This window comes from Dreissena polymorpha, chromosome 14 (assembly GCF_020536995.1).
Source record: "Dreissena polymorpha isolate Duluth1 chromosome 14, UMN_Dpol_1.0, whole genome shotgun sequence".
Classification (NCBI taxonomy): Eukaryota; Metazoa; Mollusca; class Bivalvia; order Myida; family Dreissenidae; genus Dreissena; species Dreissena polymorpha.
The window spans coordinates 17,484,340-17,588,896 of record NC_068368.1 but is presented as its reverse complement, the minus strand read 5'-3'; the positions used below and the strand labels follow the sequence as shown (position 1 = coordinate 17,588,896).

Sequence of the window (104,557 nt, the reverse complement as noted above, 5' to 3'; positions counted from 1 at the left end):
ACGATCGCCCAACTTGGCTTATGGTGAAAAGCTCAATGATCACTTTTGGCTTTAAGTAAATATTAAATAAATATCAAGTTCTTGGTACATAACGCCGTTCCCGGGTCTCTACTGGAACCGGAACTTAATCCCGGAAGAACATTGTGGTGGTTATATATAATGGTACATGGTTGGTTGGTGGTGCACAACATGTGCATATGTATTTTCAAAATTATGGTGTTAAAACGATCGTCCATATTGGCTTATGGTGTAAAGCTCAGTGATTACTTTTGGCTATAAGTAAATATTAAATAAATATCAAGTTCTTGTTAGATAACGCCGTTACCGGGTCTCTACCGGAACCAGGACTTAATCCCGGAAGAATATTGTGGTGGTTATATATTATGGTACATGGTTGGTTGATGGTGCACAAAATGTGCTTATTCATTTTTAGCTCATCTATTTAAAAAAAGATTATGAGCTATTGTCATCACCTTGGCGTCGGCGTCTGCGTCAGCGTCGGCGTCCGGTTAAGTTTTGCGTTTAGGTCCAATTTTGTCATAAAGTATCAATGCTATTGCATTCAAACTTGGTACACTTACCAACTACCATGGGGGGACTGGGCAGGCAAAGTTAGATAACTCTGGCATGCATTTTGACAGAATTATGTGAACTTTTTATACTTAGAAAATTGAATATTTTGGTTAAGTTTTGTGTTTAGGTCCATTTTATGCTTAAGTATCAAAGCTATTGCTTTCATACTTGCAACTCTTACTAACTATCATAAGGGGACTGTGCAGGCAAAGTTATGTAACTCTGGCATTTTGACAGAATTATGTGCCCTTTTTATACTTAGAAAATTGAAAATTTTGGTAAAGTTTTGTGTTTAGGTCCATTTTATTCCTTAAGTATCAAAGGTATTGCTTTCATACTTTCAACACTTACTAACTATCATATGGGGACTGTGCAGGCAAAATTATGTAACTCTGACTGGCATTTTGACAGAATTATGTGCCCTTTTTAAACTTAGAAAATTGAAAAATTGGTTAAGTTTTGTGTTTAGGTCCACTTTATTCCTACAGTATCAAAGCTATTGCTTTCATACTTGCAACACTTATTAATAGGGATGGCAACGAATACCGATTTTGGTATTCGAATATTCGGTCATCCTTCCGAACGAATATTCGGATATTCGGTCAACATCTGTTGGAAAAAGTCAACTTTGTTTACCGTACCATTACTGCATGAATTCTACTTTCGTTTTTACCGGAAGTGCACCGGAAGTGACTAAATATTGACACAGCGTTGCCGTCGCTAATTCGAAGCTGATTTTGTTGATTACTTTTTAGTGATAAAATTGAATGACAAAAACTGTTTTTAAACTATTAATATTGTACATCAACAATAGAACGAGAAACATTATATTACATGACGACAAAATAATTACATGACAAAACAGAACTTAAACGAATTATGTACATAGCCACAACACGCTTTGAACCTGTTTAACAGACTAAACAGTCAGTCTTTTAAAGTTGCCACGTTTAAAAGTCACTTGGATCGGCGACTTCTTATCGGATGATGTCGTGAAATACTTCCAAGCAGCGGATGGCGTAGGTGGCATTTTGCTTGGACAGAGATTTACTTTATGCGTGTAGCAATTATAATATTTTTAATTAAATGAGGGCGAACTACCAAAAACATTTCTTTAAGTATAATACCTGATTGAATATTGAGTAATTAATTAAAGTGTGGACCATACGATACGCAAATACTCATTAGAGGTTGAGTAAATTATTTTCTTAAAGCTTTTTTGATTGGACAACGTGATTATAACCATACGATCATTTTTGTTTTTCACACCGAGTCGGCACTTCCTTTACTCATTTAATCTTTGATCATTTTAAATGTAATTCGAGTTATTATATCAAGACGGGTCGGTGTTTTGATTGCCGACGCGATTTGCACCTATCATAATTTTGACACAAAGTGTCTGTCTTTGTTAGGCAATTAGCGGGATTTATGACCGGTATAATGTCATCACCATAGCGACGCATTATCGCGCGTAGCAGGAATAAACATTATGACACGAGGAACATTTTTTTTTTAAATGTTTGAAGCAAATTTCACGAATACAAAGTCTTTGAAATTACTCGATTTTTTTATTTTTTCTTCCGAATATTCGATTCGGAAAACTGTATCCGAATATTCGGTCCGGGACCGAATATTCGGATATTCGGTGACATCCCTACTTATTAACTATCATAAGGGGACTGTGCAGGCAAAGTTATGTAACTCTGACTTGCATTTGGACGGAATTATGGGCCCTTTATACTTAGAAAATTGAAAAAAAAAGTTTTGTGTTCTGTTCACCTTACCCCTAAAGTATCATAGATATTGCTTTCATACTTGGAACACTCGCAAACTATCATAAGGGGACAGTAAAGGACAAGTTGCATAACTCTGGTTGTCATTTTTACGGAATTATGGCCCTTTTTGACTTAGTAACTTTGAATATATGGTTAAATTTTGTGTTTCGATCCACTTTACTTCTTAAGTATCAAGGCTATTGCTTTCAAACTTCAAATTCTTTCATGCTATCATGAGGTTACTGTACCTGGCAAGTTGAATTTTACCTTGACCTTTAAATGACCTTGACTCTCAAGGTTAAATTATTAAATTTTGCTAAAATTGCCATAACTTCTTTATTTATGATTAGATTTGATTGATACTTTGACAAAACTACTCGTACCTGACATACCACAATAGACTCCACCCACACCATCCCCCGTGCCCTCCCCCCACCCTCCCCCCCGAATCCCCCCCCCTAATTTTTTTTTGATCATCTCACAAATGAGCACCACACCCTCACACTATACCCCCCCCCCCCAATTTTTTTTTAAACGGTTAAAAACACAAATGTTTTTTTTATATTATTATTTTATGTTTGAAATACCGTCCAACCATCGCACCAAAGAATCCCCCCTCCCCCCACCCGAATCCCCTCCCCCTAATTTTTTTTAAGATCATCTCACAAATGACCACCACACCCTCACACTATACCCCCCCACCCCCATCATTTTTTTTTAAACGGTTAAAAAACACAAATCACAAATATTTATTTTTTTTATTTTATGTTTGAAATTTGAAATACCGACCAACCATCGACCACCGACCACCCAAGAATCCCCCCCCCCCCCCCCGATTTGTTGTTTTGCTTTTTTTTTCGCAGTTTTGGAAAATAATGTACCCTCTTCACTCCACCCCTCCCTCCTTTGTGATTGAAAATGAGAGTCCCTTCACCTTTAAAAAGAAAATAGATGAGCGGTCTGCACCCGCAAGGCGGTGCTCTTGTTGAAATATTGCATGACTTCCGAAACAAATGGTTTTGAAGTTTAAACGTTTTTAATTGAAACACACTGGTTAAAAAATAAAGTTTCATTGATAAACATGGTCCCTCATCATTCCTTAACCTTTTTCGCTAGTTTTTGAAATACGTTTTTAGTGAGAATCAACTTGATTTCGTTAATTGTTGGCCCGAATTCATTTTTGCTTTAAAACGAATACATACATTATTATCGCTTTTTAATAAGATTAAATATTGACTTGTAGCGGGGATTTCGGTAATTCTAAATTCGCCTAGCAGAGTTGTCGTTCGTGTTTCAAAATTCAACAATGACCGCCCCCATGAGAGTCTCTTGTCAAAACTTTCTTACAGCATAAATTGGCTTGTTTCGCTATTTAGAAGCTGTCATTTAGGATATAGAGAATACTAGGTTAGCGTTGAATACAGAGAAGTTTATGTTGCGAGGCTTAGAACGCCGGAAGCGCGAGCCTTGGCGAGCGCTTTCGGTGTTCGAGCCGAGCAACATAAACTTCTCTGTATTCAACGCTAATCCTAGTATTCTATTTATCCCATTTGATTTTTTCAACGTGACATTTAACATAAATAGATCTAATAACCTTAACAATAATTTTAATTCAGTCATAAAAGCGCTTAAAATCTAACAAATGTAACCATGCGTAGTGATATACATGTATTTGTTCTGGTACGCAAAATAGTCTTTAAAAAAATCACACACAAACTGTAAAACAAGTAAAAATATCACCATATGCCTACATTCAATTTTACGCAGTATGCGAATTTTAACGCATTACGACCGCGAAAAGAATATTTTACTTTACTATAATTCATTTTATTTTCGAAAGAAAATGATCAAAATCCAATATGGCGGCGATTGCTCCTGACAAAATGCTGTCGATGTCAACATACATGTACACCATCGACGACCTAGTTCTGGCTACCATAACTTTAAATGTCGCTTTTTATGATTTTTGACTGGCGCGACTTTGTACAGGTCTGTCAATACTAAATAAACTGTACGCTGAAGTTTCTTTAGCTATCGAAGACCTTGACAATTTTGACGAGTAAACAGACAATTGCAGCGACTGACACTTTATTTGACAAAATATACAGGGCAATACGTTTTCCGACTTCGGACGACGAATTTAAGGACGCGCAGAACGTGTTTTTTATATAATGTTATGGGTATGCCGTGTGTGATCCGATGCATCAATGGCGCCCATGTTAAAATCATTTCCCCGACAACACGGAACGACAAAAGTACAAACAAAAATCAAAACACGTAAGAACTAGTATCTTACCTTTAATTATCCTTTAAAATTTATCTAATAATCTATTTAACTCAATAATTGACGATTTTGCATCTAGGGTCTTTAATGATTATTTTAGCATAGTTAAATAAAGACCCTTATGCCATTCTATCACTTTATTCAAATGAGTTTATGAACGCGATAAACTTTCTTCTTCGTCACACGCTACGTCATGTACTCTACATTACTGCTGTTCAAATAAACCGGAGCAGTTTATCTAATAATAGCCGTTGGTAAACTCGGTTGCATTTGCAGATTTCTGCATACAAACATAATTATGTTTAAACTTGCGCAATGTTTTATTTATCTATGGTAAATGCCCTAATTGTAAGAGAAAATAATTTAATATATAAATACACAAAGAATGGAAAACATTCCAGTACACAACAGATAAATGAGTAGAAAATACCCGTGTACAAAATGGGACGTTCCCAATTCCAGTGTGGTGCTATTTTTACCATCTTATACTTTACACAGCTCTATGCCTAACGTGAATTAAATAGGAAAGCAAACATAGCAAATTATTCATGAACTGTGCGATATGTGTATGGCTTGTTGTACATTCTTAATATTTAAGTTAAATGTCAAAAGTATATGCTTTGGTTATAAACAATGCACATTACACGAAATAAGGAAAATGTGATCAATTGACAATTCAGATATGTCGACATACAGTACATGTAGAAAACATGTGAAATAAGTCGCGTTTATAATAAATCGTCAAAAATGAGAATGGGGAAAATGACGCAATAAGTATGTCATTTTATGACGCCATCAATTAGCTGATTCATTATACGGATGGTGAAAAATTATGTCATATGACTAGATTTAAAGGTTTAAGGTCGTTTAATTTTAAAGCTTAAGTTTTGTCGACTTTGTTATAAATAAAAAAATAACAAAACAAAAATCGTGTAATTTCATATTTTATTTCAACATTTCTTTTGGTGAATATGTCATACATATGTTTTTCTGCAAAATATGCACATTTTCTTCTAATGGGTGACCTTAAAATTCGATCAATGAACCAAACAATATCGACCTAATTTTAGCGCATATCGCATGACGTCATTTAAAAAGAAGTCCGTGCACGCGACATGTATATTCCACAGTGTTGAATACAAGCAAGTACATTCCACAACGTGTTATACCGTCAATGTCGCGGTGAAAATGGGATAAATATGAATTATTTATTCACTAAATCTCCGCTAATGACAACAATTGATTTAATTCGAAGGATATACTCGCTGTGAATGAAGGACTTTCTGGATCGTTACAGCTTGACACGGCAAAACTGGCATACTGGTATTTTTAGTTATCAATTTAAGTCACATTTTGCTTTATAAATTGTATTCGAGCCTTTTGCGACTTATTGAATGACTATGATACCCGATATCAACATTTCATCGGGGATTTACAGATCACCAATCTGTCCTGAAATTCAACATTGATTTCAAATTCTTTACTGGTTTGTACTCTTTCTTCTATGTTAGTACTTTTTATAATTTTAAAGTTAAATGAACTGTGTCACCGTAAAAGAGACATTAAGGCGATTGTTGCCAATTTGGTTCTAGATCAGCCCGCGGTCGGTAAAAAGCTGTTTGCTTAAAAGCGGTTTTCTGACAATAACAACTAATTTAATTGGATACTGATTGGACTGCGCTTCTCCTGTGACCTGGATCAAATAATAGAATTGTCATTAATCAAATTATTTATTTCGAACATTAATCTCTTTTTTTTCTTGTCCTTCGAGATCAATGACTCAAGCACTTTCCTGTTGAGAATTGAATACTGCTTAAGGCGATGGTAGGGGGCGTGAGAGATGTTACACCTTCTCTCTCGATTGTTCATTGTTGGCTTGGGTACTACTTACATGTACCCCGGGTACTCTTAAGTATACTTACATGTACCCCGGGTACGGCAAATATACTAAAACGTACCTGGGAAAATATAACCCTAAATCGGTCGCTGTCGACTTTTTTTGTATTTATTTTATATTCACATTTATGTCAACTTTCTGTAAAATGGCCACTATATTATCGGAACACATACTCAAAAAGCATGTTGATGCAGTGTTTTTTAAAGAGAAGTTTGTTAAAGATAATCGGTTGCGCGTTTTACGACATCGGATTTTGGGCGCGAATACAACTCGGGTACAGTCTAATATGGACCGAGTACACTTACGTATATTTACCGTACCTGTGGTACATGTAAGTATACATAAGAGTACCCGCGGTACATGTAAGTATACTTAAGAGTACCCGGGGTACATGTAAGTAGTACCAGAGCCGACGATGACCAATCAAGCTTCATTATCTCTCATGAACCGACGCAATAAAACCGAGTCGACAATATTTGACTTAATTTTTGGTTTGGTTGCTCTCGAGGGATCGAAAAATTTCAGAATCTACCTAAAATCCCTTCGGTTTTGATCCCCAGAAGCGACATTGAAAACTAGCCAACTTTGTTATCTAAAAGGCTGCTAAACCTGATATACAATGATAATGTTACTTTTCTCCCACATGATGTTCATCAGTTATATTATATAAAAACTCACAGCAGTAGTTAACAACTGGACAATAATTAATGAACGCATCTTTCATTTGTCTTTGACACTTTGATTTTGACATTGCCTAGATTTAAATATGTGACTTGACTGTAACCAGCACTCTTGTAACAGAGCTAAAGTTTAAATGTACAATTGAAGATCGCCTAAATCCAGATTTGCTATTATAGAAGTGTGGAAAGTTTTAAGGGTGTGATAAGTAAGCCAAAATTTGTTGTCATTACCCAGAGGCCACAACTGATCTATGACTGTTTTAAAACAAGAAAAATCAGTGCCTGATTTAGATTTTCTTACATAGTTCAATAAAAACTAATTTCAGAAGCCTGGTAACAGTTTAACGTTAATGTTACCAATGTGTCAGACCAGGGCCTTGATTTTGAAATCTAGGACATGCATGGTCAAGTCTTCATGAAATCAGGACAAACAATTGTATTTTAAGTCCTTAATTAACCTGACTATAGTTCTCAGATTTTTAGAAGCTCAATCAGTATTTTTATATCATTATTTATGCTTTGTGTATTGTAAACATATACACAATCACGCAGTTACATGATAGCAATAAATAATACCAAAGCTACCCATACTATAAAGGTCATTGACAAAGCCTATGGTAAAAATGTGAACACATTGAGTGTAATCGCCCACTCGTGCCAGCAAAAACAACACGTTGACAGGTTGTCATTTTTGACAGTTCTTCTTTCACTTTCATTGTGATATCAAACTATTAACAATTATTTGGCCGAGAAAAATATCGCTATTGCTTTTTATACGGTAGGGTGGCATATAGCAGTTGAACTGTCCGTCAGTCAGTCAGTGTGTCAGTCCGTCCGTCCGTCCGAAAACTTTAACATTTGCCATAACTTTTTCAATATTGAAGATAGCAACTTGATATTTGGCATGCATGTGTATCTCATGGAGCTGAATATTTTGAGTGGTGAAAGGTGAAGGTCAAGGTCATCCTTTTTAGGTCAAATGTCAAATATATGGCGTCTGTCCGTCCATAAAACTTTAACATTGGCAATCACTTTTTCAATATTGAAGATAGCAACTTGATATTTGGCATGCATGTTTATCTCATAGAGCTGCACATTTTGAAAGATGAAAGGCCAATGTCATCCTTTAAGGTCAAAGGTTAAATATTTAACATTGCCCATAACTTTTGCAATATTGAAGATAGAAACTTGATATTTGGCATGCATGTGTATCTCATGGAGCTGCACATTTTGAGTGGTGAAATGTTAAGGTCAATGTCATCCTTCAAGGTCAAAGGTCAAATTTTATAATATTGAAGATACTAACTTGATATTTGGCATGCATGTGTATCTCATGAAGCTGCACATTTTGAGTGGTGAAAGGTCAAGGTCATCCTTAAAAAAAGGCCACAAGTCAAATTTTGCAATATTGAAGATAGCAACTTGATATTTGGCATTCATGCATATCTCATGGAGCTGCACACTTTAAGTGGTGAAAGGTCAAGATCCTTCAAGGTCAAGGTCAAATTTCGCAATATTGAAGATAGCAACTCCATATTTGGCATGCATGCGTATCTGCACATTTTGAGTGCTAAAAGGTCAAGATCATCCTTCAAGGTCAAAGGTCACATTGTGCAATATTGAAGATATCAACTCGATATTTTGCATGCATGCGTATCACATGGAGCTGCATATTTTGAGTGGTGAAAGGTCAAGGACATCCTTCAAGGTCAAGGTCAAAGGTCACATTTTGCAAAGTCAAAGATAGCAACTCGATATTTGGCGTGCATGCGTATCTCATGGAGCTGCACATTTTGATTGGTGAAAGTCAAGGTCATCCTTCAAGGTCAAGGTCAAAGGTCAAATTTTGCAATGTTAAAGAAAGCAACTCCTTATTTGGCATGCATGCGTATCTCATGGAACTGCACATTATGAGTGGTGAAAGGTCAAGGTCATCCTTCAAAGTCAAAGGTAAAATATATGGCTTCAACGCGGCGCAGAAGGGGTATTGTGTTTCACGAAGACAGCTCTTGTTTAATATATTTTCTGCACATTTCTTCAAAAAACTTACATCAATACATGATTTACTTCGTTATTTCAAACATTCCTGACAGACTACCGCTTTGTGTACATATTTTGTTTACATTTTGACGCGCGTAGGTAGGGCCGCATTACCGCTTCCGAAATTTGTATTCATACTATTGCCTTCGAGGAACTTATCTGATGTTTGACGGAAAGCGCCGAAAATGTGCGATTCTGGGTCAAGTTCCCCACAGGTACTACTTTCCCGGATGCTTTTATATCCATCCTCTTCAAAAGCATCGTCACAACAGTACTGTCAGTCCTTTGATTAAATAATAAAAACGTACGTTCTGTGTTATCACAAAGGTAGGTCATTTAATGGATTTTTTTTGTTAAAAAAATATGGCTTTCAATAGTTCACAATTTCACGGCCGTTAATCACTGGCGCTTCCTCCTTTTTGCGATGCATTGATAAATGAGCCAATGCTAATTCCGAGTTCGCGCTAAGGACCGGATGTTATTAAATGTCACGGATAATTTTGTAGAGTGAGTTAGTTTTTTATTCAACATATTTTGAATTATTTTTAAAATCGGGCAATGTAGTCCAATTCAGTGAAGATGTGTACATCCATACATGTAAAGAAACATATAATAACAACCCATTTATAATGGTTGCCTTTACAAGATGTGACATGATTTTAACATAAAATCGTTGTAATTTGCCTGTGTTACGATTAAATTTGCACCTAATGAAATCAATAACAACATCAAACCATTGCTTTGAACATGTATAAGATTTGCGATGCACACAACATTGGCTTCTTGTCGACGTAATAGATAATTCGGTGTTTTCCTAAATAGATGGATGGAGTCAATGCCAAGGAGGTGGCGCTAATGACAGGAGGTGGCGCCAATGAACTATTATAGCTATTTTAATTTTCGGTTCCGTTCATACGCTTTTTGTTTCGTATTAAAGTTTAGGTGTTCGATCTTTTTTCTTAATTCGATCATAATGAAATGTAAACAAAAAAGTAAAGTCTACATATTTATGAAGAAACGTGTGTTGCAAAGAGATTTTTAAGATTTCTGTTATTGAATACACTACAAAACTGGAAAAAAGCTTGAGTATAATAAACAAAAAGGTGTTACAATTTTCAGGGGAAGAGTTCATAACTTCACAACACAGTATATACACTCTACATTTTATTTGCACACTATGATAATAAAGATATACACCATCTAAATTAATCAAATGTCTAACTCATTGCATTACTACGATCAATTTCACTCTTCCCCAGCTTCTCACTGAACCTTGCCTTTTATACAAAGCTGCCCACCCTCCCATATTTGAATGTGTGGATTAACACTGATAGGACCTAACATTTAATTGATATTTATTATAGCAACTGTTGAAATATCTGACAAGCAGACTCTGCCGAGCAACAGAACAGACCAGTCTTGCTAATCTATGTTATGAAATGATGACCATATGGTATTCTGTTCTGATAACTGATTTCCACCATGCCCCAATGGCATCAAACAAAGCAGTCTAAATAAAGTTCATATACATAAATTTACAACAAAGGTAACGATAAAAGCCAAAGCTATCTTATGTTTTGCAGATATTAGTAGGGACTAATGACATATGTTAGCCTATTTAAGATTTGTTGACATTTGCCTTTTAGTAAATTAAGATATGGCAATAGGAGACAAAATTCATCGTTTCAAGAAGAAGTAATATCTTTTTTATTTCTTCGTGAATTTTGTTTTTGTATTAACACATTTGTTGAAGAGAACATATTTTGAGAATTTTGATAATTTAGTTATTGGATTTATTGAATTTTACATATTTTGGATTTATATCGTACAATATGTGTTTTTTTCCAGACTTTTGACAGCTTAATTGAGTTGGTTACTTATATCTTCACATAGTTACATCTTGGTTTTTTATAGAATGTGTATTATGTTCTGTATAGGTTTTGGTTATTTACGTTGAAAATAAAAAGAAATATGAAAAAGGAACATTATCTATTGAATGAAAGTCATGTGATATTTCATATATTGTGCATTGGCGCCACCTCATGTTCTTAGCTCCACCTTCTTGGTATTGGCTCCATCTCTTTTAGGAAAAAAAATCTAATAGATCTGCAAGATGTCAAAGTGTATGTGCATGCAGCAACTAGTTTATGTTGAACGCAATCGTTCGATTTCGTTCGCGAATTAATCGGGTGGAATTATGCTTGTCGCACAGGCACATTACACTAATTTGCTTCAAAAACTCCACCATGTTGCAACTTATAAAGGTCCTAAAGTTTCCAAATCGGTTGTGGTTGTATGTTTATGCACATTTGTGGATGAATACATTTTCGCTGAAACACACTTAATTGTCCGATTTTTTTAAAATATTGCGAAATATGTTAGGAAAACATATAAAACCTACTCGCCCTGAAGATTATCTGTGACATTTCAAAACATGCAGTCCTCAGCGCCACCTCGGAAATATGATTGGCTCATTTATTAATGCATCGCATAAAGAGGTGGCTCCAATGATTAACGGCCGTGAATTTAAAATAACAAACAATGTTTACGACTTGCGTATTTTTAAATCACTTAAAATTTGTTTACATGCAGTGGATTTTAAAACTCAATATTTATAGGTTGCAATGTAATCTACTCGTATTTGTTCGACTTTTGAGATGACGTAATCTGTGAGCTTGATATCGATGTGATTTATTAAAAAGAATAAAACTGCCTAACTGAAAAACCTCGAGGTGATGTTTTACACTCTAGGATATGGAGAGTTTGCATAGTTTATGAACACGACTTTTATTTGTTTTTGTTTTTTTTATATCGAAGATTCCTTGGTCTCTTGGTTTAGTTAATACAGGAAGTTAAAATTGAATAAGTTACGTCAACTGTGTCACACCTAACATGCAATATAAACACCGCTAAGGCCAGTATTTATTAATTTTCTGTTTTACGGGAAATTTTTCAAAAAAATTGAGTCGGGGGGGATAAATAAAAATAAAAATAAAAGCATGAAAAGTTAGCAGTCTACCAAAAAAATAAAAATAAAACTGTCTTAACCGATAATTTTTTTTATTTTAGAAAATTTAAAATTCAGCCAATTTAACCTTATGTATACTTGCATTAACCTTTACGTGTTTTATATATCTCTCATTACACTGTTGTAGAAGCTTTCATAATAATAGTAAACATATTTTTATATATATATTTATAGGTAAAAGCACCTTTCGCATGTATTATACTATATTGCTTTAATAGGGACTATTAAACACGCCAGGTATGTAGTGTATTGTAGTGATCATTACACTTTTGTTGAGTGTATATCATATGTATGTTTATAACAAATATAGCATGCATTTGACTTTAATAAAAAATACTTGAACACGTTTTACATTGTTTCATAGCTTTAACAACCAACTGTGTAACTTTCATCCATGGGTGGAATATGCACACTAAAAATACTCTTTAATATACAACAAACTTGCTTTATATCATAGCTTTAACAACCAACTTTGTAACTTTCATCCATGGGTGGAATATGCACACTAAAAATTAGTACGATAATTTGTATCAATCATGAGAAAAAAAAGAGCCAGTAACAGGAAAATGGACCTTAGGACGATTGCGACCGTTTTGGCTCCAAAAGAGCAGTCTGTTAAGGATCCAAACTTGAACTGATCTTGTTCCAAACTTTGGGTAGTGAAAGTTCTAGTGCATAAAATGTGAATATTTCATTTAAGAAACCGAGAGTTATACAGTTTAATATGAAAACATGTGCTGCATTTCATTTTCTTATGCAGAGAGTTTATAGTGTTTATATATGTAAAGTGAACACAAAATATGTAACGTTCATATCCATTCATATCCATGATCAAGAAAACTATCAATATAATAATGGCTTTAACAACATACATATTATTTTTTACTATGTCCTAAATTAACAAAACAATACAAACACGATGACTTACAAGGAACTCAATATATGATACCATACAACAGTTTGTGTTGCAATCGTGCTTCCACCTACATCTCCCTTATATAAACATCTCTGAATTCGTAACATCTTAATAATAAAATTTGAAATACAAATGCAACAAGTGTTCCGCAGTGGGAGACATATGCCCCGAATCGTGGCCTTGACCGTGACCTTGACCCAGTGACCTTAAAATCAATAGGGGGCCATCTGCCAGTCATAATCAATGTACCTATGAAATTTCATGATCCTAGGCCTAAGCATTCTTGAGATATCATCCTGAAACCATTTGGTGGACGGACGGACCGACCGACGGACCGACCGACATGTGCAAAACAGTATACCCCCTCTTCTTCGAAGGGGGCATAATAATCATCAAAAATCATTTTTTGAAAACAACATGTTTGATGACAGCAATACATCTCACAAAACAAAATCAATATCGAAATGTATTTAACGTTTGTATTTGTAAATGTCACTTTACATGAGTGCAAAAATTATCTTAGAAAATCCAGAGAGTAAAAGGTTGGACATTTATAATAATTTCATGCACATGTGTAACTATTTCACAATCGGTTTGATTGGTAACATGTACTATTTTTAAATATTAAGAATAATAAGAGAATATGGAAAAAAGTTTTTAAGTAACAATGACCCAGCTGGCCCAAAATGCAATTCATGGCTAGGTACCTGTTGTTGGCCGAAAACCTCAACTTTAATGTCTAAGTAAAAAAAAAGTACAATATTAAAGGGGCATACTTCTGCTAAATGGCAGGTTTTATATATATTAAAGGCCTTGGAGTGTTTCTTATCATGGTGATCTCGAAAACATGTATACAGTGTTAAGTATGCAATTCTAAATTTATGACTTTAGAAGAAACAAACATGTAACTGTTGCAGGCAGTACAAGTACAAAAAGAGGAATAATTGTGCAAAATAGGTGGATTGAGTTAAGTTTGTATATGGTGTGATTTCTAGTGCATCGCGCATGGCAATTCTTTAAAGTGACCTGATTTAAGATATGAGCAACTTCATTTGTCATACATGCGAACAACAAAGACACGGATAAGCCTGTGTATTCACACTGTCTAATCAGCGTCTTTTTTGCCACTGCATCATTACTATAGAAATTAGTACAAATTACAAATTTATTTGTTTGCATAGTCGACATTACTTGTCGTGAAATGCTGCCTCATATTGTGAAAATAGGGGATATAACTTCGAGTTGTATATGCTTTTATCAAGTGCTATTATCTAAAAGTTTCCTTTTATTTGTTTTGTTATAAACTTTTCTCATTGTGATATCGCAATTTACATTGACTTAGTTAAGATTATTTACTATATATTTATTGTATACATTCAATATTTGCATGTACAATGCGTATTTATATACTCCATAACCTTGATTTCTATTGATTGTTGTAATTGTTGTTAGGCGAAATAAATTTACATTTTCATATCTCACTTGTTTACACCCTTTATATACTAGTCACGAATCGGATTTCCAACCACGACGAAAAATAAACCAGACTGCAAATTCCGTGACAACGACTACACGAGCCAGTCTATAAAAGGCTAGAAATTTCGGAATCTGCACGTAGATCAATAATAAATCCATATATTTATGTGTCATAACAGCCGTACGGCTAGACAATCTCCATAGGAACAGCTATACGAATAGAGCCGTATGACTAGCCTCTTGTCTACCAGTACGGGGCCGTACGGCTAGCCTCTTGTCTACCCGTACGGGGCCATACGACTAGCCACTGCCAATAAAAAAAGCATGTTAAATTAGTTAATTTGCTACTGTTGTGAAATAAGGTCACTTCCAACAGCCTTGCTGTTGGGCTAGCTTTTTAGCGACGTAGTTAAGGTGTCGGACTACCACTCTGGAGGTCGTGTTTTCAATCCCCGGCTTGAGCTCAGTATTTTCACATTAATGGCGACAAGGCAAAAAAGAACTGTGAATGCGGGAATGGGTCTGAGCTGTTTAATGGTTTCTGGGAGGGCCATGCGGATGCAAGACATGCTGTATCGGGCGTGTCTGGGCCTTGAAACATTAAAAGGGGGAGGTGTGTAGTGAAATAAGGTCACTTCCAACAGCCTTGCTGTTGGGCTAGCTCTTTAGCGACGTAGTTAAAGTGTCGGACTACCACTCTGGAGGTCGTGGGTTCAATCCCCGGCTTGAGCTCAGTATTTTCACAATACTACTGTGTCAAGAAAAAATAATAAAAAATTTGGAATTCATAGGTTTGGATACTATACGCCTTTTCTGGTGACTTTGACCGACATATAAACATTCGGAACCAATGTTATTTTCTTCAGAAGCTGTGTTGCATACGTTTTACTAAATTAATAATATATATGGGTGGGTGGGGAATGGAATTATTGATGCAAGTACATGTGGTCCAGTACTCATGTTCATCATAAAGAAACGTAAAGTAGTACTTCTTGGACATTTTTGGGATGTTAATGTTTATTAATAAAATATTACAGGATCTACATTTTAATAAATATGCATGTTTATTAAACCTACCCAAAACTTTTCAACACATCGAATGTTATAGATGGCGACACCTCTGCATCGTCTGCAAAAACGCTAGTTATTTTTAAATTTGTATTACTTAATATGGGAATGATGTCAACGATTCTGTTCAGAAGATTTACTTCTCTTATTGAGATAGTTTCAGTTCCGTTTTAATTATTTTAAATTTGAAATACGCTACGTTTGTCTCATTGTTGTTTAAATCCGCCATTTCCGAAATGCAATATAAAAATCATTTGTTAAGTACTCACCGATTGGCTAATAGCGTGTGGTATTGGCTGCAATAGCCAATGAAAATCGCTGACGCTTTACATGTCGACTGCGCACAACGAAACAACCCGTATTATAAAAACAAATTTTGAACAACACTTTCGGCAAACTGCGAATTTTTATTTTTAGTTTAGGATAAAATACCAGGTCGGCGGGTGATATGTAAATAAAAAAAACGAAAATGACTTTTATTTTTATTTGTATTTGTCGAAAAATAGGGTCGGTCGCTCCCGTAAAACAGAAAATTAAAAAATGCTGGCCTAACCGGGGACGCCGATAGAGTGTCCCTTATTGTTAACGAAGATATTGAAATTCATAGTTGTAAAATCTGTTTAAACATAAAAGCTGAATCAACTTCGGTAACAATAACACTGGACTCAAACTTGCTTAACGACGAACGTGATATTGGATATATTTTATGCAGGAAAAACATTATATTATTTTATATCTAAAACTGATTCCATTGGTTGATTATATAAAGACATGAACGCAGTGATACTTTGAAAGCGTGAGATTTTAAGAGTTTTTGTCATATAAAAACATCATTAATACTGATGCTAATGACATTACCACATACATTTCGGCATACAGAGATATACCAATTTTGCGGTAAACTAAGAAAGGGAAGAAACAATAGTGAACATTGGTTTGGAATACAAAACAGACAAAGCATTATCCAGAAACGAGTGGTTTGAACAGAAAGAAGACTGTATGATAATTGACACATCAACCGAACGTGAGGTTTGCAACAAAACTAGACACGCAAATGACATCGGAGGCTGAACTTCTTGCAGAGCTTAACAGCAACTTTAAGTCGGCGGTGTTACCGGTTACTATATTCGTCGGCATTGAGGTCGCTGTCGGCTTCGTCGGGAACCTCTTCGTGTTGTACGTGTTCCTTTTCCGGTACCATGCCTGCAACTTCCGGTACTTCGTACTATGTTTGGCGTTCCTTGACTTCATCAGCACCCTTACAACGATGCCAGGCGAGATCATTACGCAACAAAACTGGTACGCGTACCCATTTCCGGTTTTATGCAAAGTAAAATCATTTTTTAACGTCTACACCGTAACTGGCGAAGCGGTTTGCCTGTGCATAATAGCCATAGACCGCTACTTAAAGGTTTGCAAGCCGTTCGGTTGGCAGATTCATCCGAGACCAGCTTTGTTCTTATGTGGATGCATCCTCGTCGTAGCTGTCGCCATGGCAATTCCAGTCTCCTTTCTATGGGGAGTGAGTTCGCATATAGAGACTTACAAAAACATGTCAGTCAACGTCATCGTATGCGAGAAGGATAAAAAATACGTGAACTCCGATGCTCCGTTTATTTATGTTACAACAATTGAAGTTATTATCTCCATTTGCCTTTTGGTTATGTTTTCCCTGTACATATTTGTGGCCAAGAAATTAATACTCGGTAAAAGTAGATTCCAACGGCGGACAGGGTCACAGAGGGCGACCTGCTCGAGTGACCAATGCTCCAGTGCGGAAAAAGCGTTAAGTTCGGACAGAACTCGGTCCGAAGACGGGTATTGTTCGACGTCAGATGACCTGACAACGAATGACCTGGACGGAAAAATCAACGTGGAGCAGCCGTCAAATAATAGTACCAAAAGTAATGACTTATGTAATGAAGTTGTCATTGAGATTGAAGACGTAAGTGTCGTTACAACTAACAGGGGAAATCCGGGAAAAATCGGCGAAAATGCCTCAACGACAATTGAAGTTGCGATCGTCCTCCAGAGAGAAGACTACGTGAACAGGGTACGCCAAAAGACGCTGATTATGTTAATCCTGACCACAGTTTTTATTATTACCGCAATTTTGTACCTAACGTTACTGGCTTTCATCTCGAGATCAGACGACATCTTGCGGCACATGGACGATCATGGAAAGTCGGCGTATTTCTTCTTTTTCCGATTGGTGTTCATCAATCACGTGATCAACCCGATTGTCTACGGATGTCTTGATGAACAGTTTAAGAAAGTGCTGTCGGATATCAAACAGTATGTGGCCACACAGTTCAAAAGCAGGACGACACTCTAAAACATATATGTATATGTGATGTTCATACAAGTGTGCATTATTTCATAGTATATTTATATATTTATATAATTAGATGACTATTTATTTAATTGTAAAGCTAACTAATTGCAATGTTTTGCCAAAACAATTCATGCATGTGTTCACAACCACTGGGGTTTCTTCATTACGTTGCTTTCAATTTCGTTTACTTTATCGTGACGCCATATGTTGAAAATTATTACAGAACAAGCAATTTTTTCAAAATTTAAATTAATCTGATTTAAAATAACGTGATTTTTGCATTTTTGTTTACAAATGATTGATTTGCTATGTTCGTTTGTAGTAAAGTCACTTCTTACAAAACTCGAAAATATGTGTGGCACACCGTTTTTAGTGCGTATTTACGGTGGCATAGAGGTGACATTCACTCTTCTTTTTTTTTTAATTGCATTCCTCTTTTTCTATCTCGTGCCCTCGAATAAGTAACTCGAGGCTACGAGTTAGCTGTGTCGTGGCCTCGAGTTACTAAGTCGAGACAACGAGATAGAGAAAAGATGAGTGTACATCTTAATCTCCCTCGAGATAGCTTAAATTCTATCCTCTTTTGTTTCATGCACCCTTCCTTTATTTACTGCACCGCTCTTATTTTATTTGCACATCTCTGTTATTTAGTTTTGCACTCCTCTTTTTTTCTATCTCGTGGCCACGACTAAGTAACTCGAGGCTATGCTATAGCTAATGGCCACGAGTTAGTAAGTCGTGGCCACGAGCAAGTCGTGGCTTCGAGGTACTAAGTCGATTCCCCGAGATAGAAAAAAGAGGAGTGCATTTTAAAAAGAGGAGTGAATGTCACCTCTTTGCCACCGCACGTATTTTAGTCCCACCTAACAGTTTCCACGCGTTCGAATATTTGTGGTCATAGATTCTACAACCAACTCTTGCATTTTTTGCATATCTGATTTTATTTCTATCAATAGTGGCAGAGTACGTTCAATATTTTACATTTGATGTGCACGTTAATTTCTGAGACGCGCTTGGTAAGTCATTGAACAGACCGGAGACTGTTCAAATAAACCCTCGTGTGTTGGCTATAAATCGTTAAACAGTTTAATGACTTCAACGCCAGCTGTGAAGTTGTTATGATCTGAATTCGCGTAGTCATCGTAATTCACTATACAGTATACAGGATTGACAGAAAGTAAACACACCGTTAATTTTTGCGAATGTCTTAAGTAATTGAAAGTCATTTGCAAAATCTTTAGTGCATAAAGACAGTTTTTCTTGCAGTTTGTGTCAATATCTTAAGGTACATGTATAAGAATAAATCATTGAATAGGTCTGAAATTTCACGTAGCGTGAAGCAAACCGTATACATGAATGCAGTACACATATATTTTTTAAAGAACACATGCTTATTAAATAAACTAATTTTAATGTATTTAACATTCAAATTCTTAAGCAAAATTGTATAAAAAGTTATTTTAAAAAGCACCACTTTCCGCTTCCACGTGATCCCGCACCCTGTATAACTCACTTAACAGTTGATGCCACTGTTTGCAATAATCGAATTATATGCATTTCAACAAAAGATTTTTGGAGGCGAAGCTTTAAAACACCGTTATAATGCGATACAGGTCAAGGCAAATGTTAAGCACTCTCTGAAAATAATAAAACCACGCGTGTTTACCAGAAGTACACACGGGTATACATCTATTTGTTAACCACAAGTACACACGGGTATGCATCTATGTGTTTACCAGAAGTACGAACGGGTATACATATATATGTTTACCAGAAGTACACACGGGTATACATCTATGTGTTTACCAGAAATACACACGGGTGTACATCAATGTGTTTACCAGAAGTACACACGGATTTATATCTATGTGTTTATCACAAGTACACACAGGTATGCATCTATGTGTTTACCACCAGTACACACATGTATGCATCTATGTGTTTACCACCAGTACACACGGGTATGCATCTTTGTGTTTACCACAAGTACACACGGGTATACATCAATGTGTTTACCACCAGTACACACGGGTATGCATTTATGTGTTTGTCACAACCTTGTAAGAGTCATCGTTTTGGTATGTAGGTCAATAATTGAAATGTTTGCGGTTAAATTTATCTTATCTGTCAAACGACATTTCTGTTTGTTTGCAGAGCCTTTCAATCTCATGTTGAAATCGACCCATTTACCATTTCTCGTCTGTTTTGTCGTTTTATCGGGGTATGTAGCTCTAACTATAAATCGATCTTAATGGTATTTTAATTGGATGAATGGTATTTGTATAATTCTTGCATTACATTGATTATACATGACCATAGTTTCGTTTCGTATTCTATAGTTCACTATACTCAGACTTATATTAGTTACTTAGACGATTATTCATGTTAACGATTTAATAGTTTTAATTTATTGTAACCTAGCACATTAAATGTGTCGCTAGTGAAATAATTTTGTTTTCTATGGTAACCCCCGTTCTCACATAGCTGGGACTTTACGACGATCCCGATCAAGCCACGATCTGAAAAAAGGATCGAGGCCGATCGAGGTCTAAATCGAGCAATTTGGAAAATTATGGTCTTCATTTCGAACGTTCTACGATGTCCCTACGTCAAACGCTTAATGCGTTTAACTGCCGCGACAATCAAGATCAGACTACCACGCTACGCAACTTTTTACTGCGCTTTTACTACGATCATGAAGATCTCTCCACGATGCTTCCGCGCTGCCTGTACGCATACGGCGCTTCTACTACGCTCTTTTTACGACTTTACACCGATTCTTGTTGGCCACGATCCTGCTACACTTAGTTTTAATTTATTGTAACCTAGCACATTAAATGTGTCGCTAGTGAAATAATTTTGTTTTCTATGGTAACCCCCGTTCTCACATAGCTGGGACTTTACGACGATCCCGATCAAGCCACGATCTGAAAAAAGGATCGAGGCCGATCGAGGTCTAAATCGAGCAATTTGGAAAATTATGGTCTTCATTTCGAACGTTCTACGATGTCCCTACGTCAAACGCTTAATGCGTTTAACTGCCGCGACAATCAAGATCAGACTACCACGCTACGCAACTTTTTACTGCGCTTTTACTACGATCATGAAGATCTCTCCACGATGCTTCCGCGCTGCCTGTACGCATACGGCGCTTCTACTACGCTCTTTTTACGACTTTACACCGATTCTTGTTGGCCACGATCCTGCTACACTTGTTTTGAGCATGTTCAAAATAAGCGTGGCGAGAGCGTAGAGCTCTCCGATCATGAAGACTATATCGCGATCATACTGCGCTTATGAAGACACCACTACGTTTTTTCTGCGATTTGTCTCGATCGGCCACGTTTTCGGTCACGCTTTGATCGTAGTTGAAGCGGCGTCTATGTGTGAACGGTGGGTTAACAAACATTCGAAAAGCATTTGACTTAAACTGTGTTAGGAATCTAATTATTCTGGGGTTAACTTATTGAGTTTTAATTGTTTTTATGTTTGCATATCGGACAAGTCCACGTGAATATCAAGGCGAATTTTCAGTTTGTTTATTTTTGTTTCTTCATGTTTAAGATATAGAAGATACATGTAATATATTTAGTAAGAATACTATCAATAAGGTCCCCTACTGACCCTTTTGGAATTCAAAATAGTTGCAATAATGCAACTCTCAGCTTTATAACCCAAACGGTTGCTGAGAGTTGCAATGCGCCGTCTATCGTCCAAAGGTGTAGACTTTTATGACCAGTACAAAGGCTATGGAACACTGATGCTGAAAAAACTTATCAACGTTTACCTGTCTAAAGCACAAACTCATGCAAATGGTACCATTAAAGCAAGATATAATTGATTTTTATTTACTTTGTTATTCTTTCGCACGCTCTATCCACCATATACGGAACCGTTGTAATGTTGACGACAAAAAAGTGTAGCTATCGGTTAGGTCGCAGTACACCAATCTTTTGGTCATCGTGATATTTGATGTAACCAAGTCGATAACGATGTCGAATAGTCGTCGAATATTTACACTATTCTAAATTTCAAAATGGAATTATCGTCGTGTATTATAAATTGCATGCAAAGAATTACGTCCGTAGGTTGCAATTCAGGTACATTTAATGTGTTTTTTAAGTTTATTCATTGCTTTCCTTAATTGGTAACCAACGATGTCTGTTTAGTGATACGCACGAAATCTGTGCGCAAAACTACGATTGTGCTTATGAAGACGCGCATATGTACTCCCAGAGCCGCCATAGCATTATCAACGGCTCTGGGAGTACGTTTATATGGACTAGAATACGAAAAGCTTTTCGGGTAGAATGTTTTTTAATACCTACTTTTTTCGGACGGCTAAACAGGACATTATTTGCACGCTGTGAAATGCGGTGAATGTTTCATATTCTTACGTAATGGTCGATCTCGAAGAGGTCAAATGCTTTTTATTGGTCTAAATAATACCAAACAAATAAATTACGTCTAATATGCTTCATTTAGCAATGTGTTTATTATGAGATTTATGGCATGAGTAGTACTTGTTTTGGCGATGTGCTGATTAATCGCTACACGGTGCGAGTGATGCTTTTAGACGTGTGCTAATTAAGGTCTATATGATGTGAGGATGAATGTCTGCGCCATGTATTAACCCATGTATGCCTAGTGGACTCTCCCATCCTTCTAAATTGGATCAATTTATTTCCAAAATTAGGGATGTCTAGTATATTTATTTCTATATTTAAATTCCTTTAAGCAAACAGCGCAGATGCAGATGAGACGCCGCATCATGCGGCGTCTCATCTGGGTCTACGCTGTTTGCCAAGGTCTTTTTTTCTAGAAGCTAGGCATTAATTGGTTAATTAAGAAGTATATGTGATGAGGGGTGCTTTTTTGTATCGGCTATTCGTTTATTCAGAAGAATATTTTGTAAGTGATGCTTCTCTTAGCCATGTGTTTATTAAGCGTTATTTTGCGTTAGTGGTTCTTGATTATGACGTGTGTTTATTAACACGTTTAATGTAAGATTGGTGTTTCTTTCAACCAGGTAGTGCACGATTGATAATGTTCTACACACTAACGAATTGTTCAGAGATGTACCGTACATTATAATGCATAGCACTATTGATAACGGGAAATGGGTTCTGACATGATAAGTCATGGTTTGTGCATCTGGCGTCACTCGAGCGACATAATGCTATTCATAGTTGGTGTAACACCTAAGTATATCATATACCATGCCTACTAACATTGATTAATTAGACTGGTGATTATCAAATCAATCAATGATGTTGAGATTTTCTATTTTTTCTAAACAATTAATTCCAAATTGTGTGCATCGTTTAACTTAGAAACGTTTTACCATGTTTGTTTGAAATGGTGTATGTTGTATTTTGTTTCAGTATTCCAAGATTTATTTTTTCTAATTATAGGAAATAGGTTTTTACAAATCCACCTGATGCAACCACAGGTGGAAGTAACATACCCTGGATAGTATTTTTTTGTTATTTATTGTTTTAAGAGCAATATATTCAAATAAATACATAAAGTCATGTTTAATGAGAAAAAAAATTGACAAAGAGCCGTGAAAAAAAAATCCCCACTTACCCCTAAAAACTTATTCCAATACAATCAGAATGATAAGTATTTTTCATTTATTTACATTTATTAAAACATCGTTGTTGTTGTTGATTGGATATTTATGTGCCTGGCACTGTCAGTGTAATTCACTGCTAAGCCGGGTTCAAGAGCGATGGCTACTTTCGTTTTCAAGTAAATCAAATTTAGAGTTATAACAGTTGTTGCAAAGAAAATATAACATTTTGGAATAAGTTTTTAGGGGTAAGTGGTTGCATATGCATGCATTATTTGACACGCTTCGTTGTTTCAAAGGAATAGGACGCGAGCTATCGATTAAGGGGCAAAAACTCAAAAATATTGTTTGAAAGTTTGTAGAAGATTTATTCGGGTTGACAAACGGACTCGAAATATTGCTCGGTTTTCGACCGACTGTGAGTTAACGGCTGGACAGATATTTTTGAAGTTAACTTTTTTTGAAAGGTTGTCCAATGGCCTATAGGAGGATCAAGGGATGCTTTGGATTAAAGCTATTTTTGACATTTTTGCGGCCCGCGAAGACAGGTCTATAATAAAGTCTAGTTAATGACCTTGTTATGATTCCAATATCAGAGGGTGGGGATTTTTTTTTCATGGCTCTTTGTCAATTTTTTTCTCATTAAACATGATTTTATATATTTATTTGAATATATTGGGCTCCTAAAAAATATATATATGAAAAATACTATCATGGGTACGTTACTTCCACCTGTTTATGCAACACACGCTTTGATGACGCCAGTTATCAGCTTGAAACAAAGCGATATGCAAATACATAAACCGTTAACAATCTGTTTTTGAGTTTACGGAGTCGTGAGATACATATGTGGATATGTGGCACTTTTGATTTAAGGCATGAATAAACATATCAAGTGGATACTTCGTTTGTTTCGTTTGTTTAGCTGTAAATTATCATTCGACACATAATGTATTATACAACTGTTAAGATGTATCATAACAAGATCATAAAAAGAAGGGCTGGCATCAGAAGTCAGGCTGCTAAAGGTAATGAAAAATAAATGAATGTTTTGATTAATTAAATGTGTAAAATATTACAGGAAACGTGTTGTTATTGTTAATGCTATTGTGTTGAGCTCAATTCCAAAATGATGATACAAACTTAATTAATAAGTGTTTTTGTCGTCTTTTGTTCTATATAATTCAGGAGAGATCATATCTGGAACCCGTTTTTGCAGATTGTACAGGGTGATTAGTGTCTAATTAATTTCGGACGTACATTTTTAAATTATTTTATTATTTGTAGATGTTACATTTTCCGAACCGAAGTGTCGCACTCTCGCCAATAACATTCCGCATTTTAAAAGGTTCGTTGATGATTTCTGACTTGTGTTACGTTGACTTAAGATGTATATGTTGTATGTAATTCCATTGTTGTAAAGTATTATAAAAACAAGAATTGAACACGATGTATCTGTTTAGAATATATTTATATCTGTAATTAAATCTACTAATAGTGTAGGCATCCAAACTACGCGGTTATCATACAGGCGCATTGGATATTGTTGCATGATTTATTTAAGTTTATTTTCGAGTATTTTATAGAGAATATCTTATGAACTATGTGAGCTAATATAAACATGTGATTCTCTTCCTGTGAACAAACATGTTTTATCAACATTTGATAATTAATAATATTTCCTGTATTAAAATATTCTATCAATTTGTGCGTGTGTCTACTTATTTTAATGAACGCGTTGGTAGGACAACGTACACGGAATTTAGGTATTGCTAACACGACAATATGCGTATTCCACATCAGAGTGTTACATAAGGTGCTCTTCTTTAACCCATTTATGCCTAGTGGACTCTCCCATTCTTCTAAATTGGAACAATTTATTTTCAAAATTAGGGATGTCTAGTATATTTATTTCTATAATTATATTACTTCTTACAGAAATTCATTTAAGCAAACAGCGCAGAGGCTGATGAGACGCCGCATCATGCGGCGTCTCACCAGGGTCTACTTTGTTTGCCAAGGCCTTTTATCTAGACACTAGGCATAAATTGGTTAAAATTCATATCAAGGCCTAATTTGCTGTTGTTTCTCAAAAATAATATTGTAGGTAGGTCGTTTAATTTGTGTTGTTCACCTATTTCGGCGTCACTGATATAACCAGGCTGTGACCTTTTTTGAACTGTCAATACAACAACTACAATAAACAGAATTAATAACATGCTATTACTGCATTGGTCAGATTGAAGGATGTGGTATTTCGATTTGAAACGATTCAAGCCAAATGTTGAGCGTCTTATATGAAAAGAGCGAGAACTGTCTTCCACTCAAATAATTAAATGGGTCGAGCTCTGTGAAAAAGGGGTTTAATGCATGTGCGTAAAGTTTTTTCTCATATTAGCCTGTGCGGACTGCACAGGCTAATCTGGAACGATTCTTTACGCACACACAGTAAACCGTTTGTTTCCCTTTATTTCAGCTAGAACGGTATATACTTTTGTGACATTTTTCGTTTCAAGAAAGTCTGTTCTTAGCAAAAATCCAGTTTAGGCGGAAAGTGTCGTCCCTGATTAGCCTGTGCGAACTGCAGATGGCTAATCTGGGACGACACTTTACGCACATGCATTAAACCCCCTTTTTACGGAGCGTGGTGTTATTAAATTGTGTGTCCCTTTATTTAAACCATAACGTTCATACTCATAGAATGTATTCTTGCATAAACAATTGTTTAGCATTGCTTACATAAAAAAAACATGAATCATTCGATCTGCAGGACAACAAGGTCAGCACGCGCTCAGCGTGTCTGGAAATTATCATTGAAAGCCAAAATAGGCTGCCAGCATATGCCAGCTTTCTGATAAGAACTCTTTAATCTTCTATCGAAAAGTATCGTACAAGGTTTGATTTGCCATTTACAAAATGAAACGAAATATAAAAGTATGATTTTAATGTGAAGGAATTATGCGCGTTAATGACATATTAACATACTATAAAACTTCAATCCTGATGCGTATGCTTATGTACAAATTATAATATGCCACGTGAGGAAACATACAATATGATTGAATATTCGTTTATATAAGTAATGACTATTTCCTACACGTCATATATTCTTCAATACCAGATTTTATAAGTTTATAAAAGTGCAAAAGAATTGTCATGTGTACTATGTATTAAAGGGACCTTTTCACCGATTTATGCATGTATTGAAGTATGTCATTAAATGCTTTATATTGATAAATGTAAACATTGGATATAAACAGTTCCAGTAAAAACAAAAATAACATTAAAGATAGAAACAAGAGATGTGATTGTCAGAAACACAATGCCCCCTATTGCGCCGCTTTGAAGCAATAAATCTGACCTTTGACCTTGAAGGATGACCTTGACCTTGACCTTTCAGCACTCAAAATGTGCAGCTCCATGAGATACACATGCATTCCAAATATCAAGTTGCTATCTTCAATATTGCAAAAGTTATTGCAAAACTTTAACCTTGGTTAAAGTTTTGGGACACACACATGCAATGACTGACTGACTGACTGACACAATGACAGACAGACAGACAGGCCAAAAACAATATACCCCCGATCTTTCGATCTTTCGTGAATACCTCAATTAAAGCAAACGGCTCTAGACAACCCTTACTGATAAAACTTCAACCTTGAGCAAACGCCAGGCTTCGTCAACTTTTCGATATAAATGAAACAAAACATATTACGACCAGTGTGTAATTCATATGCAGTGAGATAGGTTTTCTCACCAATGCAAACACATTTTGTCAAAAATTTATATTCCCCTTGTTTTAAATAGATAATGTCAAGTTAAGTTTATCGGCATATACCATCGTACAGCACCAAGGCAAACACGAAAGAAGATAGTGGTGTTGTTAAACGGGATGAAAAGTATGTTGCGAAGCGGATTTGAATAAATAATAAATAATAACGTCAACGTATTACACTTAATTATGAAGAATCACTGTTATATATGGCAGAGTCAGTTTTTCAGTCATAATAATATATTGTTTTGAATGAGTTAATAGATAAGGATTGTTACTTAAAATCAAGAACGTATTATTGAGTATTTAATATAATAAAACGTAAACACTGAGATTAAGTTCAATGTTCTCTCACTGAAGATAATCCATTCGAAATCAAATTGTAAGTGACCTGAATTAAACATAAATTACAATAATTTACAATTTTTTGTTTTGCTGTAACTATATGTACAATTACTATCTTCTGATAATTTAAAGATATTATGTTAACACGTGTGATACTATATAACAAGGTAACCCTGAAAATGAATGAACGATTTATAACAGTTTTTACAATATTTTCGCACGTGTCTTTTTTTATCTTGTTATATATATATTATAACAACATATTCTGCAACAATACGACCACTGCGGTGAGTTGTGGGTGTTAAACACAAATACAATGACTTGTATTAAGACTTGATTCCGAAATAATAATATATAATTACATGTTAAATAAATATACAATATTTTTCTATAGTAAAGCGCTCTACTCTTTATAATTATATCTGTAATCTGATATCATTTTTGAAAACTAATTGAATATCTAACCTGTCACTAAAAAAAAGCGTTACCTTTTAAGGACACTTGTTCAAAACTTTGCCCGCTCGATTTATGGTTAGCGCTCATTGCAATCGTGTATAGTGTGAGATTAAAGGGACTGTTGTAAGGATACAGTGGATTTTTGCTTGAATTTAACCCATTTATGCCTAGTGGACTCTCCCATTCTTCTATATTGGATCAATTTATTTCCAAAATTAGGGATGTCTAGTATATTAATTTCCAAATTTAGAATATTTCTTACAGAAATTCTTTTAAGCAAACAGCGCAGACCCTGATGAGAAGCCGCATCATGCGTCGTCTCATCTGGGTCTACGCTGTTTGCCAAGGCCTTTTTTCTAGACGCTAGGCATAAATGGGTTAAATTGAGTACTTGTAAATAAATGCAGTACCTAATCATGTCAATTAAGTATATCAAATCAAATATAATATACGATTTTAAACTTGATAGAAACAAATAAGCAGAAAGGTCAGAAACAATTAAAACCCTAAGTATTGAGATCATGACTTAGTAGACCTTCCAAAAATGGGCAGTAGACCTCGCTTTAACAAAAGTTGGACAATCATACTGTTCAACCCAAGGGTATTTAGAAAAATCACACATGACGTCGAAATATAACCATAAAAAGGGCCAAACAAACAGGCCCCTTATCATTAAATGATTTTGCCCTCATGATGCGTATTACAGTTTTGAATCTGTACACGTATATATATTTTGTTTAAAGTTGTTTTAATAATGTTGTGGCGCTGTGCCTGATACTCTTTAAGTACATTTTTTGTTTAAGTAAACGTATTTCAAAAATAAACAAATGCCATACAGAAGATGCGTGTTAATGTGTTTTGTTGTTATATACAAAGGTCTACAGAAGATATGTATCGTTATAGCATGCACTGAATACCCATCTTTTCCCACTATATTTAAAATAGTTGCATCACAGGGGCGCAACTTTGATTTAAATTTTATTCTTGCGTTGTTATACTACACTTGTCTATCTTACACAAATAGTACTAATTACATAGACTGATGTTTAATATTACACAGATTTTATCGATCATAAATGACCTCCCAAGTATTATACATATGACACGTGCTCTGTGAAAAAGGAGTTTAATGCATGTGCGTAAAGTGTCGTCCCGGATTATCCTGTGCAGTCCGCATAGGCTAATCTGGGACGACACTTTCCGCTTTTATAGCAATTTTCCTTTACAGAAAGTCTCTTCTTAGGAAATATCAAGTTTTGGCGGAATGTGTCGTCCCAGATTAGTCTGTGCGGTCTGCATATGCTAATCTGGGACGACACTTTACGCATATGCATTAAACCCTCTTTTCACAGAGCACGGCACATATGTTCTATGTAATACTTATCCATTTTCATAAAATAAGTTCCCAATAGACTCATTTATACTAAAAAACATATGCCAGGAGAAAATACGTCAGAACAATACTATGAATCGTACTCTCGAATTATATTCGTGCTTTTCTAAAGTTTAGAAGTGTACTAATATACATTATTTTACAAGCTTCTTTAAATATTAGATCACACATCCTCAACAGTTCTTTTTAACGATGCTGCTTCAGCGAAGCAGCTCGTTTAAGTTATCATACCGTGAACAAATTCTTCACAATGGCGACCTATGTAAAAGACCGAGCCAGTCCGATTGAGTTCAAATTTTCTCAATCGGCAAACCTCGCTGATTATCATGGATAAAGGTAAAGTTAAAGTAAGCTTGGTTCCCGTCCTCTTTCAAATTTATCGAGAGGTTCGGTACAGGAACCAGGGTCAAAGCTGCCAAGATGCACTTTAAACACTGTGACGCTTGGAAAACCCCATATGTAGTTATTTTTAGATTTGATCGAGAATGTAACCCGCTTACCAGTTTCGCTGAAAGGGTCAAGTACCCCACTGTTACTACTTCCCCGTACCCCCCAAAAAATTTCGTACCCAATTTTTTTTCGTACCCATCTTTTTTCGTTCCCAATTTTTTTCGGACCCATTTTGTTTTCGTACCCAATTTTTTTCATACACATTTTTTTTTCGTACCCAACTTTTTTTGGCATAATTTGTTCTTACCCAAAATTTTCGTACCCAATTTTTTTTCGTTCCCAAAATGTTAGTACCCACAAACGCAATTGTGGTGATAATCCTCTTCAAAAGCATCGTCACACCAGTACTGTCAGTGCATTTATTTAAATGTGACCGTCCGTAAGCGTTGTGTATGTTTGTATTTTGGAATTTATTGGGTCTTTCCGAATAAGGCTGCGTTATGTGAGGACCTGAAGTGAGGACAAAAAGTAAGGACCTGAAGTGAGGACATGAAGTGATGACCTGAAGTAATGACCTTAAGTGATGACCTGAAGTTATGATCTGAAGTGAGGACCTGAAGTGAGGACCTGAGGTGAGGTCCTGACATGAGGACTTGACGTGAGGACCTAAAGTGAGGACCTGAACTGGGGACCTGAAGTGATGATATGAAATGAGGACCTGAAATGAGAACCTGAAGTGAGGACCTGAAGTGTGGACCTGACGTGAGAACCTGAAGTGAGGACCTGAAGTGAGGACCTGAAGTAAAGATCTGAAGTGAGGACCTGAAGTGAGGATCTGAAGTGAGGACCTGAAGTGAGGACCTGAGGTGAGGTCCTGACATGAGGACTTGACGTGAGGACCTAAAGTGAGGACCTGAACTGGGGACCTGAAGTGATGATATGAAATGAGGACCTGAAATGAGAACCTGAAGTGAGGACCTGAAGTGTGGACCTGACGTGAGAACCTGAAGTGAGGATCTAAAGTGAGGACCTGAAGTGAGGACCTGAAGTAAAGACCTGAAATGATGACCTGAGAAAAGGACCTAAAGTTATGACCTAAAGTGAGGACCTAAAGTGAGGACCTGAAGTGAATACCTGAAGTGAGGACCCGAATTGTTGACCTGCAGTGAGGACCTGAAGTGAGGATCTGAAGTGACGCCTGACGTGAGGTCCGGATTATAGGAACTGAAGTGAGGACCTGAATTGTTGACCTGCAGTGAGGACCTGAAGTGTGGATCTAAAATGAGGGCCTGACGTGAGGACCTGATGTGAGAACCTGACGTGAGGTCATGACGTGAGGAACTGAAGTGAGGACCTGAAGTGAGGACCTGACGTCAAGACCTGAAGTGAGGACAAGAAGTAAGGATCTGAATTGAGGACCTCAAGTGAGGACCAGAAGTGATGACCTGAAATGAGGACATGAATTGAGGACCTGAAGTGAGGACCTGACGTGAGGACCTGAATTGCGGAAATGAAATGAAGACATGAAATGAGGACTTATAATGAGGACCTGACGTGAGCACCTGAAGTGAGGACCTGACGTGAGCACCTGACGTGAGGACCTGAATTGCGGACATGAAATGAGGAAATGAAGTGAGGATCTGAAGTGAGGACCTGAAATGAGGACCTGAAAAAAAGGACTCAAGTGAGGACCTGAGGTGAGAACCTGAGTTGTTGACCTGCAGTGAGGACCTGAAGTGAGGGCCTGACGTGAGGATCTGACGTGAGGACCTGAAGTGAGGTCATAGAGTGTTGACCTAAAGAAAGGACCTGACGTGAGGACTTGACGTGAGTACCTCACGTGAGGTCCTGACGTGATGACCTGATATGAGGACCTGAGGTGAGGGCTTGAAGTGAGGACTTAAGGTTAAGACCTGAAGTGAGGGCCTGAAGTGAGGACCTGATGTGAAGACCTGAAGTGCGGGCCTGAAGCGAAGACCTGAGGTGAAGACCTGAAGGATTTGACGTAAGGACCTGACGTGAGGACCTGACGTGACGACCTGAAGTGAGGACCTGACGTGAGGACCTGACGTGAGGATCTTACGTGATGTCCTGACTTAGGGACCTGACGTGAGGACCTGACGTGAGGGCCTGACGTGAGCACCTGAAGTGATGTCCTGACATGAAGACCTGAGGTGAGTACCTGACGTGAACACCTGAAGTGAGGACCTGTCTTGAGGACTTGACGTGAGGACCTAACGTGAGGACCTGACATGAGGACTTGACGTGAGCACCTGACGTGAGCACCTGACGCGGGCACCTGACGTGAGCACCTGACGTGTGCACCTGACGCGAGAATCTGACGTGAGTACTTCACGTGAGAACCTGACATGAGAACCTGAAGTGAGGACCTGAAGTGAGGATCTGAAATAAGAACCTGAAGTGAGGACCTGAAGTTAAGATCTGAAGTGAGGACCTGAAGAGAGGACCTGACATGAGTACCTGACGTGAGGTCCTAAAGTGAGCACCTGAGGTGGGGCACTAAATTGAGGACCTGAAGTGCGTCCAAGCACTTTTAAACTTGTACATTGACATATGTTCGCATTCACATGTACTTGCCTGAAAGGAGGACCTGAAGTGAGAACTTGACGTTAGGACCTGACGTGAGGACCTGAAGTGATGTCCTGGAGTGTTTACCTGAAGTGAGGACCTGGCGTGAGGACTGAGTTGAAGGTCTGAAGTGAGGGCCTGAAGTGTTGACCGGAAGTGAAGACCTGAGGTGGACACGTGAAATGAGGACCTGAAATAAGGACCTGTCGTGAGAACCTGTCGTGAGGACCTGACGTGAGGAGCTTTAGTCAGGACCTGAAGTGAGAACCTGAATTAATTACCTGACGTGAGTTCCTGACTTGAGGACGTGAAGTGAGGATCTGATGTAAGATCCTAAAGTGAGTACCTGAGGTGAGGACCTATGGTGAGCATCTGAACTGAGGACCTAAAGAGAGGTCCTGACGTGAGGACCTGACGTGAGGAACTGATGTGAGGACCTGACGTGAGGACCTGGCGTAGGGAACTTATGCGAGCACCTGACGTGAGAACCTGACGTGAGGACCTGACGTGAGTAACTGACGTGAAAACCTGACGTGAGGACGTAACGTGGGCACCTGACGTGAGCACCTGACGTAAGCACCTGACCTGAGGACCTGACGTGAGGACCTGATTTGATGACCTAACGTCATGACCTGACGTGAGGACCTGACGTGAGGTCCTGACGTGAGGCCCTAAAGTGAGGACCTGACGTGAGGACCTGAAGTGAAGACCTGAAATGAGGATCTGAAGTGGGGACCTGAAGTGAGGACCTGAAGTTAGGATCTGAAGTGAGGACCTGACGTTAGGAACTGAAGTTAGGACCTGATTTGAGGACCTGAAGTGAGGACTTGAGATGTGGACCTGAAGTGAGGATCTGAAGTGAAGACCTGAAGTGAGGACCTGAAGTTTGGATATTGTGAGGACCTGACGTGAGATCTTGACATGAGGACTTGACGTGAGGATCTAAATTGCGGACCTGAAGTGAGGAACTGAAATGAGGACATCAAATGAGGACATGAAATGAGGACCTGAAATGAGGACCTGATGTGAGGCCTGAAGTGAGGACCTGAAGTGAGGATCTGAAGTGAAGACCTGAAGTGAGGACCTGAAGTTGGGATCTGAAGTGAGGACCTGACGTGAGCACCTGACGTGAGCACCTGACGTGAGGACCCGAATTGCGTACATGAATTGAGGACCTGAAATGAGGACATGAAACAAGGACCTAAAGTGAGGACGTGAGGTGAGGACCTGAATTGTTGACCTGCAGTGAGGATTTGAAGTGAGGACCTGACGTAAGGATCTGATGTGAGGACCTGAAGTGAGGTCCTAGAGTGTTGACCTGAAGAAAGGACCTGACGTGAGGACTTGACATGAGGACCTGACGTGAGGACCTGACGTGAGGACCTGACGTGAAGACCTGAAGTGAATGCCTGAAGTAAGGACCTGAGGTGATTACCTGAAGTGAGGACCTGATGTGAGGACCTGATGTGAAGACTTGAAATGAGGGCCTGAAGCGAATACCTGAGGTGAAGACCTGAAGGATCTGACGTGAGGACTTTACGTGAGGACCTGACGTGAGGACTTGACATGAGGACCTGACGTGAAGACCTGAAGTAAAGGCCTGAAGTGAGGACCTGAGGTGATGACCTGAAGTGAGGACCTGATGTGAGGACCTGACGTGAGGACCTGACGTGAGGACCTGACGTGAGGATCTTACGTGATGTCCTGACTTAGGGACCTGACGTGAGGACCTGACGTGAGAACCTGACGTGAGCACCTGAAGTAATGTCCTAACGTGAAGACCTGAGGATAGGACCTGAAGTGAGCACCTTACGTGAGGACCTGTCTTGAGGACTTGACGTGAGGACCTAACATCAGGACCTGACATGAGAACTTGACGTGAGCACCTGACGTGAGCACCTGACGTGGGCACCTGACGCGAGCACCTGACGCGAGCACCTGACGCGAGCACCTGACGTGAGTACTTGACGTAGAACCTGACATGAGGACCTGAAGTGAGGACCTAAAATGAGGACCTGAAGTGAGAATCTGAAATAAGGACCTGAAATGAGGACCTGAAGTTAAGATCTGAAGTGAGGACCTGACGTGAGGACCTTAAGTGAGCACCTGAGGTGAGGACCTAAATTGAAGACTTGAAGTAAGGATCTGAAATGAGGACCTGTTGTGAGGACCTGACGTGTGGACCTGACGTGAGGAGCTAAAGTCAGGACCTGAAGTGAGAACCTGAATTAATTACCTGACGTGAGTTCCTGACGTGAGGACCTTAAGTGAGGATCTAACGTGAGGACCTAAAGTGAGCACCTGAGGTGAGGACCTATGGTGATCAACTGAAGTGAGGACCTGACATGAGGACCTAAAGATAGGTCCTGACGTGACGACCTAATGTGAAGACCTAAAATGAGGACCGGACGTGAGGACCTGGCTTAGGGACCTGATGTGAGCACCTGACGTGAGAACCTGACTTGAGGACCTGACGTGAGCAACTGACGTGAGGACATGACGTGAAGTCCTGACGCGAGGACCTGACGTGAGGACCTGACTTGAGGAGCTGACGTGAGCACCTGTCGTGAGCATATGTCTTAAGCACCTGACATGAGGCCCTGACGTGAGGACCTGACGTGAGGACCTGACGTGAGCACCTGACGTGAGCACATGTCTTAAGCACCTGACATGAGGACCTGACGTGAGGACCTGACATGAGGACCTGACGTGAGGACCTGACTTGATGACCTGACGTGATGACCTGACGTGAGGACCTGACGTGAGGTCTTGACGTGAGGACCTGAAGTGAGGACATGAAGTGAAGACTTGAAATGAGGATCTGAAGTGGGGACCTGAAGTGATGACTTTAAGTTAGGATCTGACGTGAGGACTTGAAGTAAGGACCTTATGTGATGACCTGAAGTGAGGACTTGAGGTGAGGACCTGAAGTGAGGATCTGAAGTGAAGACCTGACGTGAGGACCTGAAGTGAGGACCTGACGTAAGGTCCTGACATGAGGACTTGACGTGAGGATCTAAAGTTAGGACCTGAAGTGAGGACCTGATGTGAGGACATGAAATGAGGACTTGAAATGAGGACCTGATGTGAGGACCTGAAATGAGGACTTGAAGTGAGGGTCTGAAGTGAAGACCTGTAGTAAGGACCTGAAGTTAGGATCTGAAGTGATTCTCTGAAGTGAGCACCTGAGGTGAGGACCTGAAGTGAGGACCTGAAGTGATGACCTGAAGTGAAGACCTGAAATGAGGACCTGATGTGGGGACCTGAAGTGAGAATCTTAAGTTAGGATCTGAAGTGGGGACCTGACGTGAAGACCTGAAGTTAGGACCTGATTTGAGGATCTGATGTGAGGACTTGAGGTGAGGACCTAAAGTGAGGATCTGAAGTGAAGACCTGAAGTGAGGACCTGAAGTTAGGATATGAAGTGAGGACCTGACGTGAGGACCTGAAGTGAGGACCTGACGTGAGGTCCTGACATAAAGACTTGACGTGAGGATCTAAAGTGAGGACCTGAAAGAGGACCTGAAGTGAGGACATGAAATGAGGACATGAAATGAGGAGCTGATGTGAGGACCTGAAGTGAGGACCTGAAGTGAGAATCTGAAGTGAATACCTGAAGTGAGGACCTGAAGTTAGAATCTGAAGTGAGGACCTGACGTGAGGACCTGAAGTGAGGACCTAACGTGAGGACCTGACGTTAGCACCTGACGTGAGCACCTGAGGTGAGCACCTGAGGTGAGCACCTGAAGTGAGGACCTGAAGTGAGGTCCTGAATCGAGAACTTGACGTAAGGGCCTGACGTGAGGACAAGTAGTTTGGACCTGACATGAGGGACCTGAACAGAGGACCTGATGTGAGGATCTGATGTAAGGACCTGAAGTGAGCACCTGAAGTGGGCAACTGAAATGAGGACCTGACGTGAGGACCTGAAGTGAGTACCTGATGTGAGGACCTGAAGTGAGGACCTGAAGTGCGTCCAAGCACTTTTAAACTTGTACATTGACATATGTTCGCATTCACATGTACTTGCCTTATTTTTTCACCCAAGATGCAGGCAATACGAGAGTGCATATTCTGTGTTTTAATGAACTAGACTATCTTTTGTTGTGCTCGTTTAGTGTGCACTGCTTTGCTCGTCGTCAATGTTTAATTTAATGAGACTGTTGCTTTACACAAAATCATAGTATTATTGATCAAATAAATGAATTCTTTGCTATAAAAATATTTATTGTTGAATAAATAATTATTAAAATATATTTTTTAAGATAAAAATGGCACAACGATTACACTTTATGTGATTTTAAGAAAATGCAGAAACATGTTTCTCTTCACATTTCTTAGAAAAAATGTATATGGATTTTGATTAGGGTTTCAGCTCCCATGATAAGAAACATAAGGTCCATTCTTAGAACTTATATTCAATATTAAAAGTTAAGGGTTCATTATCTGTACATTTATGATTACACTTGTTTTCGAAATACACAGTTAAGCATATTTTTTCAAAGATCATCGATCATGTGCATAATTCCGAGACCATACTTAAAATATTTAACAAGGCAAGAACGCATATTCCAATACAAATTAATTTGATGTTGAAACGCGCTTCATTAAATCAAAACATTTTAAGATAGTGTTTTTGATAAAAATGTAGACCGTAATATTTTTGTCGTCAGCCTGTGAAGTGCGTTGTTTGTGAAAATGCCGCTTGATTTGTATTTAAGTCGTAGGCCCGTTTTCCATAGGCCTAAGTTATCTCACACATTTATATTAAATATGGGCCTTGCACTGTGAAAATGGGTTAAATGCATGTGCGTAAAGTGTCGTCCCAGATTAGCCTGTGCAGTCCGCGCAGGGTAATCAGGGACGACACTTTCCGCTTTTATGATATTTTTCGATTAAATTACGTGTCTTCTTAGCAAAAATGCAGTTAAGGCGGAAAGTTTCGTTCCTGATTAGCCTGTGCGGACTGCACAGGCTAATCTATGACGACCTTTTACGCACATGCATTAAACCCCCTTTTCACAGAGCAATGCCCATATAGACATGTACATGTATATATGTGAATACTAGGTAGTGTTGAAAAAAGATAATTTTTTAAAGATGTTTAGCAAACCTTAACCTCACACGTACCGATCAGCTAATTAAGGTATCTGTAAGCACTAACATATTATAATATGAGTCATGTCATTTGTTGTGAGGTATGTGGTGAAACAAAGCTATATTTAACTTACAACTTTGAACCAATTTTTAAACAAACATGTGAGTATAAATTTAAACAATACTCGAAAATATAAAACATCATGAATTATCTACTATCGTGCATTGGATGTTGAACATCGGTATTTGTCCTTTATTATGTGTTGAAATGCAAGTTGAATTACTAGTTACAATTCAGATAACGTTATCTTTGGGCTTGTTATGTTTAAAAAAAGATAAAATGACCAATCTGCATCACTTCGCAGTGATGAAATCTTGTTTAAATTAAACCCGCACACGTAGGGACGTTTATCGTGCGTCTCTTATTATTCACGAAGCTAGTGAAATTCATAGTCATCAAATCATTAAGGAAAGCTTGTTTACTTCCAATATCAATTGCATATGACAAGTACAGGCTAAAAGGTGAAAGTGATATTTTGTGTACTAGTGACGAATAATTATTTTAACTTTATTTATATCTGCTACTGCATTCTGTGGTTGCTATTACACAGACATTAAAACAGTGTTAATTTGAGATCGAGCGACGTGAAGTCTCTGTGACATATCAAGACATTCTAAAGGCATTTGCTAAGGACTTAGCCACCTACGTTTCAAAATGCTTAAAACCACAGCGAGATATGAACATTCCATGATCAACTGAAACAGGAAAAAACCCACATCGGATGCTATTTTTAACAACTAGATAGATCAAACATTATCAAGACACACGTGCTTTAAACAGAAAGAAGACGATACGTCTTTTGACACATCATCCTTCGGTGTTTTCATGTTTATATTTCATTGAGTTTCTTAACAAACTGGAACACAACAATGACGTCTGCGGCTCAAGACATGACCAACAACTTAAAGTCGGCGGCGTTATCGGTAACTATTTTCGTCGGCATTGAGGTCGCTGTCGGCTTCGTCGGGAACCTCTTCGTGCTCTACGTGTTCCTCTTCCGGTACCATACCTGCAACTTCCGCTACTTCGTACTATGTCTGTCTTTCCTTGATTTCATCAGCACACTGACCACAATGCCAGGCGAAATATTTTCGCAACAAAACTGGTACACGTACCCATTTCCGGATATCTGCAAGGCAAAATCATTTTTTAACGTCTACACCGTTACTGGCGAAGCAGTTTGCCTTTGCATCATTGCTATAGACCGCTACCGCAAGGTATGCCAGCCATTCGGTTGGCAGATTCGTCCGCGACTAGCTTTACTCTTATGTGGATTTATTCACATCGCAGCTGTCGCGATGGCGGTTCCGGTCTCTATCCTATGGGGAGTGAATTCACATCCGGAGAAGTACAACAAAACAACGTCAGTCAATGTCACCGTATGCGAGAAGGATCAGGAATTTTTACAAAAAGACAATCCGTTTGAGTATGTTACAACGGTTGAGGTTGTTGTCTTCATTTGCCTGGTGATTATGTTTTTCCTGTACATATTTGTGGCCAAGACATTGATACTAGGTAAAAATAGATTCCAACAGCGGACAGGGTCCCAGACGGGGATCGGCTCAAACGCCCAAGTCTTGTGTACGGAAAAGGAGTTAAGTTCGGACAGAGCTCAGTCCGAAGACGGGTATTGTTCGACATCAGATGAACGGAAGAAAACTGACCCAAACGGAATACTCGATAGGGAGCAACCGCAGAACTTGAGTGCCAACAGTTGTGATTTATCAAGTGAAGTTGTCATTGAGGTGGAAGACATGAATGTAGTAACAACCAACAGAGGGGACCCGGGGCAAGTCAGTGAAAAGGCCTCAACGCAAATTGCAGCTGCGATTGTCCACCAGAGAGAAGACAAAGTCAGAAGGGTACGAAGGAAGACGCTGATAATGTTAATCCTGACCATTGTTTTCATTATAACCGCAATTCTGTACCTGACCTTACTAGCGTTAATCTCGAGGTCGAACGACATCTTGCAGAACATGGACTATCAAGGAAAGGCGGTGTATTTCTTCTTCTTCCGGTTGGTGTTTATCAATCACGTGATCAATCCGATTGTGTACGGATGTCTGGATGAACAGTTTAAGAAAGTCATGTCGGGCGTGAAACAATCCGTGGTCACTTTGTTAAAATGCGGATAGACACTATAGCACATATGTGTTTGTTTGATATAAGTGAAATTTCATCTTTATATTATTGATCGATTTCCTATTTAAGTTATTTTATTTTACAGCTAGTCGAAACACAGTATTTGGACAAAACATTTAATGAATGTAAAACATAACCCCGCCTTTTTCATAATGAAGCGTTTTATAAGATTAACTTTATCGTTACGCCATACATTGAAAATGATCACTCCTTAATCATGAAATATGAATCAATTATTATTTCACAATGTCATTGGTGATCTTAAGAAAATGCTTAACCCATGTATGCCTAGCGTCTAGAAAAAGGCCTTGGCAAACAGCGTAGACGCAGATGAAACGCCGCATGATGCGGCGTCTCACCAGGGTCTGTGCTGTTTGCTTAAAGGATTTCTGTAAGACATATTCTAAATATGTAAATAAATATACTAGACATCCCTAATTTTGGAAATAAATTGATCTAATTTTGAAGAATGGGAGAGTCCACTAGGCATAAATGGGTTAATGTATTTGCGGTTGAGTAAACATTTACTTGCTATGTTCGTTTGTATTTCAGTCGCACGTTAAATTTCGAAAAGCTGCGTTGCATACCGGTGTTTGAGCGTATTTGTGTTGTTACGTAACATTATCCTTGCATTAAAATGTGTTTTCATGGTTTCTACAACAAACGCTTTCGTTTGAACATAATGAATTCAATTTCCATCAAATGCTACCGATAAAGATAAAGGACATGGTTAGTAAAGACGAGCTGTTAAGCGGTTTACCTGTGGTATGCAATGTACGCGGTTTACCTGTGGTATGCAATGTACGCGGATTACCTGTGGTATGCAATGTACGCGGATTACCTGGGGTATGTAATGTACGCGGTTTACCTGTGGTATGCAATTTACGCGGTTTACCGGTGGTATGCAATGTACGCGGATTACCTGTGGTATGCAATGAACGCGGTTTACCTGTGATATGCAATGTACGCGGTTTACCTGTGGTATGCAATGTACGCGGTTTACCTGTGGTATGCAATTTACGCGGTTTACCTGTGATATGCGATGCCAGTTACTTAAAACTTGAGGTAAATGCTTACAATCGTCCAAAAATATAGCATAAGTTCAAATATTAAATATTTGAAGATGCGCTCGTAAAAGCGTGGAACACGCCTTTATAATAGTATACACGTCGAGGAATATGTTGAGCATGTCCACGAAAAAGAATTACTCCTTGTTACAACACAAAATCAAATGTGTTTACCATGTGTTGTTTTCAACCAACCCGTTGCATGCAGTGGGTAAGGGAAGTAGATCAATCGTTCTACTGTTAACCTTTAAACGTTATCTCATCTGTCAAACCGCATAATTGATTGTTTGAAGAGCTTTTCAAATATTCAAATTGACATATGCACCATTTATTTCCGATTACGTCATATTTTCTTGGGCAATAAGGCCCATTACGCCCAAAAGATTGCATTGATATTCGAGTAAAAAACAACAACACAATATTTATAAAAGACTTGCATAACTTTGAATATACATCACTTTAGTTGTGTGTCTGCTACAAAAGTTAACAAAAAATTAGACATACGTTAAAAATAACATATATAAGTGAGACCATTATGAATGTTTGGATTCAATAGTTGTTAGATATCGTAACTTTGAATATTTATAAATAAGCTAATGAAATGCTTTTGTCTCCAATATTAACTAGACATTCGGAAAGCATTTGACAGTTAAATGTGTATACAGTATAATTATTCCGGAAATCTTAATAAACCAATACAGTTTAAATAAAATTTATGTTTGTATCTCGGATATATTTATTCCGAATTAATGTTAAGTAGAATAATCATAAAAAATATCTGTGTTTAGATTATTGATAAATGAACGCGAGATGTAGTATAATTAGTAGGAATAATAACGACCCGAGTACTGACATGTTTTGAATACCAGAAAACCATTGTTATTGATAACTTATTTGTTTTCGTAAAAATAGTTGTTAAATCGAACGCTGTAAAGTTTCATGAATTTCGAATGTTCTCACTTGTCGTGATCTGGTCAAATGCCTTTTATAGGTCTAAATGTGCGACCGATCCCTTATTAAGCTGTTTATATGGATTTTTGAAGAAATAAGCATTTCATAATACACATTTTAGCGTACTTTTATCGGTAAATATGTTCCTGGTAATTCATCGTTTTTGACTAAGAAGAAACTCAGTTATCAATAGTTGGCGTAACACCTGCAGATGACAGATAATATACCTGCACAATTCCACTTCTTAGACTGGTAATTATCAATGAAATATGTGATTTTTAGATTTTCTAGAATCTATTTTGTTTATAAATACATGTAGTATATCATCTGTATTCTAATATCTCATAAGCTTTAAATGGCCGTAGAAATGAATGCCAAACTGTGGTTATATATGTGTGCATCCGGTATATAAGTGTGCATCCGATTATGCCTCAGTCACAAATAATCCGGTCGCCGGCCGATGTGTCCGATCTCCAGGCATCGGGAAGACTGGACACGTCGGAGCCGTCCGCCGTCCGATGAGTGACAAAGTTTAAAATATCAGTCACAAATAGACACCGATCACCGTCCGATCAGCGGCCGACGTTTTTTTCCGCTCATCGGGCTTGCGCCGGCCAATGATCGCACGCACATCGGGTCATTTTGTAGCATCGGGCGGCGTCCGGACTGATTTTTTATATCTCAGTTTGTTTTACCCGACATCGGGCCCGGGAAGGAATCGAGTTGAGATCGAAAAAAGACCGGACGATCAACGAACGGTTATCGCCCGGCGTGCGCCCGACATCGGATTCATTGTACTTGTATCATAACGAGCATCGTCCGGCGTCCGTCGGGCATCGTGCGGAGGCCCTCCGGCAATCAGACGGTCGCCGGCCGATGTAAGTGCCTCTAGGAAATACCTTTACTTTTGCCGATACACTTTCAATGAATCCGATGTCGGGCGATCGGCGGGCGATGCCCGTGCGTTGATCGTCCAATCTTGTTTCGATCTCAACTCGATTCCTTCCCGGGCCGTGAGACTTAAAATTAAACGGACGCCGCCCGATGCTACAAATTGGCCCGGTTTCCGTGCGATCATCGGCCGGTCGCCAGCCCGATGAGCGAAAAAATACGCCGGCCGCTGATCGGACGGTGATCGGTGTCTATTTGTGAATGAGGTATAACTTAAAACATGTTATTACGTGTTTGTTCTATATTGATTCAGTATTTACGTTCACATTATTATTCAATATCGGCCAAGGTTTTTCAAATCACATGATCAATCCGCAGTGTTCTTATCGTCCTAAGGAAGCAAATCGGATTTCGAGTATATAAACCGTTTACATGATCTGCCTTCGGGTAAACACTTTTTTAATTGAGATATGTGACATCTCTGATTTTAGGCATGGGTAAATTATCTAGTCGGTACGTAGAGTTGATGGATTTGTTTTAATACAAAGTATGGATGGATATAAAAAAAGTACAATATAACTTTTAAAGTTATCGCAATGCGATATTAAATAGGTCGTGATGGGGTCCGAAGCCGAGCTGTTAGAGGAAATGAACAAAAACATGGCATTGGCGGTTTTACCGGTCACGATATTCGTCGGCATTGAAGTCGCAGTCGGCTTCGTCGGGAATCTGCTAGTGATATACGTGTATCTCTTCCGGTACCATACATGCAACTTCCGGTACTTTGTACTGTGTTTGGCGCTCCTTGATTTCGCGAGTACCGCGACAACGATGCCAGGCGAAATAATAACGCAACAAAACTGGTATGCCTACCCTTTACCGGTTTTCTGTAAGGTCAAGTCGTTTTTCAACATTTTTACGGTAGCAGGTGAGGCGCTGTGTCTGTGCATTATAGCTGTCGACCGATACCGGAAAGTATGCGCGCCGTTTGGATGGCAGATAAAAGCCCGGCACGCCTTACTGTTGTGTGGTGTCATCCTCGCCATTTCCGCCATCCTGGCGTCTCCAGTTCCGTTCTTCTGGGGAGTCACAAAACAGGCCACCCGTTACAAGGACACCGTTGTCAACGCGACATTGTGTGAGAAAGATAGAAACTTTATTAATTCAAACGCTCCGTTTATTTATGTTACCATCGCCGAGGTGGGTATTTCCATTTGCCTACTGGTTATGTTTGTTCTCTACATTTTTGTGGCAAAGAAGTTAATACTAAACGAACGCAGATTTCGCCGCCATTCAGTTCCCAAATGTGCGTATGTCCGTACAAGCTCCACCCCCAGTACCGCGAACGCACTCGGTTCGGTAAAATCGCGGACAGAAGAAAGCTATTGCTCGATGTCTGATGAAGTGACACAAGTACACTCGCAACAAGAAGATGCGTCGGAAAAACAAATTTATCTAGAGACAGAAAATAGCTTAGATTTTTCCAGTGATATTGCAGTTGACATGGAAGATGTTAGGTCGGAAACGATGGAGACAGTTGACAAATACCATCCTGATCAGAACCGTACCCAGAAGTTGAAAACTTTTAAAGAGTGTTTAAAGGTGCATCGTCAGCGACTTAACAAGGTCCGGCGCAAGACGTTTATTATGATCATCGTAACGACGGTGTTTATCATTACATGCATCCTGTACCTCACTCTTCTAGCATTCATCTCAAGAGCAGACGACATCTTGTGGCACATGAACGACAACGAAAAAGCGGCGTATTTCTTCTTCTTCCGGTTGGTGTTTATCAATCATGTGATCAACCCGATCATATACGGATGTTTGGACCAGCAGTTTAAAGCCGTTCTATCAGATGTGACACACTCGATACTTCGTGTTTGCCATTTGAAATCAAAAGAGCTCAATAGAAAGTAAAATTATTTGACCGAAAAATTGGACCCATTTTTACCGTCTCAAACATTCGCAAATAATATATCTCAATTTTAAACATTTATTGACATTTTCGTTGTACTTAAACATACTAGAATGCCTAAGTTTATTTGATTTTTTTGTAAACTTGTTCAGAAATAAGTGTTTAATCTTTATTCTAATGCATTGTGTTCGATTTCAAAATGATTAGACATATTCAATTAATTTGCTTGTTGGTATTAAAAGCAAAACTAAAAATCAGTCACGTTGTCAGGTAGTTCAGGAAAGATCAAAGTGGAAATTTGGTTTCGCAGATTTTGCAGGCTGATAACTTGTTTTATAAGAACGTTCATGTTGCTAATCTGTGTAATTATTTATAAATATTCTATTGGTCTTAAACAAGGTGTCTCACTAACGCCACTTGCATTCCGCATTTTTTAAAGATTGGTAAATGATATCAGGTTGTTGTAACAGTGACTTCTATTGTCTGTAAAGATCTATATTATTTATGCTATTCTATGAATGTATAGTATTATCAAATCATAAGTCTGGAATACAATATAATTGTATAGTAAGTGCACCTATCTGTAATTTCATGTAATGATCGTTTACGTATTAAGCCTACACTGTTCTTGTACATGTGCAATTTATAATGTTGCATACTATTTATATTTATTTCGAGTATTCTGCATTTAGAATGTCATAAACCATGCACTACAATATGAACATGTCGATTTCTTCCTGTACTATGTACAATCTATTTGTCATTTCATCATTCAAATTGATACGCCGCATACATCTCATTTAAGTCAAGCTTTGGTCAATTATTGACATACGTATGTGAATTTAGTATTTAACAAACCCGCTACTCAAGAGGTTTTGCCGTGAAATAACTAAAATACTGTTTACAAAATATCAAGTTTTACCCCAAAAGTACTAATCTGATAACAGCAGTCAACTTATCATCCTATAGAATATGATGTGCATCCAAAATATTACCGTGACAAACGAACCTAGTTATTTTCCCTTAGACGTTTGAAGGGCTGCTTGCACTGGATTTAGGTATTGCCAAAAACGCGCCAATATTCGTAAGGCCAAAAAAATAGGTCCGTTTCGTGTCGCCCGATCGTGTGTCCCGAATCGGCGCCGACCCTCAACTTTTTATAAGGGTCTCAAAAAAAATATTAAAATTTAAAAAATGTTCATTTTCGTTCATGTAAGATGGAATATCAAGCAAACAAAGCATATATAAAAATAAATATCTTATTATAAACTTGTGTAGCCTTCCATTTTAGTAACATCCCCCCCCTCCCAAAAAAAAATAAATCAATAAAAATAATCCCTACCTACCAACCCTGTTTTTTCCCAAGGAGACCAGAAACGGACATATTTTTTGCATAAGCTACTTCAGCAAAACTCTCAGCAAGGTCTGCTATGAGGTTCTATTTTTCAATATTCATGTCAAGGCGAAAGTGGGTTATTTGTTTCAACTAGGGTCTTAAAACATGCGGGTAAAGCATGTCCGCTGAACTTGTTGTTGTTGTTCACTTTTTGCCTTTCATAAATTATTTCCCACTTTTTAGAAAATGTGAAAACACGTATACATTTGGGGCTTAAACAAGAAAATACAAATACAGAGAGAAATTTCAACATATACCTTTAATTGTGTTAAAGATATTGTACTTCATAATCAAACGATAACGGTAAATGAACAGATAGGCCTATACTAATGTTGAATTTATTGAGAGAAAACACGTATCACAACCAGGATGTAAAAATATACAGTGTGATTAGAGTATTCACCAATGCAAACACATTTTATCAGAAATTGGTATTACCCTTGTTCCCCAGAGATTATTTTATCAAAAGGAATCCTACATACACAGAGATAATGTTATCCTATATGATGTCACATTGACCCAAAAAAATCACAATTTTTATTATCGTGTTTTTTCCTTGTTCGATACTTATAAAGATAACATTCGAGTTATTTTAATTGACCTACTTCTAACTATTTTATTAGGCTTGTTTGTTTAGCGATTTTGAGCGAAATACAAAAAATATGATATCATTCGGATTTGTAGTTTTGATAAACCTAGGTTAGATCATTTCATAACTTACAAAATTGCAAACACTCATTAGGTATTGTGAATGAAATCAAGTGAAAAACAAATCATTCTATACTAAAATGATGGGCGCATCTTCAATTTCATTACCTTTATTAAGACCTGTTTAAAGATTTATAAGGGGAAACCACTGCGATGTTTTGTGGATGTTAAGCCACAAGCTTTGTCGCCCGTTTTAAATTGAGAAATAATTTACAGCTTTGAGTTGCTTAATAGGGTCAATCCCCACGCAGAGTTGTCGTTCCATGCTGTCACATACTATCTCTGCTTATCACAACAAAATCCTTCAAGATTTTAAGGGATTTTTTTGTTGAAGTATTACATTATGAAAAGTAGTTTCAGTTTCTTTTATATTTTACCACGTTGCTCGGCTATCATCATCACAACAGGGATTTTAACCAGCTATGCTGGTGCCAATCAAATCTCTGCGCGGAGTTTGTTTTAAGGTAATAACCAAGGGCATTGAGGTCCGATGCTTGGCAATTCAACAGCGCGGGCGGAAGCCCGTTTAGACTTATGACAAGCATGGGTACGATTGTAATTGGGTAAATCAACAGCGATTTAAATAATTGATTGTTAAATATTAGAAATGTTCACTTTGTCAAAACAATATTAATGTTATTTAACGAACATTTTTACGATATATTTGTCCATTTTGAGTGTTTATGGTGCTTAAAACTCAGATTACTTGGAGATCATAATGCGTTTCAAATTGAGCTTATGATATTTAGACCACTAAGACGACGATTCATCCGGTACCGGTGTAACGTTCGAATATTTATCTAAGTGTAGTGATATCACCTTAAGTTAAAAAAATAGGTTCGTAAAGGTAGCACTGAAATCAAAATTAGAAAGTCGAATATCGAGCTAGAGCGCATGTCGAGCCAGCTCTGACATCGTCATTCGGCAAAAGTCCCGAATATCAAGCTGGGGCGAATGTCGAGCCAGCTCTGACATCGTCATTCGGCAAAAGTCCCGAATATCGAGCTGGGGCGAATTTCGAGCCAGCTCTGACATACACATTTAGCAAAAGTCCCGAATATCGAGCTGAGGCAAATGTCGAACCAGCTCTGACATCGACATAGTTCAGCACTAGTCCCGAATATCGAGTTGTGGCGAATGTCGAGCCAGCTCTGACATACACATTCGGCACTTGTCCCGAATATCAAGCTAGGGCGAATGTCGAGCCAGCTCTTACATCAACATTCGGCACTAGTCCCGAATATCGAGCTAGGGCGAAGGTCGAACCAGATCTGACATTGACATTCGGCACTAGTCCCGAATATCGAGCTGGGGCGAATGTCGAGCCATCTCTGACATCGACATACGACACTAGTCCCGAATATCGAGCTAGGGCGAATGTCGAGCCAGCTCTTACATCGACATTCGGGAAAAGTTCCGAATATCGAGCTAGGGCAAATGTAGAGCCAGCTCTGACATCGGCATTCGGCAAAACCCTAACCCTAACCCTAACCCTAACCCTAACCCTAACCCCTAACCCTAACCCTAACCCTAACCCTAACCCTAACCCTAAAATCCCGAATATCGAGCTGGGGCAAATGTCGAGCTTGCTTTGTCATCGAGGTTCGGCAAAAGTCAAGAACATCGAGCTGTGAAGAATGTCTAGCCAGTTCTTACCTCGACATTCGGCACTAGTCCCGAATATCGAGCTAGGGCGAATGTCGAGCGAGCTCTGACATCGTTATTCGGCACAAGTCCAGAATATCGAGCTGGGGGAGAAGGTCGAGTCAGCTCTTACATCGACATTCGGCAAAAGTCCCGAATATCAAGCTGGGGCGAATGTCGAGCCAGCTCTGACATCGATATTCGGCAAAAGTCCTGAAAATCGAGCTGGTACGAATGTCGAGCCAGCTCTGACATCGACATTCGGCAAAAGTCCTGAATATCGAGCTGGGACGAATGTCGAGCCATCTCTGATTTCGACATTCGGCAAAAGTGCCGAATATCGAGCTCTGGAAAATTTAATGTTACAAAACATATATTAAAATCATCAAGTTTTAACTACAATTTAGTTTGTTTGCAGTGTCCGTCCGCGATCGGGAGGTCACTGGTTTGATCCCAACTGTACGAGCGTTCTTTAGATTTTCCACATGGACACCAATTACCGGTACTGGGTTTTGTTACAGGAACCGGACTCGAGAGCGTTTCAAATGAGCCTTAGGCGTTCTATGCAATCAAGCTAAAATAAATAGGTTTAAACTAATGACTGGTCGGATCGATGAATTCCTGTGGAAGTGTCCAATGATGTTTGACAAACACACAATCCGAACTTCGTTTTTATGTCAATGCTTTTCATAAAAATATGTTACTGTTTTAAAAAGGCACGCCCGAATTATTGTCCCAAAAAACAAGAGTCTTTTTTAAACTGGTGTGTTTTGACACAGAAAACGACACACGCGAAACATCATTAATGGCGTAATCTATTGAATGAAAATGAAAGTACGGAAAGCTTGGTCGGTAATAAACTTTAGTTATCGATGATATGCAATATAAACGAGTACATATGGGCATTTGCACAGCTAGACCGGATGTCTATAATCGGCCTAAACTTTATAACGTGGGCCGATGGTGGACGTTTGGCATAGCGAAAACTTGTTTTCTTGTATAATACAATTCACTCAATATTGGTAAATACATGTATAAGAAACCATTGAAGATATGAAACATACATTGTATTAAAGAAATATTGTGTAAAAATAAGCATTTCAGAAAAGACCAAAGTTTTATCATGTACAAACAGATTAAATGATATATAGAAAGTAACATAACTAGAAAACATTCTTTAATCAACAAGTTCAATGTATATAACCTTCGTTGTGCCTTGTTGGCTATATATTGCTCGTCTGCAACTATTTTAAAGGCGAAGATCAGACTTGGACGTTACATACATTTATACTTTTTTGACTTAATGCCATTCGTTGTGTCTAGTCATCATATTGTACATTTTCCACAGTCTCCGTTAGTAAATACGCGTTTTTTTTCAATACAGAGTCAATAAACTACCAATAAACTGATCATAAAATTATTTGCAGACTTATCATGTTTAGTTTCTGTTTAGCCACACCACTTTTAATGTCGATAAACCGTTGTGTTCACATACATTTCGCTGTCCATGTCGGGTTGTGCAAGGGAAACAATCATGTTTACCTAATCCGACTCAGCACTGGCTACTACATTCTTTGCCGACCTGGCTTCGGTAGGAGCGTCATCCATGAGTGCACATTGAACCTCCACGTGCTGATTCTTCCAGGACACGTTTTTGCACACACCACGCGATTCGATTACCGCAACGACTTCATCTATCTCGCTCCCTGGAACGTTCACGTTCGAAAACCTCACCAAACCATCTTCTTCGTGCTTATCAGTGAAGATACACTTCAGATTAGTTATCCAGTAGGTTTTAACAACCTTATCGTCCTTGGTACGCCGAATAGAAACCGGAAGTGAGCCTTTGGGCAGCGATATTGTTGTGGTAACTTGGATATCCATGACCGACGGTTCTTCATAGACGTACAACGTAGCTCGAGCAGTGTTCCAGGCCGGGACAGTGATTTCCGTGTTAATGTTCCACGTTAGGGTCTCGCTGAATTCTTCACATTTTGTGTCGGTCACGGACAGGGAACCATTGACACCTCCACCAACCTTTACCACGTCGGCGAGGTTGATTTCGAGATTGGCTTCGCTTCCTACAAAATATATAAGAACATGCACTGAGGTATACCGGATATACAGGAACTATTGAAAGGGATGCCGCAAATCCAGTCATTTTGCTAAATGACACTTGCATAGTGCTTACTTAAGTTAGTTACTTTTCAAAATTATTTACCACGATTTTAAATAAGCGCATCGAAACTTTTTGCAATTAAACCGCTATAACTTTGGAGTTAGTAAAATTTATTCAGCTGCTGATTATATTTATTTAGTGATATCTAGTTTTCAAAATTATTTAAATGAAAATAATCGTGCGTATGTTATATACGTCGATATTTTTAGTCTGGTATAAAAGGCAAATGGCTTAGATAATGAAGGATAGTTATGCAAATGTTGAATAACATGTTAAACCATATTCATCTTATTCAGATTATTTTATTAATGAGGTTGGGCTGAAGCAAAAGGATGTACTGTCGCCGATTTTTTTCTTTATTTGTTTACGACCTTGAACTTTATCTACAATATAACATTAAATCTGGTTTGAATTAAGATGATATTGTGTTGATTTTATTATTATTATTATTTGCTGATGACATGTATATTTGATGCAAGTCACATGAAGAAGTGCAATCATATTTAGATAACTTATATTTATGATGCAATTCTTGGGGCTAAGCGTTAACACTACAAAAACAAATATATTGGTTTTCGGAAGAGGGGTGGATACAAAAAATGGACATTCAACGGTAATGTCATTGTATTGCTTGATAACTTAAACTATTTAGGAACCATGTTGAATTATATGGGCAAATTTTTAATGAAGTCAGGAACACTTTCTTGATAAAGCCCTAAATGAATACATAATTGTTTAAGTGCAGTGAATATACATAAAATAAACAATATTATGTCAGTTTGTATTCTTTTGTGGGTTTTATTTATAAGTTATGCTTCAGACGTTAGGTGTGGGGTAGGTGGTGTATATACATCCAACTCAACTGACCCGAAAGTCGCTTCCTAGTGTAAACGAAAAAGAAGACATGTGTTTGGTATGCACTTAACGATGTATGTTTTCCAACACAATAATGTACAAGATAAGTATTGATGCAAAGCCTCAAAGGGCATCGGGAATTTCAGTGTAAAAGGCACTCAATGAAGTTACATGGAACGATTTTTTTCTATGTAAATATTAATATATTGGCCTATTATTTTAAACACAATAGAAAAAAGATACCGGTAAAACCATTATCTATAAGTTTGTGTTATAACCCCCAAATAACCATTATTTACGATGTTGTGTTATAACCCTCAAATAACCATTATCTATGATTTTGTGTTGTAACCCCCAAATATTTCATAGTTCATTTTATTTACATTGGTTTCCTTTTTTTACTGGCATCCGTGTGCAGTTTTCATTAATGGAACAGAACTCTGTAGGTTTTAGAAAAACCTGCTTCATCTTGTAAGCGTAATTTCATATTTTTCTCAACTTCAAGGGAAGATGATTCTGAACTTATTCTTACGTTGCTCATTTACGATAGGAGTTGAGTACTCATTGATATGAAAACACTGTAATAGTTTGTAAAAAAATGAAGGAAAACTGTAAATTGCATAAGGAAGCTGCATTTCACAATACTTCACAAGACATAATTCTGGACTTATGGTCCGATATTGCTCATATAGAGTTTGGGTTTGGTCCTCATTGATTAAAAAACCTGTGCAATTTTGGGAACAATCGGATGAAAATTTTGGACTTCGAACAACGATATCAAAATTTCTCAAATTTTAAGGAAGATAACTATGGACGTAATGGTCGGATAATGCTATTAAAGGGCCCATACCACCTGGATAGTAATACGTGTCGCGCTTCGCGCTCTGTATGCGGTTCTTGACTCTAGGAAAACGGGTTGCTGGGACACAGCTCCTCCTTGATAAGCGGCTGCTTCCTTTATCGCAACTCATTGTTACAATCAATAATACGTGTCGCGCTTCGCGCTTTATATGTGGTAGGGATAGTACTTAGGGCCTATGATAGACAACCATACAAATACATGGATAATATATGTGTTGTTTGCATTTATTTGTTAATATAAAACACATGTATTTCTTATAAGATATTTAAGTGATGTAAGAAATTTTAATTAACGTTGTCACCACGCGACATCCATTAATTTTGATAAAAATGTCCAATTGTAGTCAAATGGATTTTAAAATGTCTACATAAAATTCAGCTTAATTATATTTATCAACCTGACTGAAAAAAATGGTCAGCCGCCGAACTGTTCCGTTCGTGCCGGAACCCGGGATTGAACCGTGGGCCTTCAGATGATTGTTGCGTAAACAACTTCAGTTAACGCTCTCCCCACTGAGCTATTCCGACTGACATCATTTATGTACTGTTATTTGGTGAAGTTGTGTATAGCGATCGTTATTTTATGTCTGTTAATAAACTAATACATTGTACGTTTTCGTACCACTACGCCTTCCAATAAACTTGCTTGCGCGATAGGTCGTCAAATATCGTACTATATTGATTCTCCACTAAATAAGCAAATTAGAAAAACCACAAAATACATATATTTTGATTATGTTTTGTTTTTCTACAAAACCAGAAAGTTTCGCGTATTTGCCCAGTCCTGTGATCTTTCCCCTGTGATCAGTTGTGGATCAGATATTAATTAAAACAATGAGCTTTGCATTAATGGCAATAAATGTTGTAATAAATGTAATTATTTACACTAATTTAAACAAAAAATCACCACTATGCAAGATATAGGTAGCGCACCCCTAATGGACACACATCCAAATATAATTTAATTAATTATTTTCCTAATCAGCATCATTTCACTTAACTACATGCAAATTTGTAGGTAGGCTTTCCATGCTTTTTAAAAAAATATACCGATTTTTTCAAAACCACCCTCACGCTCGGCTTTTGTCCAGTATATTTTCACCCCTGGGGTATATAAAAGTTCCATAATTCATTCAAATTTCCAAATATGGGCATGCAGTTGGTGTATACAGATGCAGTAAAGGTGTTTAAAGTTTAAGCAAGATGAAATAAGTATTCTTTTACAGACATTTATTTTTTACAAATTTTTATCTATGGAATAGCGCAATAAAATGTAAGTGATTTCAGCCAAGTAAAAATTGGGTCGGTTAAAAACAAAGTGTCATAAAATTCAAAATAGTATCATTTAAGTTATATTTTAAACTTAGTTTTTATAGAAACACTATATACAGCAAAAATACCAAGAAATAGACAGATTTACCGTTTACTTTTTGAAATAAAAATAAAAATGCAACATGCATCATTCGTATTTTCAGCAGTAAATTACCCAATGACATAACGTTGTTTTAATTTTAAAAATTGAAGGATGTGCATACAATTTTCAACATATTTAACAATAAACATAGCTTATATGCTATATTAAATCAAATTACGTTAAAAAAGAAATAAAACGCGTCGCAAAAAGAACGCGATGTCGGCAGGATTCGAACCAGCGCGGGAAGATCCCAAAAGATTTTTAGTCCGTCGCCATAACCACTCGGCACGACAATTTCACATCAGTGCAACCTTAAATTAGATATCCATAAATAAACAGGTAAAAAGGCTCGACGATCTTTAAAGAAATCGCGAAATCGTATTTTTCAGATGATAATTGGATCAAAGTCAATATTTATAGTGAAAATAATGTATTCTAAATGAATTAGGTAAACACATATCAAAATTCGAAGTTTGAAAAAAATAAAATGCATCTCTCGGAAATAACCGATCATTGAAGATCGGCAATGATCGTAAAATGAATCGCGGGAAATCATTAGAGGTGCGCTACCTTTTAAAACAAAAATATATACATCGATCCGTAAAATAACTTCTCCTCCCATAAGCGAAAAAAAATGCATTACATACTAGTCGCCGCTCTCCAGAGCGTCGCCAATAAGTTATGATTGTATTGTGCTTTATTTTGTCATTCAAATTAAATAAGGCTATATAATATTATATTCACACACTGCACAGCTCGTCAGTCTTATGTTGTTTTGTTTCATACAACAGACGCAGGCATTGAATAACGCAATGCGAACACTGTTTGATCCGTATTGTTTACGGGGTGCGAATAATAGAGAAATGAATATGCATATGCAACCACGGATACTTTTCTTTTTCTCTCTCCGAGAAATATCAACAGCCGCCGTATGTTTACACGTGCTCTTGAACCCGGCTTATCAGTGAATAACACTGACAGAGCCAGGCACAGAATCATCCAATCAACAACAACAACAACAACGCTTTGACAAATGTAAATAATGAAAAATACTAACTCTTTCTGATTGTATTGGAATTAGTTGTTAGGGGTAAGTGGTTGCATATGCATGCATTATGTGACATGCCTCATTGTTTTAAATGAATTGGACACGAGCTATCGAGGGATCTTTTCACGCTTTGGTAAATTGACAAAATTGAAAAAAGTTGTTTCAGATTCGCACATTTTCGTTTTAGTTATGATATTTGTAAGGAAACAGTAATACTGAACATTTACCATGGTCTAATATAGCCATTATATGCATCTTTTGACGATTTTAAAACATAAAAATTATAAAGCGTTGCAACGCGAAACGATTGAATAATTTGGAGAGTTCTGTTTTTGTCGTTACATTTTGTGAAACTACGAAGATTGCTTATATAAGGTATAAAATACGTCAAGTATGTGTACTCGGCGGAATAGCTCAGTTGGCTAATGCGTTTTTACTTCAGGACTCTGGCAGGACTGCAGGGGTCACTGGTTCGAAACCTGCTTCGGGCAATGTTCTTTTCCTTTTTTTAATTTTATTCTTAATTTTTTACTGGAGCTTTTACGATCCAATGTTTACATTTATCAATATAAAGCATTTAATGAATAAGTTAAAAAATGCCAAAATCTGTGAAAAGGCCCCTTTAAGGGGATAAAACTCAAAATTATTGTTTGAAAGTCTGTCCAAGATTATTTCTCATGGACAAACGGGCTCGAAATATTGCTTGGTTATCGGCCGACTTTGAGTAAACGGCTGGAAGATTTCTTTGAAGTATTTTTTTGTTTGAAAGGTTGTCCCATTGCCGATAAGAGGACCAAGCGATGCTTTGGATTAAAGCTATTTTGGACATTTTTGCGGCCCGCGAAGACAGGTCTATGATACATTCTAGATAATGACCTTGTTATGATTGCAATATCAGAGGGGGGTGATTTTTTCATGTCTCTTTGTCAATTTTTCTCTCATTAGACATGAGTTTATATATTTATTTGAAAATATTAGGCTCCTGTGTCCATATACTATTCAGGGTACGTTACTTCCACCTGTGTACTTGCCAAGTTCTGGAACTTGACTGACTCGTTTTTTCAACAGAAATACCCAGTGGTATAAGAGTACACATGTAGTTTGGAGTATAACATTTCTGATATTTCTGGTTTTCCGCTTTGCATGAATTACACATCACGAAGATCACATAGAGCTTTATTAAGTTCATGTTACGTCTTGCCTTGCATTATGCTAAGTGCTTATTGCTGGAATTGCTTATTCTAAAGAATCACACATTCGGGCGAATGAAAGTTGATTGATGTTTGTAATCATAAACACAATGAAATAAGCATTTGTCACAAACCAGCATACAATTATAATACGTTTACACGGAGTTGTCATTAATCAAGCAACATGCACTTGCCATTAATCAATATGCAATTTTCTTTGCATAAACCCTTCCAAAAGAAACTGACGACACCATGAATAATATCAGAGACAAAACAGTACGGGAATTAAAGTGTAGTTTAAAGTCTCTATAACGCTAAAATCAACGAAAGTTTCGAAAAATATTCCGTAAAATAAAGTTAACACCTAAACAATCAGTGTATGATTACAAAGATTTTTGTAGATACAAAGTGCTCGTTTTATTTATTTGTGACACAATTAATTCCATTACAATATCCCGCGAATATATATATATTCGTACGACACAAGAACACCTTGGTAGTGTTCATGTGTCATATGAATATATATCGTTGTGGGTTATTAAAATGGAATTTAATATGCAAAACAATAATAAAAACGAGCATTTTGTATCTACAAACATCTATTCTACATGTACCAGTCCACATCTAAAAAAAATTTTTGATTTTGAGTTGTAATGTTTATTAATAGGAAAGTTGAAAGGTTTTGGGCAAGGATTGAAGTGCCATAACTCTTAAAGGGATCTTTTCACGCTTTGGTAAATTGACAAAATTGAAAAAAGTTGTTTCAGATTCGCAAATGTTCGTGTTAGTTATGATATTTGTGAGGAAACAGTAATACTGAACATTAACCATGCTCTAATATAGCCATTATATGCATCTTTTGACGATTATAAAACCTAAAAATTATAAAGCGTTGCAACGCGAAACGATTGAATAATTTGGAGAGTTCTGTTTTTGTCGTTAAATTTTGTATAACTACGAAGATTGCTTATATAAGTTATAAAATACGTGACGTATGTATACTCGGCGGAATAGCTCAGTAGGCTAAAGCGTTTTTACTTCAGGACTCTGGCAGGACTCCAGGGGTTACTGGTTCGAAACCTGCTACGGGCAATGTTCTTTTCCTTTTTTTAATTTTATTCTTGATTTTTTACTGGAGCTTTTACGATCCAATGTTTACATTTATCAATATAAAGCATTTAATACATAAGTTAAAAAATGCCAAAATCTGTGAAAAGGCCCCTTTAAACAGGCGGCGCTATAATGTTCAGAAATAAAAAACACTGTGTTTTTAGTTATAAAATTGCTATCGTGACAGTAGCATAATTATTACGAATGAATTATATATTATATAAATTAGCAATCATTGAAAGTTAAAGAACCGGGGCAACATTTTGTTTTAATTTATTAATCGCAACGACGTGTCACCGTTATAACGATTATAGGGATTTTGCGTTTCCCGTGTGTTACTATTATCCACGTACGGAAACCACTTTCCACAAATACGACAATTATAACCATATTAAAGACGTTTAACTGTACACTACGAAACTTTGAAACACGAAAGGGCATTTGCATTCTAACAGGAAACAACTAAAATCAAGAATATAATTGTGTTGCTACAATTTATAGTGTTGAAAATTATTACAAGCGCAGATGCCATCTGAAAGTAAGAGTATTTGATGTCATCAGGTGACTTTTTGTCAGGACATGTTCAAAAAACACATCAATTTCGATAATTATAAAATGGGTCGTGTTCTGAGAAAACTGGGCATAATGCATGTGCGTAAAGTGTCGTCCCAGATTAGCCTGTGCAGTCCGCACAGGCTAATCAGGAACGACACTTTCCGCCTAAATTGGATTTTTCATAAGAGATTTTATGTAAACGAAAAATGTCATAAAAGCGGAAAGTGTCGTCCCTGATTAGCCTGTGCGGACTGCACAGGCTTATCTGGGATGGCACTTTACGCGCATGTATTATGCCCAGTTTTCTCAGAACACGACACAAATATGCATAACATGTTCATATTTTTTATTATCACTCATCTTTTTTTCCTGGTATTACGAAAGGAAAACCCCCAGGTATAATACATGTATATGTTGTACAAACCTATGGTGTAGTTTTCTTGCATCTCGATGCTTGTCGTAGCGGTTGTAGATCTTTCCGTTGAGAACGTGTACATTTGTGGTGTATTTGACTTGTTATCAAAATGCGAAAAGTACAGTTCCGTTCGTCTGTTATCCGCTGTTCGTATCGTTGCGCGTTCTTTTGTTGTCGTCACGTGCGAAAAGTCGACAAAGCCCCAGCGAATGTCAAAGTAATACTTGTGTCTTCTGTGAAACAGCCGCTTAATGCAACCAAGGTCTTGGGTGAAGCAATCCCAGACATAGTTCTCGACGAGTTCTTGAAGATCCAATTGAAAATCCTTGTCTCCCATTTTCGCACCTTAAAAACTTCTACCTTAAAAATATTAAATTTGAAATATAATGTCCATACGTTCTGAATAAAAATGTTTCAAAATGCTTGCTAAAGTTTGAAGACTTAAACCTTTGGCGTGTCTGACCTGTTTGTTTTAATTGTCTAGATAAATATTAGTGTAATGTTTTGCAAAATTTCCGCTCATTATCAAAATATTTGCGTAAAACCTTTAGTATTGTACTTCAATACAAGAATAGAGACTTAAGCTGTAAGACGCTTTTCACCAGCGTAGATAATTCAATCCACACTGTCTCATTACGGTAAATAACAAAATTCCTAACTATTGTTAAACCTGGTTTCATGTTCAATTTGTTTTGTATGTTTCCTTGTATGCAGTACTCAGTTGCTAATACAATAGTTTGAAAACGAACATCTTATACAATGGACAACATACATGTATTCACAAAAAATGTCTCTGTTATGATTTTATTTTGGAAGAAAGATACAATATATTTTTGAAAATAATCATCGAGATTTAAAATGTATGTTTTATGGATTGTAATATTGTTTTAGATTATTATTCCGTATTGCTAGAAGAATTTGATTTTCTTTTCGATATTAGTCATTTTACTGCGAGCTTTAAAATTGATTTATTTTGTATTTTGAGTATGTCAACATTTGTATTTAACTTTTAGGTTAAATTATAGTACAAACGTGTTTTGAAATGTCGGCGACCACTTTAGATAATTATTTAAGGACCACGAAAAAGAAATTTGTTCCCACTGATGTCTCCAAAAAAAAGGTATGTAGTCCTAACATTTTTTTCATTAAGTTAACCATTGCTTCAATTAACAAGTTATTTCCCTCATTTCTATACAATCTTCTTTCATTTAGCAAACGTGATCGAAATCATAAATGAAAACCGTTTTGCTCTGTAACGAAATATGTAATGTCAAACTGACATATTTTAGGGTCGGCGCGATGCTATGTAACGCAACCTGTAATGTCAGACAAACATATTTTTGGGGTCGGTGCGATGCTATGTAACGCTATTTGTAATTTCAAACCAACATATTTTAGGGTCGACGCGATGCTCTGTAACGCAATCTATAATTTCAAACAAACATTTTAGGGTCGGCGCGGTGCTCTGTAACGCTATCTGTAATTTCAATCAAACAGTGATTTTAGGACTAATTATAGTGCTCGAAATTCTGCTCCATTCCCGGGCTCAGAAGCTATATATATTTGCCCTAACCCCCTTCCCACCCTCCATATAACTTCGTATTATTTAAAGAGTACATTTATACAAAAGATTACCAAATTAAAGCCATTGTTATAAATTATAATTTTGATCAAACCAAGTTTGATAATACCGGTATTCTGACTAAGCATTCATGACAAAATATGTGATTAAATGATTAATAACGAAGTATAATTAAAACACGTTATCATGCTTATCTGAACAAAACTTAATTTTCTCCCTTTTTTACACAATTTCCCCATTCAATGAACACTGCCATCTTTCCACCAAAGGATCCCGTACTGCCTAATCATCGACTAAATTGCTGCTACCATTATCTGATGCCTCCTCGTTTATATACATGCATATTTCATAATTAAAACGATGTATACTGATTGATACTGTTAAAGAAATAAAAAAGTATATCTCCTGATCACCTTCCCCAAATAATGACCTCATTCTTGTTTTTTGTTGGAACACTTGTTTTGTGAAATGTTTTTTTGTGAAATATACGCTCACCTGTTGTCACAAAATATATATATCATGTATTATGTGACCTGTGAACCAAATAAAGATCTGTTCTGTTCTGTTCAAAATAATCTACAGGTGGATCAAATATTGAATAACACAAAAAGTTAATTCATACCTATCTACCTATTCCTTGTCGACATGTGTCCTGAATTTAGCATGTTTAGACTAATAAGAAACACACGTGTTATGCTCCGCTCTTCACCTTGCCTTGTTTATGGCATTTAAGCGACATTGTCTTGTTTGTTTATTTCATGCAAATGTATGGAATATTAGCAAACATGTATGATATAAGAATTTTGTAATTAATATCAAAATACTATTTACAAATGTATGTATCTCTAAGAATAATGTGCGTATGTAAGAAACTGTCCTTAAGTTTTTGAGACACGTTACATTGTGGAGTTGCTAAATGGTATTTCCTTTTGTAATATGAAGGAAGAATTTCAAGGAAGATGATAGATTTTTGTCAAAATATGAGAGCATTCCATCGGAAAACAGCATAAACTGGTTGATCAGTACCTATTTTAACAAAATAAACAAACTTAGAAATATTGCAATACAGTCAGTGTTTGCTATTCCAGCATGTAGAGTAATAACTGTGCTTCAAATACTAATATTTTAATAGTACTCAATGAAATATGAACGAAGTAGAGCATATTTTAATACGTGGTATGCATGATTTTGTAGTCACTTCGATTTCCGATAAAGGGCACCTCGGATATCGGAGACTTTCAACAAATTTGGCTCTTTTATATCCGAGTTTTATCTTCTGCTTGAAATGCATTTATTTATATTGTAACTATTCTTTCCAAAGTGTTATCTATTCCAGCATGTCGATTAATCACTGTGCTTAAGACACTGAAATTTTGATAATATTCAATGAAATATGAACGAAGAAAGAGCGTATTTTAAAAGGTGGTATGCATGATTTTGTAGACACTTTGATAAAGGACACATCGGATAAATGAGACTTTTAACAAATCTGGCACTCTGAAATGTTGTAGACCGGCGAGAGTACCGGTGTAGAACCAAAGAAGCAGACCTCGACAGGAGTGTATATAAGAGAATAGAAGTGCCATTGTAATTGAGATGATCGCCTAAATAAGTGTCCATGAACATATAGCATCCCACTCTGTAAAATTTGAAAATTCATCAAAATTCGACAGTAAACTACAAATTTAAGGTGCTGTAACATTAATAGACATGTTGATCTTGTAATTCGAATAGTGAACACGTTCTTGAGTTATTTTTAAGTACGTTTTATTTAGGTGAAATATGTACTTATAATCCACTTCATATGGATTTTCGATGGAATTTGATCGACTACTTCCATTTAATCAACCGTTTTCCACGAAATTCTTTCTTCGCAATATGAAATGCTATACCAGTAATCGGCTAAACAATGCCCCATGTCCGAAACCACAATGAACAGAAAGTAAATGCGAAAAAGCTGAAGAACTCACCTCTCGCACGTGTCTTTTGTTGTCCTCTGTTATAACGGTGCCATCCGTTATCAGTGTCTGCATTACCGGCGCGACAAAGGTCGAAACGACGATGTGTACTATTATTCAATTCATGTTAAACTTAAGCCTTTCCAAATATGGTTACGAAATTTCAAAGGGGCGCAACTGCAGCTTACTCTGGCGTTGTTATAGCGCAGTACTCTAACATACACAAGTAGGATGGGATAATCAAGGTGTGGTGCTAATATTTAATAATATCAATAGGCAGAAAACTCAAGAACTATTACGATGTGTACTATGCAATACAAAACCATTTTAAATAGATAAGACCATGAGAGAGTCATTATTTAAACAAACCACGTTGTCCGTTTTTCCGTCTGGCCTACCGCATACCCGACGTCCAAACGAAATAATCCAAAATAACACATTCCGTCTAATATCAATAATGTCCCACACCCCATAAAAATATCTTATACTAGCGCGGATGATGCCTGTGAACACACCAGAATCAACTGCCTTTAGTTTAACCTTTACGTTGACATTATTTATTTTAACCTTAACATTGAACTATTTATTTCAACCTTAACGTTGACCTAAAATTGTTCAACCATAAAATTGACCTATTTTTTTTTTCAACCTTAACATGGACCTTTTTTTTTTCAACCGTAGCATAAACCTTAATTTGTTCAACCTTAACATGGGCCTAATTTATTTTAACCTTAACAATGACCTTTTTTATTTTAACCTTAACAATGACCTTATTTATTTTAACCTTAACAATGACCTTATTTATTTTAACCTTAACAATAACCTTATGTATTTTAACCTTAACAATAACCTTATTTATTTTATCCTTAACAATAACCTTACTTATTTTAACCTTAACAATTACCTTATTTATTTTAACCTTAACAATGACCTTATTTATTTTAACCTTAACAATAACCTTACTTATTTTAACCTTAACAATGACCTTATTTATTTTAACCTTAACAATAACCTTATTTATTTTAACCATAACAATGACCTTATTTTTTTAACCATAACAATAACCTTATTTATTTTAACCTTAACAATGACCTTATTCATTTTAACCTTAACAATGACCTTATGTATTTTAACCTTAACAATAACCTTATTCATTTTAACCTTAACAATGACCTTATTTATTTTAACCTTAACAATAACCTTATTTATTTTAACCATAACAATGACCTTATTTATTTAACCTTAACAATAACCTTACTTATTTTAACCTTAACAATAACCTTATGTTTTTTAACCGTAACACTGACCTTATTTATTTTAACCTTAACAATATCCTTATTTATTTTAACCTTAACAATGAGCTTATTTATTTTAACCTTAACAATGACCTTATTTATTTTAACCTTAACAATGACCTTATTTATTTTAACCTTAACAATAACCTTATTTATTTTAACCTTAACAATTACCTTTTTTATTTTAATCTCAACATATATCTAATTTATTTTTGCCTTAATAATATCTACTTTTTTACATAAACTTATGCAAATTGGCAAATGCTTGAATACTGATAAGGCATCCGTCGGGGGTATATGCGTTTATTGAACGCAGCATCTTGTAAAAATCTTCGCAACATTTCGCAGGGAAAAATGTGATTAACCACTCTCATATTGTTCTAGTTTAGATTTTTCTAGGGCATTGTGTATATGTATATTTCTAAATTGATTAGGTCCTTCTGAACAGGGGATCATGATGTGAGGACCTGAAGTTTGTCCCAGCACCCCTTCATAATTAACTCAAAGGGGAGTAATACACGTTTGGAGAAATGTTGAATCATAGGTGCAGTTTCCAACTTTTATTTTATTTTTTACTTAGCGATTTGAATTTTTGGGGTGAACTTGAGTTGTGTATTTTAGCGTATGAAAGTGTGTGTGCGTGCATGCGTGCGTGCGTGTGTGTAGAGGGGTGACCTGAGTAACCGCAGGACGCCCCACATGGTATCCATAGTAACCGCAGGACGCCCCACATGGTATCCATAGTAACCACAGGACGCCCAACATGGCAACGATCAACCAAACTTACATGCGACGTAAATTGAATCAGGGTCGCGTATGTTAAGCGCTGAGCGTATTTTGAATCTCGGATTGATATATTTACGCATAGTCTGTGTGCAAATTACCTATGAATATCTATGAATATTTCGTATAGTGCTCAGTTAACGTTTACTGCTTAGCTTTCCGCAAGGTCTCATGTTTTTGAGGAACCCATTTATGCCTAGTGGACTCTCCCATCCTTCAAAATTGGATCAATTTATTTCCAAAATTAGGAATGTCTGGTATATTTATTTCTATATTTAGAATATTTCTTACAGAAATTCCTTTAAGCAAACAGCGCAGACCCTGATGAGACGCCGCACCATGCCAAGACCTTTTTTCTAGACGCTAGGCATATATGGGTCATGAGGGCTTTCTATTACACCAAGACATGGTTTGATCAACCAAATAAAACAACATGCTCATTTTCATTTACAATATTTATTCATAAATAAATTATCATAAAATACATCTTTAAGATAAACATGGCACATCGAATTCACATAGATAGTATATTTAATAAATAAAACATTTTACATTTGCAATTTGTGGAAATAACCGTACCCGTTATATGGGAAATACGTACACAATGGCACAAATCATAATCAATATAAATAAAATGTTAAACAATTCGATAACAATTCTATATGTACATACGTATGACATAATGTTGGCATTGGATGCCAAAATAGTGAAAATGATCCAAAAAAGTATACATGGAAATAAAAAAAAAGTGTGGTGTAAATATTATGTCGATATTCACTGTAACAGACATGTTAAATCTGTTTTCTGTTTGTCTTTGGTTTACCTTTTGACTAACAAGTGATTTCAAACCTGAAATGCTGTGCGCCAAAGTTTTTAAATGAGTGGCATGTTAAATAAATTGAATAATATTTAAGAATTTCACACAATCATTACAGTTGTCATATTATTAATGTAGCAAAAAAGTTGACAGAATATTGATTAGCATAAATAATTGCTGTCATTTTATAATAAGATATTTTATAACGTAAGAATGTGTCCTATAATTAACCCATTTATGACTAGCGTCTAGAAAAAAGGACTTGGCATCATGCGGCGTCTCATCAGGGTCTGCGCTGTTTGCGTAAAGGAATTTCTGTAAGAATATTCTAAATATAGAAATAAATATACTAGACATCGCTAATTTTAGAAATAAATTGATCCAATTTAGAAGGATGGGAGAGTCCACTAGGCATAAATGGGTTAAACAAAGGCATAAACTTGGAATGCGAGATAGCAATATCACAGTGTTGCTTTTCAGTAATTTACGGAGACTTTATCTTCGTTCGTTTCCGTTCCGTAAACTATCAAACACCAAATCAGTTGTTATGGGTAGGGTTCGGGAGCAATCGTGTGTCTCATCAGCATTTCCGGAAGTTCACGAATAACAGATCGGAAGTATTCGTGAAGTGTCAGTTTCTGGCCGGAAATTCTCATCAGCACTTCCGGACACTCAGCGGCAAGCATGGTATTGATCTCAGCACTTGCGGATGCTTACGAGCATTTGACCGGACGGCCGAGGGGTAGGCCAGAAAGACAGGTCGCTGTCTTGAACAATGTCTATTGAACACGACCGCGCAAATTCTACGGTAAATAGTTTAAGGATCATTTTTGCATATGCTTGACCAGGGCACACCCTGGCTCCGCCCCCGAACGGCAGGTACGCGAATGAGTCCGCCGTGTTGGTCAGCCATTGGTCAGGGTTGAAGGTCATGGGGTCATTGATTACCGGGTCCCGGTTGTGTGTATCCCGGATACCGAAACTTACGGACCAGCCTTTGGGAATCGTGAAACCCTAGAATATATAAGAAAAATTGTCATATAAAATTATCGTGGTTTTCTTTTATAATTATTCTGTAATTGCTATCATGATTTAATATTACATGTTTCATAAATGAGAATATTATGTGAACAACATTACATGTGTGTGTTATGTAAGAGTTACTTATTGTCCCTTTCAGAATAAACGGATTAAAAACCTTTCAAAGTGTATAAAATTGTGCTAATTGTACGGTCTGACTTTCAGGGAAAGATATGAGCTGGATGAAAAAGATTTAAATCTTACATCAAGTTCAAAAGATTCTAGTGCTGTCCGGAATGCACCGCCGACAGGTGGCAGCAATCTAAGCGTCTCCTTGACAACTGCATTTACGTATTTCATTGGTTGTATGTCACGCGCGCTGATGACGTCATCCGTGTCCTTGAGATCGAGTGACGCAATTTCGTGTCGTAATTTATCCATGACGTCATCGTGTTTGGCAAGCTGATAAGCCAATGAAAATCCGGCGGATGTCACAGTCTCCGCGCCGGCAAAAAGCAGATCGATAATTGAGTCAAGCAAGATGACGTTTTTGCTGACGTCATCATCCCCGGAGGTTGAGCAAAGGCCTTGAAGCACGGACGAGAACTCCATTTCTGATTTGTTGTTGTTTTCGGTCTGAGTCAAAGACGAGGCGATGATCTGACGCATGCGCTCTTTGGCCTTTATTGCCTTTAAAAAAAAATAACATTCAAAAATAATGTTATTTGCACATCATTTTGTATATTAAAAATGTCAGTGGGGATAAGAATTATTGAGTGATAGCAATACTGTTGAACATGCATTTATAGACACAAAATAAGCATTTTTCGGAGTTAACCTTGTTTAAGATGTACGTAATTTAGGAAAGCAATAACATTCCAAAATCCAAACGCATATTGACTGTTGCCACTCAATTACCTTATAAAAACCGAACCCCGGGATGTTCCAAGGCAGACAGAACATGTTATCCATAAAGATCTGAAGCTGCTCGGCAAGTTCCGCAACCGCCGCGTCGCTAATGTCAATGTTGATAAGAAACTTGGCGGCCAGGTTAACGAACAGCCTTCGGCACTCGTGGTGGAGATCGATCGCCGGAGACTCTTTCCATTCCTGGATGCGCTGGCTGATTGTACGGTAGAGAGCCGGCGTGTGGCTGTTGAAGAAGTCGGGGTTCTGAATTGGAAATGGAACATTGGTTAAGGCAGGCCGCCAGTAAAATGATCCTTTGGGATTCTCGAATAACATTCTAGCATTCAAAATAAAGTATAGCATTTGTAGCAACGATGTCTCCACCAACATTATTATAGTTGTGATATTCCCACATATATTTAAAATGCAACGTTTTGTAACTTCAGACTTGTTTCCGCCAGTAAACGGATTTTACCCAGATTTTTTTTCAATTTTTAATTAAAATTCAAACTATTTAAGCAAGAGGAGTTAACACTTACCAGAAACTTCATGAGTTGTCTTTTCTTTTCTTTGTGCTCTTCTCCGTGCATCATGGAGACAGACTGGTTCCCGACCAGGGCAAGCACTGAAGCCGGGTAACTTGAGCGGACGATTCGGTTTTCTCCGTATATGACTTTCCGGACGTTGTCCATTCCGAACACCCGAACGACGTTCCGTCCGAATATACGTGTTTTAAAGATCTGACCATATTTGTCGTGCCTCTTCTTGAAAAATGCAGTCTGAAAATAAAAGACAATACGTCATTTATTGATAAAAAATGATTTTTCTGCTGAATTTCGGAACATACATTAATCTCGGTAGGGAAAGTTTTTTGGGGATCACATTTTTAATTGTAATGATTTCAAATGCAATAATTTCTTTTCTTCAAAGCTCATCTTTTATTGTTGACAAGTTGACTTATGTCACGTTTTCCGCTGCAATACTCAAAGTCTGGCAAACATTCAACATATGCTATCAGCAACTGGCTATTTATAACTATATTATCTTTGGATAAAACGTCGGTGAATGTAGTAAAGCGGACCTAAGAAATCCGCTTATCCTCAATTGTTCTGCTTCCTGATTACATTATCTGAAAAAGTTGATGACCCGTATGCACTTATAAGTATGTAGGCCTTCTTTATTTAAACTCATGTTAAAACTTCTTTGTCCATATATTGCACGTCTGTAAATTGAAACTGTATATGCGATAAATGTGATGGTTTTAATTAAATGCCGAAGTCAGTGTACATATTCAGACATTAAATATACATTTTATAGACCGCTCGCATAATATATTCAAATCAATTATAGAACACGTAGTTCAGGTTTGTAGACTTGTTTATCCCTTTCTCTTTAATACTATTACGTCGGTATTTGCCGCAAGTGCTGAACCGTCACGATAAAAGTGTGCTTCTGTGTTAAACTTATTGACGGGTGATCCTAAAGAGTCGTAATATATTTGATAATTGATCTACTCAAATATTATGCCCTAGTACACAACGACCCTAAAGGACCCGCATTACGATAACCCGCCTGACACAGTTAACCTCACCCCGCTAATCAATCTAAATATAAATTAACTAGCGACCGATATTCAATAGTACTGATTCAAGGGTTGAACTGAAATGTGCCTCATCGCCACCTTGGTGCAAAAAGGTACCATGCGACTTTGAAATTAGAAGGCAAATGATACCTATTTGCACCAATGGGGCGATATTTTGTGAGTGCGATCCTACATTTTTGTTTATGTCGCGTAAAAGTATATATTGTGTTCTATTTAATAATAATTATACGAATAATAACGAGATTGATTAAGATAATAATGATAACTAATAATCGTAATAAAAAATAACAATGATATAAATGTGCTTGAGTTTAAAAGATTTCAGAGTTTATTTGAAATCGCATAAGGCTTGTAGTATAACAAAAACTATTCAAAGCTGGCATTAACAACAACAGAATAATAATAATAAGAAGAAGAAAAAGAAGACGACGAAGAAGAAGAATACCTGCAAATAATTCAATGTCCTTAACTTAAACATAAATAGTCCATGTCCACGCACTCCATGAAACTGTACTACTGAACGGCAAGTGTTTTAGAAGAGACAGTGACTTTTATACACGCGCCCTCTCTTCACTTGGGTGCAATGCACCTTCGGTCACTGACCTTGACGTTAGTACAGCGAATGAGTCATTAAAGGAACACTGTATACAGTGATGAAAATAACGTATTTGTTGTTCTTGATAGAGAACAAGTAGTAGTGGTTAACAATTTGAAAAATGACATGCATATTAATGATATCACTAGTCTTAAACGTATAAACTTATAGGTTTACATTTATTATGACACGTACTAAGAGATTGTTTTAAGGGAAAAATAACCAGGCACATGTAAAACAGGTCAGTAGAAAATACAATAGGTAACGTTTTCTTTCAAAGGCGTAAATATTGAAAAACAAGTTCATTAAAATTTTCCAAAATATGGATATTTGTATTTAATAAAAGATATTTGATTTCCCCTTTAACTTAATCATTATGTGATTGACCGCTTGATAGATCATTATAAGTGAGGAACGTTTGCTGTGTTGGGGTCAATATTTCATTAAATAGGGGCATGAATAGCACAGTAACACAAGCAATTAATGCGGTTGCGATAACTTTCCAATGACTGGGATTTAAATCATTTAATAAAGAATCAATTATCACAAAGCATAAACCATAGCTGCTGGATCACAATCATAAGAATTATTAGAAAAAACGCAGACCACCCTTGTGCTATTTGTAGTTTGCGTTCTTAACTGAATATATCTATTATATTTTTCTCGAGCCTTTTAAATTGCAAAACGTTTATTCTGCCTCTATTTAGTTGGCTTAAACTTTAAAGAAGTATTATTTATTCAGTCAATTACAATTAAAATTGTCATTTACAAAGTAAACATTACATAAACGCATCACACTCACGTACCTTGTTCAAAGCAAACGCGATGCTCTCTCCTATCAGCGGCCAACCCAGTGACCCCGGGGGAAGACGGCTGCCCGAGGGTGTGCGATCCCGCAGCCGCCAGAGGAACGCAAGTACCGCCACCAGCAGTCCGCAAATTAACGCCGTCGTTAACTCCATGCTTATTACTTGAAATAAATAGTGTTATTGAAGCTCGTTTATTTCAACGTATTTCAGTAGGAATACAATTTTGATATGAACTTGCTTTCAAAGTACGTCCCATTTTATAGAGCCGAAGATGAATAGTTCGATGACGCAAACGGTATATCGCATGTACGCCCGTAAATCACGTAGAAGAACAGGGTAACCTGTGAATGTGTGCCAAGGCCTTTGTTTTGAGAAGCGTACAAAATCGTCCGCTTGTAGTATCGTATAAAGTACCGCAAAGAAAAGGCGACAGTCAGTCGGTCCCCAGAGTGGTTATATCGCGTTTAAAACAAACTACGATTTATGCATAATAAGGCGACAGATACAGCACGTGCTTGTTTTAGAAATAACGTGCTTGTTTTAGAAATAACGTGCTTGTTTTAGAAATAACGTGCTTGTTTTAGAAATAACGTGCTTGTTTTAGAAATAACGTGCTTGTTTTAGAAATAACGTGCTTGTTTTAGAAATAACGTGCTTGTTTTAGAAATAACGTGCTTGTTTTAGAAATAACGTGCTTGTTTTAGAAATAACGTGCTTGTTTTAGAAATAAGCACTTTTAAATCGATTTTGTGTCGTTGTTTTTTTACAAAAGTATATGTGTTGTGGTAGTTTTTAATGAACGATATTATCTCCGATATTGCTATTGCTCCAAACAATAATGTGTGCTAGTGCATGGTGTAGAAGACAGTTTTAAAGGTGATTTGCCTGCATGTAGTTCCGAAGGTGACGCTGCAAGTACACTGCACCTTCGTAGGTCTAACCGATCGCCCTATGCTGCGAAGACTAGCGCACGTCGGTGTTTTGATATTCGTGATTGCTTTTTGACTGGAGATGGACTCATCACTATGGCTTATTACACGATTAGAAGATCTCTTTGATGAAATGTAAAACGAATGATGTTTGTTATTATCTTGATCTTAATTTAATGTATATGTTACCTTTATTCTGTTGCATCTTTGCTCTGGATTGATCGGAGAGTTTTAATTCATAAGCCATGGTAACAACATGTGCTCAAAGAAAACTAAACGTAGGAAAAAACACACAAATCTCAAAGTAGGTTTGAGCCCCATTTTGGGAAAACGGGACTTAAAGCATGTGCGTAAAGTGTCGTCAAATATTAAACTGTAAAGTCCCCACAGGCTTGTCGGGGACTTTCCGCTGTAATAGCATTTTACGTTGAAAGGAGGTCTCTTCTTAGCGAATATCCAGTTCAGGTGGAAAGTGACATCCTACACCGGTTATTCTTGGACGAATGCATGAAGCCCCGTTTCCCAGACCGCTGCTCGTCCATCAAGTGTCTTTAATACCCAACGATTGGTCAACCCGTACGATTTACTGACCAAACATGCTTTGAGTGTTAAACGCACTTTACTGACTTAAAATGTGGTGCGCGGAACACGTCTATGAAGTTGTCTGTGGCAATAATTATGGAAATAAAATTAACGTGATTCGCTCTGTATTTTCATGCCATAAGGCATCAATAAACAGACATATTATATTGTTGATCTTAAAGATTTCTCATTTCACTCTAAAAGCATACTTTTTAATGTTATTTTTTGTAATAGAATTACAATTTTTATATGTTTTTCAAAACAGCAACAAAAAATAAACAACAAAAGACAGGCATCATTTAAGAAATCGCGAAACTTTGTCTAAAGACGCATTAGCTTTCGTGAACAGAATAGGTCTACGGATGTTTTTACTCGTTCGTTGAACTGAGCTTGATCCCAAACGATGACCTTTGACACTGAAACTTCGATTTCCATTGGTTGAATCTGCTCGCAGTGCATACGTCATTCGGAAATTTTCTCACACGATTCATTGATACGGGAAAGGCAAAGCAACGAGTCAAAAGGCCACTAGAGCAGTCAAAATGTCACTAGAGCAAATTCTACGCACTCGATGATTCCGACGGGTTCAAAGGCACGTCGCTGGCGATGAAAAAAATGAAGCACGTATAGGGTTCAAAGTTGAATGTGTGTAGACGCGTGAGGTTACTGACCGCTGAGATGCAGACGTTAGCCAAACAACCAGTGTCTAGTATGTGAGTTCGATTTCGAGTTTTGAATAGGTGAGTTCAAGTTAGATTTATAACATTTCCTTATTAAGATAGGATTCTCAGTTCATTGACAGTGCACGCAGTCACTGAATCATAGTTGTTTTGTTCTTTTATCTGCTAAAGGCAATGTATACGACAAATTTCTTTCTTATGGTTGTACTTTCTTGAAAGATTAATTCTAAAATGGTTGCAAAGACAGATTCTTTTAGACGAATGATTACTCATAAACATCGGTTTATAGATTTTATAACTGCACATGTGCATTGATACAGACAACGATGAAAAGACTTAAATGTTTTTTTTTACGTAAGCTGTCAATATGTCGTTGAAGTGTGATGGATTCTCATTAGCCTTTCTCGATGTAATGTCAACTACTTTACCAGCAATGTCAACTACTTTACCAGCAATTAATAATTAAAACATGCATTTAATTATTTTGCTTCACGTGAACGGTATTCCGTAAAGTTATATGACGTAATCATATGAGCAGTGCTCTGTGAAAATGGGGTTTAATGCATGTGCGTAAAGTGTCGTCCCAGATTAACCTTTGCTGTCCTCACAGGCTCATCAGGGACGACACTTTTCGCCTAAATTGGATTTTTTTTAAAGAATATACTTTCTTTAAACAAAAAATACCATAAAAAGCGGAAAGTGTCGTCCCTGATTAGCATGTGCGGACTGCACAGGATAATCTGAGACGAAACTTTACGCACATGCATTTAGTCCCCTTTGTACAGATCACAGCCCATATAAGCATACAGCCAAGTGACTCGACCAACAACTGATTTATCTGTTTCTCTTTTGATAATAATTTTTCTGTTATTAATATTTTTATCATATTCTCAAACGTGGTGCATAATCAGAAACTACTCTTGTTATGCCATCGAATGAATGGATATAGTAATTGCATCACCCGCCCTTCCTTCCGTTCTTCCGTCCGTCCGTTATTTCGTCTGTCAGTCTGTCTCGTCCCACTTTTTTTATTCGAGGCATACCTCTGAAAGTATTAAAGGGATTTAAATTTAACGTCTTATTGAAATAGTCAACATTTAGGGAAAGTGTAGAGACTCTACTAGAGTAAACTATTATTTTTTCATCCGGATTTAAATTGGTATTGCCCTTTAGTCAGTTTTCTTGTGCGGAGATTTGATGCCTTTAGTAGTGAAGGTATTTAAGTAACACTTTGCACATAGAAAGAGGACATGAGAGCAATTACAGAGTACAAGAACCAGCATTCTCTTATTAGTATTTTTGGAGATGTTGCCATTTTCTATATCATGTATACTCCATATCTTATTTGGAGCTTAACGTTGCAAGTATTGCATATTTTTATGCGAACCTATATAACTCTATGATAAATGGCTTTAAGAAAACATGCCAAGGTCAAGGACACTAACTTTCTCTGAGGTATATACAGATATATTGTAGTATCAAATATATCGAAGATATAAGTATTGAAGTGAATCAAATAAAACCTCACGTAATGATTGAGGATTGATTGAGGACACATATTTGCAGGATTCACAGATCAAAACTAACTACATGTATAACTATATTATTTTTGGAGTCATTAGCATTGGTTCATTTTTGTACAAAACATAATAACATACTGTCAAGCATAACTTGAAAACTAGCGAATGGATTCAAAAGTAACATAACTCTTTCTTTGGATCAAACCGGTTTTTATTTTTGTTTTGTATGTTTTCTCTGCTCTTTTTTTGAACAAAAAATGTTTCCGTTTCGGCAGATTCCACTTCAATGAGAAGACAACATCAGTTATAACTTAAGCACAAGGCTTATATAAGGCATTTTAATGAGCCGTGCTCTGTGAAAAGGGGGTTTAATGCATGTGCGTAAAGTAAAGGCCAAGATTTGCATGTGCAGTCCGAGAAGGCGATTCAGGGACGAAACTTTTCGCTTTTATATTTTTCGTTACACGAAAGTGTCTTCGTAACAAAAATCCACTTTAGGCAGAAAGTGTCGTCCCTGAATAGCCTGTGCGGACTGCACAGGCTAATCTGGGACAACACTTCACGCACATGAATTAAACCTCCTTTTCACAGAGCACGGCCCAAATATTTCATTTGACATCCACTTCAGACAACAGAGAATAAATACGTTAGTATGTTAGTATATTAACATTAATTTGATTAAAGACTATTAAGTCTATTTAAAAAATAGAATGTGTGGCATACAAAAATTTCAATTGTATTCTCTAATTGGTTGTGTCTTGTTAACTGTGTTTGCCATTTACAAAAGTTAGTGGTTAGTGTTTATTTCTCGCTTCTTAGTTATTGTAAATGTATATTTTAAAGTACAACACAATATATGCAGTTTTAGAAATAACAACCGCGAAACAATGATTATAATTTCACCTGTCCTTAACTTTGGCAAATTCACGTGTAAGATTCTTTGCTATCTGAATACAGAGTTTTCGGAATCTACTGAACTCGATGAAAGCTGTTTGAACTTTGCTCGATGTCAACGGTCAACCATTTTATGCGATTTGTTTTGCGCTTGATGTCCGCTTTAGAAATACCTCTGGTCCAATCAATTTGCAAATCATATATAATAAAAGACGGTGACTTTTGAACCCAAGGAAGAAACAAACAAACACGAACGACGTTGCAGACGTTGAACTCAAAGCATCGAAATTGACCTGTGAACCCAAAGCGGCAGAACTGACTTTTGAACCCAATGTAAAAAGATTAACATGTAGAAAGGTCAGCGATCGCAATTGACTGTTGACTTCGATATGGCGCGTGCGATCTATTGCGTGAGGTAGCTGTAAACAAGTAAACACGCGCTTGTAACATTTATGGCCAACGGTATAAGAAGGCTGTATAAGGAGGCAGTCTGTAGTTTTGTAGCCCTATTTGCGAATTGGCCCCGATCAATTTCTTGAACTTAAGGTGTATGGCCTAAACAAAATTGTTTTTTGACTCCAGGCGCTTAAATGTAAGTATAAATGGTAAAGATTCTAGTAATTTCACTTGTTTTCAGGAATTCGTCAACATTCTTCACATGATCAGTGAGATGTAAACACATGTATTTCCTGCTGTTTAAATTAGTTAGCAGTGCAAAAAAGTTCAATGGTAATGACCCATTTTGTTTGGCTCAGTTTGAAAGCATTTGTTGTGATAGTGCAAAGCTTGTTGTCCACTGTGTGCATAATGTTACCCGGAAAGATAATGTGATTGCCGGGTTTATCTGAAAATGTGTTTTTTTACGGGCAAGTTCCGAGACCCCCGAAAAGGTCTATTTTACCCCAGATATCAATTTAAAGTGCATTTTCTGCATTGTTTTGTGCTTTATGTTTAAGCTGTTGATGAGCTGCACTGAATATTGTCTGAATCTATTTTTAGGCTAGGCCTTGTTTTGAGGGTGTTTTGCAGACCAGTGGTTGTCGGCCTGGGGATTTTCAAGAAAAACTGTAGACTGCCCCCATACTATATTTCGCGCCATTGGTGCAAAAAGGTACCATGCGCCTTTTTATTTCAATGTCACATGGTACCAGTTTGCACTCATTGGGCGATTTGAACATAGCGATGGGAAAACGTGGCTAAATGCATGTGCGCAGTGTCGTCCAATATTAGCCTGCGCTGTTCGCACAGGCTAATATGGAATAACACTTAACGCAATTGCATTGAGCCAGGTTGTCCCAGAGCGCGGCTGATTTAAAATAATTCTCAATTCCTTCAAAACTTGGAGATTTGGCAAATCATCACCATACATATATTATGCCCCTATTCCACTACGAAAACAAGCCCACGATTCGCTACGATTTATCATATTATTTTATTGAATCGGGACGACTCGTGACAGTCTACGATTGAGTTACGACACTGGTACGATTGAGTTACGACGAATCGTGGGTTTTGGTTGAAGTCTTGCGAATAGGGTCACGAGTTCACTACGACGTGTAAGAATCTACTGCAACTGTACTACGAACGATGCAGATCGGTCACGACTAAGCTAGGACCTCACCGAACGCACCCATGAATTAGGCGCCAATATCTATTGATATTGATCTAAATCGCGAGAATCTTATGACCCTATTCCACTACGAAAACAAGCCCACGATTCGCTACGATTTATCAGATTTATTGAATCGGGACGACTCGTGACAGTCTACGATTCAGTTACGACACTGGTACGATAGAGTTACGACGAATCGTGGGGTTCGGTTGAAGTCTTGCGAATAGGGTCGCGACTTAACTACGATGTGTAAGAATCTACTGCGACTGTACTGCGAACGATGCAGATCGGCCACGACTAAGCTAGGACCACACCGAACGCACCCGTGAATTAGGCGCCAATATCTATTGATATTGATTATTCTTTACAATGTGACCTACATTCTTCTGTGTACATGTACATGTGTAAGAAGGCCACCGTTCTTTTCGGAGGACTTTCTGTGCTTTCTTCTTCGATTGTATTCTTACTTATCTTCCCCTGCCCTTGCCTTTTCTTCCCATTTTTGATTATTAACAAATTACCTGCTATTCATACAAAGTCCTTTCAACTGAATGAATAAAAAAAACCGAAAAGCTCTGTTTATATACCGCAACCATTCTCCGAAAATCGTAACTGTTTCGTAACAAAATCGCGAGAATCTTAGCGGGCTCGCAACTCACTCAGGGTAAACTCATGCGTCTTGACAAAGTCGTAGCTGATTCGTAGATATATCGGGTGATCACCGATTTCCCGATTGAGTCAAGAATTACCAACGATTCCATTACGACGCCCAAGAACGCATTACGACGCTGTTACGAGTCAACTGCGATTAAATTCAGTCTTGGAGGTCCTGGCTAAATTTTAAACACATTTAAAATCTGGCCACGATTTTTCGTGAGCTCACAAGTAGCAGGAATTACTTATGACCGGCCCACGACTAGCTACGAATGAGTAAGGAACTTCGCCGATTGAGCTACGAATTTCCCCGACCTCCATATATTGGAAATCGGGAAAAATCGTGGGGAATCGGGTCGTAGTGGAATACCCCTATTAGCGGGCTCGCAACTCACTAGGGGTGAACTCGTGAGAGTCTTGATCTAAATCGCGAGAATCATAGCGGCTTCGCACCTCGCTCGGGGTAAACTCGTAAGAGTCTTGACAAAGTCGTGGCTGATTCGTAGACAGATCACGTGATCACCGATTTCCCGATTCAGTCACGAATTACCTACGATTTCATTTCGACGCCGAAGAACGCACTACGACGCTGGTACGAGTCAACTGCGAGTAAATTCAGTCTTGGATGTCCTGACCAAATTTTAAACACGTTTAAAATCTGGCCACGATTTTTCGGGAGCTCACGAGTTGCAGGAATCACTTACGACCAGTCCACGACTAGCTACGAATGAGTTAGGACCTTCGCCGATTGAGCTAAGAATGTCCCCGACCTCATTATATTGGAAATCGGGAAAAATCGCGGGGAATCGGGTCGTAGTGGAATACCCCTATAACACATTAACTTATCCCCGCTTCGCTGGGTTACACAGTTGAGCGGTACACCGAATAGTTAGTTTGTATGAAACATTGAAAAGGGGCCACTTTGTATTTCACGAGGATCGCCGACGTGAAAGTAATTTAATTTAAATATCCATCATCGATTTGAGAAGTGTTGTTTGATTTGTAGTAACCATACCCGATGACTGATTTCTTTGTAATATAGGCCTACCCAATGTTCGAATGAACTTTTTCTCACTAAATTATTACATACATTATTATATTATAATTTTATATGTTATCGATTTTACAGTAAAGCATAACAATAAAATTCTGGCACCAAAAACTGATTTTCTATTATAACTTAAATCGCGTTTGATTAATACATACTGTATTTTAAATGTTTAATATAAATCAGTGTTATATATTTTTGCTCAATAAAATGTGTTTCCCGCACGAAAGTTCGCAAAAGAAGATAACAAATATCGTGCTTTGATGTCAATAGGTGTATCCGTTTGTAACATTATATAAACATTGTGTCCGCAACATTTCATGAAGTATGTGTTCGTAACATTTAATAAAATATGTGTCCGCAACATTTAATAAAATATGTGTCTGAAACATTTCAAACCATAGGCATATGTGTCAGCAACATTTCATACAATATGTGTCCGCAACTTTTCATAAACTACATGTCCGCCACATTTCATTTAATATGTTTCCGCAACATTTCATACAACATGTGTCCGCAACATTTCATACAATATGTGTCAGCAACATTTCATAAATTTTTTTGTCCCCAACATTTCATACAAAATGTGTCCGCAGCATTTCATAAACTACTTGTCCGAAAAATTTCATACGATATGTGTCCGCAACATTTCATAAACTACTTGTCCGCAACATTTCATACAATATGTGTCCGCAACATTTCATTCAATATGTGTCCGCAACATTTCATTACCTACTTGTCCGCAACATTTCATACAATATGAGTCTGCAACATTTCATAAACTACTTGTGCGAAAAATTTCATACGATATGTGTCCGCAACATTTCATAAACTACTTGTCCGCAACATTTCATACGATATGTGTCCGCAACATTTCATACAATATGTGTCTGCAACTTTTCATAAAATAATTGTCCGCAACATTTCATTCAATATATTTCCGCAACATTTCATACAATATGTGTCCGCAACATTTCATACAATATGTGACCGCAACATTTCATACAATATATGTCTGCAACAATTCATAAACTTTTTGTCCGCAACATTTCATACAATATGTGTCTGCAACATTTCAAAAACTACTTGTCCGCAACATTTCATACGATATGTGTCCGCAACATTTCATAAACTACTTGTCCGCAAAATTTCATAAATATTTGTCCGCAACATTTCATGAACTTATTCTCCGCAACATTTCATACAATATGTGTCCGCAACATTTCATACAATATGTGTCCGCAACTTTTCATAAACTACTTGTCCACAACATTTCATTCAATATGTTTTCGCAACATTTCATACAACATGTGTCCGCAACATTTCATACAATATGTGTCTGCAACACTTCATTCAATATGTGTCCGTAACAATTCATAAACATTTTGTCCGCAACATTTCATACAACATGTGTCTGCAACATTTCATAAACTACTTGTCCGCAACATTTCAATCGATATGTGTCCGCAACATTTCATAAACTACTTGTCCGCAACATTTCATACAATATTTGTCAGCAACATTTCATGAACTTCTTGTCCGCAACATTTCATACAATATGTGTCCGCAACATTTCATACAATATGTGTATGCAACATTTCATACAATATGAGTCCGCAACATTTCATAAACTTCTTGTCCGCAACATTTCATACAATATGGGTACGCAACATTTTGAAAAATATGTGTCCGCAACATTTAATAAACTACTTGTCCGCAACATTTCATACAATATGTGTCCGCAACATTTCATACCATATGTGTCTGCAATATTCTATAAACTACTCGTCCGAACCATTTTATAAACTACTTGTCTGAAACATTTCAAAAAATATTTGTACGAAACATTTCATAAACTACTTGTCCGCAACATTTCATACAATATGTGTCCGCAACATTTCATACAATATTTGTCCGCAACTTTTCATAAATTACTTGTCCGCAACATTTCATTCAATATGTTTCCGCAACATTTCAAACAATATGTGTCCACAACATTTCATACAATATGTGTCCGCAACATTTCATACAATATGTGTCCGCAACAATTCATAAACTTTTTGTCCGCAACATTTAATACAATATGTGTATGCAACTGTTCATAAACTACTTGTCCGCAACATTTCATACGATATGTGTCCGCAACATTTCATAAACTACTTGTCCGCAACATTTAATACAATATTTGTCCGCAACGTTTCATACAATATGTTTCCGCAACATTTCATACAATATGTGTCCGCAACGTTTCATACAATATGTGTCCGCAACATTTCATACAATATGTGTCCGCAACAATTCATATATTTCGTGTCCGCAACATTCCATAAATATGTGTCTGCAACATTTCATAAACTTTTTGTCCGCAACATTTCATACGAAATGTGTCCGCAACATTTCACAAACTACTTGTCCGCAACATTTCATACAATATTTGTCCGCAACATTTCACGAACTTCTTGTCCGCAATATTTCATACAATATGTGTCCGCAATATTTCATACAATATGTGTCAGCAACATTTCATACAATATGAGTCCGCAACATTTCATAAACTACTTGTCCGCAACATTTCATACAATATGATTGTGTCCGCAACATTTCGAACAATATGTGTCCGCAGCATTTAATAAACTACTTGTCCGCAATATTTCATACAAGATATGTCCGCAACATTTCATACCATGTGTGTCTGCATCATTTCATAAACTACTTGTCCGAACCATTTCATACACTACATGTCCGCAACATTTTATAAACTACTTGTCCGCAACATTTCATACAAAATGTGTCCGCAACATTTCATACAATATGTGTCCGCAACATTTCATAAACTACTATTCCGCAACATTTCATGAAATATGTTTCCGCAACATTTCATACAATATGTTTTTCGCTACATTTCATACAATATGTGTCCGCAACATTTCATACGATATGTATCCGCAACAGTTCATAAACTGTTTGTCCGCAACATTTCATACAATATGTGTCTGCAACATTTCATAAACTACTTGTCCGCAACATTTCATACGATATGTGTCCGCAACATTTCATAAACTACTTGTCCGCAACATTTCATACAATATGTGTCCGCAACGTTTCATACAATATGTGTCCGCAACATTTCATACAATATGTGTCCGCAACATTTCAAACAATATGTGTCCGCAACAATTCATAAACTTTTTGTCCGCAACATTTCATACAATATGTTTCTGCAACTCTTCATTAACTACTTGTCCGCAACATTTCATACAATATTTGCCCGCAACATTTCATAAACTTCTTGTCCGCAACATTCCATACAATATGTGTCCGCAACATTTCACACAATATGTGTCAGCAACATTGCATACAATATGAGTCCGCAACATTTCATAAACTACTTGTCCGCAACATTTCATACAATATGTGTCCGCAACATTTCGAACAATATGTGTCCGCAAATATTTAATAAAGTACTTGTCCGCAACATTTCATACAATATGTGTCCGCAACATTTCATACCATATGTATCTGCAACATTTCATTAACTACATGTCCGAACCATTTCATAAACTACTTGTCTGAAACATTTCAAACAATATGTGTTCGCAACATTTCATAAACTACTTGTCCGCAACATTTTATAAACTACTTGTCCGCAACATTTCATACAATATGTGTCCGCAACATTTCATACAATATGTGTCCGCAACATTTCATACAATATGTGTCCGCAACATTTCATACAATATGTGTCCGCAACATTTCATAAACTACTTTTCCGCAACATTTCATACAGTATGAGTCCGCAACATTTCATAAACTACTTGTTCGCAACATTTCATACCATATGTATCTGCAACATTAAATTAACTACTTGTCCGAAACATTTCATAAACTTCTTGTCCGGAACATTTCATACAATATGTGTTAACAACATTTTATACAATATGTGTCCGCAACATTTCATACAATATGTGTCCGCAACATTTCATACAATATGTGTCCGCAACATTTCATACAATATGTGTCCGCAACATTTCATACAATATGTGGCCGCAACATTTCATAAACTACTTGTCCGCAACATTTCATACACTATGAGTCCGCAACATTTCATAAACTACTTGTCCGCAACATTTCATACCATATGTATCTGCAACATTTCATAAACTACTTGTCCGAAACATTTCATAAACTTCTTGTCCGTAACATTTCATACAATATGTGTCCGCAACATTTCATACAATATGTGTCCGCAACTTTTCATATAATATGTGTCCGTAACATTTCATAAACTACTTGTCCGCAACATATCATACAATATGTGTCTGCAACATTTCATACAATATATGTCCGCAACATTTCATACAATATGTGTCCGCAACATTTCATTCAAAGTGTGTCCGCAAAATTTCATACAATATATGTCCGCAACATTTCATAAAATATGTGTCCGCAACATTTCATTCAATATGTGTCCTCAACATTTCATACAAAATGTGTCAAAAACATATCACACAATATTTGTCCGCAATATTTCATACAAAATGCGTCCACAACATTTCATACAATATGTGTCCGCAACATTTCATTCATTATTTGTCCGCAACATTTCATACAATATGTGTCCGCAACATTTCATTCAATATGTGTCCGCAACAGGTCATACAATATTTGTCCGCAACATTTCAAACAATATGTGTCCGTAACATTTCATAAACTACGTGTCTGCAACATTTCATTCAATATGTGTCCGCAACTCTTCATAAACTACTTGTCCGCAAAATTTCATACCATATGTGTCTGCAACATATCATTAACTACTTGTCCGCAACATTTCATACAATATGTTCCCGCAACATATCATAAACTTCTTGTCCGCAACATTTCATACAATATGTGTCCGCAACATTTCATACAATATGTGTCCGCAACATTTCATACCACATGTGTCCGCAACATTTCATACCATATGTGTCTGCAATATTTCATATACTATGTGTCCGCAACATTTAATAAAATATTTGTATATAACATTATAAAAACGATGTGTATACAACATTTTATCAAATAAAGGTCTGTATGGTTTTATAAACTATGTGTATTGAACATTTTATAATCTGAATGTCTGCACCATTTTATAAAATTTATTTAAGATTGATGGACGATACAAAACATCAGATCACTGGTATATGTAAATGAAAGACATGAAGGCATAACAGTTCCCGTCTCTATGAATGGAATATATGAATTATCGCAATCGCGATATATTTCGGACATATTTGACAAAGAAATCGGATATTGACTGAAGCATTTTTTCTTCTTATTTTTTTTTCAAAGCCAGGAATTGGCGAATTTAAGTGCTGACGAAAACGTCATTTTTAATAAACGACGAAATTTCGTGCTGGCGAAAATAAAGGGTTTCACAGTATAACGGCACTGGTATCTTAGAATGCAAGATATGAAGACATAAAGGCACTGGCATATTTTAACGGGAGATGTGAAACCAACACGGCGATGGTATACTTGAATGGAAGATATGACGACACTACAACACTGGTTGTTTCAAATGGAATACATGTATATTGTTGCATTTTTAATATACGTATTTTAGCCATTAAATTATGTTCAAGCCGGAAGTAACTTTTTTTCTGTAATCTGATTTGATTGCTGGTCTCACACACTTCTGATAAATACCAGGTATAGGCAATCTCTCCCATGAGTACCTCTTTATTTCGGCAAATTGCTATAAATCTTTTAATGTTTGCAAATTGCCTTCTGCAAATTTCCAGAAAATAACATATTTCCAGAAAGGTGCATACAGTCTTATTTGAATAGTATATAAAGGGTTTTTTGGCGATAAATGTGTGTGTGTGGGGGGGGGGGGGGCGGTGCAAATTGATGATTATAATATATACTATTGAAAACTTGTGCCTTGATATCAACACTTTAATATTTTAAATATACTTTTCATTACTAATCATAATAGTGTATATCTTAGTGTACTTTCTTCAATAAATGTGTGATTGTGAAATAAAATTAGTAGAATACATTTGACTTTGGATTAAATGAAAGACTGGAAGACATTACGACATCGATATCTATAAATGAAACACTGGAAGACATTACGACACAGATATCTATGAATGAAAGACTGGAAGACATTACGACACCGATATCTATGAATGAAAGACTGGAAGACATTACGACACCAATATTTATGAATGAAATACTGGAAGACATTATGACATCGATATCTATGAATGAAAGACTAGAAGACATTACGAAACAGATATCTATGAATGAAAGACTGGAAATAAAAAAAAACCCGATATTTATGAATTAAAGACTTGAAGACATTACGACACCGATATCTATGAATGAAAGACTGGAAAAAATTAGGACACAGATATCTATGAATGAAAGACTTGAAGACATTAATACACCGATATCTATGAATGAAAGACTTGAAGACATTAATACACCGATAGCTATGACTGAAAGACTTGAAGACATTAATACACCGATAGCTATGACTGAAAGACTGGAAGAAATTACGGCACCGATATCTATGACTGAAAGACTGGAAGAAATTACGACACCGATATCTATGAATAAAAGACTGGAAGGCATAACGACACAGATATATATGAATGAAAGACTGGAAGGCATAACGACACAGATATATATGAATGAAAGACTGGAAGGCATAACGACACAGATATATATGAATGAAAGACTGGAAGGCATAACGACACAGATATATATGAATGAAGTCTGGAAGACATAAAGACACCGATATCCATGAAGGAAAGACTCGAAGACATTACGACACGGATATATATTAATGAAAGACTGGAAGACATTACGACACCGATATCTATGAATGAAAGACTGGAAGAGATAACCACACTTATATCTGTGAATAAAAGAATGGAATACATCAGGACATAGACATCAATATGAAATACTGGAAGGCATAACGATACCGATATATATGAATGAAAGACTGGAAGACATAACGACACCAATATCTATTAATGATAGACTGGAAGACATTACGAAACCGATGTATATGATTGAAAGACTGGATGACATAACGACACCGATATCTATTAATGCAAGACTTAAGTACATAACGACACCGATATCTATAAATGAAAGACTGGAAGACATAACGACACCGATATATATGAATAAAAGACTGGACGCCATTACGACACAGATAAATAAATGAATGAAAGACTGGAAGACGAAACGACACCGATATTTATGAATGAAAGACTGAAAGACATAACGAGACCGATATCTATGAATGAAAGACTGGAAGACATTACGACACAGATATCTATGAATGAAAGACTCGAAGACATCACGACACCGATATATATGCATGAAAGACTTAAAGACATAACGACCCAGATATCTTTTTATGAAAGACTGGAAGCCATTAGTACACCGATATCTATGAATGAAAGACTGGAAGACATTAATACAACGATATCTATGAATGAAAGACTCGACGACATGAATACACCGATATCTATGAATGAAAGACTCGAAGACATTACGACACAGATATTTAATGAAAAACTTGAAGACATTAAGAAACAGATATATATGAATGAAAGACAGGATGACATTACGACACCAATATCTATGGAGGAAGGACTGGAGGACATTAATACACCAATACATATGATCGAAAGACTGGAAGAAATTACGGCACTAAATGAATGAAAGACTGGCAAACATAACGATACCGATATCTATGAATGAAAGACTGGAAGCCGTAACGAAACCGATTTCTATATAATGAAAGACTCGAAGACATTACGACACCGATATATATTCATAAAAAACTGGAAGACGACACCGATATCTATGAATGAAAGACTGGAAGACATAACGACACCAATATCTATGAATGAAAGACTGGAAGACATTACGAAACCAATATCTATGAATGAAAGACTGGATGACATAACGACACCGATATCTATTAATGAAAGACTGGAAGACATAACGAGACCGATATCTATGAATGAAAGACTGGAAGTGATAACCACTTATATCTATGAATAAAAGACTGGAAGACATTTCGACACAGACATCTATGAATGAAAGACTGGAAGACATTACGACATCGATATTTATGTATGCAAGACTGGAAGACATTACGACACCGATATCTTTGAATGAAAGACTGGAAGAGATAACTACACCGATATCTATGAATAAAGACTGGAAGTCATAACGAGACCGATATCAGTGAATATAAGGCGCAATGACATAACAGTTTTGGAATTTTTGAAAGGGAAACAATAGTAGAAATAAAGACACTGATATATATGAATAAAAACAAGACATAACGGCATTGGTACCTATGAATTGAAGTATGTAAGATAAAGAAATCGTTCATATTGATAAAGACATGAATTATAAACGACATAAACCTTTATTAAGGTAAGATAAAAAGACATATGGAAATAGGTATCTATAAATTTAAGATCACAAGGAGACACAACGACGCTAGTACCTTGGATTTGATGACAAAAGATGATGACACTGGTACACATATTGAAATTATGCAAGGGAAAAATAAATAAAAATAAACAGGTATTTTATATAAATTAGAGATACCTTAAGAAGATGATTTTGGTATACCTTGCGTATATGAATAGAAGACAAAAAGATATAATGCAGTTTAAAGTCTTCTACTAATTAAAAATATCTGCACCCATGGTTAACGTTAAAGTTCTGAACAAAAGACTTTAAGCCATAACGACCTTGCGTAAAGCCTATTGTAGTGATATAGATTTTCTTTGTTACGTATGAGTTATATTCGTCATGTTTCACAATGTACTATCTTATAGGTGTGGTATTTCATAAATATATTTGTGTAAGTCATTATTTCGCAAGGATCAGACAAGAACAGTTATGAGTACTTTCCAAAAATAAAAGGTCGTCGAATTCTAGCTCCTTTGTTACGAAAGTTTCACCCCCTAACCTGATTTCATCTTACATAGACCGTGGGAAATTAGGTCAGTGTCTCCTTTTTAGATGTAGGTAACCAGGTCAGTAATTACTCAATCACATTGTTGTATCACTGTGATGAGACTGAGATATCATGGACAATGATGGATGTCATAGCCATTTCTTTGTCACCATATATCAGTCGCTCATTGAACCTTGCCCGTGAACCCCGTGTGCGTGGGTCAACGTCCTGCAGTGTACTAAGCGTTAGATATTTTAGAAAACATAATACCTAACCTAGCGGACGAAATACTCGTGGACTTGTAATGATTTTGTTACAAGCGGTGTAAGATCATGTGTCCTCAATTTCATCTTTTGGATTTCCTTTCGATGAAAACTAAATTCAATAATGTAAATTTGTATTTTTAATACTTTTTTATCAGTGCTTTTAGTCGTATTTGTATTTATCGAGTAAAATCCTCGAAAAAGATTTTATCCCATCATCAGACGTGCATTGTCGAAATAAACCACTGTGGAATAAATTTACCTTTATTTCAGCAGTGCTGAAATATAGCTGTCACGCGCGGCGAAGAATGTTCATATTACTCGGAATCAACTATAAAGTAATCATTTTTAGTAAAATCGAATCAGATTTAACAAAACAAAGAATTTGATACCAAGATGTAATATAGTTTTTACACATAATGCAACTCAAAAAGCAAATAAACATTATTTACAAATATTAAGTGCGCGTACTCGTGACGTCATTATTAATACGTCATACGACACAATGCATGTTGTTTCACGCTAAAGATGCAGTTGTTTAGTGTCTTTTTTTCATTATTTCTTAAAAATCGGGGACGTAGAGGTATGATAAACGAAAAACAGGTTGGTTACTGATCTTTTTGTAATGTATTAGGCTCGACACGATTAAAATAATGAAACAATGTTTGCTTAAAATATCTTTGGGATTTTCCGTCTAGTTCGATTTTCCTATTCTATGTTTAAAGAAATAATTTACGACTAAGAAAATTGATGGGATAAATCGAATACTAGGTCGGTGCCGAATAAAGCAAAGTTTATCTTGCTCGGCACGAAAATCTGGTTCAGATTTTCTAAGCCTCGCAAAATAAACTTTGCTTTATTCGGCACCGACCTAGTATTCTCTATTTATCCCACTTTTACAGCGAATTCGGTTGATTAAAACCCCGTTGATTAAATATCATCTATAATCAACGGCAGGAAATGACGTCAATATTTCGACGAAATGACGTCATAAATCCAGCGAAATTATCTAGTCAAACTAATTTTGTTTAAACAAAAAGGTTTACAAAATAAAAAAGGCTCGTACTTTTTGTTTTCTAAGCCTCGCATGATAAACCTGATCTATAATCAACACTAACCTATTATTCTCTATACAAATACAACGTAATACAACTCCCTATTGCCGTCTATTAACCAATAAACAATGGCAAATCGTAATTATGCTTATATAAAATGACGTATTCACGAAAAAAAAAAAAAAACATTGCTCCTGAAATAAACAGTCAAATGTCAGAAGTGTTAAGTCGCACACACAAGACAGTAAATACACAGGGATAGGACTTTTCTTACATGTTATATCGGAATTTAAATCAATTGCAAATCAACAGGTTCTGTTTTATAATCCTTTCCCGATAAACGCCTGGAAGGACGCACATGCATAAAAAACCCTTTTCACACAGCGCGGCTCTTATAAAGTAATACAAAGTCTTTCTTTCAGCATAGCATAGCGTTGATCCTGAAATTGTTTTATTAGAGGTCGAGTCACGTGTGTAGAACTACATTCCATGGATACATAAAATTTATTTTTGAGAGAACATTTTGCAATTGTGCGCTGTGTGTATGCCTCAACTTTCAGATATAATTTTATACCGGCCCGATCTCGGGCAAATATAAAATGTGATTTTTAAAGGTTTAATGTGGTAAAATATTCCTACCTCCTTTAATAAAAAATTCTGCATACGCGCCGGTTGCTACTTTGTGTCGCACATTTGGTTTATTCGGCATCGAGAGAAATGCGTTAGGTCAACACGTACTCATGATCATTTTGACAAAGTCCTCGCACATTTAGTGATTCTAGAATTTTGCATTCCATATACATGTATATACTAACGGGTTTGTCCGATAAGCTTTTCCTCTAAAAGGGTGAGTGAGACACAAACACTGAAATAATGTCATTAATGAGTGTCACATTACACAAAGAAGATAGAGTCATCAACTTTTTGCAAAATAACCAGTCTTGACAGGAAAAATACCTCATCATTTACACTAGGTGTCGATCTCGGGTAAAAACTATGATGACAGCTCGGTTGAAAATGAATCGTGTCCTACATGTCAGGTGTCGTATTCCGGGTCGATGACCGATGGTAATCATTCGCTCGAAGTGGGCTAGTGCTGGATAGTCATATTAGATTGAGTCATATGAAGGCCAAAATGTAAGTCTTGTTCTGTGAAAAATGGGCGTAAAGTGTCTTCCCTGATTAGCAACATTCCCTGCCCCCCCCCCCCCCCAGCTGGCTGTCGAGTTATGAATTATTTAAAATAACGGTATCCGGACAAACGGCACAAAGACATTCGGCACCCTGTGTTTTTGTTTTGCATTCCGGACAATTGGCACCCCTTAAATTTGCCGACCAGGACAATGGGCATCCGATTTATTTGTAAACCCGTCCGGGTGCCGTTTGTGTTTCAATCGTAAAGTCGGAGTTGTAGACGATTGTGATGGTTTATCCATGTTGATGTTGGCGAACGTAAAAATGTGTAGTAGATGATAAGATTTTAAAGGAATTTACTTTGAAACTTTAGAGAAGGTTTATATTCAAAGAGAAAATACTATAATGGTCATATGTCAGTCATACTTTATAGTTTAACAAGGTGTTTGATTGCTCATTCTTCATCAATCCATGTATTTATGAAATCTAAAGCTTTAAACATTGTTAAAGCCACGTTTTAAAGCATTATACTTCAGGATGGTGCTGATTTACTTGTTATAATCCATAAATCTGCATCACAAAATAAGGGTTTTTAAGCATTAACCCATTTATGCCTAGCGTCTAGAAAAAAAGGCATTGGCAAACAGCGTAGACCCAGATGAGACGCCGCATGATGCGACGTCTCATCAGGATCTGCACTGTTTGCTTAAAGGAATTTCTGTAAAATATATTCTAAATATAGAAATAAATATATTAGTATTAGACATCCCTATTTTTTAAATAAATTGATCCAATTTAGAAGGATGGGAGAGTCCACTAGGCATCAATGGGCTAAAACAAAATAGCATTAGGGAGAGGAGACATCGCACAAGATTATCAGGAGCGATACTTTCCGCTTTTAAGAACTTTTTCGTTAATAGGAAGGTTATTAGCGGAAATTGACAGACGGCGGAAAGTGTTCGCATGCATTAAATTCCGTGTTCCAAGAGCGAGATTCAAAGATTGAGTAATATTAAGGCCATTTTTTTCTTTCGTTTCACGAAAAGTCTTACTCTATTTGTATTGATAAATAAAATACAAATAACCATTACTTATTCATTTCATGATTTCATAGCCGACTTGATAAATATTATTATCCATAGCAATGTCTTTCAGAATAGTAAGAGTATTTGGGAGTTTAAAATAGTATTTTATTTTCAAGTAGAACTTCTCTTCCAGCCTATTTAAACAGTCCCAATTCAACAAGTGTTCGAAAATTGTTGCTTGTGTTGAACGAAATCGTTCTCAGCCACCCGTTACGCAGTTTGTGGGTTGGAGGTAAAAGTCGAACGTTCACAACCATTTGAGTCGTGTTCTGAGAAAACTTGGCATAATGCATGTGCGTAAAGTGTCGTCCCAGATTAGCCTGTGCAGTCCGCAAAGGCTAATAAGGGACGACACTTTCCGCTTTTATGACATTTTTCGTTTAAATGAAGTCTCTTCTTAGCAAAAATCCAATTTAGGCGGAAAGTATCGTCCCTGATTAGCCTGTGCGGACTGCACAGGCTAATCTGGGATGACACTTTACGCACATACATTATGCACAGTTTTCTCAGAACAAGGCGCATTTATTTAGATAAGCCGTAAATGGAGAAAATGGGTAACGTAAAGGGTTTCAGTGGGGATCAGCATAAGATAATGAACATGATGGGTTACATTTAGTATTAACAGTAGAGGATGGGCATAATTCAGAGTTTGAATAGAGATACTTGTTTACGAATGTGCGTATTTTTTTATTTTATTTAATGAAAATATTAACTAACAAACAATATTTTTATTAGTTTTAAATAACTAAAAAATAAGCAAAAAATATCACCCTTGGGGCTCAAACTCAAGATCAATGAAAGCAAGAGATAATTGTTAAACAACACCACGCTATCTTATTCAATGAAAAGCGTTACCAGGGTGCATAATGAAGGTCAAGATTGGCAATGCTTCGTCTGACACCATGCCACTACACTTTGGCGTCCCACAGGGCACTTGCGCCGGCCCGGTTATCTTCACAATGTATATCGCTGGGCTAAACAGGTTTGTTCAAAACTATTCAGCTGACCTTTACGGTTATGCTGATGACCATAAAGTTGCCTTTAAAATGAAAGTTGGAAATCAACATAGTGAATCTAACATCATTGACCAACTGAATAACTGTCTTGAAAATATCATTAACTGGATGACTAAAAACAAGCTCAAAATGAACAATGCAAAAACTGAAATTATAGCTTATGGGACAAAACAGCAATTAGAAAAGCTGAACATTACTAGTGTGATTGTTGGTGGTTATAAGGTGAAGTGTGTGGACAATGTTCGTGACTTTGGGGTGCATATGTCAAGTACCTTAAATTTTGATGTGCACATTCGAAAGAAATGCCAAGACGCCTATAGCCAGTTAAGAAACTGGCAGTGTATCCGGAAACATATGACACACAAATCCACTGAAATTCTTGTTCGTGGTCTTATTCATTCCCATCTTGATTTCTGTAATGGACTCTTTGCTGACATTCCGGAATATCAGCTGAACAAATTACAAAGAATTCAAAACAATGCTGCCAGGTTAGTAACCTGCGCATCATAATTATGAAGAACGTAGTTCCGACTTGCTAAAACGATTACATTGGCTGCCCGTGCAGGCAAGAGTAATGTTCAAGGTGCTTGTCATTGTTTTCCGGGTCGTTAAGGGCACTGCGCCAATTTACCTCCGATCGATGTTCACACATGCACAAGCAAGCTACCGCTTGTGATCATCAGTAGGCATTTAGTTCCGTGTACGAAGGCATAGACCAAAGATCGCCGACAGGTCACTAGCAGTGGTATAGGTATTCAGTTCCGCGTGCCAAGGCATAGACCAAAGATCGCCGACAGGTCACTAACAGTGGTATAGGCATCCAGTTCCGTGTGCCAAGGCATAGACCAAAGATCGCCGACAGGTCACTAGCAGTGGTATAGGCATCCAGTTCCGTGTGCCAAGGCATAGACCAAAGATCGCCGACAGGTCACTTGCAATGGTAGGACCGAAATGGTGGAATGTGCATCTCAGACATTTGAAATCGGCTGACTCGGAAACAGCATTTAATAGCAAACTCAAAACCTACCTATTTGAGCGATTCCACAACACTCAAATGCATTCATGTAAGCTCACTAGATGATATCTCAATCTGTGTATATAGGACGTTTTGTGAAGCGCAATAGAATATTTATAGTTTTTGCGCTATACAACCCCACAAAGCCACGTGATCTGCATCCTTGTTACTAACGCTTGATTATGTTTCCTATTTCGATGGATGATTATCCATAATCGAACCGATTGTTTAAACATTTGTCTTAGTCAGTAGTGCTGATTAAAATATACATTGTAGCGCCATTAAATGTCGCATCGCCGTTATATGTCGCAGGCTACGAGATTTGTCGCAACTTTGCCGATAAATGTCGCAAGAAACGATAAATGTTGCAAATCAAACTGACCATATATGTAGCAACTTGAACTTTCCCACAGTATTTTAACCCAAAGAACACATTAAACATGCAAGAAAATACATACCTTACATTTTGATGACCTGCAAAACTGCTTAATTCAGAAACGCATGCATCATTTCTATAAGCTTTCAAATAAAAATGATACATTTGTGGTTATTTTATTTCATGTGCCGTATGTAAAGATGCTATCGTAATTACATGCACAGCGCCTAAAAGGTTACAAAGTACCTGAAATTTAAAAATATCAACTGAAAAAACAACATATTATTAAAACATTCCCTCGAAACAAACTTACCTATCCCGAACCAAATTTAGTTTACATTTATTCAACTCAAAGCAGACCTTATCGGGATAAATAGGTATCCCGAATCTAGAATACTTTTAAGATGCCTGTTAAAAATGATACTATGTTATCAAATTGATTAAAATAATGTCCCTGGCAATATGATATATGTTATGGTGTTTAATTTAATAACTTATTTTACCTGGGTATTTTTACCACGTTAAACTTTAAATCATGTGTATTCGTGTAATATCTTCCTCACGTAATTGTCTCGCGCGAAACGTTTATTTTTCGAATGTATCAAACCAAATCTAATTGTATCGAAGGTAAGAATTGCAGATATTAGCTTAACGGATCCAACCTCCGCGCGGAAATTTGACTGGTTCCTAGCATAGCTGTATATCAAATCTTGCCGTTATAATCAGCCACGTGATGATAGCCGAGCCACGTGGTACAATAATTGCGTCTTACAGTATCAACGACCAGCAATTTATTTTTTTTTACTTTTCTTTAAGTTAAGGTATTTCTTTGTAATGAACCTTAACTTATGCACTATTTTCAAAATACAAAAGCGATGCAATTTTAACACGCGTTGGTAAGGGACATGAGTTGTAACGATTGTGTTCTGGTACTTCTGGCCACTTAAAATGGTCACTGTAGGTTAATAAAAAACAATGAAAACGCTAAATTGGATTAATGATCATGTAGACGTGACGAAGTCAGATGGCGTGTGCCTACATTAGCTTAATATGTGTTTTTGTTCTATTCAAGTACGAATCCATCCATAGATCGGAAATCTCTTAATTGGGACTTAGGATTCTACAATTTGGTCGCTGTACGTTACCATATAAAATATTGCTCTGTGAAAAGATCCCTTTAATCCTTGTATTAAAATATATATCCGATTATTTTGATATCCGAAAGCATGTGGGTTATAAATAATATTTTAAATTTAGTTAAGATGAAGGTCGATTGTGATGCAATTCAATGAAAAACGGGTCGTTAAACAATGCTTTAAGGTAGTGCACCTCTAATGATTTCCCGCGATTTCTTCGAAGGTTGAAGAGCCTACTATTAGGTGCCGTAGCCTAGTGGTTAAGGCGATAGACTAGAAATCTTTTGGGATATTCCCGCGCAGGTTCGAATCCTGTCGACGACGTATACTTTTTTGCGACGCGTTTTATTTATTGTCTAACGTAATTTGATTTAATATGGCATATAAGCTATATTTATTGTTAAATATGTTGCAATTTTTATGCACATTCTTCAATTATTAAAATTAAAACAACGTTATGGCGAAATTGGGTGATTTGCTGTTGAAAATACGAACCATGCATGTTGCATTTTTATTTTTATTTCAAAAAGTAAACGGTAAATCTGTCTATTTCTTGGTATTTTTGCTGTATATAGTGTTTCTATAAAAACTAAGTTTAAAATATGACTTAAATGATACTATTTTGAATTTTATGACACTGTTTTTAACCGACCCAATTTTTACTTGGCTGAAATCACTTACATTTCATGGCGCTCTTCCATAGATAAAAATTTGTAAAAAATAAATGTCTGTAAAAGAATACTTATTTCATCTTGTTTAAACTTTAAACACCTTTACAGCATCTGTACACACCAACTGCATGCCCATATTTGGAAATTTGAATGAATTATGGAACTTTTATATACCCCAGGGGTGAAAATAAACTGGACAAAAGCCGAGCGTGGGGTGGTTTTGAAAAAATCGGTATATGTGCCCATTAGAGGTTCGCTACCTTAAATCGTTATCCGATATATTTCAACATTTAAACTTCAATGATGAAAGAAAATATACCTGTACTTTATACGAAGTGTTCTTCATTGATGCCTGTACACAAGCTGTAACAACCCTCAGTTCATCGATAACAAATCGTAAAACGCGTCCACTTTCGACGGAAGCTTCGCTTTTTCTACTTTATTTACTATGGCCGTCAACATATTTAGCCCAATAAATTATTGAAAGCGCCATTCTAGTTAAGTAACGATAATATGGCCGTTATATGACAGTTGTTTGTCCCCGGAAGTGAAGTGTCTCCTAAATTCTCGTAGGTCACATGACGTGACTTACAGGCCCTATTATGGGAATCTTACAGACTAAGTTTATAGGTGTCTATCGCAACCGTTGTTATGCCCCCCTTCGAAGAAGAGGGGTATATTGTTTTGCACATGACGGTCGGTCGGTCCGTCCACCAGATGGTTTCCGGATGATAACTCAAGAACACTTAGGCCTAGGATCATGAAACTTCACAGGTACATTGATCATGACCGTCAGATGATCCCTATTGATTTTCAGGTCACAAGGTCAAAGGTCAAGGTCACAGTGACTCGAAATAGTAAAATGGTTTCCGGATAATAACTCAAGAATGCTTAGGCCTAGGATCATGAAACTTCATAGGTACATTGATCATGACTAACAGATGACCCATATTGATTTTCAGGTCACTAGGTCAAAGGTAAAGGTCACAGTGACTCGAAATAGTAAAATGGTTTCCGGATGATAACTCAAGAATGCTTAGGCCTAGGATCATGAAACTTCATAGGTACATTGATCATGACTAACAGATAATCCATATTGATTTTCAGGTCACTAGGTCAAAGGTAAAGGTCACAGTGACTCGAAATAGTAAAATGGTTTCCGGATGATAACTCAAGAATGCTAAGGCCTAGGATCATGAAACTTCATAGGTACATTGATCATGACTGGCAGATGACCCCTATTGATTTTCAGGTCACTAGGTCAAAGGTCAAGGTCACAGTGATTCGAAACAGTAAAATAGTTTCCGGATGATAACTCACGAATGCTTACGCCTAGGATGATGAAACTTTATAGGAATATTGATCATGACTGGCAGATGACCCCTATTGATTTTTTTATTTTTGGTGTTTCCACTTCATATACACTTATACCTGTTAATACAGCATCAACATACTAAAACAATATCCCGGAAATAGAAAAATAATGCATTTGAATATCAACCGTACTTTCGTTTTGTCAACTGACGACAGAAATGATTCGATTTACGATGTGAATCTGAATCTAGTTCTTGTGCAGATTCGTTCAGACGACACAAAGACACTATTTTGTTTTACGGATCATTTCGGCTTAGAGGACTGGATGAGTCATGTAAAATATCGAATATAATACATGTTTATATTTTTTATAAACAACTGGTAACAAGATGAGTTGCAGATAATTGGTCAGTAACCACATTTTAACTAACTCTTTTGACCTGTTAATTCTTTTCAGCTCAATTCAACAGTGAAAATGCCCATACTATCACTTAAATGGTCTGTCACGTACACCAACTTTGCAGGGACTTGTGTTAGTCTTTAGTCCAGGATCTCTCGGACACATGGGCAATACAAATGTATTTACATTAAACACTCGATAAAAAAGTTTAGCCGGATGACTTTTCACGTAAAGTGACTTAGTTTCAATAACCAAACGACACTTACAAAATAAAGTGTAGATGAGACAAACAGCTTTCATGGTGTTAAATTAACGTGGCTGTCATGTGTTCTACTTGCACGTATACGTTGATGGTTGATATAACTCTTGTATGAAACTTTTGGCAACTGAAACATTGGCACTAAACGTTAAAATTAAAAAAAGTCTAACGTGCATTAATGGTCACGTGCATGTGACAAATTCAGACGGCACATCACTATCAGCGTGGTGGTTGTTTGTGTTCCCTACAAGAACCTGATAGTCACTTGTTCGAGAAAAATCTTGATTCGGACTTTTGGCTACTGAACTATGGGCGCAGGCCATTGAACCATATAAAAAAGCGACAAAGTGAATGTTTGGCCACATACATTGGATGTATGGCCTGTATCTAAATATTTAAAAGTGTTTTTTTTTAAATATGGTGAATCGGCCGAATCAGTGAACATTTTTTCCGATTGAAAGAGGCATGCTTCAATAACGGTATATTACCTCAATCGGATATATTGGTAACTTCACTTACATACAAGCGTCACGCTTCCATACCAAGCTTATTTGCGTTATTATGTGTGTGGAGCTCTAGAAAGCGAAAGGTACATGAAAATTCACCTGTCAAACAAAATATAAGACAACGTCTCATTTCAGCGCCAGTTAAAACACAATACAATCAAATTGACGTGCAATAAAAGTGGAATGAACAACCAAAAATGGTAAAGTACGGAATCCGGATAGTGCCATCTATAATCTTGCCCTTCTTTCATCAAGGGCGACACTAGACACACGATACACGATATTTTTCGCGACAGTTGCGGTGACGCACGATATGTTTTGCGACAGTCGCGGCGACGCACGATTTTTTTCGCGACAGTCGCGGTGACCCACGATATTTTTAACACGATATATCGCCCTTGTGTAGGTAGCCCAAAAGGCGATATATCGTGTAAAATATATCGTGCGTCGCCGCGACTGTCGCGCAAACTATCGTGCGTCGCCGCGAATGTCGCGAAAAATATAGTGCGTCGCAGCGACTGTCGCGAAAAATATTTTTCCATCAAACAAAAAATATCATTAAAGTGGAAAATGTCGTCCCTGATTAGCCTGTGCGGACTGTGCCTGTACATTAAACCCTCTTTTCACAGAGCACGGCCCACTTAAAATAACACGCGATTCTCTAAATCCCTGGAAAAAAAAACGTCAAAGGGAGAGAAGTAAGACAGTTTTACGGAGTTTCGTATAAAGAGTTGTTTTTCTTACCAAGATGTCGTCTGAACAAAGCAGCCGTTTTATTTATATGAAATCAAATGGTAAGGCATTATAAAACTGAGTGTCTTCAAAAATGTTGTATTCCAATTGTTTTTAAACTTTAAATACAATCGTTAAATGAGAAAAATATGTATAACTATAACAATCTAAATGTTACAGATGAAGAATGTTTTTCAATAATACCTGTACAATAAAGTTTCAAATGAAATCAAACACATTCAAGATTATGTCACAGCTGTCTAAGTACATTTGATCATTTGAGCCTTGTCCTGATAAAACTAGGCATATTGCATATGCGTCAAGTTTTGTCACAGATTAGCCTGTGCAGTCCTCACAGGCTAATCAGAGACAATAATTTCCGCCTAAACTGGATTTTCGTAAAAATGAGACTACCTTTAAGAGAAAAAGATCAATAAAAGCAGAAATTGTCGTCCTTGATAAGGCTATGCGCCCAGTTTACCTAGAGCGAGGCTCATTTGAAGATACTTACTTATACCGCGGGATACAAAACATTTCGACGGTGTGTTGTAATGTATAAAAAAAACATCCTTACGCCGAACAAAAAAAGGTACTTCTCTATAGCGTGATAAAAAAATAACGTTTTGAGGTAAATATATTTTTAATACTTTTTTTTAAATGCCGAATGTATAATAAAATAGTACCGTTATAAGGTACGTCTAAAGCTAGAATGACAGAACCATTCAAAGGGAAGCTATTAAGTTAATTCATGTATTATGAGTAATCTTGTTATCTCCCTTGTCGCAAAAGTTTGTTTACTGCTTTCACTTATATCATTGGGTAAATCTGCTGTAGGATTATTAATCTTTTATTTGAACATTATAGATGAATATCAAATAAGATTGCAAAAATAATAAGCATGATGAAAATAAGTGTCGCGTCTAAAGGTCGCACTGGTCAACTGTCGTTTATAAAAATATGCCTATTCTTTTTGCACAGATAACTTTTTTTCAAGAATGGATTGATATTTAAATAATTATTGATTAGCATGATGGAGTGGCAAACGCAACACCCAGGCTTTAAAGTCATAGGTCAAGATAAAACATTATTTCATATGACGAATATTTAAAAAAAAAAAACTTAATTTTTATAAAACAGTGTATATCGTGGTTGGCGCTTCTAATAATAGCTTGTAAAAAGTGAGGTTCATTATTTTGCGGAGTGTTGCAAATAAGACCCAGGACCATGGGTTTAAGTCAAAGTTCAAGACATTGTCTTCAGTATAACAATCAATTTAAAATATACCGGCAGAAGTTACAAGCATTCCAATAGGCAATGGCGCATGCAATAACCAGGTCAAAGTCAAGGTTACAATTGCGGATCGAAGTTGAAACAAATAAATAGGTTTAAACTAACTAAAAACTAAGTTGAAACAATATAAATAAATCAAGGCAATGTCCAACTTCAACATAAAAACTCTAAAATAACACAAACACTCAAAATCAACGAATATTTCGTACAATATTTCTAAAAATAAAGTTTACACATAAAATACCAATGTTCCTTTAAGCAAAAGTCAAAATTTACACGCTAGATGTGTTCTGGTAACAGATTTAAAGGGACCTCTTCACGTTTTGGTAAATTGAAAAAATTGAGAAAAAAAATCAGATTCGCAAATTTTCGTTGTAGTTATGATAATATTTGTGAGGAAACAGTAATACTGAACATTTACCATGCTCTAAAATATCCATTAAATGCATCTTTTTTCTGCTGTTGTCGTTACTTTTACTCCAGGGGTCAGTGGTTCCAGCCCAGTTGAGGGTTACTTTTTTCTTTCTTTAATTTTATTATTGTTTTTTACTGGAGCTTTTTTATCAAAATAAAGAATCTAATGACAAAGTTCAATTTCTGCCAAAATCGATGACAAGTGTTTGTAAGTCGTATTAATATTTATCGTTGCAAGAAATTTAAATTGAATATATTGTGCCATAAAAAAACAAGCATTTTATATCTTGTTAAATCTATGTTACCATTCTACATCTAGAGTTGAATATTTGGCTATTGCTATCAGGAACACTGATTGTTTTATGGGTTAACTTTATTTTACGAAATTTTTTTACGAAATATTGGTTGATTTTGAGTATGTGTGCTACTTTAATTGATCGGAGTGTTTTTATGACAATTGCTGCTTAAATAGCTGAAAATTTCGAAAACTAGTTACCATTAACCAGGCTCAAGTGCGTTGAGTGTGGCCCGAACCCGGGTCGCTTAGGCGAGAAGCGAGTGCATACACCCCACTGTGTTAGCTACCATAAATCGTTTATTTCCTTCACAAATATAAACGTACGTACTATATACAACCCAAATTTGAACAATATTTGAGCCGTGCTCTGTGAAAAGGGTGTTTAAAGCATGTACGTAAAGTGTCGTCCAAGACTAGCCTGAGCAGTCCGCACAGGCTTATCAGGCACGACACCTTCCGCCTTAACTGGATTTTTTGCCAAGAAGAGACTTTCTTTAAACAGAAAATATCATAAAAGCGGAAAGGGTCGTCCCTGATTAGCGGGCTGCACAGGATAATATGGGACGACACTGTATGCACATGTATTAAACTCCTTTTCACAGAGCACGGCCCATATGGAATTCAATGTAAATTCCCATCATCACTAACGCGTCATACAGCATACAAAATATCACGGGTAAGAACAGCCCCACAAAGAGCCGAACCAAGTGACTTACAAATGGACATTTGAGTCCTTTAGATAGCGATCTGAACATTATGGATAGGACATTAATGTGTAGCCATTAGTCGACAGGTGGGGCAGGCATCCAAAACAAGGATCGCCTTTCGACAAAACGGGCTTATGATTTACACGAGGAGTTAATGGGATGTGGTGTACTCATGTTTATACCAGTTAACTGTCCTTACCTCCATGTAGGTTTGTGTGTTCAATAGATGCTGTGCTATGACTGTCTCCGATTGGTATTACTACTCATACTTGTAAGTACGACTACCACCACCACCACCACCGCCACCGCCGCCGCCGCCACCGCCACCGCCACCACCACCACCACAACCACCACTACCAAGATGTCGTCTGAACAAAGCAGCCGTTTTATTTATATGAAGTCAAATGGTAAGGCATTATAAAACTAAGTGTCTTCAAAAATGTTGTATTTCAATTGTTTTTAACCTTGAATACAATCGTTAAATGAGAAAAATATGTATAACTTTAACAATCTAAATGTTACAGATGAAGAATGTTTTTCAATAATACCTGTACAATAAAGTTTCTAATGAAATCAAACACATTCAAGATTATGTCACAGCTGTCTAAGAACATTTGATCATTCGAGCCTTGTCCTGATAAAACTAGGCATATTGCATATGCGTCAAGTTTTGTCACAGATTAGCCTGTGCAGTCCTCACAGGCTAATAAGATACGATAATTTCCGCCTAAACTGGATTTTCGTAAAGATGAGACTTCCTTTAAGAGAAAAAAAATCAATTAAAGCAGAAATTGTAGTCCCTGATAAGGCTGCAGAAATTGTCGTCCCTGATAAGGCTATGCGCCCAGTTTACCTAGAGCGAGGCTCATTTGAAGATACTTACTTATACCGCATGTATACAAAACATTTCGACGGTGTGTTGTAATGTATAAAAAAACATCCTTACGCCGAACAAAAAAATGGTACTTCTCTATACCGTTATAAAAAAATTAACGTTTTGAGGTAAATATATTTTTAATACTTTTTTTTAAATGCCGAATGTATAATAAAATAGTACCGTTATAAGGTACGTCTAAAGCTAGAATGACAGAACCATTAAAAGGGAAGCTATTAAGTTAATTCATGTATTATGAGTAATCTTGTTATATCCCTTGTCGCAAAAGTGTGTTTACTGTTTTCACTTATATCATTGGGTAAATCTGCTGTTGGATTATAAATCTTTTATTTGAACATTGTAGATGAATATCAAATAAGATTGCAAAAATAATAAGCATGATGAAAATAAGTGTCGCGTCTAAAGGTCGCACTGGCCAACTGTCGTTTACAAGAAATATGCTTAATGTTTTTTGCACAGATAACTTTTTTTCCTGAATTGATTGATTTTTAAATAATTATTGATTAGCATGATGGAGTGGCAAACGCAACACCCAGGCTTTAAAGTCAAAGGTTAAGATAAAACATTATTTCATATGACGAATATTTAAAAAAAAACTAAGTTTTTATCAAACAGTGTATAGCATGGTTGGCGCTTCTTATATTAGCTTGTAATCAAAGTACTGGCAGTACTGGTGTGACGATGCTTTTGAAGAGGATGGATATAAGTACATATGAGCACATAGCCGGACCATGTGAGCTCAATCGTATGAGCACTTGACTAGCCGAGTTCGCCCACGAACATATGGATAAGTTAACTAATAGCAAAATGACCTTATACATGTATATGCTGAAATCTAACAATCGAACGAAATATCAAACATGGTATGTACACTTAGGTGGTTGTGTAATTTCTGTTAGAATATCGTATTCAATATGTAAATTTTATATGATTGTGCCCCCACTTGAGTTTGTTGCCTTGTTTGAGTCTATACGCGCCTAGGCTGCACCCAGTGTGTGTATTTGTGTTTTTTCAAGGTCATGAGTTACGTCCGCGCTGAGGCTGCATAATGTTGGGACCCGGAGTGTGTCCAGCACTCCTACCTAATAAGATTAGATTGACGACAGTTGGGACGAATTTTGAATGATAGCTGCAATTTCCAGCTATTTGTTGTACTGAAATACTTTTTAATTTTTATATGGTCAAATGCGCTGCGGGGGGGGGGGGGCGAGATTTTCCGGAAAAAACAACTGTCAGGAATGGTGACGACAAAAACATACAAAATATAACATTGCGCCGGGAGCGGAATCGAACCGGTGTCTTATAGGTGAAAAAGCGAACGTTCTTACCACTCGCTAGCGGGACGGACAATTAGCAAACAATGTTGTTTATCTATATATCATAGCAGGTAATTTTTTATATGGTCAAATGCTGCGGGGGGTGAGATTTTCCGGAAAAAAACAACTGTCAGGAATTGCGCCAGGAGCGGGAATCGAACCGGTGTCGTAAAGGTGAAAAAGCGAACGTCCTTACCACTGCGCTAGCGGGACGGACAATTACGTAAACAAATGTTGTTTTATCTATATATATCATAGAAGTGCAGCGTTTACAATTTGCAGGTTTGAAATCGTTCGCATTCTTTAGTTTTGTGATCACGTAAAAAGTTAATTTTACATGTTTTTATTCGCAATTTATTTACTAAATCGAGAACAAATATTGCACATTCCAGCTATTTGTTTTGTACGGAAAAACTTTTTAATTTTTTATATGGTCAAATGCTGCGGGGGGTGAGATTTTCCGGATGTCAGGAATTGCGCAGGAGCGGGAATCGAACCGGTGTCGTAAAGGTGAAAAAGCGAACGTCCTTACCACTGCGCTAGCGGGACGGACAATTACGTAAACAAATGTTGTTTTATCTATATATATCATAGAAGTGCAGCGTTTACAATTTGCAGGTTTGAAATCGTTCGCATTCTTTAGTTTTGTGATCACGTAAAAAGTTAATTTTACATGTTTTTATTCGCAATTTATTTACTAAATCGAGAACAAATATCAAACAAAATAGAGAAAATACATAGTTGTTTCATTGGTCCATAAAAATAAAATGGATGTAAAATTACTAATTTGAAATTAACGTTCTGATACACTTATTTAATCTGTTTCCCCAGGATATGCTGTTCTATTAATCAACACGAACGACAACTCTGCTAGGAGAATATTACCAATGAAAATCAACGAGCAATCTCCTACGCAGTGGCGAATGCCAAGGGAAGAACTGAAAAATCGAGTTATCTCAATCGGACTGGCTCGGTCTTTTACATGGTTGCCATTGTGAAGAATTTTTTTACTGGTTATCAAACCTTGGACGCTGCTGTTCCAGCATCGTCAAAAAGTGAGGTTCATTATTTTACGGAGTGTCGCAAATAAGACCCAGGACCATGGGTTTAAGTCAAAGTTCAAGACATTGTATTCAGTATAACAATCAATTTAAAATATACCGGCAGAAGTTATAAGCATTCCAATAGGCAATGGTGCATGCAATAACCAGGTCAAAGTCAAGGTTACAATTGCGGATCGAAGTTGAAACAAATAAATAGGTTTAAACTTACTAAAAACTAAGTTGAAACAATATAAATAAATCAAGGCAATGTCCAGCTTCAACAAAAAAACTCTAAAATAACACAAACACTCACAATCAACGAATATTTCGTACAATATTTCTAAAAATAAAGTTTACACATAAAATACCAATGTTCCTTTTAGCAAAAGTCATAATTTACACGCTAGATGTGTTCTGGTAACAGATTTAAAGGGACCTCTTCACGTTTTGGTAAATTGAAAAAATTGAGAAAAAAAATCAGATTCGCAAATTTTCGTAGTGAATATGATATTTGTGAGGAAACAGTTATACTGAACATTTACCATGCTCTAATATATCTAATATGTGCATCTTTTGACGATTTAAAAACAAGATAATTATAAAGCGTTGCAACGCGAAACGATTAAATATTTTGGTTAATTCTGCTGTTGTCGTTAACTTTACTCCAGGGGTCAGTGGTTCCAGCCCAGTTGAGGGTTACTTTTTTCTTTCTTTAATTTTATTATTGTTTTTTACTGGAGCTTTTTTATCAAAATAAAGAATCTAATGACAAAGTTCAATTTCTGCCAAAATCGATGACAAGTGTTTGTGTGTCGTATTAATAGATATCGTTGCAAGAAATTTAAATTGAATATATTGTGCCATAAAAAACAAGCATTTTATATCTTGTTAAATCTATGTTACCATACCACATCTAGAGTTGAATATTTGGCTATTGCTATCAGGAACACTGATTGTTTTATGGGTTAACTTTATATTACGAAAAAAATTACGAAATATTGGTTGATTTTGAGTATGTGTGTTACTTTAATTGATCGCAGCGTTTTTATGACAATTGCTGCTTAAATAGCTGAAAATTTCGAAAACTAGTTACCGTTTACCAGACTCAAGTGCGTTGAGTGTGGCCCGAACCCGGGTCGCCTAGGCGAGAAGCGAGTGCATTCACCCCACTGTGTTAGCTACCATAAATCGTTTATTTCCTTTATAAATATAAACGTACGTACTATATACAACTCAAATTTGAACAATATTTGAGC

General features: G+C 36.9%; 6 protein-coding genes across 8 annotated transcripts; 3 read left to right on the top strand and 3 right to left on the bottom strand.

Annotated features, from left to right (window-relative positions):
• Positions 1 to 16,291: 16,291 nt before the first annotated feature.
• LOC127858634 (D(1A) dopamine receptor-like) lies at positions 16,292 to 19,242 on the top strand. Its single transcript, XM_052395849.1, has one exon. The coding sequence runs from the start codon at positions 16,792 to 16,794 to the stop codon at positions 18,070 to 18,072; it is 1,281 nt and encodes a 426-aa protein (XP_052251809.1). The 5' UTR covers positions 16,292 to 16,791; the 3' UTR covers positions 18,073 to 19,242.
• Positions 19,243 to 30,476: 11,234 nt separating this feature from the next.
• LOC127857207 (hornerin-like) lies at positions 30,477 to 35,392 on the bottom strand. Its single transcript, XM_052393622.1, has 10 exons — positions 35,014 to 35,392; positions 33,823 to 34,584; positions 33,616 to 33,770; positions 32,942 to 33,537; positions 32,605 to 32,785; positions 31,920 to 32,461; positions 31,561 to 31,659; positions 31,141 to 31,308; positions 30,621 to 31,010; positions 30,477 to 30,516 (listed from the first exon to the last, which is right to left on the bottom strand). Exons 1-10 carry the CDS (start codon positions 35,390 to 35,392, stop codon positions 30,477 to 30,479), a joined length of 3,312 nt encoding a protein of 1,103 aa, XP_052249582.1.
• Positions 35,393 to 38,622: 3,230 nt separating this feature from the next.
• LOC127857206 (uncharacterized) lies at positions 38,623 to 39,888 on the top strand. The gene has a single exon (XM_052393621.1). It carries the CDS (start codon positions 38,623 to 38,625, stop codon positions 39,886 to 39,888), a length of 1,266 nt encoding a protein of 421 aa, XP_052249581.1.
• Positions 39,889 to 43,184: 3,296 nt separating this feature from the next.
• On the top strand, positions 43,185 to 45,440 carry LOC127858633 (D(1A) dopamine receptor-like). The gene has a single exon (XM_052395848.1). The coding sequence runs from the start codon at positions 43,423 to 43,425 to the stop codon at positions 44,722 to 44,724; it is 1,302 nt and encodes a 433-aa protein (XP_052251808.1). The 5' UTR covers positions 43,185 to 43,422; the 3' UTR covers positions 44,725 to 45,440.
• A 3,688-nt stretch (positions 45,441 to 49,128) lies between these two features.
• On the bottom strand, positions 49,129 to 61,770 carry LOC127858638 (uncharacterized). Of its 2 annotated transcripts, none has more exons than XM_052395852.1 (3): positions 61,650 to 61,770; positions 58,107 to 58,457; positions 49,129 to 50,551 (listed from the first exon to the last, which is right to left on the bottom strand). In XM_052395852.1, the coding sequence occupies exons 2-3, from the start codon at positions 58,432 to 58,434 to the stop codon at positions 50,013 to 50,015; spliced, it is 867 nt and encodes a 288-aa protein (XP_052251812.1). In that variant the 5' UTR covers positions 58,435 to 58,457; positions 61,650 to 61,770; the 3' UTR covers positions 49,129 to 50,012. The 2 variants fall into 2 exon arrangements, with proteins under 2 accessions (XP_052251812.1, XP_052251813.1); XM_052395853.1 differs by having other exon boundaries at positions 58,107 to 58,453; positions 61,650 to 61,701.
• Positions 61,771 to 64,210: 2,440 nt separating this feature from the next.
• Positions 64,211 to 69,766, bottom strand: LOC127858631 (cytochrome P450 26A1-like). Of its 2 annotated transcripts, none has more exons than XM_052395845.1 (5): positions 69,466 to 69,766; positions 67,001 to 67,240; positions 66,471 to 66,725; positions 65,817 to 66,242; positions 64,211 to 65,546 (listed from the first exon to the last, which is right to left on the bottom strand). In XM_052395845.1, exons 1-5 carry the CDS (start codon positions 69,619 to 69,621, stop codon positions 65,229 to 65,231), a joined length of 1,395 nt encoding a protein of 464 aa, XP_052251805.1. In that variant the 5' UTR covers positions 69,622 to 69,766; the 3' UTR covers positions 64,211 to 65,228. The 2 variants fall into 2 exon arrangements, with proteins under 2 accessions (XP_052251805.1, XP_052251806.1); XM_052395846.1 differs by lacking the exon at positions 69,466 to 69,766 and adding an exon at positions 68,510 to 68,668.
• Positions 69,767 to 104,557: the final 34,791 nt, after the last annotated feature.

Coding starts and splice junctions, on each gene's coding strand:
- LOC127858634 (XM_052395849.1), top strand. CDS start 16,792: ATGACATCGGAGGCTGAACTTCTTGCAGAGCTTAACAGCAACTTTAAG.
- LOC127857207 (XM_052393622.1), bottom strand. CDS start 35,392: ATGTCCTCACTTCAGGTCCTCACGTCAAGACCTCACGTCAGGTCCTCA. Junction 32,786..32,941: donor ACCATAGGTCCTCACCTCAG/GTACTCACTTTA, acceptor TCCTTATTTCAG/GTCCTCATTTCACGTGTCCA. Junction 30,517..30,620: donor ACCTCAGGTCCTCACTTCAG/GTCCTCACTTCA, acceptor TCCTCACTTCAG/GTCCTCACATAACGCAGCCT.
- LOC127857206 (XM_052393621.1), top strand. CDS start 38,623: ATGACGTCTGCGGCTCAAGACATGACCAACAACTTAAAGTCGGCGGCG.
- LOC127858633 (XM_052395848.1), top strand. CDS start 43,423: ATGGGGTCCGAAGCCGAGCTGTTAGAGGAAATGAACAAAAACATGGCA.
- LOC127858638 (XM_052395852.1), bottom strand. CDS start 58,434: ATGGGAGACAAGGATTTTCAATTGGATCTTCAAGAACTCGTCGAGAAC. Junction 50,552..58,106: donor GCAAGAAAACTACACCATAG/GTTTGTACAACA, acceptor TATATTTTGTAG/GAAGCGAAGCCAATCTCGAA.
- LOC127858631 (XM_052395845.1), bottom strand. CDS start 69,621: ATGGAGTTAACGACGGCGTTAATTTGCGGACTGCTGGTGGCGGTACTT. Junction 67,241..69,465: donor TCGCGTTTGCTTTGAACAAG/GTACGTGAGTGT, acceptor TTTTATTTTCAG/ACTGCATTTTTCAAGAAGAG. Junction 66,726..67,000: donor GACAACTCATGAAGTTTCTG/GTAAGTGTTAAC, acceptor TTTCCAATTCAG/AACCCCGACTTCTTCAACAG.